This window comes from Narcine bancroftii, chromosome 6 (genome assembly GCF_036971445.1).
Source record: "Narcine bancroftii isolate sNarBan1 chromosome 6, sNarBan1.hap1, whole genome shotgun sequence".
Taxonomy (NCBI): domain Eukaryota; kingdom Metazoa; phylum Chordata; class Chondrichthyes; order Torpediniformes; family Narcinidae; genus Narcine; species Narcine bancroftii.
In genome coordinates this window covers 2,517,858-2,662,036 of record NC_091474.1, presented here as the reverse complement: position 1 = coordinate 2,662,036, position 144,179 = coordinate 2,517,858, and positions in this window count along the sequence as shown.

Genomic DNA, 144,179 nt, shown 5'->3' with positions numbered 1-144,179 from the left:
GCCTTCCCTCTAAATGCAGCCTCCCAACTCCAGCAACTCAATCACCCTTCATTCCAACCCACCCTTTCCATCTCAAACCCATCTTCCACCAACCCACCACCCATACTCCAATCTCAATGCAAGCCCTACAGCCTCAGAAACCACCACTAATCTCTCACCACAATAATTTCCTCAACCACACCATGATCTGATGCACACTCCACCTACTCCCTTCTCTGCCACACTGCTGCTCCAACTTAATTCTCCCATGCCCAACTTATCCACCCTTCTCTCAATGCCATTTCCCACCTTCTCAACCCTTATCATACCCTAAGCCCAACAAACTTCCCCAATCTTGGGAAGATTCTGGAAAATGCAGTACAATTATTTTATAAATATCAATTTAAACTTAAATTTAGACATACAGCACAGTAGCAAATCATTTTGGCCCATGAGCCCGTGTCACCCAATTGATATACAACCTTCGTCCAACAATGTTGGTAAATGTGAGGTTATTCACTTTGGAAAGAAAAATGGAAGATCAGATAACTACTCAATTGGCAAACAATTACACCATGCAGGAGGACTTGGGAGCACTGGTGCGTGAATCGTAAAAGGTTAGTTTGCAGGTGCAGCAGGATAGCAGGAAGGCAAATGGAAATTTGGCCTTCATTGCTAGAGAGATTGAGTTTAGGAGCCGGGAGGTTACGTTGCAACTGTACAGGGTACTGGCGAGGCCATATTTGGAGTACTGTGTGCAGTTCTGGTCTCTTTATTTGAGGATGTACTGGCTTTGGAGGCCATGCAGAGGAGGTTCTCTAGAGTAATTCCAGGGATGAGGGAGTTAGCCTATGAGGAGAGATTAACTTTTCTTTGACTGTACTCACTGGAATTCAGAAGAATGAGAGAGGATCTTCTAGAAACATATAAAAGGAATAGATAAGATAGAGGTAGGTAATTTTTTTTCTCCACTGGTAGGTAAGACGAGAACGAGAGGACATAGCCTCAAGGTTCAGGGGAGTAGATTTAGGACAGAGAAGAGGACAAACTGCTTTTCCCAGATAGGAATGAATCTATGAAATTTTCTGCCTATGAAAGCAGTGGGAGATGATCTCAGTCAACCTACTTAAGACAAGATTGGATAGAGTTTTACATATAGGGGAATCAAAGGATATGGGGGAAAAGCCTGGTAGCTAGAGATGAGCTTATCATCAAATCAACTGTGATCTTATTGAATGGCAGAGCAGACTCAATGGGCCTAATGGCCTACTCCTGCTCTTATTCCTTATTTCTTATGACCAACCAATCACCCAATTCTTCCAAACTCTGCTATACTCCTGTTCCAAGCCCGTCCCCATACTTAAACCCTATTGCCATTGCCCTCTCCCCATCCCCACTATAATCTCCCTGTTAAACTGACCCATCCCCAATCTCTCTGTCCCTGCCACATCTCCCCTCACTTCCTTCCCCCCTTTCTCATGTTCACACATTGCCCCTCCTCCAACCCCATTCCTTCCCCTTCCTCACATCAACACTCCTTACCATCAGAAAACTTCAATTACTGGCAGGCTATTTGTTGAACATTAAAGACAAAACCAAATATGAATGTACTAAGCAATCCATTCTAAAGCTATAAAATTAAACTAATTTATAACGTGCATACCAGACATAATTAATGCCAGTGATTAGTGGGAATGGGAGGCAAAACAGGCTGATTAAACACTTGTTTTTGTTCTGGCCCTTTGGGTAGGGATTGTCACTCTATTATCCTGCTCCTTTTCATCAGAATTAGTGGACGTTGATAACATTGGAACAATTACTTATTCAAATGTTGAATCTAATTTTGCAGCTCAATAAAATGTTTTTTTGAGTAAAATATTCCAGAATGAATCTGCTGCTGGAAATTAATAATACGTTGTTCTTGAGAAAAGTAAAAAGTTCCTTTTTGATTATCAATAAAATAAACTTAATACAACTCTATCTACTCATGTTAAAGAGTCAGGGCAGTGTTGTTAAAACCTCTCACTCTAAGATGTGTAATAACGCAGTTTCCTGCAAATGGAGTTCATAATGAGAGACAGAGCTATTCCTTCAGGTGACTGCTGTTCATCTCAAGTTTATTACTGTGGGGAGTCAGTGAAGGAAGAACCTGGTGTTTCTCCATTATGTCAAAGAAAATTGAATGCAGAACATCTTTTGCAGTCACTCATAGTGCGAAATAGTTCTGCCATTGTTGCATTGCCATGGGGAAGTGAAAGGAGAATACTGCTGATACTACAAAACAAATCTCTGTGCATCTTGGTGTTAATATTGCAGATCCATGGATTGGCTAATACAGAAAGTGGAAAATATTACTTAGGAATACCGATTCAGGAAGTTAATCTCAGGCACCCTGGAGTTAAAGAATGATAGTTGATCCTTGTGAATTGCCTAATATTTGTTTAGTGCTTGTTGGCACATGTAGTCTGAGGATGTTTCCACTAACATCTCTGGAATATGTATTGTCTCAGAATAATGAATCAACTAGAAAGGACTGAGAGAAGGAGGAATTTCAGAGAATTGTGAATTTATAAAATTCTAAATCACATGGTGATGCAAATGTTGTATCAGTAACATGTTTCATGCTGAGGTGAATACATCTTTGGACTTTATAGATATAAAGTTGCCACGGTCATGAGCTGAGGCTTGTTGGAGGAGAGGCTGGGCTGGACAGGGTGGGGCCAGGGGAGGTTTGTATTTAAAGATGAATGAATGATTTGGAGTTTATTGTCATATACATAAGAACAATGTGTAGATGCAATGTAAGTCTTACTTGCTGCAGCTTCCCAGATATGCAATAGACACTAAAACTAATGTAAAAATGAGTTGTGTCAGAGGTGTTGAAGTAGTATTGTGGTTCAGGTGTGTAGAGTCACATGACCTCTCTGTCTGGAACCTAATTATATGCCAATTAAGGTTGGACTTTGCCCACCCATTGTGCACAACTGATCATTGACCCCTTTGATCATCGAGTGTTTACCTGGGCTGGACCTTCCAGCTTCCTGTACTATAAAGTCCATGACGTGCAGTAGCTCTTCCTTTATTGCTCTTCTGCCTTGAGGTGAACCCTGCTATGGACAATGCTGGAGTGGTTGGGGGGGCTATGTGCCCATAATGGACTTGGCAATCTCTACCACTTTCTCATTCCTGGGCAGTCAGGTTTTAAAACCAGGCTGTGATGGGAGTATTGTTTTCACAGTACACCTGTTGAATTTCCACAGTATATTCAATGACATGCCGTATCTCCTCAAACTCTTTAGAAAGTTGAGGCACTGGTGGTGTGCCTTCTGCACATTTGACTCAATTTTCTGGACTCAGGAGAGGACTTACAATGCGTGGGCACCAGGAACTTAAAGGTACTGACCCTCTCCACTGCCATCTCATCAAAGAAGGCAGATGTGTGCATCTACTTGTAGTGAGTTCCAAATGCCATGACCGAGAATTTGTTCAATTAAAAAAAAATTGTGACAAACAGCATGGTAACAGGCCTTCTTGGCCCATGCTGCCCAACTGACCTACAACCCCCGGTACATTTTGAACAATAGGAGGAAACCAGAGCCCCCGAGAAAAATCCATGCAGACACAGGGAGAACATACAAACTCCTTACAGACGGTGCAGGATTCAAACCCCAGCCCCAGTAGCTGGAGCTGTAACAATATTGCAATAACCTCTATGCTAACCTTGCTGCCCAACAATTGGGTCACGATCAAAAGCTATCACCTTTAATAGTGAAGATCTGCTTCTGAATGAGTCATTCACATTGTTAGTCATGGATGAACAGTTAATGTTCTGGAAGAGGTAACCAAATGTGCATTGATGCCAGTCCAGATCAAAATGCATCTTTAGACCCTTTCAGGTGTTAGCACTGCTGGTGGACAGAAGACAAAGAAACAAAGTGACCATTTTGTTACAAACCCTGTAAATAAACTGAAAAAGTGGTTTTTGAATTAAATTCTATTGGTCGTAAACATTGAATTTCTTGGCCTTTGCATATTGCTTACCAAATTGCAGAAAAAGAAATTATTTACTGTAAGTATTTTTCTTGTGTGTTTCTTGAAGAGAAAAGATGTCTCTTAGGGCTACATAACAGATGTCGAATGAATGTTCTCTTCTGTTTTCACAGAGACACATTCTGTGACATAAATTCTGTACACAAATTTCATTTTTGTCTTGTGCACACTTTGTCCAATTTATAAGAATTTAAATGTTGAATGAACTTCACGCACTATTTGACTCCGGTTTGGGTTATTCATTTGAAATCTGCACTTGATGCATTTTCCCTAAATATTGCTTTGCCTTCTGATAATTGATTTTTAATTTGAGGTTTTATAGATCTTTTATTGCGGATTGGTTTATGGGCTGTTACTTCTTGTAATCTGGCATCACAAGACCACATTGCACCTGATGATGAGGGATTTCCCCCCCACAGTTGAGGGGGAGATCCCATAATCTCAATTCTGCTTCATCTTGGCCACACACTCCATCTGTTGATGCAAATCCAGTTCCTCTGAACCTGATATCCAGCACCTTCAGATAATTAATTCTGACGGTGAAGGAAACAGTCAGAACAATTATTAATGAAATTGAGTGAACAAAGAGAAGCTGGAGGCACTGAAGTGCTCAGGCAGCATCCAGGATAGGCGGTCAAGGTTTCTGGTTCGGACCCTTACTTTTGCTGTCATTCAGGATAGCCCCTGAGGCCAATTAATGCTAGTTGTAGACTACACCTGTCTGCCCCTAGTGTACTGAATGATGGTCTGGCCATGTTATCAAGGAATGCTCCATTCATTTATACTGTCTGTCATAGAATAATCTGTGTTGAGGAACACCATTGAAAACAAACCAATCAACAGTGGTCTGCAAGAAATATCTTTGAGACCCTGCAGAAAAAGTGGATCCTGGAGGGTAATTTCCCCAAGCAAACTGTCAGTATCTTTTGGCAAAGCCTCATCAACAGAACGTCCAACAAGTGCAAAGACCCATCCTCTTTGTGATTTTTATAAATGACCTGGATGAGGAAGTAGAAGGGTGGATTGGTAAATTTGCCATTGACATGAAAATGGGTGGTGGTATGGATAGTTTGGAGGGTTACCATTGATAGAATACAGAGCTGGGCTGAGAAATGGCAGATAGAGTTTAACCCAGAAATTTGGGAAGTGGTTCATTTCAGGAGGTCAAAGTTGTAGGCAGCAAACAATGTTAATGGGAGGACTCTAAGCAGTTCAAAGTATGTACATAACATCACTTACATCTCCTCCACAATCTCCATCAATACTAGAGCACCACAGGGCTGTGTTCTCACTTTACACCTACGACTGTGTGGCTCGGTACGACAATAACACCATCTCGCTGATGATCCCACGTTAGTGGGTCGTATAAAAGAAGGGGATGAGTCAGCGTACAGGGGGGAGAATGAAAACTTGGCTGAATGGTGCAACAACAACAACCTCATACTCAGTATCACCAAAGCCAAGGAACTGATTGTTGACTTCAGGAAGGGAAAGCCAGAGGTGTACAATCCAGTGATCATTAGGGCATCAGAGGTGGAGAGGGAGAGCAAATATAAGTTCTTGGGAGTCACCATCTTGGAGGATCTTTCCTGGACCCAACACACCAATGGCATTGTGAAGAAAGCACGTCAGCGCCTCTACTTCCTCAGGAGTTTGCAGAGGTTTGGTACGACACCAGAAACGCTTTCAAATTTCTACAGAGGTGTGGTGAAAAGTGTGCTGACCAGCTGCATCATGGTCTGGTATTGAAACACCAATACCCCTGAGTGCAAAGCCCTTCAAAAGATAGTGGTCACAGCCCAGGACATTACAAGCAAAACCCTCCCCATTATTGAGTACATCTACAGGGAATGCTGGCATCGGAGGACGGCAGCAATCATCAAAGACCCTCACCACCCAGCTCTCGCTGCTGCCATCAGGAAAAGAGGTCTAGGAGCCACAAGATTCACACCACCAGGTTCAAGAAGAGCTGTTACCCCTCCACCATCAGACTTCTCAATGACAAACTCAGAGACTCATTTAAGGACTTTTGTGCACTGCATCTATTTTTTTCTCTCTCTCCCTGTATTGCACAGTCAGTTTGCTTATATTTGTTATCTGTTTCCAATTCTTTTGTTTGCATGTTTACGCTATGTACAGTTTATTTTTGCACTACCAGTTAGTGGTAATTCTGCCTTGACCACTGGAAAGAAGAATCTCAGGGTTGTATGCGATGTCTGACAATAAATCTGAAATCTGAAATATTTTGTTCCTGCAGGCCAGGCAGAATTTCTACTTATTGTTAGTTCAAAAAAACTACTCAATAAAAGGTACATATTCAAAAGGTAGAAATCTAAACAAAGAAAAAATATAAACAAACTAACTGTGCAAATACAGAAAATAAATATTCAGTAATAAATAATATGCAAAATAAGAGTCCTTAAATTGGTCTCTGAATTTGTGGTTGAGGAGTCTGATGGAGGAGGGGTAGCAACTCTTCCTGAACCTGGTGGTGCAAGTCTTGTGGTACTTACACCTCTTTCCTGATGGCAGCAGCGAGAACAGAGCGTGCACTGGGTGGTGTGGGTCTTTGATGATTGCTGCTGTTCTCCGACAGCAGCGTTCCCTGAGGATTTTCTCGACAGTAGGAGAGTTTTTCTTGTGATGTACATGCAATGTCCACTGCTTTTTACAGGGCTCTTTGGTTTCGTGCCCCCACACTAGCCATGATGCAGCCATTTAGTACACTTTTTTCTGCACATCTGTAAATGTTTGCCAAGGTTTTCAGTGTCATACCAAAATTTCACAAATTCGTGAGGAAGTAGAGGTGCTGACATGTTTTCTTCACGATGACATTGGTGTCCAGAAAAGATCCTCTGAGAGAGTGACTCTCAAGAACTTAAATTTGCTCACTCTCTCCATCTCTGATGTCCCCAATGATCACGGGATCGTACACCTCTGGCTTTCCTTTCCTAAAGTCCACAATCATGGCCTTGGTTTTGGTGACATTGAGTGTGACATTATCTTTAGTACATTATTCAGCCAAGTTTTCAATCTCCCTCCTCCATGCTGACTCATCGCTCCTTTTTATACAATCCACTACTGTGGTATTGTGAACAAATTTATTATTGTAATATCAAGCAACACAGTCATAAGTGTAAAGCAGATCGAGCAGAGGACAGTCAAAGCTGCTGGACAGGTTGATAATATTTATGCTGTGTTGACCTTCATTAATCATGGAATCAAGGATAAGCACCATGAGACAATGTGGGAGCTTTACAGACCTTGGTTAGACCCCATTAGAATATTGGTGACCTCAGGAAAGATGTGGAAGGTGAAGAAGAGATTTATAAGGACATTGCCTGGATTGGAGAGCAGGCCTTATCAAGGTAGGTTGAACAAACTTGCTCATTTCTCCTTGGAGGACGAGGGGTGACCTGATAGTGATATAATATGATGATAAGAGGCAATGATATGTGGTCAGCCTGAGGCTTTTTCCAAAGCCTGAAATGGCTCCCATGAGGTGGCATAGCTTTAAGGGGCTGGGGAGTAAGTACAGTAGAAGGGGGATGTAAGAGGTATGTTTTCCCACAAAGAGTGTGGTGGCTGCATGGTGGTGGAATCAGGTATAATAGAATCTTTTAAGTAACTATTAGATATGTACATGGAACTGAGAAAAATGGAAGGTTATGCAGTAATGAAATTCTAGGCAATTGTTGAGTAGGTTATTTGGTTGGGCAGAAGGGCCTGTACTGTGCTGTAGATTTCTATGTTCTATGTTCAACTAATGGAATTTTGATAAATCTCTTCTGCCACCTCTTCACACCTTTCCTAAAATCTGGTGCCTAGAACTGGATATAATGCTCCAAACAAATATATTCAAAGCTCATTATTGACATTTTTTCTTTATGCCACTACTTATAAAACTCAGTATCACACTGCTTCTTTATGTACTTTCTCATTCAAAAACCCCACATATAATCCACATTTCTTTGTTCTCTGATCCCACTTCTTGTTCTTCCTTCGAAAATCTAACAATTCACATTTTTCAGCATGAACTTTCATCAGCTAATCTGCCTATTTCACCATCACCACTCTCCATATCTCCCCTCATTGTGACTTAAACTTTTTTGTGATCTTCAATGTGGAAATTGCGTCTGTTATACCGAAAAGATCCTGAACAGAACAGCGGTAAAAGGAGAAGCAGTAAATGAGTTCAATACCTCACTTGGTCTGCTGTTCATTAGACCATGGACAATTATTTAATTCCTTCTTTTTCTCCCCACCCCCCATGTCCTTTAACATCATTGGTTAACAAAGCCTATATTATGAAATGATACCTCGGCTCACACCATTTCAGTAACTTGCCAGAGCAGGTTTCTTTCATGTTACAGAATTTCTTGAAGGGATGTCAGACAGATATATTCTATGAAGGCCATACACACTTCTCTGCCAGACTATCCCTCAAGTGGTTAAGGTGAAAATTGCCCAATTTGGCCTGGAACTTTGCAACTTTAAAAAAAATCTTCTCACTGACCCATTCATTAGCACAAATTTTCCTGAAAATGTTCCAACAGATCACCAAACTGCAATACCTTTTCACACAATTAAAGAGTGAAGTTAATTTCTTCAAACTTATTTTTAGATCAATGGTCTCAACTTCTTCTGTTACTTAAGTTTTTATAATTTATCCCGATACACAGCTTTAGTCTTGTGTTATCTTTTAGAAATTCCAACTTAATCTGACTTAATACCCACTGATTATTCTGCTTCCCAGTCAGTATAAGCCAGATGAAATCATAGTTTAGTTCAAGGCTTCCCAAAGTTTTTAGCTCGCGGAACCCTTTTGGGAGGACTTGGAAATCACAGAACCCGTAGTTATAAACCAGAAGCCAACCAGAAGTAGAATGGTGTCAACTTCTAGCTCGTACATGATTGAGACTAATTTAAATTAAATTAATTTTCTTAAATAATAAGCAATCTGAGGCAGTGCTTGAAAATTCCCATTTCTTCAGAATTTGATTATTTTGTTTCAACTGATTATTAAACAAATAGCAAATACAAATATCACCGACCTCCCAGACTCCAAATCCCCCTCAACCTTCCAGAAGTGGGTTTCCAACCGGATCACCCAACATCTCTGATGCGGGTATCCATTTTTGCCTCAGCTCTCTGCAGGTGGAGCTCCTGACGTCTCCAACATGGGTCTGCATCCCGGCCCCTGCTGCCCACTGGCCCGAGCTTCCAACACCTCCATCGCTAACCCCCGTCCCCATCGACCAGGTGATGGAGCCTCTGTAAACATACCGTAGCCCCCGATGCCTCTATTAGAGCAGCTCCCAGTCTTGACCAACACCATTCCAGCCTCCACACCGACTCTATCACCAGTTCCCTCATCAACCTCAGTGAGGACAGAGGGGGGAAGGAGCAAGTGAGTGAAAGGGAAGGAGGGGGAAACACAAAAACCACAGTCAGCAAAAGCCATTCCTGCACATGTGGAATCGCTTTCAGTTAAATTTTTTAAAATGTGGCCAGCCTTATGCCAAAAAAAATCTGGGTCTCATTGGTTGAAAATGGTGTCTTGAGGCCTGACATCTGCACTGCTGGCATCAGGCCTCAGGACGCCATTTTGTTTTGTTTGGGTCGAGGCAACTGTTTGCCGCCATCGCAGAAACACAGATTTAAAGACGCAGGTAAAATGCAATTTAAAGAAGAACAGTTAGTACTAGATATAGTTATTACTACCCATTTCTTTCAAGGAACCCAGTTTGGGAAACGCAGGTTTAGTTGAATTTGTATTTGAATTTTGGACGGCCAAGATATTTTGTCAATCACGTGAAAGAGAACAAGTATTTGCAGAATATGGTGCCTGGAATTACTTGAGAATAGTTTGTGCTAAAAACTTGTGGCTTAATCTTGCTACTTCTGCAGCATGTAGCACATTATAAACAGGTACCCCAGCAGCAGAATGCAGAGAGTCACAGATATGCCTGAACAGATGTAACTAATGGCAACTTGATAGATTTAAATGAGCAAAGAAGAAAACCGTCAATACTTCAGCATCTGTCATCCTCTCAACTGACTTCAAACTTCTGTGTGTCGCTGTCTCTGCTGTCCTGGTTCAGAAGAGGCACAAGTTTACAACAGGATAAATGAATCAAGCAAACAGTAGGTGATGATATGTGAAGAATCAATTAGCACCCCTTCACTCCACGCTAATGCATCATCTGAGATGAAGCTTTTGATAGCTGTGTGATGGAGCCTGGCTTGTTTATTTGTGATTGGAGTCAAAGAAACCAGGTGGTCATGATGTGTCATTGCTCACACCCAGAGGTGAGAAGTTGGAGACATAGATAGGGAGGCGGCAAAGAGAGAAGGATGGATCCACCCTGACTTCTGAAGAGAAGTGAATCAATAGTTAATCAGTAGGATATGGGAGAGACAGAGGAACTGTGCTCGACAGTTCTCATCCAGCAGGAAGCGGGCAAGTGGCTGCAAAGGGAACAGAAAATAAGGCCAGCAGGATGAAGAAATTTGTTGGGTGTGTAAACCTCATAATGGTTGTTTTTTTAAAAAAAACTATCATAGTTGAAGTTCATATGGAGAAACTGCAATAAGAGTTTAAAATCATCTATCAGCCTGCTAAGTGATATGAAGAAAAATGTTATAGAGTCAGAGCAGAGAGAAAATTCTACAGTAATCAGGGCATAAAATTTAACATCAGTGCAGTAGCCTGCCACATATGATTCAGATTTATTTCCATTTCACAAGTTAATCTGAAAAGGTCACCTTCCAGAAATCTTTGGAGTTGAATTCCTGACCTACGTGGGAAACGCAGTGCACAGATGAAGTCTCACAAACCTGCTGAAACAATAGCAGCTGATTTGATAGTGAGGTGATGAGGTATTATTGGTAATCCAGACAAACCTGACGAGAACAACTCAACCCCTTCCCAATAGAAATACTGCAAGCGTTCGTCTACACTAGAATATAGAACAAAAAATGTAAACAATTATTATTCAAATATTTTCACTGCAGTGAATAATCAAGATAATAATCTGCTTTGCATATCTTTTCAGGTAAGTGCGCAGCATAAATGTAGGAGTTGCTTTTTCTGGATTAGCTATGAATGGAAATTAAAAATACTGTTTGCACAATAGATTACAATAACAATCAACATCGACTTTTGGCAAGTATTTGCTTTTGCCTCATTGAATTTGCCTGGCTTTACCAAACTGGATTAAATGAAAGCACCGAGTGACTGAGAGTGTGGCCCCAGGATTCACAAAAATAATGATTAAATAGTTCAATAAATGAAATGGAAAAACAAGTCCACAGGTATAGGGAATAAAAAATGAACAAAAATATGTAAATATGCTGATTTCTTCCTCAATAATTCAACAAGTATTACATGATTCTAGTATACCTCATGGCAATGCAATGAAAAATTATCTAACCGTCTTGAATTAATTCTTGTTTTGTGTACAAAGATGCTACTTTTTAGGCAGTTTCCCATCTTTATCTTCTCTGTATCTCTCTACACTTCTCACAGTTTGAAAGATATGAGAGTGTCCTGAGCTCTTATCTCTAAAGATACTTCTCCTAACTAACTTCTTACAGGACACCTTCTTCTCTAATTGGGATTCCCTTGAAGCAGCATTGAGGGATTGGAAATTTTACTAGGGAGAAGCACAGGCTAGCAAATCAATTTAAATATTCTGACATGATTTTGATCTAAGCCATGTGATTACATTTTAAGTAAATCATCCACCAGCGTTGTCTCCGCTCCATCCTCAACATCCATTGGAGCGCTCACACCCCTAACGTCGAGGTACTCGAGATGGCAGAGGTCGACAGCATCGAGTCCACGCTGCTGAAGATCCAGCTGCGCTGGATGGGTCACGTCTCCAGAATGGAGGACCATCGCCTTCCCAAGATCGTGTTATATGGCGAGCTCTCCACTGGCCACCGTGACAGAGGTGCACCAAAGAAAAGGTACAAGGACTGCCTAAAGAAATCTCTTGGTGCCTGCCACATTGACCACCGCCAGTGGGCTGATAATGCCTCAAACCGTGCATCTTGGCGCCTCACAGTTTGGCGGGCAGCAGCCTCCTTTGAAGAAGACCGCAGAGCCCACCTCACTGACAAAAGGCAAAGGAGGAAAAACCCAACACCCAACCCCAACCCACCAATTTTCCCCTGCAACCGCTGCAATTGTGTCTGCCTGTCCCGCATCGGACTTGTCAGCCACAAACGAGCCTGCAGCTGACGTGGACTTTTTACCCCCTCCATAAATCTTCGTCCGCGAAGCCAAGCCAAAGAAAGAAAAAATCATGTACATTCAATGGTTTATGGTTTTCACAAGTAACTTCCAAAAATGAAAAGAAAAACTGCAATTACTAAAAATTGGAAATCAGAAGCAAATAGGGAATTCTATTTGCAGGGCCACAGCAATACGTGTTCGTCTGCAGCTGCCAAATGCATCAAATACATCGATGAGAATATCAGACAAGGTTACCCTTACACAGGGTATTTCACCCTGAAATGATCATGCTCTCGAAATGGTGGTTTAAAAAACTGTTTAAAAGCTGTTTAGATGCTGTCCATTTATTTTTATATGCCAGGAATTTCCCAGTTGGGTGTTATGACTGGGGAATAGCTGCTTCAAACACTAAAGCGCCAGACTAATTCATTGAGTCGACTTAATTAACCATTTCTAACCAGTGTGGTGGAAGTTTGCTACAACTTTGCCCCCATCCCTCCCTCCCCCACCCAAAATAAGCTTTATCTGAAAATCCAAAATGCTCCAAAATCTGAAATTTTTTGAGCACTGACATGATGCCACAAGTGGAAAATTCCACACCTGACCTCTCTTGCCCATGTGGGGTTCTATTGGCTCCAGTTTATTACCAACCATTTTCACCACCAGATCTACGTGCATTAGTCACTGTGTTTTTCATTTATTCTCTGCTCTGTGGTTTAAAGATATGGTTGAAATGACTAATGGTGAAATAGCTGAAATGGTTCTGAATCAAGGTTAGTACAAAACGTTATTTTCATGTGAACTCCGAAATTCATCTCCACCTAAAATGCCACGTTTGAGTGTAATGTGACCAGCCACATTATTGTGTGAAAAAGTAAAATCCAGTGCACTGTAACCTTTTGATCAAAACACAGCATCGAAGGTGGAGACTGAAAGTCTGCCGTTGTTGTTGTTAACCAGCTGATACAGCTGTGTTGCTTAGTTACCTTAAACACATTATTGCAAAATTTGGGAAAAAATCCCATATCTGAAACACTTCTGGTCCCATGCGTTTCAGATAAGGGGGACTCAACCTGTATGTACAAACAGTGCAGAGGCTGTTTGCATCCTTGGTACTATAGTCACAGACACATTCCATATGTACGTTGGAACAACACTCCCCTAATTTGCTGGGTAGCCCTGGTGCCTCTGATGTGACTCCTTGTAGTTACTACTTCCTCCCCCCTCCAATATTTGCTACAAGTGATCTTAGTACCTCTGAGTTAAAGGAGATCACAGTAAAAGTCCAGAGGCAGAAATGCAGAGCACCCGAGAATCAACTTCTCAAGAACACTCGAACTTTTTCAATTTAGTGGGCGTTTGCGAGCATGCACAGAAGTTGCAGAAATGAACAAATACATTTTATATTTTATATGAAAAAATGTTTTGTTAATAAACTATCCAAATTTTCCTGTTGATTTCTTCTTTATTCTCCCTAGATTTGAATTTTTAAGGTACTGCCCAAGAATGTGGAAGATCTGAACCGACCCACTCCCTGAGCCGTCCGGATTTTAGAACTTTTACTGCTATTAGTTGAGGTTGGGTGCTTTCTCCAAACTTTGAGGCAGTATTGTTGACTAAAAGCCTTTATGTGCAGAGATCGGACAAAGGCAAGAAAAGGGTTGATTATGATATCCCCTGGTGCAAAAAACCCATCAACACTCACTGATGAGAGGGGGCATGAATAATGGAACACGGCCACCCAGGCAAGATCTGGTGGGAATCAGGAAGGTTTGATGGTAGAACTATTCCCCTCGTGAGCCTCAGTAGTTTCAGAAGGTGAAAGAGGCAAAGAAACTAGAAATAAAGGACACACATTGGGACCAGAGGTTTATACGTCTCTCACCTGCTATGTCACAATGCTTGCTAGTGTTATGTGGTCAACTATAGAAGGAATGTTATTAATTTCCTACAAGCATTTAACCCCAGCAGGAATTCTTCATCCATTAATAGCCCTAAAATATCTCACAGAAATCTCTTGGAAGATTTATTTACTGGTCTTCACGACTTCTCAGCTCATGCAGGCAGACATGTAAAAGCAATCTGAATTATAAAAACAGACTGTGGAGCTGGTAATTGGGCCTGGTGATGTCATTGTCCCACAGGAATGTTCAGACTTGAGTGAGGCTGCACCTTCCATTCATTTCAACTGAGGTTTCCAAACAATTTAATTTTACCCACCAAAACAAACCAGATGCGTACATGGTGTACACCTTACTTCGCTTCCATCATCTAACCACAGGGTCTCAGCATTAAACCATTAGAGATGTTGTCATCTTGAGATGAGAATTTATTGTCAACTGTATCAGTAAAGTGTTTAGATAAACTGAAATTCTTAGCTGCTGCAGCCAAACAGGTAGAAAAGATATACCAACTGCAAAGGGATAAATTAAAATTACCACAATGTAGCAAAACAGAAAAAGATGATAAATATAAAAGGATAGGAAAATAAATATTCACAGTTGCAATAATTGAAGAAAAAAGTGAAATTTCAATAGGGCAGGCACATATTTTGATGTTCTCAGTCTAGTTTAGAGTTAGAGTTGCATGGAACTTCAAGAACTAGATGGCTGTTGGGGGGGAAACCCTATTGAACCTTGAGGGGATGAAGCTAGAAGAAAGATAGTGGCCAGGAGAATGGGATCCTTTGTATTACTGGCTGCTTTCTTGAGCTTCAATGGACAGGGGGTCAGTGCCTGTGATGCACTTGGCTAGATTTCCCATTTGCTGCAGCAATTCTGCACTCCTGAGCACCTGAGTTTCTAAACCAGTTCTTGTTTATGAATTATTTTATTCCCTCATTTTCGGAGAGGTTGGAATGCAATTTTACATCTTTAATCCAATTTTATTCTGCTTTTCCATATAATTTAATATTCTTGCATTTTGCAGAGAGGAAATTGTGTAAGACAAAGTTTACATCATGAAATAACCCTACTCAGCAGCTAATCCTTTTTGTACTTGGACAGCTTTGTAAAGGAGAATGAGTTTCAGGGTATAGCAGTGTTTAATGAAAGTCGACTACAGGGTCCAATGATAAATACTGGAAAAGGCTGACAAAGCAGCCAAATCTCTCATTCTGTGCATAATAGTCTTTGGCATGAAATGCTCCACTTTCCTCAAATGTACTTGGTCCCATGTATTCTATATCAAATCTAGAAAAGTATGCTAAGATTTATCGGCAATCAAATAACTTATTTGTCAACTGGATGACAAAGGTTTTGCAGAATATAACTAATGTTTAGGTTAGCCATTAAGGATGAGCTTTCTTAAAACATCACATGATCTTTGATGCAAACATGGATGACATTTCATTTTTAATTTTATTTAGACATACAGCAGGGTAACAGCCATTTCAGCCGCCAAATTTACACCCCATTATCCTACACTTCCAGTACATTTTGAAGGGTGGGAGGAAACAGGAGCCCCTGGGGAAAACCCACACAGACAAGGGGAGAACGTACAAACTTGTTACAGACAACGCGGGATTTGAACCCAGGTTCAGTCCCAATCGCTGGCGATGTGAAGCCATTGCACTAATTGCTTTGCCAACCGGGACGTGCAGGCACAGCTTACCAAAGGCCTCTTGCATTTTAATGTTTGTGTTGGTTCTTTAGCTAAATAGGGTCTCCAGGGCAGCAGTCATGTTGGACTATAAAAAATGAATCATTTTGTGAGGTCTTTAACCCCCTCCCTCCCCAGCAACTTACTCATAAAGCTCAGAAGTCTGAAGACATTGTGATTGAAATAAAAACACAACACTGGAAAAACTGAGCAGGTCAAACAGTGCATCTTATAGAGCAAAGATAAAGATACAGAACCAACGTTTCGGGTTTGAGCCCTTCATCAAGGTATTTCTATTTACTAGTACTTGGTATAAACTGAATGAAATGAATTCTCATCTCCCCCTTATCCTATCCAGTGAACACCTTGTGTTGGTCTGGATTCCTCCCCAGCCGGCCCTATCTGAATTCTGAGATTCTGGCTCATTCTGCTTAATTGTTGAAGAAGGGCTCAGACCCAAAACAGCAGGCAACATTATGTTTTGTCTCCTACGGTCAATGAAAGACCAGCTGAGTTCCTCCAGCGTTTTGCTGTTTTTACTAGTACTTGGCAGACATTGTTTACAGATGAAAACAAGAAATCTGAGGGTCCTGACCATACCCAAGTTCCATAGGAACACAATTATAGAGAGGACCATCGTACCTTGCAGCCCTACCTTCTCCGTCTACCCCGCAATTGGCAAGGGGAGGGGGGGTGTTCCATCCCATCCCAACCAGAAAAAGCCTAGAGAAGAAAACAGCCTGAGCACTGCCTGCCTTGACATGACAAACCTATAGTGTTGCCCAATAACATGCAACATTACCTCCTGGGTTTACATTACCAACCAAAGGCTGTAAGGGAGGTGTATGTTACAAATGTGAGGCCTGTTCCAACTTTAGTAAAGGTCGCACTAGATTATATTGGGGATCCACTCTTTAAATGACCAATTTCCCCTTGTAAAATCTTTCCCCCAAGTCCTTGAGGGCAAAACCTCTCATCCCATTACAACTACCTGCTCCAATCACATTCTCGATTCCGCTTTACATCCCAAATGTAAACCTGATCCATGTCCTCAATTGGAGAACATAAAATAACATTCCATCAGGGACCTCATCCAATTTTCCACTTGTTTTACTCTTTTGTTCAGGATTTTGTGGTTTCATATTTGATATTAAATGGCATTTGATATCAATGATTGAAAGAGAGCAGAGAAGAATGCAGGGAGATTTGATCGAGGTATTTAAAATGATGAGGGGTATAGACAGAGTAAATGCAGATAGGTTTCTTCCACTGAGAGTAGGTGAGATACAAACCAGAGGAGATGGGTTAAGGGTGAAAGGGGACAAGTTTAGGACAAAATTTAGGGGGACTTCTTCACACAGAGAGCGGTGGCAGCGTGGAACGAGCTGCCAGCTGAAGTGGTGAATGCGGGCTCAATGTTAACATTTTAGAAGAATTTGGACAGGTACATTGATGGGAGAGGAGTGGAGGGCTACTGACTGGGTCCAGGCCAGTGGGACTAGGTTGAATAATAGTTCAGCACAAACTAGAAGGTACGAATGGCCTGTTTCTGTGCTGCAGAATTCTATAGTACTCTGGCATCATTATTTTCGATCTTTGCCTTCCTTTCTGGAAAAATTGTTAGTAAGTAGAAAAATCCTAGAGTGCAGGAAAGGGGATGCAAAATCATAACTTGAACCTTGGTTTGAAATAAAACTTAATTTTCCACAATATTTCACTAATCTTTTCATTTCCAGTTAGGACATTGACAATGAAACTTAAGTGTATCGTGAAAAAATTATTATTGAATTCAGGGTTCCAGCTAAATAAATCTCTGAGTACTAAATACATAAAATTGGTGTAAATTTTCTTCCAACTTTTTGTATTTATGATTTTGTACAATATGATATTGGTTTTGGAAGAGATTCAAGATTATTTTATTGAATGTAATAAAATAGAAAATGTGATATTACACAAAATTTCCTTTAGTTAACCGTAAGCAGACAAAGATTCCCCATCAACAGAAATTCCTCAGTGCCCCTTAGCCAGAGAAATATAAAGCAAAAAAGAGTCCTCCCAGAGTCACTGAGTGCCCGTGACTTTGTCTCCAGTGCTTCCGCAGCCTCCACAGCCCCAGCTTTCAGTCCAAACTATCAGAAACCCCAGCATCAGATACACACCTCTTACGGCTTGGTTCTGATGCCTTTCTGATTTCAGCCAGTCTTGATCCAGTCTCCAGCAGTTCACAGGCCAATGTGAGTCCCCTGACTGCAGTTGCCAGCAGCCCGTAGCCTGTGTGGGTTCCTCACCTTGAGTAACTGTCTGTTCATTCTTCATCCTCAGAGCCCCTCATTGGTCCGCCACAGTGGTCACTGTCCCGAGGGTCATCTTCTCTGCTTGTCCTCAAACAGGAGGTGGCTCCCTGTTTTCTGGTGCCCTGTGCCAGTCCTCCACTTCCCTGGAGCAGGCAACCCTTTGTGGCTGCTGCCACAAACTCCGTGGTTGAGGGATTTTTAAATAAACCATCGTCAGCTCTTTTAACAGGGTGTTTAAAGCCTGTCTGGAGCTGATGACAGTCGGATTGGGTGGTAGCCCCATGGGGGAGCGCTGTGACTTTGTTCCCCGCTCTCAGCTGATGACAGTCAGACTGGGTGGTAGCCCCATGGGGGAGCACTGTGACTTTATTCCCCGCTCTCAGCTGATGACAGTCGGACTGGGTGGTAGCCCCATGGGGGAGCACTGTGACTTTATTCCCCGCTCTCAGCTGATGACAGTCAGACTGGGTGGTAGCCCCATGGGGGAGCACTGTGACTTTATTCCCCGCTCTCAGCTGATGACAGTCGGACTGGGTGGTAGCCCCATGGGGGAGCACTGTGACTTTATTCCCCGCTCTCAGCTGATGACAGTCAGACTGGGTGGTAGCCCCATGGGGGAGCACTGTGACTTTATTCCCCGCTCTCAGCTGATGACAGTCGGACTGGGTGGTAGCCCCATGGGGGAGCACTATGACTTTGTTCCCCGCTCTCTGCGGGTCCGCACCACGCCAGCGTTGCTGTTACAGCACCATTTCTTTATTTTTATGTGGGCAATGGCATGGATTGTTATACCAATTATTCACGACTCTCCCTCCTTTAAAAGGAGAATATAATAATCCACTTATTGCTCAAAATAAATTGAATATATTGAAATGAAAGCAAAAAGAAAACACCAAAAAAATTCAACAAGTCAGGCAGCAGCAGTGGAGGGGGAAAAAAGAGCACCTGGATCAGTTCCACAATCTGCTTTCAGGATCTACCCAAATTGAAAATACAGTTAGTACTGCAGGGATAACTTGTTTTTTTCTTTGGCTTGGCTTCGCGGACGAAGATTTATGGAGGGGGTAAAAAGTCCACGTCAGCTGCAGGCTCGTTTGTGGCTGACAAGTCCGATGCGGGACAGGCAGACACGATTGCAGCGGTTGCAGGGGAAAATTGGTGGGTTGGGGTTGGGTGTTGGGTTTTTCCTCCTTTGCCTTTTGTCAGTGAGGTAGGCTCTGCGGTCTTCTTCAAAGGAGGTTGCTGCCCGCCAAACTGTGAGGCGCCAAGATGCACGGTTTGAGGCGATATCAGCCCACTGGCGGTGGTCAATGTGGCAGGCACCAAGAGATTTCATGACAACTATGTCAGTTAATGGTTTCAGAAACTCAGAAAGGGCTGAAAAATGGCTTCTTGACCTCAAGCACACCTTCACGCCTCACAATACTGCCTCCCCTATTCTGTTACGTGAAGTTGCTGTGGCTGGACGGTCTTCTGAACAACCTGGTTCTTGTTTCCCTGAAATCAGTATTCTGGTCCTTGCTGCAATTAATGCATGGTCTTTAGTAAAAGCCTGCCAAATGCAGATAAAATTATTAGTGTCATCAATGGGTAAACCCGAAACACCTTACTTACCATCCCAGGAGAAGCCAATCGACATATTCTATTAGGCAAAAAATGCATCCAACTGGCCTGGGGCAAATTTAAAAAAAATCCCTTTTTTAAACCAAGTGAACAGTTGACAGTGAAGGGAGTGAATCCAGCCTCCTCAAACAGGAAATTATGCAGTTCCAGTTATTCGATCCTTAGCTTCCCTGAAGAAACAACCATTATACAACATACCCCAACCCTCCATCTCCTCCCCCAACTCCACCCAAACCAGCAACAATAATATTACTTGTGCTATTTTTAAAAGAATAAAATCAAAAGTTTCTGATTTGGAAAGTTGCAGTGAAATTTCAATATTTGGAAATCATCTGCCATCATTTTCTGGGCAAAGTGAAGTTAATTTAAAATGTGGTCTCTAAAAGTTCATGCAGACTTCTGGAAGTATAATCCAGGACCTCCATGTACATTACACAAAGATCAACGGGCATGTTCAGTGATAAAAATTGACATGAACTGTGGCTGACACCACCCGCTTGATTGTAACTGCACATTAACAGTTCACGAATGGTGGGTCTGTCACGGGTGTAATTTTCTTCAAGTCCGATTACCAAGAACAACCACCACACCAATTCCTTTCCACTTAGGTACAATTGAAATGCAAACCTTTTTGGCCATGTCTTTGTCATCATTAAGATACAAATATAATAATTGCTTCCTGCAGGATCACTTCATCCATTCATGTTCACTGGAGTGCCAAGGACCGTTTTCAACCTCAGACCAGGCTTGCAGCAGGGTGTCAACCACAATGCATTGACCCATCCCTGTCTCCATAGATGTTGCCTCAACTACGGAGTTCCTCCAGCGGCTCAATTTTTGCTCCAGATTTCAGCATCAGGCAGTCTCTCCCAAACTACATAATGGGACAGGTCTCTTGCTGCCCTGAAATTTCGGATCAGCTGCTTCTGAATTGAACTTTTTCTTCCAGTGTGATCCTGAGTGCTGCCTTCTCCTGGGAAGCCAGATCCTTGTTCCATCTGCAAGTCCCAGGGCAAGGTAGTCACCGTCTCAGCTGTTGAGGCCTCACCCAAGGCACAAGGATGTCAATGACTCCTAATGAACACACGTAAACGTAATAATCTTGGATCTAAATGAAAAATGAGATTATGTTTTTCAAAAATTACAATGGTTTTGTAATTGGAATGATAAAAAACTAAGCTACACTCACACAAGCACCCAACACATTCGCACATGCGCACACACACATACAGACACATAGATGCATGCACTTGCATTCGAACTAAATCAAGTAAAAATCTCGAGTTCTTTGCCAGTAGCTGCTCATTTCTCTCATTCATTTTAATAGAACAAAAATACTTGCACTATTTGAGACTGCACATGGCCAGTGGGCAGATAGCCAAGCCTGAGATCTAGAAAACACGCAGAAGTTGATAATGCCCCATTGTCCTTCTTATGGAATCCACTGCTGCAGTACAACTGCACCTCTGCCACGGCTCTGCAGAGACGAGGACCGCATTACCTTCTCAATTAGTCATGGGTAGATGAGGCAGCACTTTGTATGCAGTTCCTGCCAGGTCCTGGCAGAAGATCTGCTCCAAAACAATAAAATTGGCTGCTGAAGATGCTTGAACAATCTCTTTGTCTTTCGGGTGTTAATATTTGGATCAGTTAATTCTTTCAGATGCAGTTCTGTTGACTATACTTTAACAACAGCATTAATCCAAGATTTAACATAGTGAAACAAAAAGACTGCATGTTTTTTTATAATTAATTAATTCATAGCAGGCTAATACTTGCACAGTGATTCCAATCTCCTTGACCAATAAGGTTTGTTAGGAACAGAGCCCCTCTGTTCTATAGTCCTGACAGTGCAGGTAAGAAGGGTCTGGAGACAAATACAAAATGCAATTGCTGGTCTAAATTTCAGATCTGGTGTAACCAGCTCTGTTTGATACATGACTACGTGTTTGATTTCGTGCCATTTAATGTCAATTTTGCAAACTCTGAGGCATTCATTTGAGCATTTTCTGTGATCCCAAACTAAAGCAAGATAACCATGTAACTGTACACCAACATTTATTTAAATTACGTTTGGACCAAAATAGTTTACAATCATGTAATGTTGACATTTGTCCCATGCGTCAAGAATGGAGAGGCCAAATAATAGCGCACTGCTCGTACACATCAGCAAGTTTAGGCAGATTACAGAGAATTACTTTGGTTTATCTGGCTGGGTCTATCAGCCTATTAAAAAAAAAATCAGTTTAGAATTTCAAGTGGGGAAAAGGGGCTTTCTTAAATCAAAATCTGGCCGGGAAATTATCAGATTGTTGAGAAGAGCTGTACCACTTATACCACTCATCCAGCTCCATGGAAAGAATTATACTGTCTCACAACTAAATTTTCATCTCTAGATTTCCCATGGAAGTCACAGTTTCCAGTATTACCTGACAAATAATTAGGCCAGGACCCATGCAAAAAGTATCCTTCTGTAATTACGTTGTTACACAAGGTTTCTTGTAAATCCACCAGAAAAAAAACAGGCAATAAAATTGGAAGACGGCAAGAACTTCGGCTGCTTTATTCCCACTCAGAGGAAGGAGAGAATATTTCTTTTTCTTTTCCTGCTTTCTTTTGGACTTCCAGAATTTGTGCTTTCCCTTTTTAATTTGTTGTCATAGCAGCGTCCAGTTATCTACTACTTTATCCCTAACTGATTCGCATCGTTTACGAGAAATCCTGCAAGTAAAGCCAAGGGTGAGGTTTCAGCTTTACTGGGGCCTTGTGACAAAATGGAAAAAACAACTTGTTAACATTGTGCAGATGCACATTTAGAGTCACAGAGTCATAAAAGACTGAACAGGCCCTTCGGCCCAACTTATCCATGCTGACCAAGTTGGCACTCTGGGCTAGTCCAATTTTCTTGCATTTAGTCGATATCCTTCTGAACCCTTTCTATTTCTATAATTGTCCAAATGTCTTTGAACATCAAAATTGTACCCACTTCTTTTGCTTATCCTGGTGTTCCTTGTAAACAAAAACCACCTGGTTAACCATTATTTTATACATTAGCATTAATATACACAATCACAATATTTTAAATTATGACATTCTTAAATTTCTCATACTTTTGGACAACCAAAAATGCAGTCATTCAGTCTGTCCAGTCAATACACACCATCCGAACAATCCAAGCAATCCCATTCCCCATTATTTCCTTGCACCTTGTTCTCACTCCATACCCATCAACCTCCCCCCTGCCACTCACCCACAATAGGGACAGTTTTGTATTTGGTCCACCGGGAATGGAGAAGGAAATTGAAGCACCTGGAGGAAGCTCACATGTGGGTAACACAGAGGTGCAGCTGGAGAAGTTACTATCTCGGAGCATGAAGTCCATGTGGAGTTGACTGCATAGGGCTCCTATGGGTACTCCAGTCTCCTCTCACATCCCCAAGACAATGGGTTGGTAAGGTAATTGGCAATAAATTTGCCTTTTATATTCCGGTAAGTAATATAATCCAGGTGTGAACTGATATGAATATGGGAAGTATAGGTTTCAAAGGGCAATGGAAATGATTTGGTGATCCAGCATGAATTCAATAGGCTGAAGTAGCCTGCCTATCTTGTAAGGAAATACATGAAATATTATGATTGAACAGTCACAGGAGAATGAGCAAACTCCACACAAGCAGCTTCAAGGTCAAGAACAATCTGAGAAGGTTCCAGAGTTGTGGCAGCATCACTTACAGATGCATCACTTCGCTAAATCTTGCTATTTTATACTATATGATTTGAACAACTTTACTGCATAAATTGTTCATGAGAAGCGATCACATTAAAACTTATAAATGAATCCAGATGCTGTGATTTGCAGTGTAATTAAGAGGTAATTACAAAATGTTTTAATCTATTTCTCCAATCAAAATTGTGCAGTTTCAGAAGAAATTTCTTGCAGGTAGTTTTTGCCTGAACTCCTTCACTAACTCCAAGCAGACCTTTAGTATGAATATGGAATGTATCCATATTTATAATGGCTGTGAACTAAAATTAGGCCCACATTTGTGCTTCAAAGGTCCTTCAGCCAAAGACAACAAGATTGTCCCGTTTACATTGGAGTTTGTCTGTCTGTTGATCTGGTAAAGGTCTAGTCATTTGTTTCCCGACTGGATTGCTCCATTGCCAGAAGTGCTTTCCTTCAGATAAATGCTCACAATTACAGATGGCAAACTCATCTTAATTTATGATTAAAAGAGATTATTACTTCCTTCTATTGCAACCACCAGTTATGTATTAATTATGCTTCTACTGCTTTTTCAGGAAGTTTAGTTCATATGTTGACCACTGTGTGAAGAATTAAAATGAACCCACCCTACTTTCAACCTTGTACATAATCCCCTGTTCAACTTCATCATGATCTGTGTTAACTATTTCTGTACCTTTAACACTTTTACACATCCATGATTATTAATTTTTTACATAACTCCAGGTACTTTTCGAACAGTGGAAGAAAAGCAGAGCCCCTGAAGGAAACCCACGCAGACTTGGGGAAGACGTACAAACTCCTAACAGACAGCGCAGAATTCGAACCCTGGTCCTGATTGCTGGTGCGGTAATGGTGTTTTGCTAATGGCCACACCAACCATGCCACCCTCTCTCCCAGATTCCTCTTATCTAAGCCAACCATTCTCAATGGGGGCCCAAAGGACCCCTGGGGGCCACAGGACATTTAAGTAAAAACTTTGTTGTCTTTTCACCTCATAACATAAATATTTTTTATGATTTTTATGTAGTCAGTAGGAGAGAGGTATGGAAGAACCCCAAACTTGACTGCTTCACAGAGAAGGGGGCCCCATAAATATTGAGCAAAGGTGGGGGGGGGGTCATAGCTGAAAAAATGTTGAGAATGGTTGAACCAATAATCCAGAAATACCACAACACTCACAAATTTACAAATTTCACGGTTCAATTGTTAATATGTCTACAGGAGAACTACGGAGAGCATCTTGGCCAGCTGCAACACAGTATGGTATGGATCGGAGGTTAAGCCACAGGACCATAAGAGCAGCAAAGAGGATCTCTGGGGCTCCATCCCCCTTCCCCCATCCACATGATCAATCAGATTGTTGTCTGAAGGGCACACAAAAATCACTACCACCCTTCACACAGTATCTTCCAGCAACTCCCGTCAGGAACGAGAAACAGGAGGTCAGAGTCAGAACCACCAGACTGAGAAACAGCTTCTTCCCACAGGCAGTGAGACTGCTGAGCAACAGATGAACTACTCACACTGACCCTGCGAGACTCTACTACAGTACATTTCCCATATCTGAAAAGCTTGGGACCGGATGGGTTTTGGTTATTGTTTTTTCAGTAATTGGAGCAATGGCTTTAAGCAGCCCTAATAGCATCAGCCAATACTTGTAACAGTGGCTAAACAGCAACCACAAACAACGGCAGACTTTTCAAGCATGAAATAATGTTTAATACGTGCCAAAAAAACAACTTGATCTCGGCTTACAAAATAAGATAAATGCAGCACCAAACACTAGAAATTCTCCTCGGCGGCTTTTTTAAATGTTTCCTTCAATGGTTTTTGTCTCGAGAGTCTCTCTTTGATTTTATAAACTGACATGATTTCTTGTTCTGTTATGAATGCCTGCTGCTCTCGTCCTTCACTACGTCCATCACACATCTTCACCATGAATTCTGTAGGCACTTTTTCTGCATTGCTCTCACCTCGATGCAGAACAATTACAGCTATTTCACCATCAGCCAGTGAATGAACTACTGGAGCCTCATAATCAGTGTTAAAAAATTATGTTTTTCTATCTTTCATTAACTTCTGTTCATCACTATCACATAGAACTTCAACAGTTCCTTCTGTTTCTTGAGGTCATAAATAGTGGTCATTCCAACGTCTTCTGTAAGATGTCTCACACTTATACCATTGTCCAATTTTGCCGGCACAAACATAAATGCTTCCTCCTTTTCTTTTTACTGACATCCACTATTTTAACCATTTACAACGATATCTTTGTGTAGTACACAAGGGCTCCACAGTTATCAAAATGGCGCCAACCGAGTGTCAGAGCCCCACATGGGCACATCGGTGATCATTTTTTTTCAAGTTATGACATCATGTCGGCACCACAAAAAAGTTTGGTTAATGGGACTTTGAATACATGGTATTTATTTATTTTTATAAATGTATACATGTACTGCATATGTACTGCTTGTCTGTATGTGTTAATTCTGGATGTGTGTTTGCATGTTTTTGCGCCAAGGACCAGAGAACGCTGTTTCGTTCGGTCGTACTTGTACAATTGGATAATAATAAATCTGAACTTGAACTTGAAAAGTCCCTTTTATTCAGGTGTTTGCCTTTCTTTTCTTTTATTCCTACTGCATGACCTCCGCACTTCTCTGTATTGCAAAGCGCCCATTTGTAATCCAAAACAAATTATAGTTCTTCAACTTCAAACAAAAATACCTTTAAAAAGCAGCCAAGAAGGTTTCACAGCAAATATCAAGATGATTCAGTGTGTCCACTGTGCTATTGTGAAAAAAACTTGTGATGGCTTCTACCTTAAGAAAATAAGAACACAGGGAATAGAAGCAGGATTAGGCCATCCATCCTTTCAACCTGCTCTCCCGTTCCTTCAGATTATGGTTGATCTTCTATTCAAACTAATTTTCCTGTACAGTATTACCCCCATATCCTTTGATTCCTTTACTATCCAGAAATATATATATTTTTTCTGAATAATGTATGAACTCACAGGATGGCACATGAGCGTCGCTGTTTAGTGTAACGCTGTTACAGCGCCAGCGACCCGGGTTCAAATCTGAATCTGGCCCTATTTGTAAGGAGTTTGCACATTCTCCTTGTGTCTGCATGGGTGTCCTCTGAATACTCCAGTTGCCCCCACCCTCAAACAAAAATATACAGTGTTTGTGGGCTGGAAGGGGCTGTAATCGTGCTGTAAAAAAATTCCAATGATTTACCATCCTCTAAAATAACAAACTTTCTCCTCATCTCAGTCCTAACGCTTCATTGTAGAATACTCAGCCAGGGCAAACATCCTCCAGCTTCCATCCCTTCAGTCCTTAAGGAATTTCATAAATTTCTGAGATATTTTTTCTAGAGAATTCTAATCAAGCACTCCTCTTATGGCAACCTGGATCCAATGAAGTGAATCTTTGCTGTCCTATCTTTATGGCAAGTATATCCTTTCTTAGGCAAGGAAACTAAAATTATATGCAATATTTAAGGTAAAGTGTTGTAAAAGGCATTGTTGAGAGAATAGTTTTGCAATATGAGGAGTGGAATGATTTTAGAGTTTCATTGTGAACCGGCAGAAAGCACAGAGGATGCGTCCTCGGTGTGGCACAGAGGATGCAGATAATAGAGGACCTTGTGGATATCGAGTCCAAGACCCATCTTCTCCTATGCTGAGGTGAAGAATTTGACCTTGTATGGGAATTGGGCCTCCCAAGCACGTGTAGACACAGGTGACAGTCGTCTACTGCAGTTTGACTACTGCGATTCAAGTTATCTTGGTTCTGGAGTGTTGTTGCCAGAGCGTGAATTCGTATTAGTTCTGAAGATTAGCTTCCTTCCGATGGGAGGGTTGTTGAAGGTGAACTGTAACAGTGCAGCAAGAGAGTCTGAGAAAAAAATTGGGGTAATGGTGTAACCTTAACTCTGGTCTTCACTGAGATTGGTCCCATTGTGGTCCCACTGGTAACAATGGAACAACAGTACGATGGTGATAGATTTCTGGGAGCAGGCCCAATTAGAGGAGGTTATTTCTCAGTTCCTCCCCAAGTCAAGGACATGTGTATTGGCTGGTGCATCTCCTTGCATTTTTCTTGAAGTTGTTGCATGTGAAGATCCATGTGACGGTCAATGGACAGAATCCTCAGGTGTGCTTCAGGGAGCAATTCCTTGACCACTGGATGGAGGCACCAGATACATAGTGATGGTCAATGGACAGAATCCTCAGGTGTGCTTCAGAGAGCAATTCCTTGACCACTGGATGGAGGCACCAGATACATTGTGATGGTCAATGGACAGAATCCTCAGGTGTGCTTCAGGGAGCAATTCCTTGACCACTGGATGGAGGCACCAGATACATAGTGATGGTCAATGGACAGAATCCTCAGGTGTGCTTCAGAGAGCAATTCCTTGACCACTGGATGGAGGCACCAGATACATTGTGATGGTCAATGGACAGAATCCTCAGGTGTGCTTCAGGGAGCAATTCCTTGACCACTGGTTGGAGGCACCAGATATATAGTGATGGTCAATGGACAGAATCCTCAGGTGTGCTTCAGAGAGCAATTCCTTGACCACTGGATGGAGGCACCAGATACATTGTGATGGTCAATGGACAGAATCCTCAGGTGTGCTTCAGAGAGCAATTCCTTGACCACTGGATGGAGGCAACAGATACATTGTGATGGTCAATGGACAGAATCCACAGGTGTGCTTCAGGGAGCAATTCCTTGACCACTGGATGGAGGCACCAGATATATAGTGATGGTCAATGGACAGAATCCTCAGGTGTGCTTCAGAGAGCAATTCCTTGACCAGTGGATGGAGGCACCAGATACATTGTGATGGTCAATGGACAGAATCCTCAGGTGTGCTTCAGAGAGCAATTCCTTGACCAGTGGATGGAGGCACCAGATACATAGTGATGGTCAATGGACAGAATCCTCAGGTGTGCTTCAGAGAGCAATTCCTTGACCACTGGATGGAGGCACCAGATATATAGTGATGGTCAATGGACAGAATCCTCAGGTGTGCTTCAGAGAGCAATTCCTTGACCACTGGATGGAGGCACCAGATACATAGTGATGCACTAGAAGTAATCCTTTAACTTAAACATATCATGTTGTTTCTCTCTTCATGACTGATCCGCAACTGCTGACCAAGGTACTTTTTGATAACTGAGGGGCTTGAGAGTGCAGTAAAGAGGGTAGAGATGTATCGTTTTGAATTTACTTAAGGACACTATGTGGCACAGTGAAAAATTATATTCCCATCCTTAATGAAAATCAGACTTTTTGCGATCGGATTTCATTGGTCCTTCTTTTTGGCAGTCAAGCCACTGCCTCATGGGAATTTATTAATTTCAAATGGAAACTAAGAAGTGGAGCTGCTTGCGAGACACTTGGTGCATCTGCTTTGAATGAGTATTTTGGCTGAGGGATCCATCTTTGAGGCATAATACAACTGTTCATGCATTCAAAATGGTGGGTGGTGAGTGTGCATGTTCCAGGCCAGAAACTCACGTCATATTGTTTTCATGGAAGGAGTGTGGGACTAGAGTCTAGGGCTCATGCTTTCAATGGTTGCATTGCAAATAAGGCACATCATGCTTTTCTCAGGACCTCTTTCTGAAATTAGTCTGCACTGATTTGAGCAGTTGGCTTGCATTTAGATTTAGATTTAGACATTTTCAGCACGGTAACAGGCCATTTTGGCCCAACAACCCGTGCCGTCCAATTACCCCCATTACATTTTGAACAATGGGTTGACCCCTGGAGGAAACCGATGTAGATACGAGGAGAACGCACAAACTCCTTACAGACAGTATGGGATTCAAACCCCATTCCCGATCATTGGTGCTGTAACTGTGCTGTAAGACTAACCAAATAAGAGTACCCGTAAGAAAAACCAAGTTTTCAAGCAAGATCTCCAGCAATCCTGAGTTGAATGACAGGAGGTAAATACCAAATTAGTAAAATTTCACAAAGAAATTTGGAGCCGAGGAGGTGCAGAATATTCCATCCAAATCCATTGAATTGTCAAAGACCTTTGCCAGTGCTTGATGACCTAGACATCATCTCCTTCAACCCTCATCCAATTGCTTCAACCCTCTCGAGTATCTTCTCTTGATAAATTCTATTCCTTACTCAATTGCTTTTTGTTATGCCTCGACTCTTTCTAAAATATTTTTATTGAGTTTAACATATACACCAACATACAAAGTCTTCTAAAGCAACAGGTCATATCATATACACATCACAGATTAAATATAAATGTAAATCAAAAACCTGTCCATATTTGTTTATTTAACAATATTTCTTTAAAGCATTAAATTCTATCAATATGATTATTCACCATCTATCGCTCTCTCATAGGACACACATGTCAAACTCTGGCCCGCGGGCCAAATTTGGCCCGCGATATAATTATATTTGGCCCGCAAGATCATTTCAAAAATGTATTAGAGGTGGCCCGCTGGCCGCCGCGCCAGTATAGCGCATGCACAGTAATACAACAAATCCCAGAATGTATTGGTGTCAGCCCGCTAATCACCCCCACCTCCTCTGTTTACGTTGCAGGGTCTCACCGTGGACTCTGGTTTTGGGGCCTGGCCGGTGTCAGGGGAAGCCAAGGCCGCTTCCCAGCGCCCGGAACCGGAGGCCTCGGGCTTGACCTCGCCAGGACCGTTGCCCGCTTCCCCTCCCTGCCGCAGGCAGACCCGCGACTCACGGTGTCAGGGCCGCTGATCCGCCGAGATGCCGCCCTGCAGCGAGAGCCGATGCCCCCGCACTGTCGTTGTCCAACCCGATCGCCCGCAAACCCCGCCCTTCCGCACACCGGCCTGAGTAAGGATTATGAACTTTAATCTCAGGATAAAACGATCTTCCAATAGTTTCATGTCACAGTCATAAATATATTCCTGGTTAAAAATGGTCCTGGATACAAGCTCATTAGGCATAAAACTTGAAAAGTGTGTAAATCAAAGGATATCTGTACCAATGGAAAAAGGGCATGGCAAATAACCCTGCTAGAGTTCATGCCCACAATCAGTCACCCATTGGATTGTTTCAGGAATCATATTATTCTCCCACATTCTCAATAGCCCTCAGATTTTACTATTCGACAGCACACTAGCAACATTTGACAAATCCTCTATGGAGAAATATTATTTATTGAATATTTTATTTCTCATTTGTTAATGCTTCTGGAAAGAGTTTATCCAAAACCATTATTAAACATTTATTTTAATAAGAAAAAGTTTAACATTACATATGTTGAAAGAAGAGAAAACATGAAGATGTTGTTGAAAATTTTCAATAAATATTTAGTTCGGCCCTCGACTTAGTCCAAGTTTTTAATTTTGGCCCTCCGTGAATTTGAGTTTGACACCCCTGTCATAGGATATTCAAAAATAATTGTGGATAGAAAATAAATAAGACTAAATTAAACTATCCTTTTTACAAACAAAGGGTAAATTCTATCTAATTTAATGATATGATCTATGACAACCATAATTAAACCCATATTTGACAAGTTAATCTAAAAAAAATCAAAAGAAAAAGAAAAAAGCCTAAAACTAATCAAACCCCTCCCTCTAATCAAGGTTAACGTAAAACTTGTGAAGATATGGGTCAAATAGTGATCTTCAGACACTAGACGGAGAATCTCTGGAGCATCCAAACATCTTAAATCTTCCAATTATTCTATGAATGGGCCCCACATCTGGTCAAATTGAAACTTTCTATCCTTAATGTTGTATCTAATTTTCTCCAAACTTAAATAGGACATGACATTATGTAATCACTGTGCATTAGTAAGTGAAGAGTCATCTTTTCATTTCATTAAAATTGCTTGTCTGGCTATCAACAGGGTAAAGGTTAAAACTTTCACTTGGGTTGCAGACAGAGTCATATCTGGTTCATGAGATAAACCAAACAAGGCAATTAAAGGGCATGGTTCTATTTTGATCTTTAAAAAGATTTGATAAAGTTTGGAAAATATTTTCCCCAAATTTTCCTAAATTGGGGCACTCTCAAAACATATGAATCTGTTAAACTTCAAAAATGTGACACTATGAAAATGAGATAATTTAAGTTTGGACATAAGTGAATCCCACACTGTCTGTAAGGAATTTGTGCGTTCTCCTCGTATCTACATCGGTTTCCTCCAGGGGTCAACCCATTGTTCGAAATGTACCACCATAAATTGTAATAAACAATGCCCTGCACAAAATAAGATTTTAATCAAGTTAAGAGTGGAGTACCAATCTTCATCTGAAAAAGTTATATTCAAACCACATTCCCAATCATTCTTAATCCAAGCTATTGGGGCTGATCTTAAATCCAATAAGTTATTATAAATACATGATATTAATCCACCATGAATAAACTGCAAGTCAAAAAGTAAATCAAGAATATTTGTGTCTGAGATTGGAGGAAAATCAGAAAGCTTGGACTGAACAAAATGCCTAACTTGTAAATATCTAAAAAAATGTCTATTAGGAAGATTAAATTTCGCTGTCAATTGCTCAAAAGAGGCAAAGTTATCACAAACAAAAACATCTTCATAACTTTTGATACCTAATCTATACCATTCCTTAAAGCCTGCATCCAACACAGGCAGCTGAAAAAGATGGTTATCTATAATGGGTCGAGCAAGAGAAAAACTGTTATAACCAAAAACATTTCTAAATTGAGCCCATATTCTCAACCTATTTCTCATTATCAAATTATGTGTCGATTTAGAAAAGGAAAAGGGTAAAAAGGAACCAAAAATTGGCAACATTGCTGATTTCATTTTAGAAAAATTCAGTTCCATTTCTACCCAAGGAGGGCAATTCACTAATTTATCAAAATGTAATTATAAACATGAATTACATTTATTAATCACCCAGTAATAAAATCTAAAATTTGGAAGTGATAATCCTTCTTTCCTTTTAGTCTTTTGCAGATGGCCTTTATTTATACAGGGTTGTTTTCCCTGCCATATGTATGAAGAAATAAATCTAATAGGTCCCCTCTACTCTTAAAATATTTACTCAACACTAAGCTGCAGCTCACATCACGGAGCTGCCTTGAAACTCACATCAGCTGTCCAATCTCAGAAAGTCATCCAGCTTTGGAGCAAGCAACAGGCTCTTGGCCCAACTCATCCACACCAACCAAGTCGGCATTCCTGGCCAGTTCCCTTTACCTGCATTTGGTCCATATCATTCTGAACTCCTTTTATCAAATCAATTTAAATGAGGCCCAATATCAAATGTTGCTTAAGTCAATATGTTCCAACATGCCTTGACATGCAGTGAAAGTTTAGTCCTACTTTGGTTTCAATGTAGAATTCTATGGGATCTAAGAAGCGATTGTATTTTCATTTAAAGGCATACAGTCCAAGTGTAGAATGTTTCAATTCATTTCAAATTATGTGACTCTTCCTGAAACTTATTTCTGTATTAAGGTTTAAGCACAAAATATGATGCAACAAAATAACCTGCAAACAAAGCCACTGTGGAGCACCCTTAACCTCCAAAAGTGATATATTTTGTCTTCATCAACCATTAACATACTATCCAGGGAGCCATGTACTCATGAGGGCTGTCCTCAGACATCAAGTTTGTTCCAGAGTGACAAAAGTAGCAGGAGATTGCTGCAAGCTGAAACCTGCTTGGAAGTTGTTAGGTTCCAGAAGGTGTCATTTACCAAGTCCTTGTGGAACCTATATTTTTTGTAATCCATGCCCCTATCCCACGAGTAGCGAAGACTTAGTGTGGCTCTATTGTTGTGTCCATATCTACCAAGCCCCAAAATTCCATGTGCTTTCTGGTGCAATAGGATCAATAGGGAATCATTTCAGTTGGAATCTATTTCCATCTCATTTCTGTTTCTTCTGGCATCAATGAACTCTATTTCTTTCAATGAGAAGATTTGATTGAGTGCCAGGCTCTCCTTAGAAAATCTTTCAATCCCTCCCATCTTGTAAACAATGATAAATATGTCTATAGCAAGATGCATAAAGACTGTAAAACAGATGAATCCTCATTCCAATCAATGAAAGAGAGATATTGCTTTAGAATGTCATTGATCACATGAAACACACCTATTGCTCCTGTCAATACAAGGCAAACAGGTGGTGGGTTTCTTTCTCAGTGGCTGATTGAGGCGCATTATGAAACAGTAGAATAGATTTTCAATGTCGGCGGCTCTCAAGACATGAAGAGGTTTCGAGCTGTGCAATAGAACAGTGCAAATTTCCATCAAAACTTTAACCACTTTATTATAGGCATGCACTGAACAAAGGATAGCGTGTTTCCACATTGGAAAACTTCCTTGATATTAAGCCACACTGATCACCAGTCCAACTCCCATTGCAGGTGTATTCCTGGAAACATGAAAAGTAGCCCTCATATCCATAGGCCAGGGAAGAGGGAAAATGATCCAGTATTCCTTGGTACCTAGCTTTTCATCACCAAGTGTCACCCAACTTGAAGGGACCAATTTTGCATCTTAAGTCACAAGGTTATTGTTTCAAAGAATACAGACTCTGAACACATAGATTGAAATTTAAACGATGGTGAGGTGATGTAAGTGATGCAGAATTTCAACTGAGATGTTCAAACATTTCCTTATTCAGGTAGTGAAAGATTGCATGGATCTATTCAAAAAGCAGCAAATTCTCCTGACTAATTTCTCCTATTAGACAGAACTTCCATTTCCCCTGACAACCCCACCCCCCCGCCCCCCACAACCCCCTCCCCTCCATTGCTCTTGATGCAAATATTTCATTGGAACAAATCTGTTTCCTAGACCTCTAATATAGATAGCAGTGGAGCTCAGGCTATGATGAGTTGAAATCCTGCTAACAACTGGTTCATAGGCTCCTAGGAGCTAGCAGAAATGAGCAGTGACTGTCGTTGTATTTTGTTTGGAGATGACTTCAGCATGCAGACAGTTAACTTTCTGGAGAAAGTTAGAGGTAAAGGAAAGGACTTTTTTCTCTAACTTAATGTAGGACCAGTCAGTAATCAATCAGCCACAGCTGATAAATGCAAAGTAAATGATTCAATGTGAGGTCAAAAAGAAGCACTTAGCTAATAAACCAGAAGATGGATTAATATTTTTAGAGTATAACTATATTTTTCATCACTAGAAAAGCAAGTAACAGTCGGGGAGGGGGGAAGGGTAATGGACTGACCTTGTCTTTAGTTAACTTTAGGCCTTTAAAAAATGTGTCTTGAGCAGGGACAGGAAGTCCCCGAGCAGACAGAGTGTCTGCTAGCCCGTAATGTTTGGCACAGTAGAACGCTCTGTTCAATGCCACCGACAAGGAAGAATTCCAAACAAAAAGCACGAGACTCCGGAAAAAGGAGGAAGAAAATTGGGATCTGACTCCTACAATCTTGCAGAAATGTTCATTTTTATGTTCCAAGAAGTTAAGACTTTGAAGTTTTGGAACCAGCTGGGAATTCCCAGTAACATTTTGTTGCAGAACTCTGATGAGTTTAGCAATTTTTTTTTTGCAGCAATGATTTATACTTCAATTCTGCAGACTTGTAGCCAAGGCGATTGTTGGAAATTTACCAGATTCCTACCTGATGAACTGAGAGCAGGAGAATTTACTGATAAATCCTGAAAGACAGCAATAAACATTAAAGCACTGCTGATCAGTTTTCTCAACAACAGAAATAATTTTGTTGCCTTTTGATGTTTATTGTTCGCAAAGAATTGCATGGCTATTTAGCTTAAGTTTTAATATTGGAATGGAATAATTACAATTATGTGTCAGTTATCTCCCTATCTTTGGTGACTTAAAGCAGAAACTACCCAGTTTATGTGCAGTTATTGCCGTAGTTTCTGTTTTACAAATTGGACACATTGATAAATTGGAAAGCTTAGAGAAAGAGAAGTGCAAATGTGTTCTGCACTGGTAGAGGCACACATGGTTTGAGAATTCTACTTTCATCTCCTCCATTAATTCATTGAGCTTCCTGGGTATCTGCAGTTTGGCAGGAAGTACTGGCCAATTTGAAATTCCATTGAAACTACCCTTTATTTTAATGATTTGACCAAAAATTAAAATGGCTAGAGTGCAGGGAGATTTTTGACGACATTGAGATTATCAAACTACTTGCAACAGCTGTTCCACACAATGCAGCAAAAGTCGACGTAGTTTGAAGTATTTTGTGATGTCTTGTTATTAACACTAACTTGCCCATTTTCTTCCTGGATTAGCAAATTAGTGGGCAATGTACCCTCTCACTGGGTATGATCCCTTTAGCAACAGGGTTGGCTCAATTGCTAAGTTAATCAGGTCCGTTTTATGATTCCTCTGAACCTTTGAAGGGCCATTGTGAGATGTAATAAACTCCAATACACTCTTCACTGACCAAGCTCTCTCTCTCACACACACACACACACACAAACACACACACAAACACGCGCATGCTCACTCACACACACACACAAACAAACACATGCATGCGCACTCTCACACACACACACACCACACACACACCACACACACACCCACACAAACAAACACGCGCATGTGCTCTCACACACACACACACAAACACGCGCATGCACACTCTCACACACACACACCACACACATTCACACACCACACACACACATACACACACCCACACAAACACGCGCATGCGCACTCACACACACACACACACACACAAACAAACACGCGCATGGGCACTCACACACACACACACACACTCACACACACACACACACACACTCACACACACATACACACACCCACCCACCCACCCACACGCACACACCCACCCACCCACCCACCCACACAACAGTAGCAGACTTTTGGCACTTAATTGAGAGTCAGAAGATGTAAAGTAACCTAAAAGGATTTCCATTATACAAACAGCCCAAGCAGATAGAGTAGGCACAAAATCAATGCTTTTTCCAGAATAATAACTGGAAACATGAGAACCTTCACCATCACCTTTGGAAAAGGACTGTCTCAAATTGAATTGGACTCTTTGTAACCCCAGCTTCTTACACAATTGAGAGCTTACCTTTTCGAACACAGATCATCTCCGTTGCAAAGACGGTTTATTTTAATGTCCAGAACCCCTCCTTCTTGACTTTGTCACCTCCAATCCCCAATGTTTTCATTATTTTCCTTTTATGCCATTACTCTATAAACTACATTCTATCCCAGCCAACTTACTTTAGGTCACCTAACATGTCAAATTCCATGTCCAACTTGGTCATACTCTGCAACTTGCCCACTTTTGTCATTTCTTTTAGCCTTGTCCCTCCACCAACCAACCTCCTCCTTTCCTGAGCCCAGAATTCTGTATTTGTAATGAGTCTTTTCACTTTTCTCACCTTTATTAACATCTGCAAAGGTGATTTGGATGTCAAACTGTCATATTAATGATTGATACATTTGCTCTGTGTTGTTCTTTAATGTTCCAGGATAGAACCAGAATTTATTGTTCTGAACATGTCACAAAATTCATTGTTTTGTGGCAGCGTCATAGCGCAAACATTTCCAGAAACCACATTTCAAAATAAATAAAAATAGTGTCAGAAAAAGAAAAAGGGATCTGATGGCGGCGGGGAAGAAACTGTCCTTGTGCCCCGAGTCCTCGTCTTTAGGCTCCTGTACCTTTTTCCCGATGGTAGCAGAGTGAAGAGGGCATGGCCTGGGTGGTGGGAGTCCTTGAGGATAGAGGCTGCTTCCTTAAGGCACCGCCCGTTGTAGATGTCCTTGTGGAGTGAAGACAGGTGCCCGTGATGTTGCAGGTCGAGTTAACAACATTATGGAGTTTTTTCTTGTCCTGAGTGTTGGCACCTCCATACCAGTGATGCAACCAGCCAGAATGCTCTTCACCGTAGACCTGTAGAAGGTTTTGAGAGTCTTTGACAACATATTGAATGTCCTCACAAAGTCTAGCTGCTGGTGAGCCTTCTTTGTGATTGCATCAACATGGACACTCCAGGATAGATCATTCATATTATTTTTGTTTTTTACATAGTCTTTGCAGGGTTTTATTGTTAGAAAGAGTCTCCTGACATCCCAGCAGTGGTCATTCACACAGGAACAACCAAAACTGCAAATATCCATTTCTGTATGGGAGTTTAGATAGCATCTCAGCAGTGCATCATTGCTACATCGCATTCATTAGCTCCTTGGTCCTGGAATCCCTGCTGTTTAGTTTAGAATGCAGGCATCCGGGAAAATGACTAGGGGTCTAGGAGGGAAAATGTCAGAATGGGAATGATGCCTTCATTTCTGATCTGAACTATTTACACACCATGCATTCTGGGAAAACGGGAATAATTTCCTGGAAAGCAGCAGCTGCATAAAAAAACATAATTCTTTCCTTAGAGGAAGACCTGAGACATTCAATGCTAATGAGAAGGAACACCTTGCAATCTTCTTCTAAAAGTTTTCAGGTAATCCCACTGCAAGATTTAAAGTAAATAACAAAACCAGGAAAAAAATATTCTTGGTTTTATGGAACAAAGCTTTGAAAAATGCAAAGGCAATGAAAGGAGAAATCAAAAATGAATAATATTCATTGCATTTTCAAATAAAAAGTGACATTGTGCATAAAACGATGAATAGGGAACCTAGGAGTCGGCTTGTAGTTGTATCAAAGAGAGGGCATGAGATGTATGAGGATCTGAAGGAAGTGAGAAGGATCGCTTCTTGGCCTTTTGGCTAAGATCAAGTGTAGAAAGTGAGAAGGATGAGGAATTTGCTTAAAAGGTGATGTGGACAAAATAATCTGAGGGAAAGCAGGAGCTGAGAGCCTAAAGGAAACAAAAGAAGGGCTCTGCACCCCAATGCAGCATTTTTGAGGAGGGGAAGGAAGGTGGGGTGACAGGTGTGGAACCATAAGGGGGAACAAAAGGAAGTTACTCAGAAGTGAATTTAAAATATACAGGTAGTTTGTGTTGAAGCAGTTAAAAGAATATCTCCATGAAAGCTGGATAAAGACACATGGTGACAAAGTGAAGAAACAGAGTCCAGAAATGGCAGTGCCAGATGGTGGCTAGAGCTCGCAATTACATCCTGGCAAGCCACTGTTTATGTAGGAAAGTTGCCATAATAAATATCTACATCCTATTTTAGTGTTGCAAATGGTGATATGAAAAAAGTAACTTGCAAGGCTGATAGCAGGAAGCACATGTCTGTGCAAATGTTCAAATATACAGAAATGGATTTATCCTCAGAAGCCATCCAGGGGTGGTGGGGAAATCCTTTGCATCGTGTCATGAATCTATCTGATCTCAGTTTTGATGTTAGGTTTGTTTCTCCCTCCTCTCACTTCCCCAAGAAGTTATAAAGCAAATCAAAAGTCAGAATCTCCCCGATGCTCATCCTTACTGATAAGTGGTTGATTACCAGCTTTTAATAAAAATTAAAGTGTATCATATATTTTATAAGATGATTTAATTTTTATGTGCAGTCTTTATTGTGCTTATATTGCATCATCTGCTTCTATTTATCTTAATTATAAGCATGTTTTTATCCAGTTCCAAATGTTTTCATATGAGAATGTTGGGCCTGATATTTTAGCCTCAATGCATGTGAGCTGACTGCTCCAAATAAGAGAACGGTAGTATTTTGTGCCAAAAGGTGGGGAGGGGGTGGGCGACTGAATTCATTGCACTTGATTAATTTGAAACACATGACATGTCCAAACTTTTTTTTATTTTTACAACTTCTGTCATCCATCACTGTGTTCAGTATTTCCTCAGTAACTTCCTACATTAAATGTTGGCAAGAAAAAAGTTATTTTGTCTTTTTTTTTAACTGCTTAGTGGTTATATAAGCTTTACTGATTAATCAACTTTATCTCACCCAAATTTTAAAAAGAAATTTAAAAAAGAACACATCCAACATACAGGAAAATGGGAAACAGTCCCATAGCATCAATAAATTGGACTATTTGTCACCAGGTTCATATCCAGGATTCACAACTTATTCCATGATTTATGGTAATAATGAAGAAAGAACAAATCAATTTGTAGCTGACAAAAGTAAAACTCTTATTAACCAGATTGGACACATATCCAATACAATATGGTAACCAAAGGCTTTTATTGTATTTGGTTGGTATCAGAGTCTATATTCAAGTTAAAGACTTATACAGAAAGCCGACTGGGTTTCACCTGTGATTTAAACCACTAGAATAAATAGCCTCCAAAAAGTTAAAAAGGTGTGGTAATATTTGGATTTGAATTCTTTTCAATTATGTATTTCTTTTCAATTATGTATTTCTGAAGTGGTGTTGAGCTCCACTTGGCGATCAAGCCCATTATGTTTCATGGCTTCTGACTCAACGTGATAACTTGACCCAATCACACCTACTTCACAGTCACAACAATCTGTCTGGCGTGAGTAAAAGCAAGAACAAAAAACTGTTCTTTTTCAAACAATGTCATGAAATATATTATTTGCAAACATGTATATTGTCTATCTTATCAAAGCTGGGAAGCTTTGCCTAATGTTACCTCTACTTCTTAATTGTAGAACTGAAATCGTGAAATAAGGATATCTTGATGGAAAATATCCTTGCTTATTCTCTGAAAGATGCATTGGTAATCACATTATCTTCTTTGGCTTGGCTTCGTGGACGAAGATTTATGGAGGGGTAAATGTCCACGTCAGCTGCAGGCTCGTTTGTGGCTGACAAGTCCGATGCGGGACAGGCAGACACGGTTACAGCGGTTGCAGGGGAAAATTGGTCGGTTGGGGTTGGGGTTGGGTGTTGGGTTTTTCCTCCTTTGTCTTTTGTCAGTGAGGTGGGCTCTGCGGTCTTCTTCAAAGGCGGTTGCTGCCCGCCGAACTGTGAGGAGCCAAGATGCATGGTTGGAGGCGATATCAGCCCACTGGCGGTGGTCATTGTGGCAAGAGATTTCTTTAGGCAGTCCTTGTACCTCTTCTTTGGTGCACCTCTGACACGATGGCCAGTGGAGAGCTCGCCATATAACACGATCTTGGGGAGGTGATGGTCCTCCATTCTGGAGACGTGACCTACCCAGCGCAGTTGGATCTTCAACAGTGTGGATTCGATGCTGTCGGCCTCTGCCATCTCGAGTACTTCGATGTTAGGGATGAAGTCGCTCCAATGAATGTTGAGGATGAAGCGGAGACAACGCTGGTGGAAGCGTTCTAGGAGCCGTAGGTGATGCCGGTAGAGGACCCATGATTCAGAGCCGAACAGGAGTGTGGGTATGACAACGGCTCTGTATACGCTTATCTTTGTGAGGTTTTTCAGTTGGTTGTTTTTCCAGACTCTTTTGTGTAGCCTTCCAAAGGCGCTATTTGCCTTGGCGGGTCTGTTGTCTATCTCATCGTCGATCCTTGCATCTGATGAAATGGTGCAGCCGAGATAGGTAAACTGGTTGACCGTTTTGAGTTTTGTGTGCCCAATGGAGATGTGGGGGGGCTGGTGGTCATGGTGGGGAGCTGGCTGATGGAGGACCTCAGTTTTCTTCAGGCTGACTTCCAGGCCAAACATTTTGGCAGTTTCCGCAAAGCAGGACGTCAAACGCTGAAGAGCTGGCTCTGAATGGGCAACTAAAGCGGCATCGTCTGCAAAGAGTAGTTCACGGACAAATTGCTCTTGTGCCTTGGTGTGAGCTTTCAGGCGCCTCAGATTGAAGAGACTGCCATCCGTGCGGTACCGGATGTAAACAGCGTCTTCATTGTTGAGGTCTTTCATGGCTTGGTTCAGCATCATGCTGAAGAAGATTGAAAAGAGGGTTGGTGTGAGAACGCAGCCTTGCTTCACGCCATTGTTTATGGAGAAGGGTTCAGAGAGCTCATTGCTGAATCTGACCCGACCCTGTTGGTTTTCGTGCAGTTGGATAACCATGTTGAGGAACTTTAGGGGGCATCCGAGGAGCTCTAGTATTTGCCAAAGCCCTTTCCTGCTCACGGTGTCGAAGGCTTTGGTGAGGTCAACAAAGGTGATGTAGAGAACACAAAGATTCACTTGCACTTCTATTACCATGGAGACAATGCGTAAAGTGTAGAATGGAAATTATTTAATGAGAATGAGCTGATTGCATCTCAATCAAGTTGGATTCAATTGTACATTCAGATTGCAGCCAATTTTCCAGAAAGGAAGTTGACAAATGTTAGGGTAAAGGTGAAAGAGCAATGAAGACAGCAATCATTAGTGTTTAATTACACAATATTTCCATCTTGGTAAAAAAGAATCATCTATTATGATTCAAATGTAGCCACAATTGGTAACAGACTGTCTTCATCAAAGCAGCGTCCTGCACAATTTGAACACATGTGCTCCTGGAAGATGTCGGTTTGAGAATGGAGCCAAATTATGAATCAGGATCCATTTCACTTTTCATACTAAATTCAAATCAATTTTATTCTTAAGAATAAAATGAAATCCCATCAAATTTTAATTGCTTCAGAATTGACAGAAAAATAATTGCATGTGTTACACAGCGAAACACGTGTAAATGCATAAATAGATTTAAAATTAACTAAAACTATCTTTTTTATTATTCCTTAAATACTTTAGAATAAGCAAGTGATTAAATCATTTGACAGTCTTGATCCCTAAAATCATTTCCCTGAACTTCCTGAAAATAATCATTCTAAATATACTAAAAAGTAAATAGAATTATTTTGCTTAAGATATAAAAAAAACAATGTGACAAATGTTTAAACTTATAGGTACAGTTTGTTTATAAAGGAATGCAAAGGAAATTCATTTATGTCTAACTCCATCTGAATCTTTCTGACAGTATTTCAAGACAGGTGCACTTCTAAACGGAAAGAGACATATTCCAAACACTCTCAAGTGAGAAAAAAAATCAAGAATATTCTGAAAGTTTTTCGTGAAGATGTAAAAGATTCCCACTGACTGCTGAGAATCTCTGGCACATGACTAGAGAAGAAGGAAGGTCATGTATCAGGAGTTAGAAGCCCAGTATAGTGAACAGAAGGTATGGACCTCCTCACAAACTACCCACCCATCTACCCAGTCAGCCACCTCCTGCTGAATCTGTAGAAGAATCTCGAGTTCTCATATTGGTTTACTGAGACCCTCTGAACCCCCCCCCCCCCCCAAAACACGGAGTAGAATCAAGTCACCCTCAGTTCTGAGGTTTCGCAGAAGAGGAAAATGCAAGGTAAATGTGTAAGTGATACCAATAATATTAGCATGGTTAATATTAGCATGGCCAACAGCCTTGGTATATAAACCCAAGGAGTCACCTGCAATTTATGGATGCATGCATTACAAACACAAACTCAACAATGTTCTGTGTTCTGTTTTCTATGTCTCTGCAAATAGCAATTTATTTTCTGGCCAAATTCTATGGCATAGCTCATCAAAACATTTCACAGCTCAATAGAGTTTCTGGTATGTAAGTATCTCCTGCTGATCAAGCAGTGTGTTATCAAACTAAAAAACTGCCAGCCAGTGGCAGCTATCTGTCAATCATTTAAGTACCTTACTGAGTATTGGTTATTTTTTTAGACATACAGCATGGTAACAGGCCCTTTCAGCCCATGAGCCCGTGCCTTCCAATTAACCTAAAACCCCGCACCCCGGTCACTGGGGCTGTAACAGCGTTTCACTTACAACAATGCTAACCATGAGGTCCCACATTGAACATACAACAGTGCAACAGAGCAGCAGGATCTTTGGTCAACGAACCATCTACACTACTTCGTCTTTTTCTATTTTTATTTATTTTGTAATGTGGTTTAAATAAATGTTTGCTTTCTGACGCTGCTGCAAAACAACAAATTTCATGACGTGTTCATGACAATAAATTCTGATTCTGATTTGGTCCATGAATGTGTGATGAACATTGTGCCTAAATCACTAACCAGTTAATTAAGCAGTTGTAACTATAGTTTTTCTGAAGGACATGTTTTTGGAGATAGTTACAGCAACACAAGATGATGGTCATTGCATTTGGGAGAATCTGCTTACAGAAGGATAAAGGAAATTCTCTGAGAAGAGATGGAGACATATATTTATAAATTAGCAAATGACACTAAGATTGGAGGTGTAGTGGACAGCGAGGAAGGTTTTCAAAGCTTGCAGAGGGATCTGGACCAGCTGGAGAAATAGGCTGTGAAATGGTAGATAGAATTTAATGCAGACAAGTGTAAGGTGTTGTATTTTGGAAGGACAAACGAAGGTAGTACATACACGGTAAATGGTCGGGCACTGAAGAGTGCAGATAAACAAAGGGATCTGGGAATACAAGTACAGAATTTCCTGACAGAGTTATAGAAGTTTTGACACATTGGCTTTCTCCAAATCAAATTATTGAGTATTGGAGATGGGATGTTGTGGTAAAGTTGTACAAGATGTTGGTTAGGCCAAATTTGGAGTATTGTGTGGAGTTTTGATCACCTAATTACAGGAAAGATAGCAATAAAATTGAAATAGTTGCGAGAAGATTTACTAGGATGTTGCCCAGTCCAGGACTGTTTTCTGTGCTTTAATGGTGTGTGTGTGTGTGTGTGTGTGTGTGTGTGTGTGTGTGTGTGTGTGTGTGTGTGTGTGTGTGTGTGTGTGTGTGTGTGTGTGTGTGTGTGTGTGTGTGTGTGTGTGTGTGTGTGTGTGTGCGTGCATGCATGCATGTGTGTGTGTGTGTGTGTGTGTGTGTGTAAAATCAGGATAATTGAATGGATTGAAATGAAAACACAATGCTGGAGAAACTCAGCAGGTCAAACAGTGTACATGGAGCAAAGTTAAAGATACATAACCAATTTCTCAGGCTTGGGCCCTTCATCAAGGTATGGACAAAATGTAGGCAGGTGGCTGAACAAAGGGCTCAAACCTGTAACGTTGGTTATGTATCTGTATCTCTGCTATATGAAGTATGCTGTGTGACCAGCAGAGTTTCTCCAATATTGTGTTTTTACTTCAACCATGGTGCCTACAGACTTCGGTGTTTTACTATGTTTTATAATTGAATTTATCTCAGGGGGCATTGTCTCAAGGAATCCAAATTAAATTCAATAAAATTCTGGTGGACATACAAAATAAACAGGAGATAAAGTGATATTAAAATAAATAAGTTACTAGCAAGTCAGGCCTGAAGTGAAACTTTTACAACATGTGAGGATAATATTACAGTGTATGTAATAAAATAGAAATGTGGAGTAATTAATTTGTGTCACTCTTCACATGGTAGAAGAGAGTAATATGTCTGACCTTTCAGCGGGATGAATTATGAATCACTCACTAAAATTAATGTAAGAAAACAGTTTTTTTTTAAAAAAAATTTCATGAAAGTCTGATAAATACCCAGGACCTGGGACTAACAAACAATGCTGGTTATCCTTGATTAACCTCTGCATTTCCAAGGACTGTGTACATTAAATTATGGATTCTAAAAATTCCCCCGATCTGAAGTTAACAAAACAGCCTCCAGTTTCCCATCTCCTCTGATCTTCTACAAAGGTACCAAATGCCTATTCTCTAAATTCCTAAAGTTTAGGTGGGCTGCCTCGAGATTTTGTTCTCTCTTCAGTTTCCTTCACCAGTCTTAGATAAAGGCTGTAATTATGTCAACTGCCTTATAAGCCAAAGGTTTGCCTGCACAATCAAGAGACCTGAAAGAAATAATCTGTAGGTCAAGTAGCATCTGTGGTAAGAGAAACAATTTGTCAAAACCGGGAAATATAGAAAACAAGTTATTTATAAACCAAGAAGGTGGGAGAGGGTTGGATAAAACAATGGGATTATCTCTGATGTGATGAGGTCAGGCTTGATGAGTTAATGAGAAGAGTTAGAGGGAGAAAAAAAATGAACAAAAGATATGAAATTAGGTTGGTTAAGGAGTGATAATACAAAAAAAAACCCTGTACAGGAGGGTTCTGACAACTTATTTGCTGACAATTTTCAGGTGAAAGTTTAAAAGATGTTTAGATACTATAAGAATCAAGATCTATGGGATTAATGCAGGAAAATATGGAAGTAAAAGATTAGTCACAATTGTACTGGAGAGTGGAGAGGGTAGAAATGCTGAGATTGCATCCCTTTTGCTGCTATTTGTGATGTTCTTTAGTAAGTCATTGAATGCAACCAGTCAAGAATCTCAACACTATACAGGATTGGACCATTCAACTCATTTAATAGTGACCTTGTTCACAAACCTAAAAACAAATGTTCTCCCTGAGCAATTTACAGTGATTTACTGCTTGTACCATCAACAAACTGTCACAGTTACACATCCAGGCTGTACCCACAGTACCATCCAAAACCTGTGACATTGAGCACCAAGGGCATTGAGGAGATAGGGAATTCACCAATTGCAGTTTCCCTTCTAAGTTACACATCCAGGCTGTACCCACAGTACCATCCAAAACCTGTGACATTGAGCACCAAGGGCATTGAGGAGATAGGGAATTCACCAATTGCAGTTTCCCTTCTAAGTCACAGACCTGATGATGGAGTATAACAGAGCAGCCACTCACCCCCAAGAAATTCATAAACAAGATAACTGTCTGGTATCCTGTCTGATCTCAATTTTTTTCTAAATTTGTTTGTTTGAACCAATTTATTTTTCTGCTGTTATCACTACCATGAGTACCTATGGCAAAATATAACATCACTAGGTGCTTTGATGAAATGTAACCAACAAAAATGAATGTCTGATTGTAGGAGAGAATAAGACAATGAATAAAAACTAAACCAAAGTGGGGGTTAAACATTGTCTTCCAAGAGATGAAAGAAGTAGAGAAGTGCACTGGAGAACTTGACTGGAAGTTGACCTGGTGTATTCTGTCGAACACATTGATATTGCTTCCCTGGCCTCCCCATTCACTATTTTTGATCTGGGCCTCAGAGCAATTTAGAACACCTTATCTCCTGAAAGCAGGGTTACTAGAATAGAGATGTCAAAGTGGATGTTTATGTGTGGCTTTTAAAATGATAAAATCTTGAGATTGCACCAGTATCAAATATCTGCTTCCTATGATCAGGGAGTCAAAGGGAGAGATTTGTACACATATTGGAGTTCTTTGCCATGGTGGGCAGGGTGGGGGATTATTAGATGAGACAGAGACCATTCTAAATTTCAAGTAAAAACTTGCATAAAAGTGTGAAATGCAGGAAGGCATGAAAGTTGAGTTACAGACAAAGGTGACAGGCACCAAAGCAAGTGAAATTAGTGCATAGATGATATGGTGAAAACCCTTCTTCTAAAGGAATCTCTCCAGTTCTCCAGCACATTTTATGGCACTTCCAGTGATTTAGTTGAAACATTCAGTTCTATTTTAGATCAATGGGAGCATGCCCAAATATTATTCAGTTGCATCTGTTATTAATGCATAATACTCACGATCAGATATTTGGAGACCACAAATGCCATATATGAGGTGCATAGTTCAAATGTGACAAAGACATATAGTAAACCTAAAGCAGTAAGTATGATAACAATCAGGGTTTCACATTGGCGTGTGCAAACCTGCCAAATAGATCAAAATCCCTGCTGCAAGAACGTGCCAGACAGGTGTCCACAAGCATACCTCAACTCTGTCTCACGCATTTGCTTTACTTACAAAATCCTGCCTTGAGGCTACAATCAGTGCAAACTGCAGCTTCTAATTTCTGGAAAACATACACAAAAGATCTGTTCTCTCTTTGTAAGTGCCCACTAAACAATAGCACCTGAAATTATTTCCATGAGACTGTGTTGACCCAATTAAAATTGCATTTCCAGATAACTTGTATGCAGAGACATACTGCAATTGTGCACTGCTAAATAGACTGGTGATAAATACAACCTACCTTGTATTGCAGTGAAGTGGCTTTTTTTTTTGCATTCATGCAAATTATACAGATTTGCTCATCAGAATCAGAATTTATTGTTATGGATATGTCACAAAATTTCTTGTTTTGTGGCACCACCACAGAGCAAACATTTTAGTGCAACAGAAAGAAAATGACAACGTGAGGTGGAGTCTGTGGTTCATCGATCATTCAGGAATCTGATAGCAACAGGGAAGAAGCTGTCCTTGTGCTGCTGAGTGCTGGTCTTTTGGTTCCTGATGGTACCTTTTTCCTGATGGTAGCATGGCCTGGGTGGTGGAGGTCCTTGAGGGTGGAGGCTGCTTTCTTAAGACATCTCTTGTAGATATCCTCGGTGGAGTGAAGTCTGGTGTCTGTGATGTGGCAGTCCGATTTAACAACCCTCTGGACTTTTTTCCTGTCCTGAGCGAGGGTGCCTCCATACCAGACAGTGGGGTAATCAGCCAGAATGCTCTCCATCGTACACCTGCAGAAGTTTACGAGAGTCTTTGGTGAATTTACGAAATCTCAAAGTGCTTCACATGGAAATTGCACATGTTCAGAAAGAATAATTAAATTTCTCCCAGCAAAACGTGAAAGGTAAATGTACAAGTGTAATTTGGGATTACTGCTATCTCACCACTTAAGGAGATTCTTGTCTCTAACTGGTACCTGCAGTCTGACAAGAAGACCAGGAACTCCATTTTTAGGCATTCCCAAGTGATAACTGGACCATTGTTAAAGCCAATGGTCCATAGCCCTCAGGAATGGGATCTAATAACTTTAAGTCTTGTTGATTTCTGAGGGGTAAATACTAAGCCAATCAAATCCAGCTAAATTTATGACCATACAACATTTTTCTATCTGGCCTCAAGATTACCCCACCCCATCACTAAAATAGAAAATTTTAAAAACCTGAACATATTGTTGGGGGTATCAACATGTCCTTTTATTATAATTCCCTCGTCACTTTCAAAGAAGGTAACAATCCACCTGAAATAAATGATCATCAATAAAAACATTTTTAATTTCTTTGAACACACCATGTTCATTTAAACCTTTAATTTTTTTATTCATGAAGAGCTCTTCATTGTTGAGCAGGCTGGATCTTGTACTCTGTTCTGTGTAATATCCTCTGTACATAAAGAAATGACTCATGGAGGCATGTCGAAGCTTAGTAAATATTGAAAATTCCATGCCTCTAAGACTGGGCTGAGGCAGGTTTTCGACTCTGGGTTATTAGGATTTGTCTGAAACTGAGCAAGATGCAACTTTAAAGTGCAATAGGACAATTACAAGTCAAAAAGTCACGTATAAAATAGTTGCCTTGAAGCCAGCTCAGTTAATAAGAATAGAAATCTCTTTAGCAGGTACAGCCTAGTCAGGGTGGGTTCACCAGCAGGTGTTCTCTTTCAGCATGGTTTAGATATTTCAGATCAGTGTGCATTGCTTTAGGACAAGAGTTACTGCACCTGCCTGCTTAAAATGCAAATACAAATGAGAGGGAGCAGGTCTCTGCCTGTCCGAAAATAAATTATCGCAAGATGCTTTACTCAGTCAAAAACTGGGTTGGTCAAGAATGATTCCAACCCACAGCATAGGTATGACAAATACAAGAAACACATTGTGACTGAAGGCTTGTTGAAGTATTACAAAAATGCTAGAAAAAATAATAGAATTATTGACAAAGGATTCCTTGGACGTGTTTTGTGTATTAAACATCACAGCAAAAAAAAAAAAAATACTTTATATATTGTCATCTCCCTCCATGCAGAAATCAATAGAAATATACTTGGCAGAAAATTCCCCACCGTCTTCAGGGCTCTGTATTTTTCATCATTTTTACTCAACATTTTGTTACGTCATCAAGCAGCCAATTTCTGTGTGTGAGCACAAAGGAATTTTCTTAAACCATATAGATGCACATATAATTTACAGAGAACTACAAGGCCAAATTTAAAATAAAATCCAGACCTTCAGTTTCTTTCCAAAGACACTACCTGAACTAATGAGAGTTTCAAACATTCGATGCTTTTATTTCAGATTTCCAGCGAGTTATCTGATGATCCTCTCTCCTGTCAGCATCCAAGGATGATGTTGGGCTGCATTCTGGAGAGTGAATCCGAGGAAAGCATCTCAGTCCCGGCCGTATTAAAAACCTATGCTGACCAACTTACCGATGTATTCATTAATATCTTCAGCATCTCATTCTGGCAGGGCAAGATTCCCATGTCTTTCAAACAGGCATGAATCGTACTGATGTCCAAGAAGGGTGTGGAAACCTGCCTAAATGACTATCGACCAGTGGCACTCACATCAACAGTAATGAAGTGTTTTCATAGGCTGTTGTTCAACCATATCAGCTCCTGTCTGACCGGGGACATGGATACATTCCAGTTCACCTCTCATAGCCAAAGGTCTATGATGGATGCCATCTCACTGGCACTGCACAAAGGCCTGGAACATCTGGACAGCAAAGAAGCATAAAGATGCACTTTATCGACTGCAGTTTGGCATTTAACATCATCATCCCCTCAAAACTGATCAGCAAACTCCAAGATCTGGTGCTCAGTACCCCTCCGTTTCCTCACCTCCAGACCACAATCAATAAGGATTGGTAAGAACATCTCTTCCACAATCTCCATCAGTACCGGAGCACCACAGGGCTGTGTTCTTGGCCCCCTACTCTACTTGCTATGCACCTATGACTGTGTGGCTCGGTACAACAACAACACCATCTAGCTGCAACAAATTAGCTGACAGTACCGCGGTAGTGGTTTGTATAAAATGGGGCGATGAGACAGCATACAGGAGGTAGATTGAAAATTGGCTGAATGGTGCACCAACAACAACCTCACAGTCAATCTGATCAAAACCAAGAAGCTGATTGTTGAATTCAGGAAGGGAAAATCAGACATGTACTACCCAGTGATTATTGTGAGAATCAGAGGTGGAGAGGTTGAGCCAATTTAAGTTCTTTGGAGTCACTATCTCAGAGGATCTTTCCTGGACCCCACACCGATGGCATTATGAAGTCAACATGAACATGACAGCATCTCAACTTGCACAGAAGTTTGTAGAGGTTTTGTTTGACAATGGAAAATCTGGCAAATTTCTACAGGTGGAAAGTGCGCTGATTGACTTCATTACTGTCTGGTATGGGGACACCAATACCCTTGAGTAGAAAGCCCTGCAAAAGGTGATGGACACAGCTTAGGACATCACAGGCAAAACTCTCCCCACCATATAAGGACTCTCATTTGTGCACTTTTTTGATTTGTTTCTCTCTCTGTACTGCACAGTCAGCTTGTTTACATTTGTTTCTTTGTTTTAATGTGTCTGTTGAGTACAGTCTTTTAGCTCTACCAATAAATGGTAATTCTACCTCTGTCTTAGGAAAAAGAGTCTCAGGGTTGTATGAGATGTCACGTATGTATGCTGACAATAAATTTGAAATCTTAGTGCAATTTTTTTCCCAATCCAAATCTAATTCTTGGTTTTAATAGTTATCTCACAGTGAAAGAGATCTTACAATCAATTTTCTTATCTGGTTACCATTAGGTAGCCCCTGGATGTTTTGAAACTGTCATTTTCTAAAAAAAATGTTTTTCCATTTCCATTTATCACACTCAAAACCAAAAATTTGTAGCAAACATTAAAAGAAACCGAAAGGCTGAAGATAATGTGCAGGTCGGGCAATTCACCCTCCTCAAATGTTAACTCTACTTCTTTCTCCCCAGATGATGACAGACCTGCTCAGTATTTTAAGCATTTTCCAGTTTTGGTTCAGTTTAGCAGGATCTGCGGCTTTTTGCTTTTCTTTCGCTGTTGTTGATTCCACGATCTTCATATTATCGCACAGTTGACATTTATTAGAAAGGCTGCATGAAGTAACATGAACATTGACAATAATGGTACAATGTAAATGCTATCTTTTAAATTCATGAAGGAAAATCCACTTGCTGATAACACTGGCTATGTTGTCCAAAGCCTTCTTGGCAAGTCTGAATTATTTTTTTAGACTCCAGTTTGACAACTGATACTAGAATCAAAACCTGGTTTTTGATTACCATCAACTGTGTGTGGCTCAGATGTTGTTTCAACATGAAGTGCATGAAATGGCAAGAATTTCAAGTTCAAGTTTATTGCCATATTTTGATTGTACATACATATCTACAACAATAGGGAACAGCACATCTCCGGACCATAGTACATTACACCAAACACAGAAGAGAAGTATATGGAGCCATCCAAAATAAATATATTTAAAAATATTTCACAAGTTTCCAAGATTGTTCATCAGTCTCACTCCTGCAGGAAGAACCTTTTTCCCAGCCTGGCAGTTCCAGTTTTTATGCTCCTGTACCTCTTCCTTGAAGATAGTGCCTCAAAGATACTGCGGCTGGATGTAAGGGTCCTCAATGATTCTCTAAGCCCTCATTAATTGCCATTCCCTGTAGATATTGTCGAATGAAGGAAGGGAGATCCCCATGATCTTCTCAGCAGTTTTAATCACCCTCCATATTGACCTCTTATCTGATGTTTTGCAGCTACCATACCATGCCAGGACACTCTCTATTGTTCTCCTGTAGAATGTTGTTAGGAAAGACTTTTTCAGATATTACCAATATTAATACCTCAAAAAAACTTACAAGAATTAAGTAAACAAATAAGGAAATTTCTTTGGTAAAATGGAAAGAATTTCTATAGAGAAATTAACTTGAAAATATGAATATGGAGAACTATAGCTCCCTAATTTTAAGAATTATTATTTAGCAGCACAGATGAAATTCCTTGCCTCTTTATTTGAAAATGTAAAACCGGCATGGGTTAACATAGAACTGAACAAAACTGGAGAAAAGAAATCAGAAGAATTTATATATGTGATAAAGTCACAGCACTATTGAAGTATTTACTCAATTTTTGGAATAAAATTAATTAAGATATTGGTGGAGGGTCTTTATCACCTAAAATGCCATTGATTAATCCTCTTTTAGTCTTTTCAAGAAATAATCAATTCTTAAATACATGGTATAGTAAAGGAATTGTTAATGTGAAGATTGCTGAGAGAGAGGAGAATTAATGTCATTTGAACAATTGAGGAACAAATATGATATACCACATACTACTCTTTTTTGTTATTTTCAATTAAGGGCATACTTTTGAGATAAATTAGGGCCAGCAATGTTTTTTTCTAATTATACTAAGGTAGAACTTTTTATTAGGAGTGGGAATGTCAAAAAAATTATTTCATTGATATAATCATTATTGCAAGTAGGAACTCCTAAATTAGGATTGTATAGATGGGAAACAAATTGGAATATTATGATAGATCAACAAATTTGGGAAAATTTATGTAGAGATTTTAAGACTAATACTATTAATGTAAAGATTATTTCAATACAATTTTTTACATCAATTATATCTTACCCCACAGAAGTTGAATAGATTTAAATCAGATTTATCAGATCAATGTTTTAGATGTGGTGAGGATGTAGGATCTTTCATACATTCAACATGGTCTTGTCTAAATGTGAGACCCTTTTGGGTGTCTGCAAGTAATTTTCTACAACAAGTTACAGGAGCTGTTTTTCCATTCAATCCTGATTTATTTTTATTAGGAAATATTGAAGGTTCAGCTCCTAAATTTAAATGATCAATTTATCAATTGGAATTTGTTAAATTAGCGAGAAACTGTATTACAATTACTGGGAATTCGGATAGATCTTTAACATTGCCACAGTGGCATGCTGCAATTCAAAGTTGTATCTCTTTGGGAAAAAAAAACTTATAATTGAAGAAATAAATATTCTAAGTTTTTATAAATTTGGTGCCTGTATACTCAGGTAATGGGGTTAAATTTATAGTGATATCCTTTTTACCCCTCTGGCCCTGCAGAATCCTCCTCTATATGTTCGTATTAGAACTAATGAATTGCCCTGTTCAACATCTCTCTCTGAAATCCAAGGTTCTTGGTTACATTTTTTGTATCTTTTTATACATATTTTTATTTTTAATTTTTTTTCTTCTCTTCTTTTGGGTGGGGGGTTAGGATGGAGAAAGGGGTTTTGGTGTGGGGTTGAAAACCATTATGTATGTAATCAATTTGTTCACTTTTTGATATCTGTATGTTATAATAATTGTAGTTACTACATGTGTGGAGTATTAAATAAAATATTCAAAACAAAAGGAAAGTGACCAGTAGCCTTGCCCTCCTCGACCACCTTAGGAAGTATAGACACTGCTGCGCCTTCCTGATTAATGAGGAGGTGTTATGGGTCCACCATAGGTCACCCTTTAAATGGACGGCAAGGTACTCTTCACCCTGCATTCGCTCTGCTTGGGAGCCATTGATATGTAGTGGGGAGTGGGCCTAAGTCCACAATCATCTCTTTGTCTAGTTGTTGCTTTTTTACCACTGTACAAGCCTTTCAGCCTCCTCTCTGAAAGCTGACTCATTATTAATTCCAATAAGGCCCACTTCCATTGTGTCATCCGATTCTTTTGGAGATGAACCTGACAGTATAGTCATGATATAGCAGCAGGAACAGTAATAGGCTGAGAACGCAGCCTTGAGGTGCACTAGTGCACAATGTGATGGGGCTTGAGGATTTGCTGCCAACCTGGATAGACTTTCTATCCTTGATTCAGTTGCAGAGGGTACTGAAGGCCAGCGAGGACAGTTTATCCACTAGCCTCTGAGCTACAATTGTATTGAACACTGAGCTGAAGTCAAAGAAAAACATCTTGGCATTTGAAGAATCATTCTCTAGGTGGGTCAGGATGGAACAGAGGGTCAGGTCTATTGCATTGTCTGTGGATTGATTTGGCTGATTAGCAAACTGGAATGGGTCCATTGTTGTTGGTTAGTGCATTTTTATGCACTCCATTACCAGTAGCTCAAAGCACTTCATGATCATGGAGGACAGTGTGACTGGACGTTAGTCATTTAGTCCAGTTACCATCACTCTGTTTATGATGGTTGCCTTGAATCCTGTGGGAACAAAGAACCGCTGGAGTGAGATATTGAAGATGTCCGCTAGGACCTCAGTGAGCTGGTCTGTACAGACTCTCGGCATCCAACCAGGTATGTTATGTGGTCCTGCTGCTTTGTGTGAATTCTCTCTGGATAGAATCCTCCCCTCATCTCAGCTGTGGCTATCCTGGGTACCTGTTCCTCTAGGGGGTATGAGGCTTTCATTTGTGTGGTGTTGTTTTCCTCATCGAACCATGTGTAGAATGTGATCAGCCTGTCAGGAAGGGAGGTGTCATTATCACTGACCCATAAGGTTGACTTGTGGTCTGTTATGATTTTGATACTTTCCCATGTTTTGCCAGTATTGCACAATTGTCTGTGGGTCCTCTGTGTGTAGCCCTGTTTTGCCTTGCTGATTGCCCGGGAGAGTTTGGCCCTTGCTATTCTTAGTGTTGTCTTACTGATCTGAAAGCACATGGACCTCCAGGCCTAGTTCACTCTGGCTGTGTAGTGTTTGGTCACCATGACATCCTTTATACACTTGCCTATTTAGCTGGTCACTGTTCTTGTATACTCATTGATGTTGATATGGTCGTTGTAGTTGGCTTCCTCCTTGTATTTCTTCCAATCCCTGGTTCCAAAGTAGCCTTGGAGTTCTGTTGTTGCCTCTCCCAGCCACATTCTGATCTTCCTGCAGACAGGCTTGACTTGTCTCACCAGTGGTCTGTATGCCGGGGGTAGCCAAATGGAAATGTGGTCTGAGTGTCCTAGGTGGGTGGCAGAGGACAGGTTTGTACTTGGTCATTTGTGTACACCCTATCTAAGATGTTCTCTCCTCTGGTTGGAAAGTTGACATGATGTTGGAACTTTGGCAGCACTGTGTCCAGGTTAGAGTGGTTGAAGTTGTACAGTGACAATCATACAATTATCCGGGTGCTTTGCTTGGGCTTCACCAAAGACCCCAAAAGGCTCTTTCATTGCTCCTCTCTAATTCACAGAAAGAGAAACATAAACTGTTGTGGTCAGATGGTTTTGGGTAGGTTTAAAGAACTGAACCTCAACATTAAAAACTCTATCCCTGGTGAGCAGTGGGCCTTTACCTCAGAGATATTAATACACCAGTCCTTATTTTTGTAGATGAACAGCCCCTTCCTCAGATCTTGCCAAAAACAGCTGTATTTCTGTCTGCACAAAAGGAGAGAAGGCCTTCTACCTGGATGGCCATATCACAAGATCAATTAAACTATTTCGGTTGTACATTGTACACAGAGACCTATTTGCCTTTTGCTCATTTCATAATATTTAATGATGTTCAGAATAAAACTGATCATCATTGAAGTTTGGGTTTAGTTTTTGTTCCTATGGAAATAAAATGAAAAGCAGCTGAAAAACAGAGAGCTACATCTCCAGTAAGTACTGATTTAAATGTCCATAATTAACAATAAACCATTTTTTGACAATGTGGACAAACGTAATGGTTACATTCACACAATGCAGATAAATATGAATTAACTTAACAAATATTGACCACCATTCATTAATCATAAGCTCTGTGTTCACGTTCTGGTTTCCACCTCATCACTTCACCAACAAGTTACACAAAAGATTAAAATATCTTAAATTTAAATTTAGACATGCAGCATGGTAACCGGCCATTTCGGCCCACGAGTCCGTGCTGCCCAATTTACATTTAATTAGCCTACACCCCCGGTACATTTTGAACAGGGGGAGGAAACTGGTGCCCCCGGGGAAAACCCACGCAGGCACAGCGAGAACGTACAAACTCATTACAGACAGTGCGGGATTCAAACAGTGGTCCCGATCACTGGCGCTGTAAAGGCGATGTGTTGACCGCTACGCCAACTGTACTGCCCTAATGCACGCATACATTGCAAAAATCGGAATTGAAATGACAAGGAAGTATTTCATTCATTTTGTTCGCTGATCAGAAATGCAACGGGAAACACCTGGATTGCTAATTAGCCTTTGTAAATCATGGTGGGGGGGTGAAGGAGATTAAAATGAGAACATTAATTTTCTCACTTATCCATCAGGTAAACATGGTAACTATAACCGCTCATGATTCTAATATATTCCTCTGTGTAATTGACAAGCCTTCAGAACTAGAGAAGTAATTATGCCCACAATCGTCTAATCTTCATTCATCCTTTTCCATCTTATTTGCACCTCACCCACTAGCCAGAAGGTGTATGGAGAAGTATTTATGATATTACTGAAACTTGCAGAAGTTTTGGTAAAGCCATAGGCTTTATCTTAGTAAAGGCCGCCACCCAGATCAAGGCCAGAAATATGGCATGAGGGTTGGGATCCAAATCAGAATGAAGTGCAGGGCACTGAGACCTCCCCTACCGTCCATACGACTGGTAATATCCAGTCATTAGAAAATAAAATTGATAACTTCAGAGGCAAGATGGCTTTTTCAGAAATAGGTGAGAAATCTCAGTTATTTTCTGGCTAACAGAGAACACTCCAGATACTGCTATTCAACCAGAGGGTTTCACCATTCACAGACTGGAACAGAACTTGTATTCTGGCAGAGAGGGGGAAGTGTGTGCTTTTTAGTTAATACCGACCGGCTGGTGCATGGACATCAGGGTCATGTCGACCTGCTGCTCCTTTGCCTGAGAGAAAATCTCGATTAAATGCAGATCCTTCTATCTACCACAAGAGTTCTCATCAGGGATTCTCAGCCGAGTTTATATCCTACTTGATGCCAATTACAAACAAGCTCTCGTGGAGCTGCAACATGTGATCAGTAAATGTGAGACGGCCCGTGCTGCCATTCTACAAACATAGTCGTTGACTTTAACCAGGAGACTATTTCAAGAAAACCCTGTCCAATTACCACCAGCAACCACCGGTAACCTGCTGCACCAAAGATCACAGGACTCTTGATTGTTGCTAGATAAGGAAAGCCTACTGTTCTTTCCCGAGACCCAATCACTAAGCTGTGCTCCTTCTGCCTTCATACAGAAAGAGCCTCAATAGAGAGGCTCCACAGATGAGGACAGCCAGAAGGTGGTTGCGGGAGGCTAGCTATCGGACAGTTTTGAGTCAGTGGATTTGGTGGTGTTCATGAACTCAGCAAAGAATCTGAATGATTACACCAGGGTCATTACAGATTTTATCAAAACAGCTGTGGATGAGGGTGTCCCCACCAAATCATTCAGGGTTTTCTCCAACCTAAGGCCCTGAAAGAACAATGAAATCCCAAACCTGCTGAGAGCCAGATCACAGACAGTTAAGACCAGAGATTCAAGGAGCAGGTATGGCCTAGGAAAAAGCCATCTTCTGGGCAAAGTGGAGATTCCAGACGAGAATGGGAACCACAAAGGGTCCACAACAGTTGTGGCAGGGTGAAAATTATGTAATCTGCTACAAACCCAAACCCAGTGCATTAGGAGACAGCAAAGCTCCACTCCCAGATTAACTCAATGCTTCCTTTGCCCAGGTGTGACCACCAGAACAAGGAAGAACCACTGCACACCCCCATAATCTCTGATCATCCTCTACTGTCAGTATCTGAAGATGACGTGAGGGTTGCCTTTAGGAGAGTGAATCCAAGGAAAGTATTCGGTCCGGACAAAGTACCCAGTTGAGTACTGAAAGCCTGTGCTGACCAACTTGCCAATGTATTCTCAGGTATCTTCATCATCTCACTCTGGCAGGGTGTGGTATTCACCTGTTTCAAACAGGCCTCAGTTGTACTGAAGTGGAAGAGTGTGGTAACCTGCCAAAATGACCACCCACCAGTGGCACTCACAACCACAGTGTTGATGTGTTTTGAGAGGCTAGTGTTGACGCATATCTGCTCTTGTCTAAGGGGTGACATGGATCCGTTCCAATTTACCTACAGCAGCAACAGGTCTATGGAGGATGCCATGACCCAGCTTTACAAAAAGCTCTGGAGCTAAGGCACATGCAGCATATGCCCTTCAGCAATTACAGCTCAGCATTCAACACTGAATCCTCTTAGAAACGGGGCCTCAAAACCCCACTGTGTAATGGGATTCTGGATTTCCTCACCTCCAGTCAACAGACAGTGAGGATTGGCAAGAACACAGTTAGCACAACACCTTTACAGCACCAGCGATCAGGACTAGGGCTCACTGGCTGTAAGGAGTTTGTACATTCTCCCTGTGCCTGCGTGGGTTTTCCTCGGGGGCTCCAATTTCATTTAAACTTAAACATCTGCTTCACAATCTCCATCAGTATGGGAGCACCAAAGGGTGGAGTTCTTAAGCAGCTTTCAGATTTATTATCAGAGTACATACATGACATCACATACAACCCTGAGATTCCTTTTTGGAGCCCCCTGACCTATGACTGTGCGGCTCGGTACGACAATAACACCATCAACAAATCTGCTGATACCATGGCAGTAGGTTGTTGGAAAGAAGACAATGAGTCAACATACAGGAGGAGATTGAAAATGTGGCTGAATGGCGCACCAACAACAACCTCACACTCAATGTCACCAAAACCAAGCAGCTGATTGTGAACATTAGAAAGGGAAAAACCAGAGGAGTCACGCGATGGAGTAGTGGCCGGACGGTGAACTCCAGCCCTCTCCAGAAAAGTCGGGAAAAACAAGAGAAAACACAAAGGCACAGAAATAAAAGTTACAGAAAAGTGAGTATAAAGGTGGAAAGAAGATGGCGACAAAAAAAGAAAAGTCGAAAGCAACGGTAAGAAGAGAGGAAGAGAAGACAAAGGAGGGAAAAGGTGAAGGCCTTACCTGTCCGAAGAGGCCCGCTGCGGAGAGAGAAACCCGCTCCCTCAGGTCGGTAAATAATGGACTACAAAAATGGCTCGCAGAGCCGAACAAAAGTGCGCAACCGCGCATGCGCGAAGTTTCGCGCATGCGCGATGCGAATGAAAAAAAACACACCGACGGGAGGGGGGACCAGCTGGGGAGTCGATCTCCACAGCCGGCAACGACAGCTGCAGAACACCTGCAGCAAGAAGAGACCACAGAAGACAATAGAAACAAGATAGAAGAGGAGGAAAGGGCAACAAAGAAACAACAGATGGTCAACCCAGAGGAAGAAGAAGAGGAAGAGTATGGTGAAATAGAAGAAGAAAAGAGAGGCAAGGTAAAGGATATACTTGCTCTTATTAAAGGATACATGGAATCATTTAAAGAATGGCAAACACAGGAATTTAAGGATTTAAGAAAAAGAATAAACAACACAGAGGAGAAAATAATTAAAATGGAGATGACCTTAACAGAAATGGGAAAAAAAATGGACAAGATGGAAGAGCGGGCAGTAGCAGCAGAAATGGAGGTAGAAGACTTAAAAAAGAAATTGGAGAAATCTAATAAAAAAACTAAAGAGACACAAGAACTACTAGCTCAAAAAATAGATACAATGGAAAACCATAACAGAAGAAATAACATAAAGATAGTGGGCCTTAAGGAAGATGAAGAAGGCAAGAATATGAGGGAGTTTATAAAAGAGTGGATCCCTAAGACCCTAGGATGTCCAGAACTACAGCATGAAATGGAAATAGAAAGGGCACATAGAGTATTGGCCTCTAAACCACAACCACAACAAAAACCAAGATCTATTGTAGTAAAATTCCTAAGATATACTACAAGAGAAAAGGTACTGGAGAAGACAATGGAAAAAGTAAGAGAGGGCAACAAACCACTGGAGTATAAAGGGCAAAAAATCTTCATTTATCCAGATATAAGTTTTGAACTCCTAAAGAAGAGAAAAGAGTTCAATACAGCAAAGGCGATTTTATGGAAGAAAGGGTATAAATTTATACTAAAGCATCCAGCGGTATTGAAAATATTTATTCCAGGACAGCAAAACAGACTATTCTCGGATCCAGAAGAAGCACGAAAATTTGCAGAACAATTACAAAAATAGACTGAGGGAGGAAGACGGGTAATGAGAGTTAAAATGATCACGACTGATATGTATGTGGGTAAAGACAAAAATAGACTGAGGGATGAAGACGGGTAATGAGAGTAAAAATGATCACGATTGATATGTATGCAGGTAAAGAGGTATAAGAGTGAATAGAGACAATGAGCATACATGAATGTATCTGTACTTAGAGGAAAATATAGATAGTATAGACAAGAATTAATAAGGGAAGGTAATGGAATAGAGAGAATAAGGAGGGAATCAAAAGAGGGACCTTTGTGACATATGAAAAGTGAAATCTTTTCTGGGGGAGGCGGGGTGGGGGGAAATAGCGGTCACTGCACAATCAGTTGACGCTTGCGAGTGGATTCGCAAATCCAAATGGAGAGGGGAGATGTGGTTGTCCGACAAGGGATAAAGGACAACTCAGGAGGTGAAGGGGAGATTGGGGATAAATAAGATAGAAATAGGAGAATAAGGAAAATGTTAGATGTTGTAGGAATGTTGTCTTACGAAGAGTTGAAAATAAGAAAACAGAAATGGAAAAGGAGGAAAGGTAATGATGGAAAAACGGAAAGAGAAGATAAACAAAATATAAAAGGGCTACGCTGAACTATATGTCTTTAAATATTAATGGAATACATAACCAAATTAAAAGGAAGAAACTACCAAATTTAAATGAATAAATGTATTCCATTAGAAAAAAATAACATATTGGTTAAGAAATAATATTGAAATATTCGAACAAGTATAGGAGCCTTACATTAAATACAATAGCGAAAACCTACCGGGGACAAACATTACCTAAGTTGATGGAAGGAGAAGGAAAGAAAAGAATGGACTCAGTAGAATTTCTGGTGTAATTTTGTTGAATGACAACATTGTCTGACTGGATTAATGCAACCTAGATTGTATACCTAAAATGGATGAGAGGGGGGGGTGGGGGGGTGGTTTGGGAGGAAAGGGGGGGGGGGGAGAAAAAGTCACTGTATATGTGTGAAAAGAAATAGTGTATATCATGGCTAATGTGATTTATGGTGTGAAAAATAAAAAAAATTTATAAAAAAAATAAAAAAAAAAAAAAAAAAAAGAAAGGGAAAAACCAGAGGTGCACAATCAAGCGTATGATTGGAGGATCAGAAGTGGAGAGAGTGAGGAAATTTAAATTCCTATAGGTCACTATCTTTTCTTTAGTCCAGTTTTTTTGCACGACTGATAAGTAGAGATTCTGCCTGGCAAACAGGAAAAAGAATCTCAGGGTTATATGTGATGTCATGTATGTACTTTGACAATAAACTTGAACTTTGAACTTAAAACTGTTGAACTATGAGGCACCAAAAATATTTTTAAAAATTGATTGCTCGGTATGGATCTCAATTATTGAAACCTATGAGCTACAATTCAGCTTCCCGCACCCTTGCCCTGGCCCCCTCCGTCCCAAGATGCAACAAGGACAGGATCACCTTTTCCTCACCTTCCACCCAACCAGCCTCCTCATTCAACATATTATCCTCCACTATTTCTACCTCCAACATTGTGATCCCACCACCAGACACATCTTCCACTCTCCTCTCCTCTGCACCTTCTGTAGGGATCACTCTATCGGGTATTCCCTCGTCCACTCGTCCCTTCCTCCTAATAATTCTCTTGGTACCTATACTTATGAAATGCCAAGCCTGCACCCACATCTCCTCCCTCATCACCATTTGGGGTCACAAACAGTCCTTCCAAGTGAAGCAATGCTTCACATGAATCTGCAGAGTTTGTCTACAGCATCTGGTGCTTCCTGTTGTGGCCTCCTCTACATCGGAGAGACTGGATGCAGACTGGGAGATAATTTTACTGAGCAACTTCACTCTGTCCACTACAATAATAAGGACCTCCCAGTGACCAACATTATTTAAATTCCACACACTATTCCCACACTGTCATGTCTATCCACAGCCTCATACACTGTCAAACAGAGGGCACCTGCAAATTGGAGGAACAACACCTTATACACTCTCCAAACCGATGGCATTATCATCAACTTCTCCAATTTCGATCCAACCCCTCCCCCCAAGTCTCTCTTTTTCCCTATCTCTCTGCGTATTTCCCCCAGCTCCCTTCCCTCTCCATTCAGAGAGCTACCCCTGTCCCCTATCACTTCTCAGCTTTTTCCTTTTCTACCCTCACACCCATATCCACCTCTGTCCCTTACTTAGCAGCCTGAACTCCTCCCCTGCCCCTTCCACCCTCCCTCCTCTCTGCCCCCACCCTTCTCCCACCTTGTTATTCAGGTACCTGCCTGGTTTTGCTCATACCTTGATGAAGGGTCCAGGCCCAAAAAGGTGGTTACCTTCTATTTCCTCTTGGATGCTGCATGTCCTGTTGAGTTTCTCCAGCATAATTGTGCGCTGCACTTGACCTCAGTGTCTTGCAGACTTTCTTGTTTAATCATTCATTCTAGTGCTGGTAAAGTATCAGGTACTTCCTTGTGAACATGGGCACCTCTTCATTCACCATGAACTGCTGTACTGGGCAACACCTACACTTGCTTATAACTCAAGAGCACAGGAAAAGACAAGCAGGAGTAAGGCCACCTGCTGCCTCAACCTACAGTGCTCGGTCACTGGACAACGCAGAAGAGCAACAGGAACATGGAATGGTGGCAATGACACTGGTGGTGTTGGAGACAGATTCATCAGGGGAGGCAGCAAGACCCTTGACCACTCATTGCTCCTGAAGGCGAGGAGTTCCTTTCTTCCTTTTATTTTTCACAACATGTGGTAGAGGGTGTAACACAATTGTCCAGATCAGATCTTCCTTCAATGTAGAGGCTTGCTCAAATTTATAATGGGAAGAAAAATGATTCATTAAAAACTGTTCACTGATGTAATCAGTTCAATATTTGCAGCCTAGCGGAGTTATAGGTGCCCTGACGCAGCTGGTGGGAATGCAGTTCAAGTCAATCTCGACCACTCCTTACTCCTCCCACTGCCAGATCGGTGATCTGTCTGGGAGCCCTGATTCCGGCTGCTCACAAAGCCACATTCTTCTCAATTTCTGCTTACATCCTGATGGTCTCCATCACTGGAGCATTTCTGCGCCTGTTCTGCTCCACAGAGCTGGGTTCAATTCGGGCTTATTACATTGCTAACTTGAGGCCACCAACATCCAGTTCTTTGCAAGCAGCAGGTTCAGTATCCTCTGGTGCTTTAAAAGGCCCACTTCCCTTCAACTGTCCTCTTTGACTTAGTGAGATAATGGTCTTTTGTTTCTTTCCTGACCGTGAAAGGTGAATGCCCTGTTGAGAGGAATGTATCAACTGGAATGAGTTCTTTCCTTACACATATGTTTTAGCAGCGAGTTCAAGTCAAGTCAAGTTTATTGTCATCTGATTGCACAAGTACAACTTGACAAAACAGGATTCTCTTGTCCTCAGTGCATAGCATCCAGAAACACAACCAGACACAACACACATACAGACAAACCATATGTATGCAGAACAACTATTCATATGTACAAATAAATAAATATTATTTATGAGAGTCTTGGATGGTCAGGGTAAGCAGTTCCTGTGGTCGTTCAGCATTCTCACTGCCCGTGGGAAGAAGCTGTTCCTCAGCCTGGTGGTGCTGGATCTGATCCTCCTGTATCTCTTCTCCTGATGGGAGTAGATGAAAGATGCTGTATGTGGGGTGGAAGTTGTCCTCAATTATTTTGTGTGCCTTCCTCAGGTAACGATCCTGGTAGATCTGTTGTTAAGTATCTCAAGGTCATGGGATGACTGAGACACAGGTGGGATTTATCACTGACCAAAGCCCAGAAGAGTTGTTTGTTTTAAATTCAGGCTGAGAGGTGGAAGGAAAGTAGATCATCCCAGATAAGGAAAACATTCTAATTGATAGAACAAATGCCACTGCACAAATACATACAAATCCAATCCCAATTTTTAAGAAACAGCTGTTGTTTAGCACCGAACCAATATAAAGCTTCAGGTGCTGCATCAGATTGGAGGAGTGTCAGGTCCAGTAAATTCAGAAGTGTCAGTGATATGTGGCTTAAGCCCAGTGCCATAAATTCCAGAGGTCTGTGTCATAACAAATGCCTTTTAATTCAAATGGGAAAGAAACAAAAGACCATTATCTCACTGTCTAAGAGGACAGTTGAAGGGAAGTGGGCCTTTCAAAGCACCAGAGAATACTGAACCTGCTGCTTGCAAAGAAGGAGTTCTTCAGCAATTTCGGAGGAAGTGAGTGCCATATTGAACTATGAGAAGTTGCCCTAAGCACTGATAATTTTCTCTGTGCCGCTTTCTAATATCTATTGTCCTTTTGCAAACTGATTGATCTTACTCATTTGCCTTTTTCATTTTTGAAGCTTAATCTAAAAGAAATGGGGGATGTTGACCTATAAAATTGCAAAGTAAACCTGAAACAAGTCAATATCAGGAAAATCATTCAGGGAGACATATTTTATTTGGTAGCATTGTGTGCTGGCAGCCTCAACCAACAGTTCTCCAGATCTTGTGTCCTTTGAAACATCAAAAAAAGGAGACCTATATCTGTGTCAATTGGACATCTGGAGATGAGGGATGCAGGAGGCAGATTGGGCAGGGTTAGCTCTGGGCAAGGAACCAGCACATTACAGGTTCTCTTGGATTTGGTATATGCCTACTCGAAGGTTTCTATTCTGTTCACATAGTCTACTTTCTGGGCTGAAGTGAGATGTTGACGAAACTGCCTGGTGTTGGTTTATGCTCAACTTTGCATAATGGAGTTTACGTGAAGCTTAAAACAAATAAGAGAAATCTTTACAATATAAAAAAAAAATACATTTTTCCCATTTTGATGAAAGGAGTTCAACATCCAGTGGAATTTATATTTGATTGAAAAATAAATTATTTTTCAAAATGCAGCTATAATTCTCCATTTAAATATTTGTTTTTAATTGCAGAGACAGGGACGAATAGAGTATTTTTTCACTAGGGAGTTGTTTGGCACATTAGTACCAGCCCTTCTGCCAAGATTTGTGCTACCACCTCAGGAGGAGAAAATTGGCTTCAATATGTTTCTTCTCACTGACAACAGTGGGGGTATCATTTAAAAAAACCCGACCTACTTCCAAGCTTCAGACAATTTAAATGAAGATAGGGAAGATCGAAGAAAGAAAAACAAGAGCAAAGCACAACTGAGATTGAGATTATATCACTAAGCACAACCCCACTATTGAGACACTCCAAACTGTGTTTGATCTTTAACTTCCTTGTGTAACTCTACGTGACACATAAAAATGCAGACATGCTTTGCGTGTCTGTGCCTGTGTGATATTTTTAATTGCCTGTACAGGCACTTCTAACAGGAACAACAGGGTCCTTCAGTCAGACAGAAGTGCTGCTAAATAACTCTGTACAAAATTGAAGCTTGAGAAGTTTGTGCACAGATTAAATCTTAAGGTTTGTTTCACTTGCTCACATCTATACACAGCTCTAGTCACTATTATTGAATATCTTGGCCAGATTGGTGAGGATACACTTTCTAACACTAATTGCACATCAGATATGTTGCTGCACTAAAGTATCTCGACAACGATGTGGAAATTTGCCAGGCAATTTCTGTCGACTATAAAAAGGAAAAATCGAACCGGACCTGTTCTAACCTGTTGCACTTTTTGCCTTTGACTCAGGTCGATGGGATTGAGTGGTCCTGCAATCTGGGGGCATAATCTAAGTTGATAAAAGACATTATGCATTATCACAGGTACCGGGTTAGACATATTCAATCAAAATTCCATATGCCCCCTCAACAAAATTCATTATCTAATCGTTATCTCAATGCTGCTTGTGAGATGAGGCAGATTTGTTTTTGACATGACCCTACACATCCATAAAAAGCATGTTCCGAGAATAAATTAGCTTGGTTGAAGTCTGCTAATTTAAAGAAGTACCCCTCCCTCATCAATGGAACATGGCTATTGGGTGCAATGTCTGTTATGTAGACCTTCAAGCATGTACTATCAAAAAGGTCTCGGATAGTATCAAGCTTTCAGAGTGTTCTTGGAGCTTCCTTCACCAGGGGAGAAGGAAATTTGTACCTGGTAAGTAAGCAATGCTTCAAATAATAATAACTTACCAATGTCCAAGCTCATTTTCAGCTCACTCAGAAATATGAACTTCACACTTCATTGGCTAAACATGGACAATAATTAATTTAAGACATGAGGAGAGTGGAACTGGTCTTGCCAATGTTTGTCTGATGGGTAATACCAATGAACCACAGTAAAACTTAAATTAGTTTGGCTCAGGAGTGATTTCTTCAATATGGTTTTATTTGTGCCTTACACAGGCAATAATTGTTACTGTAAAGACATAACGGTAGAGAAACTCAGCAGGTCAAACAGTGTACTTTATATAGGAAAGATAAAGATACAGAACCAATATATTGGGCTTGAACCCTTCATCAACATATGTTAATGATAGCTATCGTTGAAACCGGTAAATACAGTATGACTGCAGGAGTGTATTGAGGTAAAATATATGGCACAACTACCATCTGCAACTTTATCAATGAACTTCCTTTATCTCAAGTTCAAATGATATGTTTGCTGAAGATTGAACAATATGTAAGTTAATATCTAAATTTGCATGACATGAAATAGTCTGTGCCAATATCATTGAGCACAGGTCTGGCAGATGGAACACAATATTGATAAATGTAAAGTCATGTACTTTGGAAGAAAAAATAACATGTTAGATTATTATTTAAATGATGAAAGATTGCAGCTTGCTGTTATATAGAGAAACATGGGTGTGCCAGTGCATGAAACACAAAAAGTAGGTTTCAGGTAATCAAGAAGGTAAACAGGATGTCGGCCTTCATTGATAGATGGATTGAATTTAAGAGCAGTAGGGTGGGGGGCAGGTTCTGCTGCAACTGTACACAGTACTGATGAAGCTACGCTTGGAATACTGTGCACAGCTCTGCTCTCCTTATTTGAGAAAAGATATACTGACTTTGAAAGAGTTTCACCAAGTTGATTCTAGAAATGAGGGGTTAGCCTATAAGGAGAGGTTGGGTTGCCTTGGACTATACTCTCTGAAATTTAGAAGAGTGAAATTGGATCGACTCCTGACTGAGCGTGGCCCACTAGGATGCAGAAATGTGCTCCCCTGGGGTAAATTACTTACAACAAGTAAAAAAATACAAACTTTTTTGAAAATTTTGCAACCATACCTGTAGAGTGCGTCGAAAGAACCAAAGACTTGTTGATCCAAACCAAGGCTTTTATTAACTAAAAGACGAGCATATCACGAGTAGGTCGACCAGTCCAGAATGACCTGGTCTGGCTAGGAGCAATCCTTTAAGACCTGCCAGTAGGTGTGGCTACACTCTCAGCAAATCGCACTCATCCTACACGACCATCTGTACATAGACACATTGGTGATAGAGTCTGTACTATCACAAGACCTAAATTCCATAGGAGCACAATTCTAGTGTGGACCATCGTCCCTCACTGCCCTACCTTCCCCATCTACCCCTCAATTGGCGGGGGTGGGGGGAGTGGGTAGAATCCCATCCCAACCAGGAAAAGTCAAGAAAAAGAGAGCAGCCTGAGCTCTGGCCACCGTGACATGACAAACCTCTAAACCCCTGATATGTACTTCATACCTTTGATGTGAATGTCCTGAATGTTGTGTGTAACTGTGGTTGGTTAAGTGTTAAATGTGAAGGGGAAGAGGATAGAAAAAATGTGAACTCCACAGAAAACCTTGTGTAGAATTGATCCATTGTAAACTGTAATACATGTTAATGTTGCCAACATTAGTATTGATAAGATTGATAACTGAGTTTAAGTTTGGAAAATCATAAATAAAATATTTTAAGAAAGAATGAAAGTGGATCATATGTAAATGTACAAAATGATGAGGTCAAAGCAGAAATGTTTCCACTGGCAGGTGAGACTATAAGTAGGAAACCATAACCTCAAGACTCATGGAGAAGGTGCAGGGGGGAACTGCTTCTCCCAAATAGTAGTAAATCTGTTGAATTCTCTGTCCAAGGAAGCAGTAAAGGCTAAATATTAAATATATTGAAGGAAACGACAGATAGATTTATGCATGCTCGCAGAATTAAGGGTTATGGAGAAAAAGGCAGGTCAATGGAGTTCAGTCCACAGCCAGATCCCACATGATCTTGTTGAACAGTGCGGCAGGGTCAACGGGACAGATGGGTGACTCCTTCTCACATTTCTTATGTTCTTATGATCAAACATGACCTGAACAGAGTTGTTGTGCACCTTCTGTGCCAAGCTATGGCTATATCCAACTCAACAGAGCACAGCCATTTCCGGTTGACGTTCATTAATACAATAACGTCACTCAAGTTGTGGGAATGATGCAGTTGGATGAATATTGGACTGAGATTCAATTAGGGCTCAGGTTCATTATTGATCAGAAACTCAATTGAATACTGTGGCAACAAAGGCTACACAGATAACAAGTACTTTGTGGAGAATGATTTGCCTTTTAACTTGTTGAAATGTTCCCACTTACATTCAAGATATAATTCAAGATTGTGAACCTCATTGCATGCATAGGGCAGCTCCAATAACATTTAGGTAGCTTGCCTGACTGTCACCTCGAGTTTAAACAAGTACACCTCCCTGATCAGTTAACATGGTGATTGGGCATAACACCTGCTATGCAGACATTCAAACATATACTATAAAGAAAGGCTGAAATTGTTTGAAAATGCCAACAGCTTTCCATTCCCATCCAAGTCACACACTACATGAAGACATTTGGCCATTCTTCAATGGCACTGGATTAAAACACTGAAACTTTCCATTTAATAGTTTGACAAAAAGTATGGCCTGCTGCAGGTGGAAGTGCCTCACTGCCGTTCCTCAGAGGTAATCTGGAATGGTCGTGCCAGCCGTCCACGATGCACACATTTTCAAAATAACCTCTCTTTTCAACTTCCCGTTTATTTGGCTTTCAGTGACATATGGAGAGAGCACAATGCAGTTTTAAGTTTGTGTCAGTTTCCATATCTATACCGATTTCAGTTGCCTTTGGAATTCACTCGGAAACCATTTTTCAAGGATAAACAGATTCCACAGTAACTGAATAATTTCTAGAACAGATCTCAAAAGACAATTGTATATTACTGACAGGATATAAATAATTATCATCTCCAACGGGCCTTGAACCATTTAGTATAACCCATCTAATAATTTCTATTTAAATTGAAAACCTCCCTCTATAATGTCAGCAATATTGGGGAGCTCGAAATCTACTCTGTCTCCCAAAGGGTCAACAGCTGAGCTGCACAAGAGATGATACTTCTTAAATATTCAACAGAAGTAACTCTTCAAAATTCCCATGTCAGCAAGTCTTCACTGAACATGAGTTACTGCAGTCCCTTCTCCTTTGGCACCAGTACAAATGTTCATTGGGCTGTAGACTCCTGCTGCAAAGCATTACTTGGGTTCAGATAAGATCAGTTGTGCAGAATATTTAGTTGGAAATTACAGAAACATATGGTCATGTTGAATAAAGTATGGGCTTTGAGCCAAAACGACTCGTATGTGGCAGGCATAGAAATAAAGAATGTTGTCTTCATCAGATGGAATTAGTCATTAATCTCAGCAGAATAAAAATAAATGGGTTTTATAATTAGCAGGTGATCTTTTTCACCAGATTATCTCCCACCCATGAAGGTTTATCCCATTTTTCACAGTTCATTCCACTTTTTGCATTCAGATTTTTCCCAAATTAATTTGGCATTATAACATAAATACAGAGCAATGGCTCCCCCAGTGGCTTATTGATGATCTAACAAGTGTATTTCCTAACAGCAAACAAAATTTTAGTTCATCAGTAACAGTAACATTAAATATCAATGCTGGTCAAACCCAACTTCTGACAATAATGATAATTGTCAGAAAGTGAATGCAACTAGAAACCAGCAACTGACAACGAGAGAAAAAAATATTAGTTTTTAAATAGTTGTTTTTTTCCTTGAGTCCACATCAGGGACTCTTTTTAATGAGGCTAACATCAATTGTATTACGGCTGACAAACTTCACTGGTGGAATTTATCATTTGGCATTGACTTCCCCATATGCTTTCAAAGGCCTTTCACGGTCTACATCCCGATACACCATGTGCCATAGCTGTCAAATGCTTTCAAAACTAAAAAAAAATAAAAATAATCATTATTTTGCCATGTATGGTCAGATTCTCGTGCAAAAACCAACAAATTTGGTGGCAAAGTTAAAAACAATACAGCTTTTTAAAAAACCCAAGGGAAACAGAGCTGCATAAAAAATGAATGGGGAGGAATTTTGAACAAATTTGGCAGTAGAGCAAATGGGAGTATTTGGCATTGCATCACAGGAAAGGGATGTATCTGGCAGACATAATTATCAATACACAGTTACTGACCCCATTTATGCTCTCAGGGGAATGACAAGTGAAATCAAACTGCTTTCATATGGGAAAGAGCAAATATTCGAAGGCAAATGACCCAACGGCTCGAAGACATCCCAACAAGAGTGATCCATTCAGAAGGCTATATGCTTAAAAAGTCAAGTTTACCTTCTAAGTGAGATTAGTGATAACAACAAATTGCTTTAAAATAACACGTAGAACTGCAAAATGCTAAGTTACTTCATAAGAGCCGCCAAAAAGAATCAAAATGCTGCACAAGGAGATATTAGGACTGATGACCAAAAGAGTTTTAGGGAGGAATTCAGCTCACAGGCTGGGGAGCTGAAGGCAAAGCCATCAGTCAGCATGAGATTAAAATCATGGAAGCATAAGAACAGCATTATTAAAGTCTGCAAGGATCTGAAGGAGGTTTGAGAGATAGGGAGGATCCATGATCATGGAGAAATCTAAAAACAGGCAAATGCCAAAATGATTTGTAACTAGGATTTAATGTGGGTTAGGATAGGGGCAACGGAGTTTTGGATGACCTCACTTATGTAAGATGGTGAATGGAGGCTAGAATGATAAAGGCACAGCAGTAAATAGATGGAGGTAGGATGGGAGTCAGTTTTTTGATAAAGGTTTGGATGAAGGAGGCATGGTTGCGTTCATGTAAAGTTCACAACTATACCAAGGCTGCAAATAATTGTGGATCTGGTTCAATCCATTGCCAGAGTGAGGGATATTGATGTCCAAGGAACAAGGTTTTCATTAGGGATCTGAAACAGCCCTTCCCATATTTAGTAGGCAGAGATTTATATTTATTCACTACAGGTATGAGACAAACATTGTGGCACATCAAAGGGGTATGAATGGGTTGGAAGAGTGGCTTGGCTGTCAATAGTACAAATACAGGACCTAACATTTTGACTTGGACAATTTTAACAAGGACAAAATCTAAGAGGGCAAATATGTAAAAATCACATAGTGAGAATTCTTCTCCAATATGAATTTAAGGCAGCAGGCCTAAGATTTCCTTTCAATTATATGAGCGAACAAAATCTTAAATCATTAACCTTACCTGTTAGTGTCTGCTATTTAATTGGAGTCATTATCACACAAGAATTAGCATTAATTTCTAGGCTGGTGTTCATGATTTTAACCAAAATAATGGCTCCTACAGCGAGATTCATGTCCTAAATTATAGAACTTCATGCTAAAATAATCTCGGATTTTTTTCAGTTTTATTGAGATTCAAGATAATCTTGTTCTGTCTTTACCAGCTGAGAGAGATAAGTAATATCAATTTCGAAGGTAGCTCCTCGCCAGAAAATATCTTGAGATCAGCTTGCTAATATCAACACACCAAATTTCTCTTTGAATGTTACAATTTGCTGAATATGAAGATCGGTAGAAGACGGCTAAATTGTTTCAAATCCAACTCTCTTTGAAATAGTTTTGCTATGAAAATCTAAAACTCAAAGTTATGTTGTAGCAACCCAATGACTGGAATCAAATCTACCTCTGACAAAGTCAAACATTTCCTTCAAAGCTGAATTCATAAAAGGACCTTTCACTGACAAAATAGACTTTCCACTACCTCACGTTTCAATTCTCCTCATCAATGTCAAAAAGTTTGAAACACAATTGTAACAGTCATGTTGTGCAGAAAGATGATTTTGCAGAACTAAAACCTGAATTCTTATTGTAATAGAACAGGCCATTCAGCCCAATTTGTCCATGCTGACCAGGTTGACATTCTGGGCTAGTTCCATTTGCATTGTCCAGATCATTCTAAAACTTTCCTATTCAAATTGTTCATCATTAAAATATTTTTGAGGTCAAAGAAAATGTAATATTTTGCAGTTTGTCACTGATTTAAGAGTTTATGGGTCAGTTGTTTGGAATTGCACAAAGTCAGGGCAATATTCATGAAGAAACTGGACTAGCCACTCTTCTACAGGATGTACTTAAAAACAAAACATTACAGCACAGCACAGGCCCTACCGCCTACGATGTGGTGCCAACCCATACATGCCTAACAAAAAAACCCCCTCCATACCTCATAACCCTCTATTTTTCCTTCAGCTTTGCGCCTGTCTCAGAGCCTCTTAAATGCCCTGATTGTTCCAGCTTCCACCATCATGCCTGGCAAGGCATTCCAGGCACCCATAACTCTATGGCAAAAAACAAATGATTCCCTTAAATTTTTCTCCCTTCACTTTGTACAGATGTCCTCTGGTGTTTATTACTCCCGCCCTGGGGAAAAGACACTGCCTACCTCGTTTGTGCCTCTCAGAATCTTGTAGTCCTCCAGTAAGTCACTCGGATCACAAACTCCACCAGTGTTTCAAGGAGAAGAAGCAGTTCCACAGGCTCCTGGAATCTGAGGACCAATGGAAAACCTGTGATCAGAATCAGAATTTATTGTCATGAACATGTCACAGAATTTGTTTAATTAAATAAATAAAAATAGTACAAAAATAGAAAAATACAAATTAAGGCAGTGTCTTTGGTTCATTGTTCATTCAGAAATCTGATGGCAGCGGCGAAGAAGCTGTCCTTGTGTCGCTGAGTGCTCATCTTTAGGCTCCTATACCTTTTTCCTGATGGTAGCAGAGAGAAGAGGGTATGGCTTGGGTGGTGGGGGCCTTTGAGGATAGAGGCTGCTTTCTTAAGCACCACCTTCTTAAGGTGTCCTGATTGGAGTGAAATCTGATGCCCGTGATGTCGCAGGCTGAGTTAACAACCCTCTGGAGTTTTTTTTCCTATCCTGAGCATTGGCACCTCCATACCAGGGAGTGATTCAACCAGACAGAATGCTCTCCACTGAACACGTAGAGAAGTTTATGAGATTCCTCTGTGACATACCGAATCATTTCAAACTTCTCATGGAAGCTCCAGGACAGATCATCAGAGATGTTGTCACTCAGGAATTTAAAATTCTTGACCCCTTCCACTACTGATCCCTTGATGAGGACTGGCTCGTGTTCTCCTAATTTCTTTCTGAAGTCCACAGTCATCTCCTTGGTTTTGTTAACATTGAGCACAAGGTTGTTGTTGAAACGCCATTCAACGAGCTAATCTATCTCCCTCCCGTACGCTTCTTCATTGTCGATACAGAACAGTTAGAGGGAGGAAAGTCTGAGTAATCCACTGATAATCTTGACATGAATTTGATTTTTCAACACTATCAAATATATCTACAGCCCAAACTTCCAACAACTAGCCTCACTGACATAGAAGGCAAATTAATAAAAAATGGAGAGGTCATCAGAGACTGTTGGAAGGAGAACTTCAAATAACTCCTCGATCCATAAGTTGGTCTGTCGCACAAGTGACCATGAATCCACCCTCCAGCAATCAAATTCAGCCTTGCTTCTCACTTGACTAACATCAACTCAAAATGACTGTAAACTAAATTAAAAATAACAGTCTGAGAAGCTGCCAAAATTCTAAAGTGTGGGAGACAGAAATTTTAGTCACATGTTCACAACCACTTTTCTCACATCTAAGAAATGATGGAGAGCTGAGAGATGATGGAATCACGACCATCTTCAAGAAAAGAGATAAATATGATTATGTTATCTACAGAGGGATCTCTGTGCTTTCTGCCACAGGGTAAGTTATTACACCACTCTCCTCCTGAAATATCTCCTCACAGTGAAAATAAAGGTGCTCCCAAGATCACAGTGTGAATTCCATCAACTTGGATGCACTGTGGAGATTAAATTTATCACATGATAACTCCAGGAAAAATTAGGGTTGACTTTACAGAGCTTTTGAGCCCGGAATGAAGAGACTATGGAACACCCTTCTCAAATTTGTCTGCCCACAAAAATTCATCTTCATTCCATGTGCACTCCACTATGACAGGTAAGCTGACAAAAGGCTTCAAGAGTTTGGTGCTAAGCTAGACCACGTTATCAATCTAATACCTCAATTTTTCTCACTGCAGTGCTGCACTGCAATCCCACTGGTCCGGTTCGAGTAAAGGGAATCTATGTTCATGCACAGGGTAATTAAGAACCTGTTCAACCTGAGTTTCTTCCACCTCACAACGGGGTCTTGCTACCTTACAGAATCAGAATTGATTGTTGTGAACATGACACAGAATTTGTTGCATTGCGGCAGCGTCACAGGGCAAACATTTATAGAAAGCACCTTACAAAATAAAAAGTCAAAATGAGGCAGCGTCTATGGTTCATTGATCATTCAGGAATCTGATGGCAGAGAGGAAGAAGCTGTCCTTGTGCTGCTGAGTTCTCGTCTTTAGGCTCCTCTACTTTTATCCTGATGGTAGCAGAGTGAAGAGGGCATGGCCTAGGTGGTGGGGATCCTTGAAGATCAAGGCTGCTTTCTTAAGACACCTCCTCATGTTGATGCCCTTGATGGAGTGAAGTCTGGTGCCCGTGATGTTGCTGGCTCATTTAACAACCCTCTGAAGTTTGTCTTGTCCTCATTGTTGCCCAGGGTGGGCGTTATTGTGGGGGGGGGGGTGAGATCTGCGGGTCATGCCCCCCAAAATGAGTTCCCCCTCCCACCCACCCAATCAGATGCTGCCACCTCCACCCCCCCCCCCCCCAAGTCCGATGCCGCTGCTGTCCCCCTTCCTGGTCCAATGTCACCATCACCCCTATCACAGTCCAATGCCGTCACTCCCCCCAGTCCAACATTTCCGCTGACCCTTCCATCGCGGTCTGATGCCACAGCCACCCCCAGTCCGACACTGCCACGACCACCCCAAACGCTAGTCCAACGCTGCCAAAAAAATCAGCCCCCCAAGGTTACCCTAATGCCCCTCGATTAGATTTGTTCTGATGCCAACTCTGGCATTGGCACCTCCATACCAGGCAGTGATGCAACCAGCCAGAATGCTCTCCACGGACCACCTGCACAAGTTTTACAGAGTCTGGTGGCTTACCGAATCACAGAGCTATAATCTACAGATGAAACTTCTACAAACAGAGGTCAATATCCAAATCTGCGTGGACTTGCTCACCGAAGAACCTGAGTGATTGGGCATCCAAGTTAAAATTCACGAAGTAAACATCCTCAACCCACCCGAGATGGCTGCACCAAGCTCGGCTCTGAAAATTGTGGACCACTTCCTGTATTATGAAATCCATCTTTTAGAAAGACAGATCAATGAAAAAATACTCTGAGTTTATTAGGCCACCATACTGAATACTTCTGAAGAATGGACAACCTGAGCAGGCACCTACAAGCACTGGAGACACTAGTAATCGTGTCTCCACAAACTGCTCCAAAGCCTCTGACAGAGTAAACAAACCAATGTCAACATCCTCTCCCATGCCAAGATCCAGTAGGTGATCTATGCTGTTCACTTGCCCAATACCAAATTCCCTAAACAGACATTCTATCCCAGATGCTGGAATCTGAAGCCAAACACAATCTGGTGGAGAAACTCAATGGGTCGAGCAGCATCAGTGGGAGAAAAAAAAAATGGTCTACATTTTGAGCCGAAACAATTTTGGCTCCAAACCCCACCCATTCTTTTTCTTCCATTGCCTGACCCATTAAGTTCTTCCAGCAGATTGTGTTTGGATTTTTTCTCAAGATTTGTCATTGGAAAAGATGGCTTGGTCAAGATGTCTCAAATTCCTTAAAACATAGTTAAGATCACTGGCTCATAACCACTCACATTAAAGAAGAGGAACGTAAAATGGCGTTGAAACCCTCGTCCTTTTGTTAGGAGCACAGAGAATCCCAGCATAAATGGAAGGATTACACCATCTCTAAGATGCTGGTTTATGGTGATCAGATGCTTATGAAGAAGCCACAGTGAAGTGTACTTACTCAATTTGGTTCTCATTTTTTCCACCACTCTAAGATCCCATCAAGCAGCTCCTAACACACCTGTGAAAAAGACTGCAGTTTCATAATGCCCTCATCCGCCACCTAGAACTGGTGTGGAAGTGAGTCAACCTTGAACTCAAGAGATTGACATATAACTTTGCTTCTTTTGAGACAATCAACATCAGAAAGAAAACAGATTATAAAGTTATTACACTATCGTCGAGGTTATCATGTCATTATACAGGTTACTTGCATATTTATTGAAAGATCTGCACATTTCATAGTTTGTAAAACATGTCAATTTGAATGACTTAAATTGTGAAAGTTGCATAAAGTTTTTTTTTAAGTCTTCCTATCTGATAATAAAGCCACCCATCCTTATTGACCACAATGAACCAAATGGATGTTTAATGGTCAGAACAGACGAGTGGGAAAAAGGTGACTATTTCTGTGTTGTACAACTCTTTCACACAAATTAGACACATAATATTTTGGAGGGGACAAACATGAGATCATAACCTCATAAAAGCAGAGAACACTAAAGTCCTCAGCAGGTCAGGTAAGGTTCAAGGTTTCATTTATTGTCAAATAATAATACATTAAAATATTGTTTAACTTTTGCCTTCTGTAAGGCATGATGCAGAGCTGGGCAGAAAAGTGACAGATGGATTTCAATTTGGATAAGTGTGAGGTGATGCATTTTGGAAGGACAAACCAGAAGGCTGAGTACAGGGTTAATGTTTGGTTAATTAAGAGTGTGGATGAACAGAGGGACCTTGGGGTTCAAATCCAAATCCAAGTTGATAGAATAGTTAAGAAGACCTATGGGATGCTGGGATTCATTAATGGGGATTGAATTCAGGAGTAGAGAGGTCATGTTGCAACTCTACAAATCTCTGGTGAGACCACCAGAGTATTGTGTTCAGTCTGGTCACCTCATTGTAGGAAGGATGTGGAAGCTCTGGAGTGGGTGCAGAGGAGATTTATCAGGATGTTGCATCGATTGGGAAACAAATCTTATGAGGCAAGGTTAGCAGAGCTGGGACTTTTCTCTTTGGAGCATAAAAGGATAAAAGGAGACTTGATAGAGATCTACAAGATTATGAGTGGCATAGATAGAGTGAATAGCTAGTGCCTGTTTCCCAGGGCAGGATCAGCAAACACCAGAGGACATATGCACAAAATGAAGGGAGGGAAGTTTAGGGGAGACATTGGGGGTAAGAATTTTTGCACAGAGGTTTGTGGGTGCCTGGAATGCCTTGCCAGAGGTGGTGGTGGAGGCTGGAACATTGAGGGCATTTAAAACACTCTTAGACAGGCACATGGATGAAAGAAAAATAGAGGGTTTAGTGCCTTTTTTTAGGAAGGAAGAGATGGGTTGGCACAACATCGAGCTGTGCTGTAGTGTTCTATGTTCTATTAGTCGGTATGAGAGAAAGGAAAGCATATTTGAAGAGAGAAACAGTTCTTGTTTTTAGGTTGTTGATCTCTCATGACACTCATCAGATAGAATCTGACCTATTATTTGCAGCATCTTTTATTTTTATTTTAGAATTGTAGCACCTCTATTTGCCTGTCCTAAGAACACTGGTTCATAATGATCAGATGTTTATGAAGAAGCCACATGAAGTGTGCCTTTAGAGTTTCGTTCTCTTATTTTCTCTACTCTACTAGATGAGATCAGTATCTGTCAAGGTATGCATAACCATGATGTTCCTCTGCTTCAGTTAAAAGTACTCAACATTTCAGATGTGAAATCAAAGCAAACGTGAGCAGACAAGGAGGAAATATGGATTAAAGACTGGGTGAAGGCAAGGATTTAGCCATTAGAATCAAACCACGCTTTACACTATTCTCCAAAGTGGTGCTGGAAAGGATATTGTTTCACAAGCTACAGAAAAAATCCAAAGCATAGTCCTGGCCTCAAGTCAAATCTAAAGCCTTACAATTGATTGGACAAATGATAATCATTTTCAGGACAAAATGCAAGTTTCATATTAGTGAGTAATGGCCAAGTTGAGTAACAGGCATTTGAAAATATTAATTTTGCATCAGCAATAAAATTACTGTAAACGATGAACAAGAATAAAGACAGTATTATGGTTACATTTCAACATATTCAACACATCAGTGTCAAATACTTTTATATCATACAGTATATCTTAAACTAATTTATATTCAGTATGCTGGCTTCCATGCACTGGGACTTGCTTGACGTACTATGTGCAGCTTGTATGTGTTTGAGCTTGTTTTTGTCTAAGTTCAAAGGGGAGGTGCAAGGCAAAGTTTTATTACACAGAGAGTGGTAAAAGCAGTGGTGGAGAGTGATGTTTAAGAGGTACATGAACATGCAAAGAATGGAGTCGGTGGGGGGGGGGGTGGAGAAGGTTGATCACATACTGGCAGATAGGATTAGCTTAGTCTGGCATCATGGCTTGTACAGACATCATGGGCCTAAGGACCTGTTCTGTGCTACACTATTTGATGTTCTGTGTGCAATTTTTTCATCCTGGTTGTCAGCTTTTTTCACGGTATGTTATGTAGGACTAGATGTTAATATCCTTTATTGCACTCCTGTGACTCTGTGGGGTAGCCAAGTGAGTAGTGGCATCTCTGGATTATTAAGTGGGCACCCTCCTTTATCAGTGTTTCACTCATAAACCCACTACACTTCCGGAGGATTCAGCAATGAATCCCGGTGTCCTGGCCTCACCCTCATTCACTCACTTGGGTGCCCAGGTGGAATCCTTTCTCCTCATCTCGAGTCACTGACTACCCTTTTCAGCAGCTCTGGAGAGATCTTTGTCTGCTTGACGGTATATCTTTCCTCGTACTCCCAACTCCTAGAGTAGCCTTGATGTCGATACGGTTACAAATTCTCTGCAGTCTACTTCAACCTGTTGGACCCTTGCCTTCCAGCCATGTTGTTGCATATCAGCTGCGAGCTCAGCATCCCTCAGTTTCTTGTGCTCATAGGGCCTCCCCCGCTGTATCCTCCTGGGGCACCGTAAGCTCGATGATGTGAACGAGATGGAATGAGACTGACCACAGGTGGATATAGAGCAGCGCCCGGCCAGTATGCTCAACCCACTTAGAGCAAGAATATATTCATTTCATGTCATATCTGGTTAGCTGCTCCAGAACCTTCAGTCTGCACCATGTAATGAAATATTTATATGACAGTAGAGCTGCTAAGGTAACAACTGTTCTTGGAGAAATCAAAGGCAGTATAAAATCAAACAAGCTCCCACGTAGAGTGAATTACTTCCTGGTAAATCAGAGAATGCATTCATTCAACCTCTAAATATGCAATAAATATTTCCTTATATTTTTCTGTTCCTCATTACAAAATTCATCAAATGGATCTTCTTGTCTTCGGACCGTAGCCTTATAGTGCAGTGCAATAATGTGTCTCATTCAGAGTTCATTATCAATCTACATACATTTGCACATATTAGTTATTTACTATAGGTTATGAAGCTGTGATTACAGAATTTATGATATGATTGAGAAAAGATTTTCTGTCAGGAAATACCTATTGGGAATTAATTAATCCAAAATCTGAAGTTCATCCTCTCAGGACCTGTTTACGTAAACATTCTTGTAAACACAGATTGAAGTAATTAACACCTCTTGGGAGACTTGGCGTTCACATACTGGGACTGTGATATTCCACAGCATTCTTCATAACACCTAACCTGCAATTTTGGCACCATTCTCAAGCTTACTGACATTTTATTGGAAAACGATGTTTTTAACATGTTTTGTATCAGTAAGCAAAGTTATCACCAACCTACTTCCACCTAAAACCATCTGTGAGAAAGCCACTTCCCAGGTCCACAGGTGGAAAGGTGTCAAGCCATTTGTGTTGCTTGCATCATAAACAGTTCTGGGTAAATTACAAACTCTATTTACACTGGATAATTGGACTGGTTTGTCATCCTCTGATGGAGGTGAAGATGATGTCTTGTTTTCCCGCACGTGGCAATCCACTGCAAAATGCAGAACTATCATCAAATTCAAGACTCAAGAAGGCAGCAGTTTGTGACATGTAAATAATCTGTACATACATTTTATATGCTGAACAGTAAGTATTCCATGCAAGCATCAGATTTATTGTCAGAGCACATACATGACATCACATACAACCCTGAGATTCCTTTTTCCTGTGGGTGAGGCAGAATTACCACTAATTGGTAGTGCAAAAAATAAACTGTACACAGCGTAAACATGTAAACAAATAAAACAAGTAAACAGATAATGAATGTAAACAAACTGACTATGCAATACAGAGAGAACAAAAGAAAATCAATAAAGTGCACAAGTAAGAGTCCTTAAATGAGTCCCTGATTGAGTTCGTTGTTGAGGAGTCTGATGGTGGAGGGGTAACAGCTCTTCCTGAACTTGGTGGTGCGAGTTTTGAGGCATCTACACCTTTTTCCTGATGACAGCAGCGAGAACAGAGCGTGTGCTGGATGGTGAGGGTCTTTGATGATTACTGATGCTCTCTGATGGCAGTGTTCCCTGTTGGTGTACTCAATAGTGGAAAGGGTTTTGCCTGTCATTATCCTGGGCTTTGCCCACTACTTTTGAGAGGTCTTTACGCTCAGGGGTATTGATGTTTCCATACCAGACCACGATGCAGCTGGTCAGCGCACTTTCCACCACACCTCTGTAGAAATTTTCCCAGGGTTTCTGGTGTCAGACTAAGCCCCTGAAAACTCCTGAGGAAGTAAAAGTACGGATGTGCTTTCTTCACGATGACATTGTATCCAGGAACGATCCTCCAAGATAATGACTCCAAAAACTTAAATTTTCTTACCCTCTCCACCTCTGATCCCCCCCAATGATCACTGGATTGTCCACCTCTGGCTTTGCCTTCCTGAAGTCAACAATCAGCTTCTTAGTTTTGGTGACATTGAGTGCAAGGTTGTTGCACTCAATTCTGAATGTTGCATTCTATTCTGAATGCTGACATCCCCTTTCTTTATACAACCTGCTACCGTAGTATCGTCGACAAATTTGTAGATTCACTGTATTGTTGTACCAAGCCACACAGTTGTAGGTGTAAAGTGAGTAGAGCAGGGGCTAAGAACACAGCCCTGTGGTGCTCTGGTACTGATGGAGATTGTGGTGGAGAAGTCCTTACCAATCTTTACTGATTGTGGTTTGGAGGTGAGGAAATCCATGATCCATTTACACAGTGGGGTGATAACCCCCAGGTCCTGGAGTTTGCTGATCAGTTTTGAGGGGATGATGGTGTTAAATGCTGAACTGTAGTCGATAAAGAGCATCCTGATGTATACATATTTGCTGTCCAGGTGTTTCAGGGCTTTGTGTAGACCCAGTGAAATGGCATCCACCACAGATCTGTTACGACGATAGGTAAACTGGAACGTATTCATGTCACTGCTCAGACAGGAGTTAATATTCTTCAACACCAGCCTTTCAAAATTCTTCATCACTGATGATGAGAGTGCTACTGGTTGATAGTCGTTAAGACAGGTTACTACATTCTTCTTGGGCACTGGCATGATTGACGCCTGTTTGAAACAGGTGGGTGACATGCACTGCTGGAGTGAGATGTTGAAGATATCTGTGAATACCTTGGTAAGATAGTCAGCACAGATTTTTAATACTCGGCCAGGTACTCCATCCTGACCAGATGCTTTCCTCAGATTCACTCTTAAATCATGGCTAAAAGAGAATGTTAATTCAGCTGCAGTTTGGTCTAAAACAACAAGTTACATCTTGTATTTTTCTTACTCATTCCCCTCTTTATGTCAGAACATGTTTGTTCCCTCAGCTTGGCAGTGTTGATTTTGTGAGACCATGTTCCAGTTTTCCCCTCTCTTCCTGAAACCTGTGATATATACTGGCATTCTCTCTCACAGATGATAGCCGTCTTCACCCTGTTGTCATGTGGGAGCCAATACAGTAAAAACATCAACAGATTTTTTGGGATAGAGACAGGAACAGCTGCCAATGACCTTTCAACCACAGGGGTGATCAAATCTGGCTCCAGGACCGCTTTCTGTGCACATAACCAAATAATTATTGTCCAGCAGGGCCTTGGAAGGAAGAGTGGACAAAATGGCTGCTTTTATTCCTCTCTAGTCTAGAGAAAATTCGATCAATACTGATATCACATTCTTACAATCAAGGCACCAAGCTTGAAATCATTATCTGAACACCTCCACAACTGATAGATTTTACCATATGCTTTACTAACTCAGCCTGATTCTCAAGCTAGTCTCCAATTCAGGTGTAATGATGAATAGAATGGAGATGACCTCTTCATCATACGATTTCAAATAAATGAATGGGGAAAAGGCTTTGGGGTGTTAAAACAGGATTTTTTTAAACATGGATACAGGCGTAAAAAGAGCACAATTTACAAAGTATAAGAATAAAATGAAAATGAATATCAATCAGCACAAAGCAAAGGTGGCATTAGGGCTGTTGTGAGCTGGGAAGAAACTACCAGATCCCACACCACACTGTGATCCATCCAAGCAATTATTCTTTCAACGATGCCCCCACAGAAGTTGTTGAGGGACAAGGTGCAAAGAGAAAACAATTTCATTATGTTTCCAAATCCACTTTGAAAATGTAATATTCCCACTAACTCCTGGGGATTTCTGGCCCCTAACCCCTCAAAGTAGAGTTTAGGATAACACTGAGAACTTCGAATACATTTCTCCTATAGATAGCAAAATGAGTACTGCATTTCACATCATCCGCTACTCAATTTTGGGGGAATGCACAGTTCCTACACTGGCTTCTATACTCACCTCAGAACCCGTAGACTAGAGTGGAAGCCTCATTCTCAATCCTGAGGGATTGTCTCCGAAGATAAGAAGTCTTAGATTCTGTGCAAGCCAAAGAAATGGCCAGAGCTTCTGCCTTTAATGCCATTTCTTTTTCCAGATGTGGATATATGAAATTCAGGAGCTATCTCCTTTTGATTGCAAGGTTCTTGTCCTGTCTGAAAAGGAAAATCTCTGAAGACAATGAAATGAATTCATCACTGGTTACTGGATCCTGCAGCTGACAGGAAAGGGAGTTTCACTTTTCTAGTAAAATTCTGGATCTCACATCAACCATTAGCTGAGAGAATTTTGAAGGGAAGAAAATATACAGTTAGAAGAATGAAACATTATTATCTACACATTTTAGTGCAGCCAAACTTGCTCCATCACTTGTTGGAAGGAAGTTGTGTAGTGGGTGCAGAACAATATCAGTAAAAAATACATTTGATTTGTAAAAATAACATCTATTCATCCCATTTATCCTCCTCACTTTGTACTGTTTGATCCACAGCTGCATTATCCTTGACAAGAGTTCAGTTCTGTTCCTATTAACAGCAGCAAACAATTTGTCCCTCGGCAGGAAACAGCTAACATCTGTCAGGACAACTTGATGCACCTGCTTCCTTCAAATATATTCCAAACACAAACCATAAAGATGTTTCATTCCTAAAGGATCCTCACCAGCAAATGCACAATATATTTATGGGATTATATACAAATATTCAGACAATGACTAAACGGATGCACACACAATTGGTACATGACTTTGATACATCAATCTCCAATTAAATTAGTTAACTTTGAGGATGATTTCTAACAGTGTGTGCAGACATTTATCAGTGAGATGATGCTTTAATTACATTTAAAATTATGACAAGAATTTGGAGCTTGAAATCTTCCTAAATCTTGTGTCAACAACATGAAATGTGCTCAGTTTGGGCAAAATAAAAACAGACCTGAACTTTTTGTCGTTAAGACTTTTTGTACTCAAGAAAACAAAGAAAAAGGAGAGAGGATAAAAAAAAATCACTTTTTGTCGTGTTATCAGAAACGATTTCACTTTGTTAAAATTTAGATAAGTACATGCACATTATAAAGTGTATACAAAGAAGAAAATTGCGGATAAGCACATACTCCAAGTGGAAACAATTAGAGTGGAATCAAGTGGAACAATTTGATGCAAGGGAAAATTGTCACTTTTTTCTTTAGTTAGCACTATATTAGAGATTGTGAATTAGGCTTTTATCTATTTCAGTGTTTGAGCTGGATATCAAGATACTCCTTTTTCAACGAAGCACCATTAAAAGTATGGAAAGATAATTACTTTTCCTACCCAGAAACTTTCCAAAATCAGTCTCATTTAAATATTTGGCAACAACCCCTGTTAATATTCCTGTCCATGCTGCGGATCTTGTCTCAGAGGAGACAGGTTGAAAGCAGTGATTACCATTGGACATTCCATCAATCCTGCACCACATCCCTTACCGAACAATGTTGCATGCCTCAGATGTGATGGAATTCTTGATGTTTTGAATTATTCATTCAGTAATGACAGACAAAGTCTTCGCAATACACTTCACCTTTTCATTCTAATATAGGTGGATACACAGGTTGTCAGAAAAATGATGTATATATAAAAATCAGTAGGATACAGGATCAATGCTTTACCAATAGGTTAATCTCCAACCACACATTAAAGGCAGAAAATAAACAGTATAGAAAAGGATTTCAGATTTATTGTCAAAGTACATACATGACATCATATACAACCCCGAGATTCTTTTTTTCATGCAGGTGAGGCAGAATGCCATTTATTGGTCGTGCAAAAATACTTGTACTTAATGTACACGTGTAAACAAATAAAGAAATGTAAATATTCTGATTGTGCAATAGAGAGAGAAAAAAAATCAATGAAGTGTGCAAGTGTGAAGTGTGAATTTGTGGTTGAGGAGACTGATAACTGTTGTTCCTGAACCTCGTGGTACAAATCTTGTGGCACCTATAACTCTTCCCTGATGTTAGCAATGAGAACAGAGCAAGTGCTGGGTGATGAGGGTCTTTGATGATTGCTACTGCTCTCCAACGGCAGCGTTCTTGATGGTGAGGAGGGTTTTGCATGTGATGTCCACTACCTCTTGTAGGGCTTTACACTCGGGAGTATTGGTGTCCCCAATAAAAAAATGAATCATCCTCATGGAATCAAATATTCTAGCCTGCCCACTTCAGAGGTTGTTGATTTCACAAAGAAGCACTGACCATGTTAATTTCTTTCTCCCTTGAGAATGACAATTCTAAGGTTAATTGTAATATTCCTGCAGGAGGGATTAACTAACTCAGAACAGATCTTAGACTGAACTTAAGACCTTCTCTGTTTGTACAACCCTTTGGCCCACCAAACAGTGTACTTACCTTCTGAGCCATCAAAGGAATGAATGCTCTTCATATTTTATATGTCCCACTCCCATAATTGTAAATCGAGCATTTTCCCTTTAGAAATACAATATATTTTTCTCTAAACTTTAAACATTATCATTGTTTACAAAAGTATGTTGTTTTAAAACTAACATTTTACATTTTGCTTTAATTCCATTTAATAAATAGTTACATTGGACATCTGCCAACATAACATTAAAACTTTTTAAAGGAATAGTTTAACATAATACATCTGGAGAAAACCTGTATGGGGTCAGATGGATTCAAGCAAGAATGACTGGATATCATCCAAGCTTCTGCCCCTATCATTTCATTGAATGGCCATTGTGATTGATAGCAAGACCACATTGAAATTTCATTCTAAATTCTTTTGAGATCACCAATAACAGATCCCTCCATATTACAAACCTATACAAAGTTAATTACAGTTCTTTAATATACCATTCCTCCTCTACCAGGCGAGAGATAAGATAATGCTATGAATAACAGTATAAAAAGTTCATGTAGAAACTATATGCAGTTTTTTCCAGATTCTCCTGGGCTCTAGATTAATAGTTTCTTTTCCTTTTTACATCTCCCTGAAGTATACAACAAGTAGGGTAGAGATCAATGATTCAGAATCATTTCCTATTTCATTCCCTGGCAATGTATCACCTGCCTTTTGATAACTGTCAAAAACCATCCTTACTATACAAATTTAATTAGTCCAATAAAAAGATAAAAAATAGCTTTCCATTGTTGAGAGCCATTTCCCTCTCCATTCAGTCAGTCAATCGGGAATCATGGCCTCTACTAAGGTTAAACATTTCCCTGTTATTGGGGATTTACCATCTTGACCAGACACAAAAAGTTGAATTGAAACAAGAAATACTGATTGTTATTAAAGAACATTGCGAACCATGCTATAATTTCTAAGTTGGTTGGATCACTGATGAAGTAGGTTAAACCTTGAGGAAGACCAAGCTCAATTAAAACAGGCACATGGTAAGATAAGATGGGAATGCAGTATGTTTCCCTGTATCCAAAATGCTTGGGACCAGATGGTTTTAGCATCAGCAGAATATTTGTATCAGCGGTTAAACAACAACAAAAAAACAACAGCAGACATTTTGAGCATGAAATAATGTTTAATACTTACCCAAAAAAAATGATCTCTGCTTACAAAACAAGATAAATGCAGCACCAAACACTAGAAATTCTGCCTTTTCTTTTCACTGACATCCATCGCGCTATCTGCAGACCTTTGAACTCTTAGCCATTTGCAACGATATCTTTGTGCAGTACACGAGGGCACCACTGTTATCAAAATGATGGCAACAGAGTGGCAAAGCCCCACATGGGTATGTCGGGTGATAAATTTTTTTCAACTTGTATCATCTCAGCACCACAAAAAAGTTTGATTTTTGGATCTTTTCAGTATTCAGAACTTTGGATATGGGGAAACGTACTGAATTATTTGGCTGCATCATGTAAAATAGGTCGGAGCTCTTGAAAGAAGACAGAGCAAAACTAAAGTTCCTCAGGCCTCTGAAACTTTTCACTTCTGAATATCAAATTAGTCAAACAAAAATAACATAAAATTTGAATATAAAATTCAGGATGTTCCTGAGAGAGCAAACATTTTAAAGCTATTAAGGAACATTTTCTTGTCCCTGTGCAAGGGCTATTGCATGAAACAGCCAATTCCAGACAGCAGAAGTACAATTACCAAACTGGACAGAACATCCGACAAGTTCCTTAACAAGCTCTGGCTCTTTCGTCCCTATCACCCTTCATACACCCAGGAAATCCAATCGCAGGAAGACAAATACAATACTATTTTTCCATTAAAATTCATTGTTATTTTGTGTAAACTGTCTTTAAATATGACAGGTTAATATACTGAACCTTTTGAACTAAGATTCTCCTGTGAGTTTCAGCTTCCAGACCAAAGTTTTTCTCACATTCTTATAAGCTTCTTAATGATGTGTATGAAACGAGTAAGATATACTCAAATTGATCTTTTATCTTGATATCTCTCAGCCAAGAGAAATCTTTCCTTCTGCACATTGAATTTACATTGGCAGTGTCAATGTCAGTGGGCTAGAGATCACAGGCAGTGGATGAAATTGCACAAGTTGAAGTTCACACGCCATGTATATGTAATGTATATGTGGTCAGTGGGTTCTTAGTTGATAAAAAGTTCATTGATGAGTGTGACACACAAAGAGCTCAAACAAACTGTATGTGGACGATTCAAGGGAAGTCACAGACAATCTTTAGAATGTACTATAAATGTTATAGCATCCAGAGTATTCGGTGCCGGTGCTCAGCACAAGAAGGTGTAAGGTTTTCCTTCTGTCCAATAGCTTGCAGGTCACCATTAAGCAAGGTGTAGTACCTGTTTAGCCTCCCAATCAAGGTGATGTGAAGCCATGGATTGCAGATTGTGTATGGTTTTTACAAGTAGATTCTACAAATTGGAATTCATGGTTATAAAACTAAAAATGCTGGGCAGATTAATCTGCTGATCAATAGCCAGGGTGACCTGTCCAGTATGGACACTGCAACTGAAGAAGGCAGCAGGAAACCACTTCAGTATTTTTCCCTTGTGTAATTATGAACTCAACATCTACTCTGGTCACAGCTCAAAGATGGAGCCTTCACTGAAGGCTAACGGGGAGGCAACAACTACAACTCAGAGGGTCAGAATGATACCTGGAGCATTTGATGCTGAATTTAGACAACAAAGACTGTAAATCTAGCTCAAGATTGTTGAAGTTAAATTGACAATTATTGGAGAATTATTTCTCAGCCAAGATTTGGAACGGGGGAGGAAGCGTATGTGAACTTGCTTAGAAAGGTGGAGATCTGATGTTAGGTAAAAACTTATCTGCTGCCTTGGCCTCTCCTAGACAACATGAGATGTGGTATTATTGCCTGTTGATGTACAGTGGAGGCCACTGGAATCATGGAATGTGGGATCTGCTCCAAAGGTTGGAAATGCAATGGAATCTTTCAATGTCCCTTCAATGTTTTCAAAATCCTATTTCTTTTGATATGAGCCCAGAGGACCCCAAACCTCAGCAGCAATAGATATTCACCAAGACAAATGTTACTGAACAAAAGTTGCTTTTAATTTTCTTTAAACATGAAAACAGGATCAAACTTTAACTTACTACTATTAACTTTACCAAACTTACCCCCCTTCTAATTCAAAGCACATGTGTATGTAATGTGTACAAGTTCAGGGAAATTCTTTGCTTTTCTAGTCCAATCTCACTTCTCCAATTCACCGGTAACAGGCAATTCTTATACTGTGCACAGAATTTAATATTTATGAATTTTCACTGGGCTCTGGTAAATGGTTACCACTCAAGAAGGTTCTTGTTGGCTTCAGAGAGATATTTGTTGCTTGTTGGACACACACAAACTGATTTCCTCCAATCAGTCACTTGCCAAAGAAACTTGCCCCATCATGGGTTTTCCAAATGATAACATTTTCTTCCAGGTCACCACAGATTTCCTCTTGTTTCCTTTATTACAGGAGAAACACTCATGCCAGCCATTTCCTCTTGTTAGGACTACAAGGGTTTTGAACAGACTAAACTCACAACCCGCCTTCAAAATGGGATTTTCAACAAGCCTGCCAGCTTGCCATGTTGCAGCTTCAAAAAGCTACTGCTGAACTAACTTCTCTCTCTCTCTCTCTCTCTCTCTCTCTCTCTGAGAATAATTATTCTCTGAGAATAATCCTGTTTTCTTTCCTCTCTCTCTCTCTCTCTCTTCTTGTAAAAACCAGAACCACTCCCAAGGCTCCAAATCCAATCCTTGAAAGATCTTTATCAGCACTGAGCCCAGACTTTGTACTATTTGCACCACTGCAACAAGGATGTGTTGATGGTGAATGATCAGTTTTGCACCAATTCAAACATGTGTAGCATATGAAATATATTATCATCTTGATTCTCTGAGATATCAATGATTTGTAGCAATGCTATCTTCTTTGGCTTGGCTTCGCGGACGAAGATTTATGGAGGGGGTAAAAAGTCCACGTCAGCTGCAGGCTCGTTTGTGGCTGACCAGTCCGATGCGGGACAGGCAGACACGATTGCAGCGGTTGCAAGGGAAAATTGGTTGGTTGGGGTTGGGTGTTGGGTTTTTCCTCCTTTGCCTTTTGTCAGTGAGGTGGGCTCTGCGGTCTTCTTCAAAGGAGGCTGCTGCCCGCCAAACTGTGAGGCGCCAAGATGCACGGTTTGAGGCGTTATCAGCCCACTGGCGGTGGTCAATGTGGCAGGCACCAAGAGATTTCTTTAGGCAGTCCTTGTACCTTTTCTTTGGTGCACCTCTGTCACGGTGGCCAGTGGAGAGCTCGCCATATAATACGATCTTGGGAAGGCGATGGTCCTCCATTCTGGAGACGTGACCCATCCAGCGCAGCTGGATCTTCAGCAGCGTGGACTCGATGCTGTCGACCTCTGCCATCTCGAGTACCTCGACGTTAGGGGTGTGAGCGCTCCAATGGATGTTGAGGATGGAGCGGAGACAACGCTGGTGGAAGCGTTCTAGGAGCCGTAGGTGGTGCCGGTAGAGGACCCATGATTCGGAGCCGAACAGGAGTGTGGGTATGACAACGGCTCTGTATACGCTTATCTTTGTGAGGTTTTTCAGTTGGTTGTTTTTCCAGACTCTTTTGTGTAGTCTTCCAAAGGCGCTATTTGCCTTGGCGAGTCTGTTGTCTATCTCATTGTCGATCCTTGCATCTGATGAAATGGTGCAGCCGAGATAGGTAAACTGGTTGACCGTTTTGAGTTTTGTGTGCCCGATGGAGATGTGGGGGGGCTGGTAGTCATGGTGGGGAGCTGGCTGATGGAGGACCTCAGTTTTCTTCAGGCTGACTTCCAGGCCAAACATTTTGGCAGTTTCCGCAAAGCAGGACGTCAAGCGCTGAAGAGCTGGCTCTGAATGGGCAACTAAAGCGGCATCATCTGCAAAGAGTAGTTCACGGACAAGTTTCTCTTGTGTCTTGGTGTGAGCTTGCAGGCGCCTCAGATTGAAGAGACTGCCATCAGTGCGGTACCGGATGTAAACAGCGTCTTCATTGTTGGGGTCTTTCATGGCTTGGTTCAGCATCATGCTGAACGAAAAAAACGAATTAGCAATGCTATATTCAAAACTGTTTGGATCTATTAAAATGGAATGAATTGAAAGAAATACAGGTGATAAAATTTCAGCCATTGGCAGCGCACTTGTTAAGTAATTTCTTTTGACATAATTTATCCTCCGTTATTCATTCTTAATTATTACTTTAGGAAAGGGCAGCATGGTGAGTGTAGTGGTTAGCACCACGCCTTTACAGCGCCAGTGATCGGGTTCAGACTGGGGTTCGAATCCTGCACTGTCGGTAAGGAGTTTGTATGTACTCCCTGCGTCTGCATATTATTCAGGGGTCCTGATTTCCTCCCACAGTTCAAAATGTACCGCGGATGTAGGTTAATGGGATGTAAATTGGGCGGAACAGACTCATGGGCCGAAATGGCCTGTTACCGTGCTGTATGTCGAAAAAAAGAAACGTTTGGGTGTTATTCTTAACTCAATGTTAGCACAATTATTACAAAAACTATTACAATTCCAAATGCCTCAATAGTATTTTGAAAACATTCAGAAGTTGTTCTAGGACAGCCAAAAAATCTACATTGGTGGAGCGATTGGACAAGATGGCATTTCAATAACTACATCTGTCCTCTCACATGGGAACAATAGATTTCACGGCAAAAATTAGATAAAGAAGCAACAGTTCTCATGGCATGTCAATCATTGTTTATTCCCAGCTAATATTAAGTTGGATGATTGAAGCATTACCTGACCATTCATGGAACCATGCTGCTGTGTTCCTTCGTAGCTCCACAATAGAAATTCTGCATAAGGATTAAAGGCCTTTGGACTTCCAGAAGGCCTTTGATAAGGTACCGCATGGGAGACTTGGACTTCCAGAAGGCCTTTGATAAGGTACCGCACGGGAGATTAGTGTGCAAGATCAGGGAGCATGGTATTGGAGGTAAGGTGCTGACATGGATAGGAAATTGGTTAAGAAATAGGAAACAAAGGGTTAGGGTAAGCGGGTCTTTTTCAGGATGGCAGGATGTGACGAGTGGAGTGCCGCAGGGATCGGTATTGGGTCCTCAGTTGTTTGTAATTTATGTAAATGATTTGGATGAGGGGATTATTAATAACTTGAGCAAATTTGCAGATGACACGAAACTGGGTGGCGGTGTGGGGTGTGAGGAGGATGTCAGGAAAATGCAGAGGGACTTGGACAGGTTGGGGGAGTGGGCTGCTGAATGGAAGATGACGTTCAAAGTAAGCAAATGTGAGGTTATCTATTTTGGGGGCAATAATAGGAAAGCTGAGTATTATTTAAATGGAGACAAGCTAGGGAGTGGGGAGGAGCAAATGGATCTGGGAGTACTTGTTCACCGGTCACTGAAGACTAGCATGCAGGTTCAGAAAGCTGTGAAGAAGGCAAATGGCATGTTGCCTTTCATAAAGAGGGGATTGGAGTATAGGAACAGAGACGCCCTTCTGCAGTTGTACAGGGCCCTGGTGAGACCCCACCTGGAGTATTGCGTCCAGTTCTGGTCTCCAATTTTGAGGAAGGACATACTAGCTATAGAGGGTGTGCAGCGCAGATTTACAAGGTTAGTTCCAGGGATGGCGGAGTTGACATATGCTGAAAGGCTAGAAAAACTGGACTTGTATCCGATGGAGTTTAGAAGGATGAGGGGGGACATGATTGAGGTATACAAAATCATCAGGGGGATAGACAAGGTGAAGTCTGATTACTTGTTCCCAATGATGGGGGAGACGAGGACTAGAGGGCATTGTTTAAGAATACAGGGTAGGCCCTTTAGGACGGAGATGAGAAAGCATTGTTTTACCCAGAGAAGTGTGAATCTGTGGAATGCTCTGCCACAGAGGGTGGTAGAGGCAGATTCGCTGATTATGTTCAAAAGAGAGTTAGATAAGACTCTAGTGGGTAAAGGAGTTAAGGGTTATGTGGATAAGGCTGGAAAGGGGTACTGATGGTAGTGATCAGCCATGATCTGTAAAATGGTGGTGCTGGCTCAATGGGCCGAAGGGCCTACTCCAGCTCCTATTGTCTATTGTCTATTGTCTATTGTCATTCGGAGATACCTTGAAGTGAAGATGTTATTTAAGCATCTATTCTTCCTTTCTCTTTTTAAAAATATTTTTGATCGCTGCATAAAATAAATGACAAATATGTTAAATGTGCAGTGAAATAATTAGTGCGATTAATATTTTGTGAGTTTAGAAAACAACTTACCAGAGAAAAAACATTAAGATTCAGTAAAACTTAAGACATTTCCAAAGATACATTGCTTCCTTAAAAAAGTGTTTGCCCTCAAAGAATCAATCTGATTCACTGTAGTGACTTGCTGTAGTGCTAAGTATATATCGAAAAATGTCAATTCTACCCCCTCCAATCAATGTCTGCTCTCAGAGGTGTCCCATCAGTCTTATTCCCCTTGTAATCTGTTCTCACTTCTATGCCATTAACAAAGCCCTGATTCTCCCATGAGCCACCTATAATAGGGGCACTTAGTTAACCTCACAGCCATCATATCTTTGCAAAATGATCATGCTGGCATAGATTAATGGGTCTCATTTATTTTCCAGCAGCTTTGTAGAGAATCACCTATGACTTCAGTGTAAGGCTGGCATATCTGACCTCCCACTACATCACTAGACACAGTACTGTGCAGGAAAAGAAAATCATGGCAATGAGTTTATTGTCATACACATTGTACAATATAATTATGCCCAAAATTCTTTGTTGATCAGATACTTAGAAAGAAAAACTATATAGTAAAAACTATAATAGTAAACTAATTAAATTAAAGAGACCATTGATACACAAGATGTAAAAATATGACTTTCAATGGGTCAGATAGTTCATGATATAGTCCATCAAGGGGAAGTTTAACAGTCTAATCGCTATTGAAAGAAACAGTTATTGAACTGAAACCTACTGGTTTTCAGGCATCTGATTGATAACTAGCTGATAAATAAATGTCCTTGGTAGAGGAACTGGATATATTTGGCCTCTTGGCTTTGCACCAAGCATGGCTGGTGTATGCAGTGTAACTCCAATTTGAATGAAGTCAACGACCTTGATTTATAAGTAATGCGCGTAAGCAGTTGTTCATTTTCTTTATTTTCACTATGATGGACAATAATTTCTCTTCCTTTCAGCTATTTTAAATGCTTTAAATAACTGATTTTTAGAAGACAAAAATATTTCGGATGCCTTTACCAGCAGTGATCTACAGGGGATTATACCAGATAAATATACAGATACAGAGGATTCTGGCCAACCAGTTCCTACAAGCCTGACGTCACTGTTGTAGGCAAATTATTGAACTTGAATGTTGCAGTTGTTTAAGACATTGGTGAGGCCAGTTTTGGAATATTTGTGTGCAGTTCAGGTCACCTCACTACTTGCCTCTAAAACTATAGGAAGGATATCAATAAGACGGAAAGAATACAGAGAAGATTTACTGGATGTTGCTGGGTCTTCAGGAGTTGAGTTACAGGGAAAGATTAAACAGGTTAGGACTTTATTCCTTGGAGCGAAGAAGAATGAGGGCAGATTTGATGGAGGTTTACAAGATTATGAGAGGAATAGACAGAATGGATGTGAGTAGGCTTTTTCCACTTAGATTGGGGGAGATAAAAATGAGAGCATAGTTTTAAACAAAAAAGGGAAAGGTTTAGGGAGAACATTCGGGGAAAGTTCTTCACTCAGAGAGTGGTGGGAGTGTGGAATGAGGTACCATCTGATGTGGTGAATGCGGGCGCGATCTTAGTTTCAAAGAATAAATTGAATAGATACGTGGATGTGTGACGTCTGGAGAATTATGGAATGGGAGCAGGTCAATGGATCTAGTGGAATAATGGTTAGCACAGACTAGAAGGGCCAAATGGTCTGTTTTCTGTGCTGTAGCATTCTATGATTCTATAGTTCTAAGCAATAATGATCCCATCAGCCTCCACTCCCACCCCTCCCTGTCTTTAATCATCTTAATCTACTTGCATGACCTTCTCTTTTCTTTGCGCTTATCCAGTTGTTCAGTCTTCCCTTAAATTAATTTGTACTCTTTACTTCAACCACTCCTGTGTCAAATGAGTTTCACATTTACACTGCTCTGTGGGTAAAAAGATTTTTTCTGAATTCCCAAATGGTTTTCTTGGTGACGATCTCTTTGCATCATCTCAAAAGCTCTACAGATCATCAGCTCAGCCTTATTTTATAAAAAATCAATCAAGTTTACATTTTAAATTTAGACATACAGCACAGGAACAGGCCATTTTGGCCCATGGGTCTGTGTCGCTCAATTTACACCCAATTAGCCTACAGCCCAGGTGCGTTTCGAACAGTGGGAGGAAACCAGAATGACTGAGGAAAATCCATTCAGACACGGGGAGAATGTACAAACTCCTTACAGAGAGCATGGGATTCAAATCCTGGTCCAGATCGCTGGCGCTGTAAAGGTGCTGCACCAGCCATGCCATCCCATGATTTGGGTCAAATTCCCAGGATAGCCTCTCCTGACCCTAATGAGACCATTCCACATGAAAGACTTAGCAGCATCAGAGCAGTGAGAAAGAACAGGGTAACCACAGGCACAGCCTAGTGATGGGGAGAGGGTCAGACAAGTGTGAGCATAAGCTGCATTGTACACAGTTGAGTCTAAAGCCCCAACCAGTACAATAAAATCCACGGGAATTCAAGCAACCAGCCACCCAAGCAACTAGCAAAAAATTAAAACAAACAGATAGATAGAAAGATAGATAGATGTGAAAACTTTAAATACAGGTTTAAAATTGTAAAAGTAAATGTTCTCTGAAGCAACACACACCATGAAGATGGGAGCAGATGTCTAATCACGGAGCCCCTGGTCGTGCCCCACCTGCAGCAGCTCTTTGAATAAATTTTCAATAAAGTTGTGTTTGAATAAACAGCGGTGCCCAGGACAAAGAGCCGGCTGGTGCCGCTCGCCACGGGGGTGACTCACCCAAAGTATCTCCCTATCCTTGCCTGGTAAGAGTCTTTATCTTTATTTTACTATATTAATTGCATTAGTAAGGTTTTATGTGTAAACTTGGGGGAGGGAGGGTTAATTAAGACAGTAGCACGGTTAGTGTAGCGATTAGTGCAACGCTGTTACAGTGCCAACGACTGGGGTTCAAATTTAAATTTTGTAAGTTATGGGAATGACCTGATTAAAGATATCATTATGTTATTAAGAACTATAATACTGATTTTTCTCAAATTACTTTGCATTTTGCATTGTCTTTTGAACTGTTTATTCTGAATGCAGGTGTATTAGTTGGGCATTGTAAGAGTGTGTCTCAGGCAACCGGAAAACTCGCATATCTGGTATCCGTAATCCCCGTAGGTGCGGGATACTGGGGATTTTACTGTACTTTCTCAGAGTAAACTGAAATTTGTTGGTTATGTCTCATTATCTTTGCTATATAAAGTACACTGCTTGACCTACTGAGTTCCTCCAGCATCATGTTAGTACTTTCTTAGACTGAACAACAGTGAACAAATCATATTTTTGATTATTTACAGTGATGAGGGTATTGGGTGAAGATAGAATTGGGTTGGCTGACAGGTTTTCCCATGTTTGTCCTGTTTTCCAATGCTCACAGGGTAAGATCAGCTGCTTGGCTGAGATACTGAATAATTATGAATTTAACATTTTCAGGAAAGGAGGAGAATATTCTTTGGCTTGGCTTCGCGGACGAAGATTTATGGAGGGGGTAAATGTCCACGTCAGCTGCAGGCTCGTTGGTGGCTGACAAGTCCGATGCGGGACAGGCAGACACGGTTGCAGCGGTTGCAGGGGTTGGGGTTGGGTGTTGGGTTTTCCTCCTTTGCCTTTTGTCAGTGAGGTGGGCTTCTTTTTAAATAACAAGCATGTCACAGAGAAAATAATCAGTGAGAATAAAGACATAATTTTCAGAAATATGAAGGCAGCTTAATTCCATCTATGTAGAAAATAAAGAATGAACCTTGAAGGATCAATTTCGAATGAAGTAAATGTCTTCCCTACATAATAGTTATGAGTTTTTGAAGACGATCCTCATGAAATTCACAGAACAATTTGGTAAAACTTTTATGTTAATTTTATTTCCAAAAAAATAGATTATTTTATCCATTCTCATTCACAGTACAATTCTAGTAAGTTTGAAATACTTCACTATGATGTTCCCTGGAGGTGATGATTTCATAGTTGATGACTGGGCATTACCTCACTGTGCCTCTGAACTAGAACAGAGAAAGCTTTAAAAGTTAAAGAAACGGACTAATAACAATGATAGATTAAACCCACGGGTGCCTCATATTCCTTCTCCTCTCCCTCCTGATGGCGGTGCTGAGTGACAGCAACATGACAACCCAACGATCATCAGCTCTAATGTGTAGCAGTTGGATACATTCCAGAAAAGAGGTAAATTATCAAGATATATATTTCAAAAAATAGATTCATTGGCCACAAGCAGCTGCTCAATTAAAGTATAAAAACAGATCTCTAATGTGTCAGTTTTGATTAACTGTAATTATTTCTGCATATTTTTGGGTCGGGGGGTAAAAGTTTGGCTTCGTGAATGTTCTCTTGTAAAGCACTGCTTAAGAATATGGCAAAAATAGATTTTGACTGCAGCCTTAAGAAAAGATTTGAAAACTCAAGAAACTCTTATTTCTCTCCCTTCCTTCTACTTGTGAATTCTTTTAGCTTTTGGTTTCCTGCAAGTTGTCTATTGATTTTTGATGTATATAAAACATTTTGGATTAATATTCATTTTAATGTTGTATTCCATTAGGCAAGCTCAATGTATTCCCTGTTCTACCTCAGACCTCCAGCGCAGCTGTTTCACAGTTAAGGATATGGTCTCCATTCGACAGGGCTCTCTCCTTGCCCCATTTATCTTTTTGCATTCTTTAAAATACACTTCAAATTCACCTTTTAATCAGCTTCATCACTATTTATGCTGAAAACAGGCAATAAAATGTGCTACGACAGGGAATTATTGATAGGAATTGATGTCCTCAACATAAACATGCAAGACTTGATAATCAAAGGAGTTTTGTGATGAAAATAGAGCAAGGATTTCAAACTACTAGCACCAAAAGCCAAAAATGTTTTCCACAAGCTAAAAGTGAAGAGATTATTATGAATAAGAAGAAACCTCAGTCAGCATAAGGCAATCATATTATACAGATTCCTTGTGATATTAACGTGTCTTAGAATAAAAGATATGGTCAGGGATGCGGACACCAGAATGGGCTTTTATAAACCTTGGTGCTGGTATGAAAGTGTATAAAATAAAGTCTGACAGGCCCAGAATAATGATCAAGTACCATATGTTTTGATGTTTCAATCAGTAAAACCTTACCAACTAAATCCCACTTCGATGACAAGCATTCGCATTAAATTAAAGGTTTGAGTCTTTCATTGCCAATGAGACAAGTTACTGAATTACCATTTAATGGAGTTCGTGGTTGGAATTTAAACCCCCTAGAGATGTTGATAACCTTTCAAACCACATGAACACTATGACTGTGTTACAGAAATTTGTCTTAAATCTCCTTTGTCATTAATCTTATTTAGCATTGGAGAGCAACAATTGTACAGAAAATCTTCTCTTATTTAAGTGTAACTTTCTTGCATGTCTTTGAAAATGTATCCATTTCTCATCATTTCATAGTGATTTGTTTGGCCTTTTTAAAGTTTCATTGGGAACTCTGTTTTACAATCTGTACATTGTCCAGTTAGCTTTCTCTCAACTTTCTGCATACTGCATATATTAACTGAGCTCATAATTGAAGAGACTGATTTACTTCTTGTTAATCAGATTTCAGATTTATTGTCAGAGAACATACATGACATCACATACAACCCTGCGATTCCTTTTCCTGTGGGCATGGCAGAATTACCACTGATTGGCAGTGCGAATAAAAAACTGTACACAGCGTACACATGTCTGGCATGGGGACACCAATACCCCTGAGCATAAAACCCTGCAAAAGGTAGTGGACACAGCCCAGGACATCACAGGAAAAGCCCTCCCCACCATTGAGAGCATCTGCAGGGAACGCTGCCGTAGGAAAGCAGCAGCAATCATCAAAGATTCAAATAAATAAATGTAAACAAATGACTGTGCAATACAGAGAAGAGAAAAAAAAATGAAAAAGTGCAAAATTAAGAGACCTTCAATGAGTCTCTGATTGAGTTTGTTGTTGAGGAGTCTGATGGTGGAGGGGGAGCAACTGTCCCTGAACCTGGTAGTGCGAGTCTTGTGGCATCTATACCTCTTTCCTGATGGCAGCAGTGGCAACAGAGCATGTGCTGGGTGGTGTGGAGCCTTGACGATTGCTGCTGCCCTCTGACGGCACCTTTCCCTGAAAATGTTCTTGATGGCGAGAAGGGTTTTGCCCATGATGCCCTGGGCTATGTCTGCTATGTTTTGCAGGGCTTTACACTCAGGGGTATTGATGTTCCTATACCACACCATGGTACAGCCGGTCAGCACACTTTTCACCACACCTCTGTAGAAATTTGCCAGTGTTTTTGGTGTCAGACCAAACCTCCGCAAACTCCTGAGGAAGTTGCTGATGTGCTTTCTTCACGATGCCATTGGTGTGTTGGGTCCAGGAAAGATCCTCCAAGATAGTAGCTCCCAAGAACTTTTTTTCCACCCTCTCCACCTCTAATCCCCCAATGATCACTGGACAACCTCTGGTTTTCCCCTCCCTTGTGCATTTTAAATTTAAAATTCCATTTACCTTTGTTTTCAGTTATAAATGACTTACATCCGACGTATGTTACCTTCTCATCTGTGAACTTTTTTCAGTCCTTCTTGCGAATCTTATGCAATTCTGCCTTTTTAATTTATTTGTATTTGAGTCATAGCTGCTACTGTAGTCAATTGTATTGGTTTGCAGGACCGTAGCAGACTGAAGTCATCTAATTTTCCAGATTTTCCTTATAAATAGGCATACTGTATATGGAAATCCAGAACTTCCAGTCAGGTTTTCACAAGCAATTTCCTTATGGTATTTCCTTCCATAGTCCAGATGGCAGAGGACCAACTTATTGGCAGTACTGCTATTAAATCTGCCCAATGAATGCAAGCAGGAATTGCCCCTCTAACTCCTTAGTTTCAGGAGATGAGCAATATGTAAGAAGATTTTCAATTCCATATGACTTGTAAGTGAAGAAGAATGTCTGAGACAAGGTAAGAGTGGGATGAAGGTCTGTTTTAGCATGAATAGCACTGTCTGTGTACCACCCCTCTGTGAGACTTCTTTCAGCTTTGTTCCTTGTTGAGGGGATATCACTCCTGCTGATGATGTCTAATCTCTTCTAACTGGGGGTGGCCAGTGGCAGATTAACCATTAGGCTGAATAGGCTGAAGCCGAGGGGCCTGAAAGGAAAGGGGGACCCGACACATTATGGTCTGATTAAACTGATTTAGCAAAGACGATGAGGTTCATTATTCTCCTTCATCCTTTGTGTTTGTTTGATTTCATTAAAAATTTCAGCTAGCTTCCCAGCAGATGAAAAGCTCTGGGCAAGTGAATCATCCAGGCAATTCTTTACTGTTGTGTTCACGAAATCATCGAGGCATCAAATATAAAGAAAAAATAAATGGACCACATTGTTGCAGGTTGGAGAAGAGCGTGCATATATACAGATGCACTGGAGGAATGGTGAGCTGGAGCCACAGTGCTATAGGAACCCAGTGGGACATTTGCAGACCCTCCTCCCACGTCTGCACCCAGGGCTGTGGTGGTTTCCAGTCACCCACCTGGCCTGAGAGGCACGACAACCTATCCCTGCCCTGCGGGACGGGGGCCTCTCCCTGCCTGGCGGGACGGGGGCTGCAACCTCTCCCTGCCCAGTGGGTCAGGGTTGGCAACCTTTCCCTGCCCAGTGGGACTGGGGACGGCAACGTCTTCCTGCCCAGCGGGATGGGGGACTGGGGATGTGACCACTCGCAGCCCAGCCGGAGGGTGACGGGGATGGGGAGACAGTGACCTCTCCCTGCCCAGCAGGACGGGGGATGACGGGCCCACTGCTTTAACATTTCGTTGAAATTGATGTTTTACTGACTGTAATATTACAAAGCTGGAGGAACTCAGCAGGTCCCGCAGCATCTGTAGGAGGTAAAGATGTGTTACCGACTGTAATATTACAAAGCTGAAGGAACTCAGCAGGTCTCGCAGCGTCTGTAGGAGGTAAAGATGTGTTACCGACTGTAATATTACAAAGTTATTCCCCTCTTTAGGAATTTAGAACACACCTTTCTTTTAAATTCTAACTGTAACTGTGACTATACAATTAAGCAGCCACCAAGATTTTTTTTTATTCTCACAACACTGACATTTTGGGCCTGAGCCTTTTTACAAGCCCTTTCTTTACCTCCTATGGATGTTATGAGACTAGCAAAAAAGGCACATTAAATTAATTATTGGATTTATAAAAAATTAAACTATATCAGTGATTTCTCTTCAAATAACACAACCAAAGGTGACAGTGATTGAACTTTAATCTACGTTTTTAAGCATCGTTTTACTGTGATTTTGCATAATCATGTTTTATTAATAAATGAATGTCTAATTCGTTCCTTTGCTGTAGGGATATTTGGTCTGTTATCATTCGTGCGACATTTGTAGAAAATGTGTCATGTATAAATTGTTTTGAATGAAATATCAGCAAAAAATTACCTTTTTTAAACAAGGCGACTGCATTTGATGGTTTGGGCTGGATTGGGGGTGGGGGGGAGCTGGCTGCTTGTGGGCAAGGGCTGGGTTTGGGGGCTTCAGGGTCTCAGGGAATTCTCTTTTGACTGAAAGAAGCACTTCATTTACCTTTCTGCTAATGTATCTCTGTCTTATGCTTGAATGAAATTATTTTTGTGTAATATTGCATTTTTGAACCGGTGCGGACTCGAAAGGCCAACATGGCCTGTTTCCGCTCCGTAAATGGTTTATGGTTATATTGTTATGGTTAAAACGAAAGAGAGAAGCCAAACTTGTGTTAGTAAACTGAGTTGTAAAATCCCAAAGCTGGAGGAACTCAGCAGGTCCCGCAGCCACTGTAGGAGGTAAAGATGTGTTACCTACTGTAATATTACAAAGGTGGAGGAACTCAGTAGGTCCCGCAGCATCTGTAGGAGATAAAGATGTGTTACCGACTGTAATATTACGAAGCTGGAGGAACTCAACAGGTCCCGCAGCGTCTGTAGGAGGTAAAGATGTTTTTACGACTGTAATATTACAAAGGTGGAGGAACTCAGCAGGTCCCACAGCGTCTGTAGGAGGTAAAGATGTGTTACTGACTGTAATATTACAAAGTTATTCCCCACTTTAGGAATTTAGAACAACTTTTCTTTTAAATTCTAACTGTAACTGTGACTATACAATTAAGCAGCCACCAAGATTTTTTTTATTCTCACAACACTGACATTTTGGGCCTGAGCCTTTTTACAAGCCCTTTCTTTACCTCCTATGGACGCTATGAGACCAGCTGAGTTCCTCCAGCATTTCTCTATTTTACCACAAAAGGTAAAGGGCCGTGGGGCAGGGGGCAAGGTTGGGGGGGTCCTTACTAAAGCTCAGACTAGAGCCTGAATGGTAGTTAATCCACCACTGGTTGTGGCAGATTTCCTGTGATAACCAACGCATCAGTCTTTCCTGCTGGTTTGTATGTTCCTTATTACGACATTCAAATCTAGAAATCAGAGAGTTAGCTGCCTTCTCCCCACTGTAGCCCTTCTCGCCTCCACGTTGTCCAGAATACGTTAACTTGTCCGTCATGTCGAGTGTGGCCTTCAGAGGGGTGATGCCTCTGTGGTGGCTCAGCAAAACATTGAGAGTTGCAATCAGTTGAGACTTCTGCTTGAATTCAACAAAAAGGTGTGTTGAGACACTACTTTGTGATGTTTCTGGTATTTATTTAATATTCCACAGGTCACACTGTCATAATGAATTTGTTTTCTTCAACTCAATTAAAAGTAAATACAAAAAAACTTGAAGTAACTAGGTTAAGGCTGAAGTATTTTTGAACACTATATAATTAAAATGCTACAGTAATCTACTAAAATTACTCCAATTTAAACACCATGCACTGAATCAATGAGACAGAAGCCACGGGGACTTTTCCTGTTTACTATTTAACTATACTAACAAAATCCACAGCCAAACCCATTGGAAAGAAAGCACTTTCTACAGGAAGGACACAGGAACTGTGAGAACTTACTCAGGTCATTACCCTGACTCTTGCCACCTAAGGATATTGATGGGATTAAATTTGAATATTACACTGGCTTCCTTTTACTGACGGTGAACCAAAATATGTGCAATATTAATGCAGGCATTAGAAATGCTTAATTGTTAAACAAGGGATTTTTCTATACACTTCCAAGGTGGGTAAATGTGCTATATGAATTCCCCATGTATGCCATTCAGGTTATCTTGAAGTGCAGGACCTGATACTTGAACCCATATAGTTGGAACAGTAACTGTGCTGTTGCCAGGTTCCACATGATGAAGTCATGCTGGCTGAAGAAAGTAATTAAAAGCAAACCTTTCTCTGGGGGACACCACGTGTGTTTTCTGACCATTGGTATTTATCTTCTGGGAAATTTTTGTTTAGTATCTAAAGGCATGTTAACGTACACGACTTTTCTTCCTTCGCTGAATTATGTTGAAACATGATTTTAATTCAATTGAGAGGCCATTGGCCAATGGGGGCAAGATTATTTGCCAGCGGTGGAATGCCTGCTGGCATGGAAAGTTATAAACCAATAAAAGAACACAAAATCATTTCTCATGCAACCTGGCAGAGAAAAATTCCTGCATTATGAGAGCAATTGAACAACTTGGCATATCCAAACAAACTTGCATATCATCCTATGGCTACATTCTTTTCCTAACATACAAGTTTAAAGCAATTCTTTTCCACATTAATAACACTGTTTGAAGTAGACAAAATCTCCTTGATGCCATTTTACCCCATTGTCAAACATGGTCTTAATGGAAAAAATTGATCTTATTATTATTTGATGGCAGGAGAAGGGAATGGCATCAATTCTATATCCTCTTCCCAAACTGGTTTTGCAGCCTTCACTTAATAAAACTCTTGCACCTATCAATAATGACTCCATCTAAAGTAGCCCCTCAGGAAGTCCTCAGTACTTAACACTTACAGAAGTAGGCATCAAAGGGGAAAACCTGGTGACATTTGTTGGAGGCTGCTACCATTCATCGTCCTATGTCAATTTGAGACCTCAAGCCTTACAAAAATAAACTCAACTTTCTTCAGTCGAAAAGAATGAATGTTAATTTTACAGAATGTAATATTTATCTTTCTTCTCATCTTGTGTAGCAGGTCATGGAGCTGCCATTAAACACGTAGCATTTGTCGCACCCCTTCTTACTGAAAGATCAACTTTCTACAGTTTATCCAAAATTCTATTGCCAACTTCCCAGTTGTTGCTGCAGGTTTAGGCTGGATTGAGTCAATGCCTGGAAACTCAACTGCTTTAATTGAAAATGAGCTTTTCCATGAGTGAAACATGACGATGACCAGCTTGTTTTCAATTTGGTTTCAATTTTGATGCATTGAATCAATAACAAAAATGCTCAATCCCTGACTTTACCACTCCTTTTCTAGTGAGTCTTTCAGAATGCACTGATATTTCGAGGTATACACGGGCACTCCAAGGTGAGAAAATATGGACAGATCTTCATGACCTATTAATTAGACAATCCTAGAATCTCAATTCAGAAGGTAAATTATTTTAAGCATATGGATGTTGTCTACATGGATTTTAGTAAGGCCTTTGACAACGTCCCGCATGGGAGGTTAGTCAGGAAGTTTCAGACACTAGGTATTCATGGTGAAGTAGTGAAATGGATTCAACAATGACTGGATGGGAGAAGCCAGTGTAATGGTGGATGGTTGCTTCTCAAACTGAAGGCCTGTAACTAGTGGTGCACCTCAGGGATCAATGCGGGGACCATTGTTGTTTGTCATCTAAATCAGTGATCTGGATGATAATGTGATCAATGGGATCAGAAAGTTTGCGATGACACAAAGATTGGAGGTGCAGTGGACAGAGAGGAAGGGTTTCAAAGCTTGCCGAAGGATCTGGACCAGCTGGAAAAATGGGCTGAAAAATGGCAGATGAAATTTAATGCAGACAAATGTGAGGTGTTGCATTTTGGAAGGAAAAACCAAGAAAGGACATACATAGTAAATAGTAGGGCACTGAGGAGTGTGGTAGAACAGGGGAACCTGGGAATATAGATACATAATTCCCTGAAAGTGGCATCACAGGTGGACAGGGTTGTAAAGAAAGCTTTTGGCATATTGGCCTTCATAAATCAAAGTATTGAGTACAGGAGTTAGGATGTTATGGTAAAGATGTATAAGACATCGGTGAGGCCAAATTTGGAGTATTGTGTGCAGTTTTAGTCACCTAACTACAAGATATCAATAATATTGAAAGAATGCAGAGAAAACTTACTAGGATGTTGCCTGGATGTCAGGAACTAAGTTACAGGGAAAGGTTAAACAGGTTAGGACTTTATTCCCTGGAGCATATAAAAATGAGGGGAGATTTGATAGAGGTACAGTATTTAAAATTATGAGGGGCTTTTTCCACTGAGGGTAGATGAAATACAAACCAGAAGTCATAGGTTAAGAGTGAAAGGGGAAAAAATTAGGGGGAACTTGTTCACACAGAGAGTGGTAGGAGTGTAGAACAAGCTGCCAGCTGAAGTGGTGAAATTGGGCTCAATTTTAACATTTAAGAAGAATTTGGACAGGTACATGGATGGGTATGGACTGGGTGCAGTGGGACATGGTAAATAAAATGGCTCGGCACAGACTAGAAGGGCCAAAAGGGTCTGTTTCTGTGCTGTAGTGTTCTGCAGTTCTCTCATTAGTTGATGTCCAGACAGAAGTATAAAAGTGCGCGCACCTTGACATCCAGCCTCAGTAAATTGAGAAACAAAGGCATTAAAACCTATATAAGTATACATCAATGAGCAATGTAACCTTTTTATTATTTTTAAGTAAATGTAGAGTTACTGTCCACTAATGTGATACCCTTTATTTGGACTGTTATACCGCCATATTTTATTTTTATTTGTCTCTGATCTCTGGATAAGCACAGGGACATTAACCAGCATCAATATCCCTCACTCTGATAATCCTTTAATCGCTGTGAATTGATTTTGATGACAAATTTTAAACTGTGGAGCACAGGGGAAATACAGGAAAAAGTGTCTTTGTCCCAAACATTATGGAGAGCACTGTGTTGTCATGCTCATTTCTGATCTGTCAGTGACCAAAGCTTCCTCTTGTCCTCTGTACCCAACCCAGTAGCCCAAGTGATTCAGTTAAGATTCTTCATTTGTTCCTTAGGTAATAGCTAATAGGTCCTGTTGCACAACAGGAGTCTAAGAATGTTTCATGTGTGATGGAATTGCACAGCTGAGGGTCCTCATGGAGAAAGGGTGTGAGCCCTGCTCCCATAGACTAACATTTTAATCGGTCTATCAGGCAGTCAAGGATATGGGTGTAAGCAAGAGGCTGCAATCTAAAATATTCCCCTTAGTCAAAGAATATCCGTGCACACTCCTGTAAAGACCAGTCAATTGAATACCTATACCTACTTTCCAACTGCTGCTTTATGGCTCCCCTCCATGTTTTCTACATACGACATATATTCTTACATGGGAGGTAACTGTTTTTAAGGACTTGCATTTATATGGTACAATTCACAAATCCAGGGCATCCTTACACATCGATGAAGCCATAATTTAATGTTGAAAACATTGCAGCCATTACACAAAGAGTAAGATTTCATTAACAACAATAAGTTGACAGGCTATTTAGAAATCCTGGTTTTAGGATAAATTCCAAGCAGAATGTACAAGTTAATCTCCTGCTCTCATTTGAATATAGTTTTCAAATCTTTCCTGTCCATTGAGAGGACAGACTTAGCTTTGGTTTATCCAGAAAACAGTACCTCTAAAAACTCAGTGCAACCTTAATATTACACGGAAATAAAAGTCATGATTAATGTATTCAAGTTCTTGGCCTGGAAATTAAACCCTCAGCCATCTAAATCAGAGTTAAGATGGCGGCCACTGATGACTGATTTTTGGACCCGTTACCTTATTGTCAGTAGCTATTTTTCCCGATATGCCACAACAACATAAAACCACTTGAAACTATTCTGCACATTCTTGGCACAAACAGTGCTCGATTTATGTTGTACACTGTACCAGGTTTTTGCCCAGATGCCAAATTTAAGCACCCAATTTTTAAAAATCATGTTTATCCCTTAATTTACAGGACATAATGAGATGAGCTGTTTGTTATTTTTTTACTTTTCACTTATTTTCCCACTATAAATCATCAATCAGACAAGTTAAGGTGTGGATAATGGAATCATCCCCATGCAATATTGCGTGGATTTAAAAAATCACTCCCTGCCCATGCCATCTGGAATCGCACCCTCACACTCCAGCCATGTGAAACAAAGCCAATCAGGAGGGAATTTCAGTCAACTACTTTGCTACTGAGCTAGTTGCCAACCTCCTCATACTCATTTTAAAGATAAAACTACTTAAGTAGTTGTATAAAACATGCATTGAAGACTTGAAGCTCCATCACAGCATATGTACTCTGAGATAGCAGCACTGAAGTCATGAATAATAGCTACTATTGTCAATATCCAACAAGTCCCCAATCATCACTGTGTTTCCCGACATCCTATTGTTAAGCTCGTGTTAACATTATACGTTAGCACTATTGATATGTTGGCTAATTACAGACAATAGGATTATTTTAATGCAAGTAATTTAAGTTCAGCCTCCATCCATTTGGAAAGAGCTGGTCAATAATTTTAGTTCTCTTTAATTACACTTCTTAGGATTTTCATGTCACGTGTTTCTGAATGGCCAGTTTTGGGATAATATGTAGCGACGGCTACCCTGCTCCTGCAATAACACACACACAATCAGACGGATTGAGTTCAGTGAGCAGACTGGTTTATTGCAGGCTGCTGGGCTGGCACTTATACTCCCAGCCCGGACCTGGCTGAGAACCGCGCTGGAGGGCGCTGATGTCACCCAGGCATCACGTGGTCCCCAAGCGCGGTTTTCTGAGCCCTGAGCTGGAAGGAAGGGAAACCCCCGACGGCGCCATTTTGGCCGGCTGCCCCACCGCGTGGCTTACAAGCGGGGGCGGTTCGCCTGCCTTGTGGTGAGCTGCCACGAGTAAAAGAAATTCAAGATCTACAGTACAATATCAGACATATTCAAATTAGCCTAATTGAAAGATATTCATTTCTGAAGAGCCAGGATATCAAAGGTTATGGGGAGAAGGCAGGGGAGTGGGTCTGAATAGGAGAATGCATCAGCTCATGATGGAATGGCAAAGTAGACTCAATGGGCCAAATGGTCTACTTCTGCTCCTATATCTTATGGGCATATCCATAAATAACCACTCTGGGCTTAGCTCCTCCGTAACCTCACGAGTGCATCTCCAAAACCACACATCATTAACAGCAATTATCATCAGGTTCTTCATACAGTCATAGAAACTCTATTGAGCAGGGAAGCAGGCCCATCAGCCCACAAAGTCAATACTGACCATCAACCACCCAATTAACAGAACAAAGAATTTGGACTTGATTTGGAGGGTGTACAAAAAAGATTTGTTAAGATAGCCCTAGCTGTAGCAAAAAAATGTATTATGTCAACCTGGAAATTGGAAGATAATTTGAAAATACAACAATGGTATATAGAAAGGAATAAATGTATTCCATTAGAAAAAATAACATATAGTTTAAGAAATAATATTGAAATATTTGAACAAATATGGGAGCCTTACATGAAACACAAGAGCGAAAACCTACCGGGGACATTCACTACCTAAATTAACGAAAGGAGAAGGAAATGAAGAGAATTGACTCAGTGGAATTTCTTGTTTATTTTTATTGAATGACAACATTGTTTGACTGGTTTAATGTATCTTAGATTTTGTACTTTAAATGGACGGGAGGGGGGAGGTAGGGAGGGTGGGATGGGAGGAGGGAGGGGGGGAGAAAATGGCACTGTATATATTTGAAAAGGAAAAAGTATGTATCATGGTTAATGTGGTTTATGGTGTGAAAAATAAAAAATAAAAAATAAAAAAAAACCACCCAATTAACATCAAGCTTAAATAAATTTCATTTTTAAAACTTCCCAGATTCTCATCTACTTTCTCCAGATTCTACCACACTGAAACACCAGGGCAATTAATGTGCCAACGCACACGTCTCTGGAATTTGAAGGAGACTGGAACATCTAAAAAAATCCATAGAAATTTTATTTTATTCTCATGTACCTGTGTAACATTTATATGATGAAACTAATAAAAACATTGAAAAAGGAAAGAAAGAATATTCAGACTCCAAACAGCACCCAAGGTCAGAGTTGAAGCCAAACCTCAGGAGTAGTAAGGTAACAACTCTATGAGCTGTGCCACTGTGCCCTGTATTTGACCAAAGCAGTTACATCACCCAAAGACATAACATATCGTGCCACATTGGGCATGGTGACCTTTAATCAGAGCAGTGGAAAGAGTGGTTCAGATGTCAGTTTCCTAAAGACCAGGGTGGGAAATGATTTCTGCCAGGGATGAGATTACTTTAATCTGACAATTTACTGATAGAAATCACTTTGGACTGCTTGAAATATAACTCTCTCCAATACTGGCTGACACTAGTAACAGTTTATACCATCTACAGGATGCACAGCAGCAACTCACCAACAAACCTTAGATAGTACTTTTTAAACCTGTGACCTCTACCAGCAAGAAGGTCAAGGACTGCAAGCATGGGAATGTGACCGTCCAACCCACACACCACCGTGATTGGAAATGTATTCCTTCACCATCACTGCATCAAAAACATGGAACTCCCTCCCTAACAACATTATAGAAATATCTACATCTCAAGGACTACAATTGTTCAAGAAGGTAACTTACCACCACCTTCTCATGGACAATTAGGGATGTGCAATTAAATGCTGGCTCAACTGTGAAGTCCATTTCAATGAATAAAAAAAGTGAAAATATTCAACCGGCCTGTGGAAAGAGGAACAGATTGAACGGTTCAAGTCAAAATTGGGAAAGGAGACAAAAAAAAACTTGCAGGAAAACTGCCTATAATGTAAAGGAGGGTGGAAAGTTTTAGTACTATCCTGTATCTGAACATTAGTAAAACTAAAGAGATGGTCGTTGACTTCAAGAGTGCCTGGGGAGACCTCGTTCCACTGACTGTTGACAGTTCGACCGCTGAGGTTGTCAAGCTTATCAAGTTCCTTGGAGTGCACTTGGTGGAGAATCTCATCTGGTCCTTTAACACCAGTTCCATAGCCAAGAAAGCCCAGCAGCTTCTCCTCCTCCTGCAAAGGCTGAGGAAAGTTCATTTCCCTCCCTCCATCCTCACTACATTCTACAAAGGATGTATCGAGAGCATCCTGTGCAACTGCATCACCGTCTGGTCTGGAAGTTGTATCACCTCGGTCCGCAAGACCCTGTAGAGGACAGTGGAGTCAGGATAGTAAAGGACTTCTTCAACACTCAATGAAGGTGAAAGGCAATAAACATTGTGAAGGACTCCACACCCCTCTCATGTAAACTGTTCTCCCTCCTGACATCTGGTAGGAGGTACCGAGGCACCCGAGCCCTTACATACAGATTGGGCAACAGATTTTTTCACCCCCAAGTCAGAATTCCCAGAACATATATAGATAGTTTATTGTGGACTTTTACTGGAAACATCATAATATTTTAATAATTCAATGTGTTTAATTTCTATTCTAACTTGTATTTATGTAAATATGCTCCATGATCCTGGAGAAACGCTGACTCATCTTTACTGTGCGATGTATGGTATGAACAATAAATAAAGGTGACTTGATTAATAAGTTTCAAGCCTTTGCGAAGGATTTTCTTGTTCATAATGGCAGCATTCAATGTATTCAAAAATTAGTAATTACAACATGTTAATAATAATGTTTTCATAGAACTTGTACATGTACATACACACTGAAATTCTTGCTTACTGCCACCAAACAAGGATGTCACAAAAACAACCTATAGTGTATATTAAATTAAATTGACAAGTGATAATACAAAAGCTAGATTGATTAAAATATTTATAATAGTGCAAACAGTCCTCTTATGGTGTCAGAGCACCCACTGATTAGTGGAAGAAGGGGACATTCAAGATCCTGATAGTCATTAAAAAGAAACTGTTCTGGAAACTAGAGGTGCTGGAATTCAGGCTTCTCTACCTTCTGCCCAAAGGTAGCATTGAGAAGAGGTTGTGACCTGTAGGATGGGATCCTCCAAGGTGTTTGCTGCATCACAGAGAAGTGTTCACTGGATGGGAGGTCAGATCCTGTGATCAACCTGGCTACATTTGCTACCTTTTGCATTCCTGGGCACTAGAATTTCCAAACCAGGCTATAACGCAACCAGTCAGTATACTTACAACAGTATACCTGTAGATGTTTGACTGAGTATTTGGTGGCATGCCAAATCTCCTCAGACATCTTAAAAGTATAGGTGCTGATGTGATTTCATTCACAGGTGACTTTCTGTGCCGTCTCCAGAAGAGATCTTCTGATGTATGAACTCCTAAGAACTTGAAGGTTCCAGCCTTCTCCATCTCCTTCCCATCAATGTAGGCAGGTGTGGTCCATTGTCCTCTCCTCTCTAAAATCAAGTATAAGCTCCTTGGTTTTGGTGACATTGAGAGCAACACCGCTCAGAATACAAATTTTAAACCATATCGTGTCTGTATAAGAAGCTGTTTTTATTTTGCCAGAGGGCATTGATGTCAGGATCACAAATGTTTCCATCTTCAAGAGGTGACACTCACGATGTTAAAAAAACCAATGTCCTGGAACCAATCTTAGGCCTTGCTCTTGGAATCTTCCAAGTTACTGTGTGCTGAGAACCCTAACATGTTCATATTTAATGATGTATATGCGTCAAATTGATAATAACATTTTCAAAAGGTTTCATTCCTTTCCAGATTCTGGTTGGAAACTGGAGCTGTCAAATTCAAAAGGAGCTTGGCTTTTCATTTGAACACCTTGGCAGAGGGACTGGGAGAACGGCACCAATAGGAAATGGCAACTGGGAGTAAATGAGGTAAATGCTAATCTGACAATCTCATCCATACAAACACCAGCAGCAAGGCTGAAACTTGAATATCATTTTGTACAGCACATGGCAATAGTTGGAGGATTTCAGACACAATGCACTTAGTGGAAAGAATTCACAAGTGTGTGAGAAATGTCACACATCACAAGCCAAAGTATTAGAACGATGACATAAAGCCTGATGTGTTTCACTTTTTTACATTTTAATAAGGATTGGTAACGATGACCTCAGACTTCCCCAGTATTTAACTGAAAGACTAACATCTACACATCCTGGAATTTTGAACAAGCTGACAACTCAGAGACTGTGGGTGGGTTGGGGGTGGGAAGAAGTTGCTGTTGAACTGGAAGGCAAAACTTACTGCAGGACTTTAAAATTAGCAGAAATATTGAATAAGCAAAAGGTATTAAGGAGCTTCATTGCTCAAGGTAGAAAAATATGATGCAGGTATGATATGAAGCCCACCTAGATGCAGACCCCACCTTGCCCTTAGATGATTATGCAACCTGTGCTGAATCCTTATGTTTATAGGTGAAAGGATGTTTTCAGTTATCTCAAGTAACTCACCTAGACCAGTTCCCTCTCTCCACGGTAACGTTCATTCACTGAGTTCATCTATTTCTATGTCTGGTATTTTAAGTGTGAACAGGCAACCAATCATTTTAAATCTTATTTTGACCCTCAAAAGTGTGCTCACTCTCACTCCACAACTTTCAAAGTCTTTATCTTAATTAATTCCATTATTTAATGGCTAATATATCTCGAAACATTGAATAAGTTTAATGCACTGACTAATTTAAATAAAGCACTGAAAGACACACAGAGTAACTCCAAGCATGTAATACAGGACACTTTCCCTTTGATTGAACATAAAGACTTCAAGGCACAATTGCAAGTTGTGGTTGTGAATTCTTCAGATTTCCTGGGCAATTATTGGCTGACCAACAGATTAAATCAGAATTTCCCTTCAAAATAATAGCAAGGTTACTGCAGCTTGCTGCCAGCAGGACCTTCAACAATGACAAGTCAGAATATAGAAGGGAGATGGGCTTGGTGCCAGGACATAACCCTTTGTTCAATGCCAGCAAGACTGAAGTGCTGGTCATAGAAATCTGGAAGATGGGTGGAGTTCACTCCCTGGTCTGAATTAGCGGTGCAGATCTGGAGATTGTAGACAGCTCAGTTCCTCGCAGTAAACATTTCCAGTAACCATATTCACCCATGTTGGTATAATGGTCAAGAAAATACTCCAGCACCTCTACTTCCTTTGATGCATGAGGACATTTAGCACGTCACCTGCATCTCTTAACAACTCCTACAGATATGCCATTGAAAGTATCCTGTCAGGGTGCATCAGGTTCATCATCATCTGATTGTACAAGTACACCTCGATGAAACAGTGTTCTCCACTCCTCAATGCAAAGCATGCAGACACATAACCAGACATAACACACATACAGACAAACATCATGAAACATGACAAACATGACAAACAATGACAAACAATCACATAAACCACTTTACAATAAATAAAAATACTACACGAAAAGTCAAAGTAAGGCTGTGTCTTTGGTTCATTGATCATTCAGGAATCTGATAGCAGTGGGGAAGTGCTTGTCTTAAGGCTCCTGTTCCTTTTCCCCGATGGTAGCAGAGTGAAGAAGGCATGGCCTGGGTGGGCGGTCCTTGTTTTTTTAAGACACTGTCTCTTGTCGATGTCCTTGGTGGAATGGTGCTTGTGATGTCATAGGCCAAGTTAACAACCCTCTGGAGTTTTCTCTGGTGGTTGGCACCTTCGTACCAAACATTGTTGCACCAGCCAGAATGCTTTCTACTGTACACCTGTAAACGTTTTCAAGATTCTTTGGTGACATTCTAAATCTCTTCAAACACCTCACCAAGTAGAGCCGCTGGTGAGCCTTCTTCATGATTGCATTGACATGGAAGCTCCAGGAATTTTAAGTTCTTGACCCTTTCCACTACTGAGCTCTCAATGAGGACTGGATTGTGTTCTCCTGACTTCCTTCTGAAGTCCACAATCATCTCCTTGGTTGTTAATGTTGAGTGCAAGATTGCTGGTGTGGCACCACTCAGCGAGCTGATCCATCTCCCTCCTGGACCCTTCCTCAGTGCCGTTTCTGATTCTGTCGACTTCTGTGGTGTCATTGGCAAATTTATAGAAAGCATTGGAATTGTCCCTGGTCACACAGTCATGGGTGATACACCGTGATGCAGCTGGTCAGGACGTTCAATAGAGCTCCTGTAGAATGTTGGCATGATGGAGGCCAGTAGCCTTACCCGCTTCAGTCTTCTTAGGAAGTGCAGTTGCTGTTACACCTTCCTGACAAGTGAGGAGTTGTTGTGCATCTATAATAGGTCATTAGTTAAGTGAACTCCAAGGAACTTGGTGCTCTCCACTCTCTCTACTACAGTTTTGATGTGTAGTGGAGGATGGTCATTCCTGGTCCTCCTGAAGTCATCTTGTCCACATGGAGATGCAGGTTGTTACTCTTGCACCATTTTCACAAGATTTTCCACCTCTTCTCTGCAGTGCGAATCATCATGGCTGCTGATGAGGTCAACGACTGTTGTGTCATCTTCAAACGATGATTATGTTGGAGCTGGATCTGGTGACGCATTAGTGAGTCAGTAGTGTGAATAGGAGGGGGCTGAGCACACATCCCTGCATGGTATTGGAATTGCTCGGTCCAAGTCTGTAAGAAACTGCGTGAATGCAGCTCAGGCCATCACAGAAACTTTCCATCCCTGCATCAATCTCCACTTATACTGCCTAATACCTTGGAAAAGCATTCCACTCTGGCCACACTCTCTTCACCCGCCACCCTACAAAAAAATCAGGAAAAATTTCAAGATTGTGAGATCATGTATCACCAGAATCAAGAACACTTTTGTTCACTCCAGTCTCAGACTCCTGACTTCTGAATGAATCACACACAAGTAAAATATGTTGCCTTTGGTACACGAATGGATCTCTCTTTGTAATTGCATTACTGCACTATCTCTTACTTTCTGTACTAAGTGTGTGACATCCACGTGGTCTGCTCGTAAAACCAACTTTCTCACTGCATCTTGGTACATCTAACAATTATTTCTAATTTTGAATTTACCACAACTTTTCCTTTGCTGCTGTCCAGCAGTGCTTTGCTCCAAAAATAGCATCGCATAGATTATGTTTCACTTTGTCTCTTTTTATGGACCAACTCAATTTATCCCTTAAATTCTAAGGAAGTCAAGTTTTGGAAGGGCACTAATATGTGCACATAACGATACCATTCTATCCCCAGAAAACATCCCCAGTGAAATGGTTGTATTATTTCCTGGACACTTCGGAATGGCTTATTTTTGCTATCAATGTTTATGTAGCATCGGTTAACACCACGACTTTACATTGCCAGCAATGGGGACTAGGCCCTGGTTTGAATCCCATGATGTCTGTAAGGAGTTTGTACGCTCACCATGTGTCTGCATGGGTTTTCTCCGGGGGCTTCAGTTTCCTCCCACCCTTCAAAAACGTCCCGGGGTGTAAGTTAATGGGCTGTAATTTGGGCGTCACAGACTCATAGGGCCAAATTGGCCTGTTACAGTGCTGGATGGTCTAATTAAAAAAGAACCCTTTGTGTTTTTATTTGGACATACAGCAAGGTAACTGGCCCTTCTGGTCTGTGAGCCCATGGTGCCCAAATACTTCAATTAACCTACAACCCCTACATGTTCTGAGGAGTGGGAGGAAACCAGAGCACCCAGAGGAAACCCACACAGACACGGGGAGAACTCCTTACAGGGAACACCAGATTTGAACCCGGGTCATTGGCGCTGCCCCAGTCTTGCTGTTCTCTGAATGGTCCACATGAGAGTATAAGTCATGTAGTGTACTAAATAACACAAACCTTGGGAACTGGGCTACATCTGTTGAAATTTTTACTATATGCCCATGAAGTTGCAGGTAGGGAGATGTGAGCAAATATTTTATGCCTGTATGACGTATATAGCATTTCTCATGCCCAACATTCAAACGCCAGCAATACTTGCTCCAATCATGGGCTCTCTTTGTGCCAATTAATCAAAATTAATCTTAGAACCAGAGAACACGACAGCAAAGAAACAGGCCCCTTTGGCCCTTCTAGTCTGTGCCAAAAATTTTTTTGCCTAGTTCCACTGACCTGCACCTGATCCATAGCCATCCGTACCTCTCCCACCCATGTAACTGTCCAAATTCTTCTTAAATTTTAACATTGAGTCCGCAGTCTCTTCTCAGTCACAAGATCCTAAAACAGCTGCCAGATCCAAGATTCATTTATTGAAATAAAACAAAAAAGAACTGGAAAAGCTCAGCTGCTCAAGCAGTATCCAGTTAACGTTTCATATCCTAGACCATTCATTAGACATGACTTGATCAGAGTTTGAAAACCAGGTTCTCTCCTTATCATAATTGAATCAATATTTTGAACTAAATGACTCGAGATCTTATCCAAGGCTACGCTACCTTCTCTGAGACCTTCAAATGCCTCATTTCAAAATAGGATTCTTTATTCTTGTGACAGTGGAAAGTGAGGGATATTGAATCAGCCAATGTTCCCATTTTTCTTTTTTGTGAAACACAACTGTTATCACAACAAGATGTAACGGCCATCATTTTCCACCACCAAAATCTGCAACAAGCCAGCTTTTTGAACTGCCTCACTAATCTCCTTCACAAAATGTTTGTATCTATCACTGTCCCTGAGCTAGACTTTCATAGAAAGGGCACGATCTGAATTAAATCCATGCTAAATCATATATATCACAGTAATGTACATCATTCTTGTGATACTATACAACCATAAGACATAGGAGCAGAAATAGGCTATTCAGCCCATCGAGTCTGCCCCACCATTTATCATGAACTGATCCATTTTTCCACAGTCCCACTGCCTGGCCTTCTCCCCATAAACTTTGATGCTCTGGCTAATCAAGAACATTGATCTATGTCTAAAAATACACCCAACATCCTGGCCTTCACAACCACCTGTAGCAATAAATTCCACAGATTTATTACCCTCTGGCTGAAGAAATTCCTGAACATTTCCATATGAAGCAGACACCCTTCAATCCTGAAGTTGTGCCCTCTTGTCCTAGGGTCTCCCACATTGAGAAAAAAACCTTTCTACATCTACTCTGTCCATGCTTTTCAACATTCAAAACCTTTCAGTCAGATCCCCTCTCATTCTCCTAAATTCTAATGAGTACAGGCCAAAAATATAAAAAGTACTATTGTAGATTTAGCTTGGATCATCTTATCCCTTCAATCTTAATCTGAAACCAAAGTTTTTTTTCTGGACAGAAGAGAGATTAGAATTTCATTCCATATGTAGATTTCTTTTATACAGATAGGTTTTCAAAACATGATGGTCCAGAGCATAGCCACGAGCTATCCATACTCTCTCTTACATATGTGACAGCTGGCAAAGCTTCAGCACACAGATCCCTGAGCACAAATGCTGGGAAACTTCTGCAAATTTTGAGCTCCGCTGCTGAACTCCATGAGGAATTCTTAACTTGGTTCCTCTTACATGAGAAAATGTCAGCAAGTTTCTGTGATTTTTATAGCACTGATGTGAAGCATATTAGAGAAGACAAAATTATTTTGAATTGTCTCCACCCCAACCCAGTCCCATTTTCTTCTTTCCCACCTGTCAGGCAGAACCTACATGAACTTGTAAACATGAGCCTCCAGATTCATGGCCATTCCTTTCCTCCTGTTTTCAAACTCTTGTATGGACCTCTCATTGGTAAAAATGTTGCCCCTGCACTGTTTAACTGTACTTTTCTCTATTTTCCACATTTTGTCCTAGTAACACAATATTCTTCACTTTTTGATACTGTAACACAAAACTCTGCAATTTAGTTTGTGTTGTACTTAAGTGTGGATTGATCTGTCTGGATAGCATGCAAAACAAAGCATTTCACTGTATCTTGTTGCACATGACAATAAACAATTCAATTCAATTTAATAAGGACAGCATCAAAACCTGAAATATTGTTATACAATCAAATGCAGAATAATCTCCTCGGCTGTATCCAACATTGTGCTACATTGCCCATGAGTATTGGGGAGAATGTTGAGAACCTCAGCTCCATGCTTTAGTAGCATGTCAAATGAAAGAAAGGGCACACTGCCTCCCAAACAATCCACTTCCCCATCCATCCTTCACCTCCTGCCCAAGCTGTGGAAGAGTCTGTGTTTCCCACATTGACTTCATGAGTCCCACCAAACTGGAGCAGAAGCAACTCCTCCTTGATCTAAAAAAAAATCTGCCCAAGAAGAGGAGCACTCAATGCCAACCAGTGCGACAGACACAAGCTCAGAGAACCAATTCTCCAGCAACAGTTGCTTGCTTTACCAAGATCAAGCATTGACATTGGAATATGTGCACAGAAGAGCCAAGATGTTTCTCTTAAAATGTTCAAGTGAGACACAAGATCATATCCACAATTGGTCCAGTGGCAATGAAGTTTTCTCAGCCTTAACCTTCTGGAAGAGGACATATCATCCACCAATCCATTAATTCAACCCATTTAAATATAGCCCTGGAAAGGAAAAAAAAAAGAAAAATGTTCTCCAATCATCAAAAAGATTGATTTGTGCCTTCCCTTCCTTATATCAACCGGTTTAACCTGGACTGGCTCTACAATGGACACCCAAGCAGCACTGCCGCAATTGCAAATCTTGGGATATTTAGCAATAGAGCACGATCTTGTCTTGATCCCAGAGTTATCTGCATCTGCCACTCCAAATCCCTTAGGATGATTCTGTAGGAAGTTCACCACCACCAACGTTTCCACCCGAGGACAAAAGCTGAGCCTTTTGTTACTGGTGTTATAAATCATTCAGACCCACTAATTAGTCTTTACTAATTAACCAAAAGTATAAAAATAAAGACTGCTGTTTTATACTCTTAAAACAGGGGGAAAAATGTCACAAACATTTCTGAAACATGCCTCTCCTCTACATTCAGCAAGGAGACCAGCTGCTGCCACTTAGTCGGCACCATTGTTCTTCCTGTGAAAACCCAGTTTTCCCACCATATTTTCACACCCCACATTCACAGCAACCAAGAAACCAGCTTTTTATCAGAAACACTACTGAAATTTGCACTAATTTCATGATTAAATCCCAAGGCATCAACCAACAAACACTAAAAATGTTGAAAGGTATCGACGTACGCATATTAGACATGGAACTGCTTGTGAATGTTACAGAATGTTATGGAAACACTGAGTGGAGTTAGGGCTGGAGCAGGACTGTTGCCGTGATGGTTTCCGAAATGACGGAGTTTGGTAAATTGATTGAAGCCATCATCTTGGAGTATTATTGTACACTCAGGAGTTACTTGTACAGTAAGCCTATCGTTAGTCCTCTAATTACCACTGAGGTTTACAGCCAGCATTTATTTTATTACACCCATGAGCTATGTTAAGTTGCTTAACTGGAAAATGCTTTTTCTTTCTTTTGGGTAAATGTGAACCTCTGCTTTGTGATACCAGTCGAGTCGGAGGATATATTCCACTGCCTACCTCCATCGCCTCACAAGAGATTGGAGTTTGAAGGATTTTTTAACTCAAATCTTTGCTTTTAAATTCACCTTAGAATTTCATCAAATGTATTTATTTGGAAGTTCAAACCTCTGAGCTGGAATGCAATCTGTGAGTCACCTCCAACTGCAAGGGACAAATATATTTATTTTCCATCTGTATCGCATTACACTAGGTTTGGAAAATCAGCCCCAGCCTCAAAGAAAAGAAGAGCAGAAGCTTTCTCACTCACATTGAGATAAACTGCTCAGCAAAGATACTCAAGAAAGTGGGAGCACATTTGCAAGTCGATGTATGTAGGCACAGTCGCCAGGGACAAGGAAAATGGTGGCAGTGTGTGAGAGGTTAGTAAGATAAAATTACACTGGACAACAAAGATTTTGCTTCCTGAACACTTTTGGGTGTATTTTATGGACTTTGGGCTACTGATCACGAAAATCACCTTAAACATTTCCTAGCACATACTGTTTATTAGCTATGACCTACCTTTATGATTTCTTATCATATCTTAAGTCTTCTTCAGTGTACAAAACCATGAAGTGCAATATGTAATTGGAAATTCATCGTCTGCATTCACACTTGGACGTCTTCCCTGCTGATCATGGTGCAGTCGGTGACGAACACGGTAAAAGGTTTCACCAGGACATTGTGACCACAGAAAATTGGTATCATGGCAACTGAAATTCATCAATGCCGGCCGTCTATTGTTGGACACTGACATGAGAGGCATCAGATGCTGAGTACAAATGAAAATCAGCAGCAAAACGTTTTTAGGTCAGTTGAACTAACGGAATGTGTTGGCGTCATTATAATATTAAACAGGATAAATTCAATCAAAGTTAATTTATTGTTTCTCCAACTTCCTGTGAGATACACCAAATCTGAAATTCTCTGTGTTCAGCTTGAAATTTTCTATCATAACCACAAGATTTTCCCATCTGCCTGTGCTGGTGATGCCTCCCTCCAAGATGCACTGAACAACCTCTATGAGTATTTGGAGGTGAAAAGTGACATGGTGGTAAAGAAGACCTCTCTCCTCCAAATGACCAGGTGCTGTGTCTTGCAGTGGCTGTCACGAAGAGAGAGCCAAGCAAGGTCAACCCCCGGAAACCTGCTGATCTGGATAACATTCCCAACAGGGGGCTCGGGGATGTGCGGCTCAGCTAGATGTTCTCACTGACATCTTTAACATATCCATGAGAAGCACCGTGATCCCAACGTGTTTCATGGCTACTGAAGAAGTCATCTGTGTCCTGCCTCAATGACTAACGCCCTGTTCATGTTCACATCCATCGTCATTAAGTGCTTCGAGATGCTCGTCATGGAGTACATCAAGCTCCTGCTGCCCCCGTCACTGGACCCCCTGTAGTTCTCATATAGATCCAACTGCTCTACAGAAGACACCACCGCCCTCCATCTCGCCCTCACCCACCTGGAAAATAAGGTCTCGTATGTTTGAATGCTGTTCATTGATTCACTTCGGCATTCAACACAATCATACCTCAGTACCTGATAAGGAAGTTGAACCTGCTGGGTCTAAACACCTCCCTCTGCAATTGGATTCTCGACTTCCTGTCGGGGAAACCTCAGGCCATCCAGCTCGGAAACAGAACCTCCAAGACCATCACACTAAGTGCAGGGGCCCCCCAGGGCCTGCATGCTCAGTCCACTGCTGTTCACTCTGCTGTGTCATAACTGTGAAGCTAAACACAGCTCGAACCACATCACCAAGTTCACTGACAACACGACCGTGGTGGGCCTGATCAGTAGGGATGAGGAGTCGGGTACAGAGATGAGGGCCAGTCACTAACGGACAGTGCAGAGTCAACAACCTGTATCTGAACGTTAATAAAACAAAAGAGATAGTTGTCAATTTCAGGAGGGCTTGGGGGGACTTCACTCTGCTGACCATTGACTGCTCGACCATTGAGGTTGTCAAGAGTATCAAGTTCCTTCTATTGCATTTGGTGGAGAATCTCACCTGGTTCCTTAACACCAGCTCTATAGCCAAGAAAGCTCAGCAGCTCCTCTACTTCCTGCGAAGGCTGAGGAAAGTCCATCTCCCACCCTCCATCCTCACCACATTCTACAGAGGATGTATCGAGAGCATCCGGTGCAACTGCATCACTGCCAGGTTTGGAAGCTGTAACTCCTCGGACCGCAAGAACCTGAAGAGGATAGTGAAGTCAGCAGAAAAGATCACTGGAGGCTCTCTTCCTATCATGAAGGACGTCTACAACACTTGATGCATGCAAAAGGTGATAAACATTGTGAAGGACTCCACACACCCCTCATGTAAACTGTTCTCCCTTCTGCCATCTGGTAGGAGGTACCAAAGCACTCAGGTCATTACGTCCAGATTGGGCAACAGCTTTTTACTCCAAGCCATCAGGCTCCTGAATTCCCAGAACATATGTAGATCATGTACCATGGACTTATACTGTATACATCTCAATATTTTAATATTTCAATGTGTTTAACTTCTATTCTGACTTGCATTTATGTAAACATGCTCCATGGTCCTGGATAAACAGTATCTCGTCTTTACCGTGCGAGCATAGTATGAAGGATAAATAAAGGTGACAACTAATATTTGTTCAGGAAGCAAACCTTTTGAAAGAAATTTGTTGTCCAGTGTAATTAGAGTGGGGAAGGGAAAGGACCAGAGTCGGTGCAAGCTGCTTAGTTCTGGCCGAGTGCTCACACAAAATCAAAGGCTTTACAACATCACTCTCCCAGGAAAAATACAGGAATGGAAGCAGATACAAGTTTCCAATCCTTGCATTTTATTTTGTCTAATGTATTGTCTAGTGTGTCTAATATGTTGACATATGGAGGCACCAACTCTCAGGACAAGAATAAACTCCAGAGGGCTGTTAACTCGGCCTGTGACAAAACAGGCACCAGACTTCACTCCATTGAGGACATCGACATGAGGGGGTGTCTTAAAAAACAGCCTCTATTCTCAAAGACCCCCATCACCCAGGCCATGCCCTCTTCACTCTGCTATCATTGGGAAAAAGGTTCAAGAGTCTAAAGACGAGCACCTAGCAGCACAAGGACAGCTTCTTCCCCACTGCCATCAGATTCCTGAATAATCAATGAACCAAAGTCACCGCCCGACTTTCCATACACTATTATTTTTCTTTTTCTTATACTTATTGCTATAATATGGTTTATAATATATATGTATGCACTAATGATGCGGCCCATAAACCTCCAAATATCATGGTTTGTTTATGACAATAAATTCTGTTTCTGATATGAAGGAACCCAGGTATCCAGCGATATGCAATGGATCTTTTTACATGGAATTTTAATTTGTACCTGAGTGGCCTGCACTTGATAAGCCTGGCCTGCAAAAAGGTGGCACAGTCAACAAAGTGGTTAACGCCTTTACAGAGCCAGCAATTGGGACTGGACCTGGGTTCAAATCCAGCGCTCTCTGTAAATTCTGCAGGGGGTGCAGTTACCTTGCACTCTTCAAAATGTACCGGGGGTGTAGATTAATGGGGTGTAAATTGGGCAGCACAGACTTGTAGGCCCAAATTGGTCTGTTACCCTGCTGTATGTCTAAATATTCTTAAAAAATTAGAAAGGCTTTCACGGGGCCAAACTCCAGCTTGGCAACAAAAAGCTAGCTCAGGTAGATCACCGAGAAGGAATTTACTCACCAGTTCACCTTCTGAGTGATGAACCCATCTCCCACCATACGAATCACAACAGCCAAACTTCACTGCTGAGATCACCATGCTCCACTGAACACGTGAATCCAATCCTCCATACTATTCACTTGACCACCCCACTCAATGATCACATGATCTACATTCATCCAATGATTAACCCAAACATTCCTGCTCCCTCGTTGCCCATTCGAAGCAGAGGACACACATTTCAGGTGAGGGGAGGGGGAAGTTTAAAGAAGAAGTAGAAGCAGGGTTTTTTTTTCCATGCAGGGAATGGTAGGTGCCAGAACAAGCTGCTGGAAGGAAATATGATCACATTTAACAGGTTTCTAGATAGACACATGAATATACAGGTTACAGAGGAATAAGCAGAAGAGGTTTAAATTAACTTGGCATCTCGTTTGACACAGGTATTAGAGGGCAAAGGCCATTTCTGGTACTGTATTGTTCTACATTCCAGTGACCAGAACCCTCACTCCACAGCTGACCAGACCCTCCCCAAAATCTTCTTAGCAGTGAAGACAAGTTCCTCACTCTGTCACAGAATACCAATAGTCAGTCCTTGTCCCAATTCTTCTTAGCAGTGAAGACAAATTCCTCATTCCGTCACTGAATACCAATAGTCAGTCCTTGTCCCAATTCCCCTTTTCAATGCTGATCCTGCCCATTTAACCACAGGCCTCGCCCAATGGCTGCCATGATTTATCAAATTTCTGCCATGGAACCAGCACTGGTTGGAGGCAAGATAATGCAAGACCAGTTAATTGTACACCTTGAGCCTCAGACCTGCAGAATGTCGCCGCGACCATGGCCATAACAGCCACAGGCACACCATACATCAACTCTGGAACATGTTTCTGCAAGAGCTAAGGAACTTGGACTTTGATTCAATTATCCTTTAGTTTATACGTCAATTTATCCTTTCTGGTGGTGGGGAAGATTTCCTGCCGCCATTTTATTCCTATATAACCATTGTAGTTAAAGATGAACTGTTGTCTCTTGAAAATTTTCTGCTGATTGTTCCCGAAGGCGGGGACGGGGTACCGAACTTTAAGATCAGCCATGATCTCGTTGAATGGCAGAGCAGGCTCGAAGGGTCGAATGACCTACTCCTGCTCTTATCTTCTATGAATACTTTCCTGTCCCAAATACCTTATTTATCTCGACTCTTTATGCTTATCATCCTTCTGTTAAAGTCACTTAAAAATTAGAAACAAACTTTCTTCTTCCCCCTCAAAATAGCTCTCTTGAATTCTTAATGCGGTCAACTGCATGAATTCAAATAAAAAGAATCAAATAATGAGTTTTAATGAAAACCTTCCTTTTTTTAAACTCTTCATTTTGCAGGAATGTAGACATTGTTTGCAAGGCCTGTTCCTAAGTCTCATTAACATAGCTGGTTATGTCATTCAGAGGGCAGTAAAAGATCACAACACTGTGGATTTGGCCACATATTGGACAAATCAGGTAGGGGCAGCAGATTTTCCTCCAAACTGAACAAGGAGGCAACAATCCAGTGGTTTTGTGGTCAGTGTTACAAGGATTAGTGTTTCGAAATTCAGTACTGCTTAGTTGGTAATGTTAAACCTTCGATGCACAGATAGCCTGAAGCTCTTCAGTTTAGACATAGTTATGGAGAAATGGTTAATGGCTATTTTGAGGATGCCTTTAAATTATCAGGCAGTTTGTATTGCGTATTTAGAAGTGATGGTAAATGATGATTACTGCATCTGAAGTGAGACACAGTGGATGAGAACTGCAATTTCTTGGCATGAAACAGATCCCATTGAATTCCAATGAGGGATTCCTGGGACTGAATGCTACAGATTGGGTCCTAAAGAATATTGCTGGAGAAATTGGATGGGCCCTGATTGGCCAAGATCTTCCTGCTCTGTTACTGATTGTGTTCCTCCATCTTTCTCGCCATCTGCTTGCATCATTCTCTTCTTTTGTCCTTCTACCAGAGGGCTTGAGAAAAAAGGTTGAGCCTCCATGAGGGAGAGGTTAACAACCAATTGATCAACCAGAGAGGTGGAAATAGTGGAAATGGATCCTGAAGGCCTTGACGGATTAGTGGCTCTGTGATAGAATATAATCAAAAGCTAAGGAAGGAAGATACTGCTTTCTGTATAGAATAGCAACTCACAATGATAGGCAAGATGATCTACCTGAGAGAGAGGACATACTGACCTTGGGGAGATGTGGCATTGACCACCATGCATGTCTTCTCATGCTTGACCACATGCTGCATTCTATGAATGTCCATCAATTTTATGTTCATCTCCAGGCTCTGAAGAGAACCTCCAAATGCCAACATGAAGATTTCCTATCACTGCCTGAGCCTTTGAATCTCATTGCTCTGTGCATCTGCTCACCTTAATGGTCTTCTCTGCTTAAGGAGAAAAGGTCCAATTTTCCTTGAAATGAGAGGAATGGTGAAATCCCCATTGATGTGTTGTAGAACAAAACGGGAAAATCGGGCAAAGAGCAGACACCATTGCATGGAACAGTCCAGGTGTCAGGAAGTTCAGGGTGATGATAGTTTTTTATAGGCAGAGCTGACCAGTTACCAGTGCATAGCTGGAGTTCTGCCTGATGACGGTCACAGGTATCGATCACAACTGACAGATACTTTTAGCCCCTAGAAGTATTGCACTTCCCTGATCAGTCTCAGGACATAGGCTTGTGACTGCCTTTTCCTCCTCCATTGTGGTACCTGGGCCCACAAAAACACCCATAGCACAGAGATGATAGGACCAGACACGGCAGAAGCATCAGAACACCTCACCTTACAGTAGACTTGCACATCCTGGACAACCTCCAGAATGCTGAGCTGCAAGAGAACCAAGTGTGTGAGTAGCCCTTTAAAATAGTGCTGCTGCCTTGAGTGCAATGCTCTAAAAACATGGTTTTCTGTGAGTGGCCAACAAGTATTCTAGAAAAATGTGTCCAATTTCAGCTGTCAACACTCCAGACTAACATTGAGAGAGATGACGTCAATCAGTAGCCATCCGAAATGCCAAATCTTTAGCATGTGCTAATGAATGCTGCTGGTCCACAAAGACAGAATTCTGCAATCCAATTTCAAGGCATGATTTCTTATTCCAGAATTATTTAATTAAATGAATTAAACTTCCTTTGAGGTAGTTGCAAGATTTGAATTTGTACCCCTGGATCATTATGATTATTAATATTCCTTTAATATATAAACAGATTTATTATATATCTGTTCTTAAATTTATAATTTTAAACTCCATCTTGAATATTATCTCAATAAATATTAATGTTTAAAGTCCTTCAACTTAAAGAATGCAATGAGGAATGAGCCATGCAAATTTATACCAGGTGTTCAGAGTCGAGAATCTAGAATCGCTCAAGCCATTAAAAGGCTCCAAATTTCTCATTCCATGCAATCTGCACAAGTGTTAATGGCACTTCCAGCATTTCCCTGGGATACTGCTTCTGGAAAAGCTGGAACTTACAAAATTTGTGGAAATGAGTCAGACAGGCTTTCTGATATACAACATGCAATGTAATGAGCAACCAAGGCAATAAACCGTGATTGTTACCTCACCCATTGTGGACAATATGTACTTCAAGTGCCAAGAAAACATCTGTCATGCATGCACACATTTTGTACAGTTAATCGTATAGGGAACCATGTTGGCAACGGTAAACCACATGCAGAGTGAACATCCATCAGAAGAAATTGATGGCAGAATTAGAAACTTTGAGCTGAAAAATCCAGTTAATGGCTTCTCTTAACCTTGTTCAACCATAGAACAAACAAACAACTGCAAACATCATCTCACCAGGGATATTAAAAACTTATTGTTCTGCTTGTTTCTAAGAAATTACAATTTTTAGTATTATAACATTGTTTCACATTACAAAATGCTCCAGGTTACGTGGACAAAAATGGAAGTCTCTTCCTTTCAAATCTTACTAATTGAAAGGCTTTTTTTATTAATCAGTTCCTCTCAGACAATTATGCAATGCAACACAACCTGCGAATTGAGCAGAAGGAGCCCAATGAAAACTCAATAAACAATATGTCAAACATCAGCATTTCAAAATGATGCCTCTGTTTTATCACTTGCCCTGTCCTTTTACACCCTGCTCTCAATTTCAATTATTCCAGTGGTTCCCAACCTTTTCCTTTCCACTCACATATAACTTAAAGTAATCCCTACACCATCAGTGCTCTGTGATGAGTAAGGGATAACATAAGGTGGGATGTGAGTGGGAAGGGAAGGTTGAGAATCACTGCTCTGGACCCAATGGTGACTGAAATATTTTGCTTGAGAAAAATTGTCATTGGCCCATTTCTTTTGGAATTCTGAAAGCGTGCACATAATGAGTCAATTAGGTTCGATTAAAACAGTGGTTTTCAAATTTTTTTCATTCCAACCACATATCACCTTCAGCAATCCCTTACTCATCAAAGAGCACCGATGGCATAAACATTCTTAAAGTGGGATGTGAGTGGAAAGAAGAAGGTTGGGAACCACCAATCTCTAATTCCACCTCTAATTCTATTCTTGCTTTTTTGACTTCCCCATCACCTTATAAAATGATATATTAGTGGCCAATACTTACTACAAGCCAGATGACTTTCACTAATATCTTTACCATGTTTCCTCCTGCTCGCCTTCCTATAAGGACTGATTTACTTCAAGTTTTTTAGATCCCTTGTATCTATTCTGATGAAGACATTTTCACAACCTGTGCATCTGGTATTTCTTCATTTTTCCTCAATTATAGCTTCACGTTAATTATTACCCATGGGGTCTTCCACCATGTCTATTCCTCTTCCAGCTTTCACCCCTTCTCTTTTGGCACAGAGCCAGGAAAGTCTTCTCCTTGTTCCCACTCTCCAGTCAACTAACCTTCACATTCAATGGATTAACTTCCACAAATTCCCACATTCAATATAGTGCTGCACACCTCCTCCTCTTCCAGTCAGAAAATTCATCTCCCTCAAGCCACTCTGGTTGATGTTTATTTCCCCACCCCTCTAACTGGCATTTTCTCTTGCAACCACAGATGATACAACACCTGCCCTTTTACCATCTGTTTCTATCATCCACTGCCATGCATCCCCAGCAGTGATTTACCTGAATGTCTGATAATTTTCACATTTTATAATAATCCCCTTTAACTTCTGATAGGATGACATTTTTGTGGAAGACCTCCACGCCATCTTCGTGCATTAGCCTCAGCTTCCAATCACCATCACATTAATTCTCCACCCATTCGTATTCTAACCTCTCTATCCACTACTTTCAACACATTTCAACACATATTGCAGCATAAGGCTCTAAGACAGATATTTCATTTAACCAGGCACATTAACAAACCCAGGCTCAACATGGAGTTCAGCATTTGCATTTCACACACATTCATTAAAATGTCCAGCATTTGTGCAGCATTTCCCTCTGGTAATTTCATTTAAAAGTTTTGTTTTTCCCATTTCCACCTCCTGAGGAGAAGCTTCAGGAACAGAAGCTGAAGCAGAGAAAGAGGAAGGGAGACAAGTTTCCAAGGCAGTTTCTTTCTCTCTCACCTTCCAATGAAGATGTTTACCTGCAGCACCAAATCTTCCATCCACATCTCCTTTCCTCTCTCTCCCTGACTTTGACTGCATCCATTTTGCCTCAACACAAAAAATCCATTATGGCATCATATTGTATTGCATGTCGAAAAAAAGTCACGATCTTTGTGTATTCTGTGCAGCCATGTATGCCCTTGAATTTCCAATGTGCTCCCATCCTCTGGAACATTGCAGGGATGGTTGAAGGTTTCTGAATTTTAGGCGTCAATACGCTGAAACAAGCTAACACAGCTTTGGACACCAAAGGTCCAGACGTGGAACCAGTGAGTATCATGCAGTCATTTGAGTCACATAGTTGATGAGTTTCAGATGAATATGTTTGGCCTGTTAATGCCCATACAAATTGCACCATGAACTTCAGACACTGGCCACTTCACCACAGCCCCATCACCCCTGTACCCATAGTCTTCATCAGTCAAGATTCAATGCTTTATATTGATCAGACACAAAATCTTGTTGCAATTTAACGGATTGCTTTGAAATCATGGACTGGAGCAATTTCAGGGAGGAGGCCACCAAGTAAATATTGGCGAGTACACAAGCTCAGTGACTGGCTACTTTATCAAATGCATCAAGGATGTCATGGAGATCAAATGCTACACAACAGGGCTACTCCCCTGCACACAGCATCGTCCAGCTATTCCCGTCAGGAAGAGATACAGGAGTATCAGAACAAGAACCTCCAGGCTGAGGAACAGCTTCTTCCCACAATGAGACTGCAGAATGACTGCTAAAACAGTCTCCACAACTCTATCATTTATTAATAATATTTTTAACATACATTCATGTAATGTGTGTGTATTTATTTGTTTGCATGTATGTTAAGTCTGTACACACGTTTTGCACTGTTAAGTCAAGTCATATTTATCATTCATACCATGCTCATACAGTAAAAGATGAGACAGCATTCCTTCAGGACCACAGAGCATATTTACATAAATATGTTAGAATAGAAGTTAAACACATTAAAATATTGAGATGTATACAGTAAAAGTTCATGGTTCACTATCCACATACGTTCTGGGAATTCAGAAGCCTGAGTTGTTGCCCAATCTGGACGTAAGAACTCGAGTGCTGTGGTACCTCCTACCAGATGGCAGAAGGGAGAACAGTTTACATGAGGGGTGTGTGGAGTCCTTCACAATGTTTATTGCCTTTCATCTGCATCGAGTGTTGTAGATGTCTTTCATTGGTAGGAAGAGAGCCCCCAATGCTCTTTTCTGCTGACTTCACTATCCTCTTCAGGGTCTTGCGGGCTGAGGTGGTACACCTTTCAAACCAGGCAGTGATTCAGTTGCACCGGATGCTCTCGATACATCCTCTGTAGAATGTAGTGAGGATGGAGGGTGGGAGATGAACTTTACTCAGCCTTCACAGGAAGTAGGGTGGGGGGGCACTGCTGGGCTTTCTTGGCTATGGAGCTGATGTTAAAGGACCAGGTGAGGTTCTCCACCAAGTGCACTCCAAGGAAGTTAATACTCTTGACAACCTCAACGGTCAAGCAGTCAATGGTCAGTGGGTCGTGGACCTCCCCCCCCCCCCCCCAGGGCCCTCCTGAAGTTGACAACCAAGGCTTTTGTTAAATTAGCATTCAGGTACAGGTTGTTGGTTCTGCACCAGTCTATTAGTGACTACACCTCATCTCTGTATGATGACTTGTCATTCTTACTAATAAGGCCCACCACACTGTGGACAGGAGAATGTGGTTTCATTAGGTTATGTTGGTACAATCGGATAAGAAATAAATTTTAGCTTGCCAGTGTGTCCCCATTCCTTATCTATTTTTTCATGCCTTGATGAAGGGCTCAAGCCCAAAATGTTGGTTATGTATCTTTATTTTTTGCCATATAAAGGACACTGTTTGACCAGCTGAATTTCTCCAGCATTCTGTTTTTTACTTCAACCCCAGTGTCTGCACTTTTGTGTTTTACAACCTGAACTTGAGTGGGCAAGATGCAATATGTGGATGTGAGGTTTGCAGCACAATTACATGTAAGAGTCAATCCCGTGTAAAGGTCAAACCCCCAAATCTGAGCCGAAAATTTGGTCCCCAAAACCTGACTATTATATGAGCATATATGGTGAGTGGGTTTGATTTTGATAAAGCTTTGTACGTTGGGAGTGAACTCTCTTTGAGGCATATGGAAACAAAATCCAAAGAAATGTTGTTGAAATGTGCTGAGTCTATACATTTTCTTGGGCCATGTGATGCACTGAAGATTATATGGTAGCTACAGATACATATTTAGTGATTCAAGATGTCAAGATCAAGTCTTGGCAGTCTCCCTTGGTCCTTAGCATGAGCAAGTCATATTAGACATAGATAGAAAATTTATTCTGGCAAAAAGCACCAGGTCAGCTTATTGGTTAGTTTTTCCACTAAGATAATTCTTCCAAACCCCAAAAAAGTAAAACTCAGAGCTCTTAAAACAAAACCTTTGTGTTAAATTCAATTGGAATTGCAATGACTACCTTGGGAATAATTGTACCCAAGTAAATGGGTGATCAATAAGTAACTTTGACCAAGGCTTACTGCATTCTTATAAACAATTAAAGTGTAAATCTGGTAATCAACAGAATGTATAAATGAGCAGAGATTTCACATTTGATTTTCTTCAATAGTGGATTGGTTTAAACACAATGAAGGGAAGAACCATTTCCCCTTTCTGCTCTGTATGGTTCAGTCAGTAGCAATATCATATTTTAGTCAGAAAGTTGTGTATTCAAGCCTTATTTTAGAGACATATCTACTGGAAATGAGCACTTCAGGACTGTACTAATGGAGTGTTGTTTTACAACCTTTCCCTGGCTTCTTTCCCAGTATTGCTCCACCAGTAAACATAATTAAAAATAGCTTGATCATCATTATAAGCGATAAATTGGCTGTCACATTTTGTAAATTACAACTGTCACCACCCTTTAACAGTATTTCAAGGCTACACAGCATCTCGGTCAGTGATCTCAATTTTTTTTTACACTCACATACCGCCTTAAGTAATCCCTTGTTAACCACAAAACACTTATGACATCCTATGGTTAGCAAGGAATTACTTAAGGTGGTATGTGATTGGATAAAAAGGGTCCACCTAGTAAGTAGAGGGTATTGATCGACAGGTATTTTTGTGACGGGAAAGCTATTACCATTGGAGTTTAACGAGGTTACTTACAGCCTTGCTCTCTGTATTTTTGCTGCATATATTAAAGATGTGTTCTTAAATGTAGGTAATACAATCAAGATGTTAGTTGATGATACAAATACTGACCATGTGTAAGCTGGAAGGAAGAAAAGGTCTGAACTCCAGGAGGATGTAGATGACCTGGTCAGTTAGGCAGAAAATTAGTAAATGGAATGTAATCTTGAGAAGTGTGAGGTACATTAAACAAGACAATCTGCAAACAACTGGGATCGTAGTACAAAACACAAATGTGCTGGAGAAACTCAGCAGGTCAGGCAGCATCTATAGGAACCAAAGGGTGACCAATATTTCGGGCCTGTGCCCTTGTTCAAGGTAGCATGAAGTAACATGTTTTGGGGTGGGGAAGTGAGTAGAACAAAAAAAAATCCAATGGGATGACATTGAGGAGGAACAGACGGACGTTGTACATGTCCACAGATCGTAAAAGTAATGCACTGGTTGATCAGACAGTATCAAGGAATGAGGGACAGTTTCCTCTGTTAGTTAAAGGCAGAGGCATTTTCCTTTACTAGTTGAGGCAGAGAATATCAGGCCAATTCTTTCAAAGTGTAAGTGGAAGCTGGGGGGGGGGGGGGGGGGGAATGTCAGAGAATAATAAACAAAGATAATGTTCACAGAGATCAATCACATTACTTTTCTTTATTTACAGCTTTACTATATTTTCTCTCCATTCCTCATATCTTCCATTTTGTTTTAATAATAAATGCATAAAATGGCGGAAAAACATCTGAGATGCCACTTTTGCCAGTAGCCTCATAAAATGAAAGGAACAAAACTAATGATAAAAAATACCCCTAAAGAATGCACATCCTCCCTCAATGTGAAAAACGTCTGTGCGGACAAAACGAAATCTGACAGATTGTGTTGTTAGATTAAAGCTAATAGATTTCTGCAGTATTTATCTTTTACAGTGCCTTAGAGAATATGTGAAAAAATTAAGGTTGTGATATGAGAATTATTGTTAAAATAGTTGATAGAAGAGATCTTAAGAAAAGAAAGAGCGCACACACACTCTCTCTCTCTCTCTCTCTCTCTCCCTCTCTTACACACACACACACACACACACACACACACACACACACACACACACACGCACGCACTCTCACATGCGTATGCACACTCTCTTGAACACACTCTCGCACACGCATATGCACACTCTCTCGCACACACTCTTGCACACACTTTCACACGCAAACACACACGCAAACACACACACATGCACTCACACATGCAAACACTCACACACACATGCAAATACACACACACGCACTCTCACACACACACACACACACACACACACACACACACACACACACACACACACACACACACATGCACACACACACACACGCACACACAAAAAGCAAATTTTTTTAAATGGATGCAAACGTCAAGAACAGGGCACCAATAAAAAGATAATATTTCCCAGAAGGACTGAATCATTCAACAAATCAGAGGTATTTAATTTACAACAAGACTAACAAAAAACTCCAAATCTCCTCAGTGGGTATTTCTCGGCATGGAGCACTCAGTGACTAGGTAGCCAGCTCATTTTAATCATTTCCAGATTTATGTGGGAGGTCAGGGCCCTGGGGTGCCACTCCATGTCAATTTTATAAACAGTGCAGTTATTCCAGATGGTCGCTGGCTCCAGTCTGGCTAGCAGGTTGATTGGGCCAGACCAGAATAACAACAGGTGGAGAACAGGCCATGGATTGCTCGGCACTCTACATCCCCTCCCTTCCCCCTCCCCCCGCCATTCTCATACATCCTCCACTTCAATTCTCCCACCTTCTCAATCATATAAAACAATTAACTTTTGATTAGAGGGACCTAAGAATATTGGAATATAAATATTAAATCACCATTTTAAACATATTTATTTGGAATAGTTTAATGTCAAATGGAGTTCACTTTTGAATAAGGAGGCAATTTAGTCCCAGAGTCTGTTATCCAAATAGTTTTCAATCAATTGAAAACTATTCTAAAGTAGTTTTGAAAGCTCCAGATATACCAGTGATCTTAGTTCTGAAATTGATCTCCCAATGATTTCTGAATCCTATGCAGAAGAATTGACAAATGATGGTAAAATACTGCAAATCCAGGACTGAAGACAGTTAGTCTAGTGATTTGATCAGACAGTCATTCATTGCCCAGAATTTGATGGATAGGACGTTTCGAAGAAGGAGTGGGTTGAGCAAACATTGAAGTTTTCAGTAGAAAGAGGGAGAGATGTGTCTTTTAAATGCAGCCTTACAGTTTAAATCGTGCAGCAAAAGCCACGAGCTGGGAAAGAGTTTTGACATTTAAATATCACAACACTGGAGGAGATTAATGCAGCAACAACTGAGTCAGTGTTTATAAGAAACTTGCTCACTTCCGTGGGATTCTTCCTTTCCTATCAGTCATCCAACCAATTGGACTCTGATGTCACTTGTATATACTGTATCCTGGTGTGAATTTCACTTGCCAGTTCTCCCCTCTTGCCTCAGCTCCCCTGAAAATAGTTCATGGGTGGAACCCTGAATCACATACAGACAGGCAATATTATTCAAAATCATTTCAAATTCACTTACATCATAATAAGAGCAAATCTTCAGTATTCTTATGAGAAAAATGCTTTTTTTTCTTTTGCAATAACTACAGTGATTTAATACAAAATTGAAAAGGTACATTTTAACACAGATGTAGAAAGGCCCAGAAAAGAGTTTTCAACTGAAATGCACAGTGAACTCGAATACTTATGTTTATATCATTAAATAGAATTATGGAAAGTTACTTGGGTCAGACGTCAAGAAACTCAAGTAGTTGCTTTTAATGAACAACATCAATGAATATTAGAGTTTAAAAGTACAACAAAATGTCACAAATCTCACCATTTATCATGTGTTCTGCACTGAAGTAACTGAAATTACAAAATTCATGAACGCCCAGTGTCACAGTGGGACATGCTTTTTGCTTCCCTTTCTCTTATTTTTGAGAGCTCTGGTCTGTTTAGTGGCATCCCTTTAACAGCAGGCAAATGTTGGCAAATTTTAGGTATTTATTACATGACAATAAAGGAACCTTGGAATCTTGGAATGAAACCTGGTATTACCTGGCCTGGTATCAGCAGGCCAAATTGCATTGGAAAAACCTTCAACAAATTAAATAAAACATGAAAATTGCATCATCACTTCCTGTCTCCATTTTCCTTACAATATACAAAGCTGTGACAAGGTTAATATAGTCTCTCATTGTTCTTCTGCATCCGAGATTAGGTCCATATGGAATCCAGTGGCAAAGATTGACATTGTTGAAAACTAACGTGACTAATAGCAGGAAGGGGCCTTGTGCCTGCTCCAATGGTCAATAAGATCATGGCTGATCTAACCTTTGAATTCAACCTTGATTCCCATGACTCCCTAATTGGTCTTCATGGCCCTTAATGCATTTATAATTCAAACCATGATAATTCAGCATCTATTGACCTGGCCAGAGAATTGTAAAGATTCACAACTATCTGAGAGAACCACTTTATCACTGACTGGAAGATAAAAGCCCCTTTTCTCTCTGACCCCCCTGTTCTATGAGTGTGATCCCTCATTCTGGACACAGCACAAGGGGAAATGCCATCCTTGCCTTGGGCCTGTCATAAACTAAGAATTTCCTAAGTTTCATGTGTCATTCTTCTAAACATTCCACAGACCTTTAGCACCTCATTCCTCTATTACTCATCTACTCATTTAGAATTTATCCTTGGTTTTCCAGTGAAATAAAATGACCCAAACCACTTACTTAAAATTGCACAGTGATTGGCAGCAAGTGAGATGTAATGTTCATAACCTCATGAGTTTGGAGAGGTTTGCTATGACACCAGAAACACTGGCAAATTTCTATAGAGGTGTGGTGGAAAGTGTGCTGACCAGCTGCATCATGTTCTGGCATGTAAAGCCCTCCAAAAGGTAATGGAGTCATCCCAGGACATCACAGGCAAAACCCTCCCCACTATTGAGTATATCTACAGGGAAAACTGTCGTTGAAGAGCAACAGAATCATCAAGGATCCACACCACCCAGCACATGCTCTGTTCTCGCTGCTGCCACCAGGAAAGAGAAGTAGGTACCACAAGACTTGCACCCACCAGGTTCAGGAACAGCTGCTACCCCTCCATCATCAGACTCCTCAACAGCAAACTCAATCAGGGGCTCATTTAAGGACTCACTTGTGCACTTTATATAACCATATAACCATATAATCATTTACGGAGCGGAAACAGGCCATGTTGGCCTTTCGAGTCCGCACCGGTTCACTGATTTTGTGCGCCCTCTTCAGGCATTGGTCCCGGTAGATCTTCATTCAATAACGATGGACGAATTCACTGCAGGTGGAATCAGTCGTAGAAATGTTTGTGAAACGTGCAATTCAATACTTCATAGCTACTCTTCGAAAATTGAATCTTCTGGTCTGATTTTCTTTTGTTCTCTTTGTATTACACAGTCAGTTTGTTTACATTTATTATCTGTTTACAGTTGTTTTATTTGTTTACATGTTTTCGCTGTGTACAGTTTTTTTTTGCATTACCAATAAGTAGTAATTCTGCTGTGCCTGCAGAAAGAAGGAATCTCAGGCTTGTATATGATGTCGTGTATGTACTCTCATAATAAATCTGAACAATACAGAACTCACTCGTCAGACACAGTCAGGCGAGCTGTGTTGCGGGAGCTGACCAGAGCCCTGCTCCAGGCACCTCATTTTTGGTGAGCTCTGGCACCTAAAAAATTAGTACCACACCCCTGGAGACACTCACCCCAATGCTAAATGCAACCTGCAGCTAAGAGGTTCTAGTGTAAATCCAATACATTGCTGAGTCAGGTGCATAGTGTTACAAAACAAATATTCAAATGTGTATTTGGTTACATTCATTTAATGGAATATTGAATGATTTGCCTATGTTACATGCCAACTATTCAAAATATATAATTGGTGTTGCTAATGGATTCCTCACTCAGAGAAGGTTCTTTTATAAAAGGGCACAAGAACCTGAAACCATTGCTGGCTGCCTTCACTTTTCCATTTGTCAGCATTGTTGCCATTACATTCAGACCATGGCAATAAAGCAGTTGATGATTATTCCAAATGAAATTGCTGTGCACGTAACACCGATACTGAAATCTACTTCCTAGCTCATAGTATGAGGTAAAATGGAAGTTATTTGGAAGTCCAAGATCCACTTCATTCAACTTTCAGGCCAATTTTATAAAACATTTTAAGTTTAAAAAAAATCAGACTCTGAGACCATTGTTAACTTTCCCCACTGTTAACAAGAGAAAGGACCGACCAGTGTTATTTGAAGTAACTATTGAAGATAGTTCTTATTATGCAACACCATTAGGAACAAAAATATTCCTGGACCGTGCACTTTCCATGTGGGATTGCTTCTTCCAGTTTCCCAGGAACAACGCAGTGGCCATTTTTTCTTAGGAGTGCTAATTTACTGAATTCCGTAGCTCAACGGCCACACTCCAAGTAGACAAAAACTCCAAAAAAATGATAACTCACTATTGGGTTTTAATAGACAGCAGGATAGTTCCATCAGCTTTTCAAGTATTTCAGGCTGAAGTCAAAAACAGTTCGTTTTTTTCTTTGTCTCAAGGAAAAACATAAATGCTGGAGGAACTCAGCAGGTCTTACCACATCCACAGGAGGTAAAGATATAGAACTGACATTTCAATCCCAGCTCTACTTCAAAGTATCTTGAAGAAGGGTTCAGGCCCGAAACGTCAGGAATATATCTTTACCTCATACGGATGCTGCAAGACCTGCTGAGTTCCTCCAGCATTGCTATGTTTTGACTTCAATTACATCGTCTGCAGACTTTCGTGGTTCACTCCTTTCATTTGTCTGTGTACAGTTTCTCTACATACAGCAGGAAGCCCAGTGTTGTCAGAAAGAGTTGTGTACAGAGTCACTGTCTCTGGAAGCATAAATTGTTCTTTCTTTAAATATACCTTGATCCTCTAGGCTTTTCTTAGTCTTGACTATGTTCTCCGCTTCCAGAGACAGAAATAATGGAAGCAGCAAAACTCCTGTGGCTATGCATTCCATCAATATGGAAAATACCCCAAGCATTTAAATCAAAGAAAAAGATATAAAAAGAATGATAGTTTATGGCAGTGACCAAAATCTTGGTTAAATTATTGGATTTAAAAAGGATTCAATATTGGAGAAAGCAGGAAATCATGGTGAGCTTGGGACAGTTCCAGAGAATTGGACCCTGATAACATTAGCTCTGGGCCCACGTGAAGCAATAGGATGAAATGTACAATGATAGGGTCAGAGGTTGAATGTGTACAGCAGGAAGAGTTGAGGCCTCTAGTCCATAAGTGGTTTCTAGATGATCGACGTCTGGTTATAGGAGGAGATTACACAGTGACAATGTTCAAAGCATCACTGAAGAAAGTGCAGCCTTGACGATGATTCCTGGGAACCTGTGGCCCAGGACCACCACATTGAGAAGAGTTAATACAGATTATTTTGAGAAGCCATGTGAAAAGAGCCATCTACCTACCCCATCAGGCACTGTCTATGATTCTCACATTGGTCTCATTGACCATCTTCCAAATCAAAATTAAAGAAAGAGATCCCGAGGTTGAGGAACTTCTCTGGAAAAAAAAATGGATGAGAAATTTAAGTTCTACACACTGGGGAAGATGGAATTAACACAAGGTGATAACTGAATAGAACCTAGAGACAAAACAGAATATAACCTTTTGAAACTTAGGTAAGTAATAATGTATGAAAGATGGGAAGCCAGAAGAGAGGATGGTGGTGACATGTATGTAATAAAGCTTTTAGTGGCAATCAGGTAGGGCAAAGATTATCTGCAATATGGAATGGAAGAATGGATTTTGGTGATGTTTGAAGATAGGATGCAAGGATTTCATAGTGTTTGGTTCAATTCATAAATAAATTATATTTTGCAAAAGGTTATTTTTAATTGCAGCATCCAATTACAAAGTCTTCAAATTACACAATAATTAATTTGTGGAACACAAGGAGGAAAAAAATATTTAATTAAACAAGAAAGTTTGCAGATGTTGGGTCAGATGCAATACGGAAAAGTGCTGGATAAACTCAGCAGGTCGCATAGCATTTACAAGACTTCCTAGACATGACGTGTGACCTGCTGAGTTTCTCCAGCATCTTTGTGTATTGCAATAACTATTTAATGTTCTCCAGTACAGGGTAGATATGCACTTGAAGGTATTGGTGTACAGCTGAAAGTGATACTAGCTAGCACAAGGTTGCTGATCTGTCATTGAGAGGCAGTATGGAGATTAACTCAATCACACACACTGGACAAGTTTTCTCAGTCTGCCCCATTTTCGAAGAGAAACATTAAGGCCTCTTCCCTTGGGGCAGACAGTAAAGACAACTGGTGCATTGCCTGAGGCTACTATCAGTCATATGCCAGTCACAAAGTAGGCCAAGAGGTGGGGGTCAATTGCATCTTCCGATGGACCACATCCTCCATGTGTGATATGAAAAAACCCGAAGGTGGCAAAGCACACCCTGGGACTGTTGAGAGGAAAACATTGCAGACGGGGGTTTCATTTGGTCAGATGTCTGATCTCTTTATTTTAACAAAAGTTAATAGAAATTTGAACTGGATTATTAATCGTTCTAAATCTCAGCCGCAGATTCAAGGGTACAAAATGCCCATTTAGTTCTTAGTTTCTTTTCTTTTTACAGGAGGCATGTATCTTAAATTTAAACAAAAGATCTTCTGATGCTACCTATCCATATATAGTCCGACAACACTAAATGTCTTTCAATATCAGCAGTAATCTTTGAAGGACACATCAAACAAACGCATTTCAATAAAGACCATACAACTAGTTAAAACAGAAAGGTCACAAAGTAAACAAGAGTTCTAAAAAGCACAGCAGGAGCTTTGCAATGTGCACTACAGCCTGATAAAAAGGATCAAACAAGGTTTTATCAGTCTTCAACCTCGCAAGTCTTTCAAAGCAAGGTATCATTAATCTGAGGTCAACTTTCAGTTTGAATCCTCACCACCATTTGTGATCCATTCTTGTGAAATCAAAATCTCAGAAGACCATTTAGCTCCAGAAACCAAATGGGAGGATATTTACAGAAACTTTCTATAAAGTTATGATCCATGAAACAAACAGCATCAGAACAATGTTTATAGTCAAACATTGTAGGTTTGCCAAACATTCTAGAACTATTTATTGCAATTTATTTATTCACTACTCATTTCAAGATAACTCTTGTTGGAATGGCATGGTATAAAATTGCAAAATGCTTTGATAATTTTGAATTAATTAAGTATGATTATTATATTAACATAAAACAAGTAATAGAAGACACAGTCAGAGTGATACTGGATAAAGTACTTACTCAACAAGCCTTAGACTCACAGAAGCAGAGCCTTCATCCTACTAAGCCCATCCCATATTCTCCCCAGATTCCACCACTCACCAACACACAAGGGAAATTTATGGTGGCCAATTAACGTAACAACCTATACATCTTTAGGAAACAGAAGGAAATTGGAACACTCAAAGGAGACACGCAAATTCTCAGCAAACCCTTCTGTTGGAACTCAACACAAACATCACTAGCGTTCAGGATTGATCCCAGGTGCTGGAAGAATGAGACAACAGGTCTTCTAGCTGCACCATCCTCATTAAACAATAAATGAATGGTAAATATGTCCGTCACCTCTGACCAATGGCCTTTGTAATAACAGAAAATGCTGGAAACAGGCACCATCTGCTACAAGAGAAACAGAGCTGATAAAGTGTCATTGACCAAAATGTTAACAGTCTCCCTTTCCACAGATGCTGCCTGATCTGCTATTTCCAACAGTTTCCTGTTTTTAATGCAGATTTCCAGCATTTGCAATTTTAAAAAATGTTCATTGGCCAGCCCTAACGTTTCTGCTCGCACAATGTCAATGACTTGAGCTTTGGCTCAGAATTTCTTGACAGTGACTGCAAAGTGACAGTGGTCTCCATTAAACACTAAGATATTTTGATATCTGACTTGCAACCTAGTACCACCTTGAGGGGTTCTGTGGTGTCCAGGAACAATGACATCTTCAAGCAGGCTGCTAACCAGCCAATCAGAATCAAGAATCCCCTCTGACATAAAATTTTCAAAACAGTGATCCTAATTCACATTTTAATCAAGTTTGAAGTGCATGAACTTGGAAGTTGGTTAAAGACAGTAATATTTTAAAGCTATGTTGTTTTTGTATATCTTGGACTTTTTTTCTGATTTGAGGGAAGAAATGACACTTCATACTTCAGAAAAATAGTTTATCAAGAGCAGCTACTAAGCAGCAATTGAGAGTCGAATGCTAAAAACTCAATTCAACAAGGTGGAACATTTCCAGCACTGTTTTAATGTGAAAAGGCTAAAATTGAAATCACGTCTGTGTTGATTGCATCAGGACAGACTGTAGCAGCACAAGCTGTGGAGGGCAGTGCACTGACAGCAACATCCGGATCTCTGCATTTAACTCTGTATGCTGCTGTCAGTTATCCATGGTCCTGACAGTGAGTGTTGACAGTTTTGTTGTCCTTACATCCGTACATTCAGTGACTATATTAAAGAGGGCACTGTTCTTTATGTTGCAATCATTGGGTGTATTGGAGGCGAGAAACTATTCTGCTAAGCTCTTGTAACATGGCTGCCTGCCTTGGTGGCACGTTAGGCTCTTACTTACCAAATTACAACTACTGAAGTAATATAAATCATATCAAGAATGAATGCAATATCCAGAGATCCAGTGCATTGGGTAAAATATTTCTTATCTTAACTGTGATTACATTTCATAAAGTTTTTACTCTGTTGTTTGCAATGAAGCTGATAAATATTAATATCCACTGTATTGTCAGGACGTTCACGAGTAGAAAAGTTTGGGGGAACCTCTACACAGAGAGTGGTGGGAGTGTGAAACAAGTTACCAGCGAAGTAGAAAGTGTGGGCTCAACACTGAAGAAGAATTTGGACATCGACATGGATGAGGGATATGGAGGACTATGTTCAGTGGGACCAGACAGAGTAACAGTTTGGCACAGACTAGAAGGGCCAAATGTCCTGTTTCTGTGCTGTAATGTTCTATGGTTCTAACAAAGACTTCATAAAGGAAGACAGAAGTGCAGGTTAAATATAATAAATAATATTTTTTCATATTTACATAATGCTGTAGTACATACAGCACTGGGAGCTTATGAGTTAAAACCTATTATTTAAGAAGCTTGTTAATTGTCCAAAGTTCAAGTGTTACATAGTAATTCAGCACTAATGAAATATAAAACAAAAATGTAAGTCAAATAATGCTTTATTTGTAATCATAAAAGATTCATTTTAAGATACCCATTGACCTAGGACTGAACAAAAACAGGCAGTTTAGGCGAGAATTTATCCCCCTCTGTTTTGTAATTCTAATAAATTGCTTACATTGTAAAAATTTTGCATTTAAAAGTTAATTTTACATTTTGTTGATTTATGCTGATCAGACAACCTTTCCTCTTGCGACCAATAAAAAGCACATAGAGACATGCACAAGTCCATATAAGGAGGCTGGAACAGTGTGGTGGTGTGTTGAACTGTGTACAGTACCACAAGCACTTCCTTCAAGTGTTTGCCAGCTGCACTCTGGAGACAGCCAATTTAGTTGATGGTTTGTGTGAAAAAAATTATTTCCTGGACAGTTATCGCCAACGTGTAATTATAGCTCTGGTGAAAGGCCGAAGTAGAGAGAAAGAATGAGAGATAAATGAAAGAAAAAAAGTAAACTAATTCAATATTTTCTTTTAAAATTGGTTCGTAATAGCATTAAAAGTATAAAATGTCACAGTTGTGATGTTGTACTTTTTAAAAAATTCTCTTGAATCTACAACGAACGCAATTGTTCTCTTTAAAGAACAGTTTTGTATTGCGTGAAAAAAGTTTTTTTTCTCAGTTGCAGGAATGTTTGAACAATAATGGTGACATTGTTTCGAGCTGTTCTAACCGTTTCATATAACCCAGTTAGGAAAGGGTGACCATAGATGCCTTTTGGCCACATGTGTTTACATAAGGAAATGCATGTGGGTTTGGGATGGCGCCTCTTGTCAGCGGCCGCTCTCTGTACTGATGACCCTTACAGAGCTGCTTTTTGCTTCTGGGTACGTTTACAGCACTCCAGATGTGTGCTGGCTCCAGAGTGGCTGCAAAGCGCAGTGAACTGGCATCCCAGGGCTCATCAATCCGTGGGGTAGAACGCCACAGTGGTGTTCTTGGCGCAGAATACAGGAAGGAGCACAGATATTCAGTCTCAGAGCTTCCAGAGATGCTGGTAAGCACTGTGAAATTCTCATGGAATAAATGTCACTTTTATTGCCTGGCTTATACTGAAATGTCTGTAAATCACACAGCACTCTGGTTGTTCGCATACTTGAGTACATTTCACATGATTAGTATTGTGGATATCAGCATGCAACATTGAAGCAGAGAAACATTGCAGTCATGTAAAGGAGTTAGTGAATATGTTTGTGGTTTGAGATGACAATTTTTGATTCAGTTTTCTAAATCTTGAAACAAAACCTTGTAGTTTATTTTATTTTTTCACTTCTTGTTGAAATTTCAAATGCAATTTTCTGATACAAAAGTCTCTATTAACCCTGTGAGTGCAAATTTTTTTTTCATATTTCACACTGATTGTTTAGGTCATGGGAGTAGCTCTAAAAATAGCTTCTATCCCAGTTAATGATCATTTTCACAGTCCAAGAAGATACAAACTTGATCATTGGGCTTTTAAAACTGTCAAGGAACACGTAGATGTTCAAACATTCCATAATTAGTTTGTATTTAGCAATTCCATTTCCATATCAGTCAGTCCAATCTCCATTGTACCAATTGAACAATTAATGTTTAACAAAGTAATGAATATATTTGGAAATTTAACTTTGATGATAAAAATCTGTATTTGTTTCTTTCTTGAACATGATATATGCACAAACGAATTCATGAACGAATTCAGTGACAGCTTTCAGTGAAAGGCAACATGGATCATCTTTTGAGATTCTTTG